Here is a 103220-nt window from a genome sequence, read left to right as displayed (position 1 = left end):
AACTGTAAAAGTCAACTTGACAATGAATGATGTGTTACTTGGATGCTGTTCATAAAAATAAAAAATATATTTGTATTAGCCATTTAGGAATTGCATTGGTAAACTCGAAATTATAATAAATCTATCAGAGTTTTTGTAGTAAATTACTATTTCAGAGAATAAAATTATATAGTGGGTGATTTAATTAGCTTAACTTTTGTACTTTATGCACATGAAGTGACACTGGACAAGAGCAACATCACTCTCAAGAATCTCATGCTGGTTCCAAAACATATGGCCTGTCTGTATTCTGCTTTCTCAGGCCTCTAACACAAAGAAAGACATTTGATTATCTAAATGTAAACATTTTAGATTATACTGCAAACTGAAAACATTTTGATAACTAACCATATGTACATTTATGCAATACTTCATGGTTTCTATATGGTTTAGAATGATAAAGTTGCAGATTATTACTGTCTCATTCACTAAATATTATCCAATGTACTGAATGTTTGAAACACAATGCATGTTCATACACTCCTAAAAACAAATGGTTCATGTCATAAAATAATCAATTTTGATTCCACAAAGTACAATTTAGTCAAAAGTCCCTAAAAAAGCCATTTCGTTTATACATTTTTATTCTAAATATACCCGGGTGATTCTCACGAAAACTTGGTTTTAAAAATGTCATGCATGAAAATGTAAAAATTGCTTAAATTTACTTTTTTCCCACCAGACATTAAAAAAAAACAAAGTCTGGAGTAAATGGGAACATTAATTTAAAAACTTTTACTTATCATTTAACACTTTTTGTAACATAATTTAAAAAATTAGTCCTAAAAAATCTCATTACCGCAACAGTCAGAAAACATCAACACTGACATATTTTCAAAATGACATGACAAACCTGAAAGAACATAATTTGGAGATTCTGCACATGCATTTAAAATCAAAGTATTATGCTTCTATTAATTAAATTAACATTTAATAAGCATCTGTTGCGGTAATGATAATCAAAATGTCGTGTAAGCATTCTGACAAGACAATATTTCAAATTAACTGTAAAAAAATGATCTTACCTGGTAGCCATCTTGAAGTAACTGGTCCATGTGCTTGGTCACTCAAAATCAAACTTTATTAAAATTCTGTATGTGTGCTTAAACTGTTCTCAAAAAGTGTTGCGGAGGATGAGAACATCAGGCATGGACACATCATTTTCCAAATTTTTCTTCATTATTATTATATATGAATATTCAGTAAATATTTTTTCTGTCATCTAAAGTAGTCTAGCAAAACATCAATTTTTTTCTTAATATTTTTGTGTTAATTTGATTAAATTACAACATAATGCATGTTCAAACACAGCCGGACACATTGCGGTAATGAGAATTTCGGCAGAAAATGAGATAAAATTTACAATTATAAATTCTTATGTTGAAATCACACATTGTGCAAGGTAGAACACAGTATTGTGTTAATTCTGATGCTTTTTAATGTTACTATATTACACATTTTAAAGCTAAAATCATTAGTGCCGTGGTGTTTCAATGGTTTCGTGAGAATCACCCACCCACACAGAAAGGTTCTTTAGATGTTAAAGTTTCTTTACCATTCAGCCAGAAATGGAGGCATTGTGAAGCACCTGTATTTTTAACAATTTAGCCATAAGAGGGCACTCATGATCCCCTTGTTTTTTTTTCCAGTACTACAATAGGTCCAACAGAGAACCTTTATCTTAAACTACAGTAATTTTACACTTTAGTTGGCTATGTGCTCTCTGGAAAGTGAAAAGCACTTAATCTGACAATATACGTTTTTAAAATCAGTGTATCATCCATCGACAGAGGAAATGTAAATGCGCTCTACACTCTAAAAACAAACGGTGCTAAATAGCACTAAAAATGGTTCACTTGATCTATATAGTACCTATGTAGAACCATATTGTGCTATATAGAACCATATCTGGTGCTATAGTGGTGCTATATCACCCCCCGATGATTATTCATAGGTGCTTTATAGGTGTTATAGCACTAAAAATGGTTCCCCTATATAATTATGAGCTTTTAGTGCTACACTGTAAAAAATGTCTGTACAAATTACAGTATTAATGGGTATTACTGGCAACTAGCTGCCAGTAACTTACTGTAGATTTTACATTTATGTTATTTACTGGCAACATTTTGTTCAAAGTTAAATGAACATTAAACATTTTTTGACTTTATCTTCTACAGTAAGTTACTGGCAACCAGCTGCAAAATTACAGCAATTTTTTTAGAGTGTATTTAGCACAAAAAAAAAAAAATTTTAGTGTAGAACAGTTTGTCCATTTAGGGCTACTGTAGAAACATGACGGTGACTTCCATTTAGGGGACCAGCGGTGTATAGTGATTAAAAACAGCAATAAAAACAATACAGTTCATTATGTAAGCACTTACACATAGTTATGTATATTATATTGCATTTCTGTAAAGAGATCCTTCTAAAGGTTAAATGAGCTGTTTAACCACAAAATGATCTACTTTGTGACTTGTCATTTCTAAACGGTCTACATCTACCTTTTCTGTGTATAATGCCCAGCTGTTCAGTCCTTGAAGGCTTTGCTATATGTTACTGGAATGTCTCGAGATGATCTCAGCATTCTCCTCCATTTGGCAAGGTCATCAGATCACACAGGCTCTCGTCATTCCCTGGCCTGTGATGTGGCTTAACAAGGATTTGCTGTGGACTGATTCATACTAATGGGGTTAAACCAGAGCAGACCATGATGTACACAGTAAAAAATTAGCTGTGATTATGCAGCTGGTTGCCAGTAACATACTGTAGAAGATAAAGACTTCTTAATGTTTAATGTTCATTTAACTTTGAACAAACTGTTGCCAGTAAATAACATACATTTAAAATCTACAGCAACCAGCTGCCACTAATATTTTCTTTTACAGTGTATGACACATGGCAATGTAAAAATACTGTGGTTTGTGTTATAGTGGTTTGAAGTGGATTAAGCAGTGAGTGGTTCTGCTGAACCTCTCCATACCAATCATACAAACACATAATTAAGAGAATCCTGAGATTAAAACTTGCAAGAGTGCCTTTCTTGACCTTTTCTCTTCAGGCCTGTGTCGCAGTAACCTGATCCTAGGTCAGTGACAGAGCTGCACCAACACAATCCCACTTATTTCATTCAAAAGTACTAACTCCAAATTAAATTAAATTAAGTTTTAAGTCATTTAACTAAGTTCCTTTATGTACAGATAGTTCATACACTGTCAAAAAGTCTGTCACTGGTGCAGTACCCTTTAAAAATATCTTAGTATCGTTTAGGTACAGATGTGCATACATTTGGTACAAATATTTACCTTTAAGGTATGCCTACTAGTATGTACCAAAATGTACCAAATAGGAATGCAAATGTGTAGTTTTTGGACGTCAAAAAAATGCTGTGTTGCTTCAGGGTTGTTACCTAATATTTTTCCCTCTATTATAGCACCATCATCAGGTTTTTTATTAAACATATTACAGTCTCTCCAAACAAAAATGAGCAATTCTAATGGCATGTTCATTAATCAAGACATTTTTACTCACAAAAAGTATCTTGATGTATTAAGACCCAAAGATGGATGAGGCTAAAAGTAATATTTCTCCGCAACTGTCATAAGCAAGTGCTGACACATTACAAAAACTTGCAAAATAATTATAATAACAAAGTCGCTGTTGCTAGAGGACACAGTAACCAAAGCATATCCCAGCTTTAGTCAATTCATCGACTGGACCAGAAAGATGCTCTTAGGTTATTCATTTCAAAGACTCCACTTTTAAAGGGATAGTTACCTAAAAAAAATTCTCTCATTATTTTATTATTTCAATCTCATTATTTGCTCACCCTCATATTTTTGCAAACCTGTATGAATTTCTTTGTTTTGATGAACACGAAGAAAGATATGGAGAGTTTCGTTGCAAAACGAGATAAATCAATTTTTTAACATTTTTCTCAAAACATGTTTATTATTACGTTATCATGTTATTATTTTGTTTTATGGTGCTTCTTAGCTGTATTTATTAAGTTATGAAGGTTTAAATCAAAACAAACCAACTGCAGTTGCATTGAAATTAATTGGAATGCACAACCAAAAAACGAGATTTCTGAACAATTAAAAAAAACGTGGTTATCTCGTTTTGCAACGAAACTCTTCATATTTTGAAGAATGTTTGTTACCAAACCGTTTGTGAGCCCCATTCACTTCCATAGTAAGAAAAAAGAATAAGTAAATGGGGCTCACAAACGGTTACAAACATTTCATTTTTGGGTAAACTGTCCCTTTAAAAAGACACCATGTGAATGTATTGTTTGATTTTCTTACTGCAAAGCCAGTAATCAGTGTTATCATATCTGTTTTATCAAAAAAGTTACATGAAGGTAAAAAAAGTTGTCATTGGGGTGGTACATTTTCAAAAAACTAAAACTTTTGTACCTAAAGGGTACATATTGGTACACGCGTGTACCTTAGAGGTACATACTGGTACCTCAAAAGTACATATCTGTACCTAAATTGTACATATTATGACTTTTTTATAGGTACCGTCCCAGTGACAAAAAGAGTGTATACACTGCTTAACAAATCTCAAAGTTTTTTTGTCTAGGTCAATGTTCTTCTGTCCTTTATTTTCTGCCTTTGGTTAACCTGAGCATATAAGCAGGAAGCAATGCCAGACGGTATGGAGACCGCTCGTACCCCAAGGAGAGTGGAAAAACACACATAATTGTTTTCCCTTAAGGTAACCAATTCCCCAGTCCCAATGACTTGATACGGAAAAGCAGCAATGCTGCATTAGCATTTTTCAGTCCATTACAACGGTCACCAATGGAAAGAACTAATGATTCAAGAAAGGACAAAAAAGTGAAAAATATGAAAAACATTAAGTAGCAATGAGAGGGCTAATAGTTACCAAATTATCACATTTCAAGAGCAGAATAATAAAATATGTTAAATCTGTTAATGTGGAATGCATTTATTACTCATTTTTGTATACTAAGCATGCAAAAAAGGTATCAAGATTCAAGGGACAAATGGGTATTCTCTGTCGCCGTATGGTTTTAGTGTAAAGGAATGTGTGCTTCCCTGGCTATAGCTGAGCTGAACATTAACACTAGGCCCCATGGCAACTCCTGGACATGGCCATAAAAAGTAATAGAAGAAACAGACCTCAACAAGGTAATGTGCCATATCTCATCTCTGACATGAAATAACAAATATGAGGAAAGGTCACGTGAAAAGATCAGATTGTCAGTGTGTGCTGAGTTTTTATTTTAACTGAAAATATCCTTCAGAATAAAAGAAGAAAAATGCAATAACTGAAATGAAAGTATATTAGCATCAGTTATCCATCAGCCAGGGTGCATGGACTTTATGATATGATGATACATGACGTGGCAGACATCTGCCTTATTACGGTCCACTGCAAAATGCAACATCCTGGATCCCTGCTGATTTTATACAAGGAAAGAAAATCAAGATCTGAAAATACCGCCAAGTATGGGTTAGGTGAACTCAAAGATAGTCCTTTTATTTAATAAACTTCAAAAACAAATATTAAAATACTTTAATGCGTGTGCAGTGCGATAGGGGAAAATCCCTTCACAACAAAATACCACACAGCTAATGGACCATTGGCCCAGTCTAGAGGAGATGAGGGGCCATTAACCACCATCACTACTAAATATATGAAAATGCCAAAACTCAAGACTTACTTGCCTGCATGGCCAGGCTTGTCATTTCCATTTTATGACACATTTATGGTAAATCATCTAAAAGACTTTCTGTGCAGCACCATCTGTGCAAACAAATACTTGGTGGTTGACTTCATTAATTTAATTAAGTGTTTCTCAGTGAGACGTACTCTTTACATGAGTATGAGTTTGTCTTGAATGTTAAGCTTGTATTAAAACTAAACAGCTTCCACTGGATACTGATTCCTTTAAATAACATGCATGTGATATTTAAATGTCACCATTTTCAGTAGAAATATCACATTTATGGCATCATAATTTTCTCTAATGTGATCCAACTGTTTCAAAAACTTGACCTCTTTTATTGTGCAGTTAAATGTTTATTGAAAACACACTCTAAATGACTTCACATTTCTGTGAATGCATAGCCATGGAAAGACTTTATGCTTTATAAAGGTATAAAAATGTTATTGTTTTGCTTATGGATTTCAGTTTCATATTTGTGTACCAGCTTATTGGCATAAAAACTTTTTTTTTTATAAAATTTGTGTTTTGAAAGTACTGTAAGCCTGTTTAGAAAGCCTGTACAATGTGTGTCAAGAAAACCGGATAAATGTTTTTTTATTCAACTGGAAATCATGAAGTGGGTGTTGCAGATGTTTTGACAAAAGAGAAGTTTTGACTGAAAAGACTTGCTGTTTCAACCTGTCCATGTGTGCTGAACATATCACTTTATAAAAGAAGTACTACTCTGTTGAGTGACAAGTGAAAGGAAATTTCTCAATTTAAGATGTTATTTTAAAGCACTAAAACTCTTTTAAGCATTGGCAGAAAGGCACAAATTTTGAAAATGCATTAAAGTAAAGACTCCCTTAGGACTTTTAACTTATGCCCATCTGAGTTCGGCTTAGCTGTATTTTCTAGCAAATAATTCACTCTTGGGTAAAAGCAATGTTTTAAAATGGATGTTTTATAAGTTTGCTGGGTCAGTTTGAGGTATAGAAAATTAAATTAGTACACTAAATTAAACAAGACTATAAACAGACACATTATATGTGTGTTTTATGTCTATTTATGTTTGCCTATGCTTTCAAGATAATGCCTAATTTTTACCTCTTATAGCTTATAGGTTCTTCTTACTGTATTGTACAACAAACAGAGAGTAAGATGAAACTTTATGAGACTGTTCTTCTTCAATCCTTTTTGACACCATTGTCTCCATTCCTTCTGTTGCCAAAAAAGTTTTTATATTTTTTACCACTGTATTATTTTGTGAGTATTTAATAATTGAAATAAATTATTAATGCATATTAATGCAATGCTTTTTAACATTGAATTTAACATTTTTACAGTGCACTAAAATAATTCTGCACGTGTAAGTAGCCTACCTAATATTACATTAACAAATAGCAGTTGTTAAATAGCAGACTGTTTTTATTATTAGGCAGCATTATTAAAAAACTGATATGTAAATCATAAACAATGTATATCAAAAATGTTTTTCACGGATCATTAAGTTTATCACGCAATAACAATTATGTCAAGTTTATGGTAGACACAGTCACCTTTATTATCTATAAGAAAAGTGTCATGTTGCCTGACCTCCCAAGCTCCTCCCAAAACAGCACAGGGGTCTGTGAAGTATATAAGCCGGACTCTGTTGCACGCAGCCCGGGTGCAGATTCAAGATGAAGCGCTTAACTCTGATCGCTCTGGCCATCACATTCATCGCGACAGTTTTTGCCGCAAAATCCCCGTATCAAGCGGTTCTTCAGCACAGCAGGATACGAGGAAGATCTCAAGGGTAAGGACCACATTTAGTCATTTTAAAAGTACAATTGTGAGATTGTGTTTTCAGCATGCACTATCATTGAAAAGTTTCTTTTTCTGCAATCATACAAAATGCATAAAGTCCGGTGACATTTAGTCAATGCATGGGACCTTACATACCTACTATTTACATACTCTTATTCGTGTTTGCAGCCCAAATGTTTGTGCCATGCAGAAGGTTCAGGGAACGGACAAGAAGTACTATACCAACTGCAAACAATGGTATCACCGCAAAATCTGCGGCAAACCAACGTAAGTTAGCGCTGATATATTCATATTGAAATCTATCTATCTATCTATCTATCTATCTATCTATCTATCTATCTATCTATCTATCTATCTATCTATCTATCTATCTATCTATCTATCTATCTATCTATCTATCTATCTATCTATCTATCTATCTATCTATCTATCTACCTCAGTCATTTTGTTAATGTGTGAACTGTTTTGAGATAGGCTACTTTGAGATTAAAGGATTGCAATATTTAATTGATCACGATTTGACAACTTTCCAAAAGTATACAGTATAGGACTGCTAATGGTTGTTCATTATTGTCAGGGTGTTTTAAAGAGCAAGAACAGTTGTAAAAAAGATTGTTACACCAGATTTTAGGGGTTTCTCTGGGTCACTGTAGACAGCTTTGGTTAAGTATATCCCAGATAACAACCTACTGGAGTCTGAGGAGGAAATGTGTTGTAAACCCTTAAAACTCTTAATATATAGCTACTCACCAGCTGTGTAGCCTGTAAAGTTACAACTTTACAGAGCTGTATTTAGTTTACACAACTGAGACCCAGAGGTACACATCTGATTATTTGTAAGTAAAATAGATCTTTGCATATCCAGGGGACCAACTTGTTATATTTACTGAAATTATTACAGGAGACGTTTCTAAAATTTCTGTCAGTTGAAATGCAGCACTGTTAAAAGTGAAAGTTGAATTAACTTTTAAAACATATTAACCGGTAACAACTAAAAAATGTAGTTGAAAAAGCTTAAATGTTTTATGTGTTACCACTTGAAAGAATTCTTTAAGTTTTTTACATTAAAATTTTCACTTAAAGTGAGAAAATTTTAGTTTTTTAAGTGTTACCAATTGAAGTATTTTTTAAGTACATCCAGCTTTCACTTTTTACAGTGAGTCTGTATTTGGAAGAACTGGCATCTTAGTTTAAAGGTGCAGTGTGTAAATTTTAGCTGCATCTAGTGGTGATGTTGCGTATTGCAACCAACGGCTCAGTCCACTGCTCACCTCTCGCTTTTGAAACACATAGAGAAGCTACGTTAGCTGCCACCGGACAAACATGGCGTCGTCGGAGACAGCTTAGTAAAAAAAGTTTGTCCGTTGAGGGCTTTTGTAGAACATGGCGGCACAAAATGGCGACTTCCATGTAAGGGGACCCTCTGTGTATGTAGATAAAAACGACTCATTCTAAGGTAGTAAACACATAACGGTTCATTATACACCCCTGATAATATAGTTTTGTATATTATTTTGTATTTCTGTCAAGAGATCCTCCTAAAACATACACACTGCACCTTTAAACTAAAGGCGACATTTCACAAGACTTAAGATGTCAAATAAATCTTCTTCCTCAGAGTACATATGTGAAGTCCTCAAAATACTATAAATTATTTATTATAGCATGTTAAAATTGCCACTTTGTAGGTGTGAGCAAAAATTTGTGTTTTTATCCCTTTCTGACATCACAAGGGGAGCCAAATGACCGTTTTTTTTTCAAATGCTTGCAGGGAATGGTTTACCAAAACAAAGTTACTAGGTTGTTCTTTTTCGCATTTTCTAGGTTGATAGAAGTTGATTATAGGACTTAAACATGGAAAAAGTCAGATGTTCATGATATGTCCCCTTTAACTAAAATGCAGTCAAGTTTTCTTACTGTATCCAACAGTGATATAATGCTTATACAGCTAACAGGGTATTTGAGTTCAACTTGACAGTAGATATAGAAGAATGCTGTGTAGTAATGGCTACCACATGTCTCTTAGTAATTGGTTTCAGTGCTTGTGGGGTTAAATTGCTTAACATCTTGCACAGTGCATTAATGTTGACAAATCTGATTGCCTTTCTGACTGAAAGCGCCAATCCCAAAGCGCCAAAGACCTGGAACTTAATGACAACTTGAATAGAGGCTCTGTTTGACTGACATCTACCTAATTCTCCCGCAGGGGAAAAGGATGTTATTAACACTGAACATTCCATAGAGATATATATTAGAGTTGAGGAGGTACAGCATCTTCAGGGTTCATAGCATGGGAATAAACTGACAAGGACACAATAAATAAATATACAGAGATTTTGTACATCTTTAAGGTTGACATTTTGGCACAAAACATCACAAAATGTGTACACTCTCAGAGAAAATGGTCAAATACAGTTCCAAGCTGCACTGGGGCAGTGCCCCTTTAAAGCGGACATATGAAAATCTTACTTTTTTAATGTTTAAGTGCTATAATTGGGTTCCCTGTGCTTCTATCAGCCTTAAATTTGTGAAAAAGATCAAGCCAGTAACTTAGTTTAGTAAAATATTTCCTGCAAGCCTGTTCAAAATTAGGTCATTGAAATGTGTCTCCCCTTGTGATGTCAGAAGGGGATAATACCACCCCTTAATCTGCACCTAATCTGCATCTAACCACATCCCTGCCATTTAGTGCAGAGATCAGCTCATTTGCTTTTTAAAGGACACACCCAAAAACGGCACACAAGAGCTACAAAGTGGCAATTTTAACATGTTATAATAAATTATCTATTTGGTAGCTAAAACTTCACAAACGTACTCTGGAGACACCAACGATTTATTTTACATCTTAAAAAAGTCTTGTGATATGTCCCCTTTAAAAGGTCCTAAAATGTAGTCTTTAGTATATGTATATATTTGGTACCTTTGAGGTACTAAAATGCACTCTTTGGTACCGGTATGTACGTTGAATCATACAACTGTTTTTGTTTAAACTGTAGCTAGGCTATAGCAATATTAAGAGACGCAGAGAGAAAGAGATAAAGGGGGACATTACATGTATTTTTTTTAACTATAAACATTGGTTGTATAGGTGAAAGGTGGTTGTGATGTTTAATGTTTGGATCTGGATTTTGTAGTTTTTGTTTATGTCAATGTTTGTGTGTAAAGGTAAAGGCATGATAAACAGACAAATTATGAAACAAATTTGTTTAAAAAAGGGATAAAACATCATAAACTGTTCTAGGAATATTTAATGTGCTTAAGTGTGTTGATGTGGTTAGCAAATAATGTTGGATTAGTTTTACATTAGTATTACTACAGTGTACACATTGACTAAACAATATGTTTATAAATTAGCATAAGGATTAAGTTTGTTTTTCATTATTTTTATGATGCAGTCTTTGAATGTGCCAGTGATTTTTAACGTTAAAGTAAACTTTTAAGACAGAGAAGGACTTGTTTTATTAACCTTGCCGTTTTAAACAGTGTTTCTTTCATCGCAATTCTCATGAAAGCAAAGGGGAAGTCAGGGTTGCTATGGGGGCTTGACTGTTTTTAGGAAATGACTAAAATCAGGAGTCTTGTTGAGGATCTGCTATCCCCATACACATACAAATCATTCAGTATTTACCCGAGTTCTGTTCACAAAATGCCTGTGTGATAAAAGGTGAGTCTCACACTTACCCTTAAGCAAACGACAAGGATGGATTCTGAGACTGAAGTTTTCTTTTTGGGGTTTTGAGGTTTGGGGTTTTGGGAGAACAATTGCACTCTTTGTATGGTTGGTTCATAAAGGTCATTGCAGTGAAACAGGATGTTTCCAGGTCACTTGAGGAGAGACCAATAACTTAAACAATTGTGCCTTCAATCTGATTGCCATCTGGTCCCTTTCTTGAGCTAAATATCTTTGATAATATGAATGAATACCATTGGGTAATGCAGATGTTATATTCATCGAGGTATAACTAAATGTTTAAGCTTAATATGATCATATCAATGGAGATAAATGTCTTGATTGTTGAATTTATGTCCAGGTTATAGAACTATTAATTCTGGGAAAATGTTTTAAGGGGATGTTTGATTTCATTTCTGTTTAGGGAACTGAAAACGTAAGATCCAAAATGATGCATCAGCTTGCTATTCATACACTAAAATAGAGTAAAGTTTCAACATAATTTCTCGTATGAAATACTACATTGCCACACCATGTAAAGCTTCAACGTGCCCAATACATAAATGATGCCGCCTGGCTGTTTATTTTGTCATAAATCCATGACTACCATCTTTGTTTATGCTGGCAGAGTACAAACAGGAGTTGAGTTACCATCTGTTTTGATAATCAGTTCAGTCTGCTCTCCAGCTTTGTGTTTTTACAAGTCTAACCCATCTCTGAATGTCAGGATTGTCGTCTTTGTTTAGATGTACCTTCTGGTTTCCTACTCTAGTAAGATGCAAACATTTTGTTGGACATACACATACAGTAAATATCCCCTAAAAAGTAGCAATCCATCTATAAAAGCACATAATATATCCTTAAAGGTTTTTATTTTGAAATGAAATGTACTTTATTTTAAATAATACCAAATCTCTGTCAAATAATGATCACATATTGTAGGAAGAAAAAATCTAAAAAGCAATCAGTCAAAGTTAAAGGTTTAGTGTGTAAATTTTAGCGGCATCTAGTGGTGAGGTTGCAAATTGCAACCAACAGCTCCGTTCACAGCTCACCACTTGCTTTTGAAACGCATAGAGAAGCTACGGTAGCCGACACAGGACAAACGTGTCAACTAAATAAAAAAGTTTGTCCGTTAAGAGCATCTGTAGAAACATGGTGGCACAAAATGGCGACTTCCATGTAATGGGACCCTCGGTGTATGCAGATAAAAATGTCTCATTCTAAGGTAATAAAAACATAACGGTTTATTATGAAAGGTGTTTATACACCCCTGATAATATAGTTTTGAATATTATTTTGCATTTCTGTCAAGAGATCCTTCTAAAAATTACACACTGCACCTTTAAAGGGTTAGTTCACCCAAAATTGAAAATTCTGTCATAATTTTGTATTCTAACAAACCTGTATACATTTCTTTGAACAACAATTAAACACAAAAGAAGATATTTTGAGGAATGTTTGTAACCAAACCATTTTTGAGCCCCATTCACTTGCATAGTATTCTTTTTCCTACTATGGAAATAAATAGGGCTCACGATAGGTTTGGTTACAAACATTCCTGAAAATATCTTAATTCGTGTTCATCAGAACAAAGACATTTCTATCTTTTTCTTATAAAAACAAAGACAGCAACTTTTCCCTGTACCTTTTGTTATAGTGTTAAACTGTATGTGATGAACAATGGTAATGCTTATAAATATGCATATAACTGGATTAGCCTACAATCAGAATATTTTTCTGTAATGCTTATAAATATGCATATAACTGGATTAGCCTATCAGAATATTTTTCTGAAAAGGGAAACATCCGTAGAAAAGCAATCTGTCAATCTCCAGTCTCCCATGTACTGCACCTTTGCTTGGTGATTCCTCGAAATTTCCCGTTGTTTATATTGGCAGCTGTACTGGTCTTCCAACTCCCTCTCTGGAGTTTCCTCTGGGCAATACTGTACCTCTAAATTCTTCTCCTGCCAAAGGAAATTTGATTTTATGACCCTGTAAGAGCAACTCAAGCATAAAGCCGTATTTATTATGGAAGTACCTGGCATGAGATAAATAAAGACGTACAGTAGGGTTGTTATCATTGCTTTGTTTGCTTTATTATCTTAATAGAGAGAAATATAGACCGGATTATCTATAATAAAGCAAAATTAAGCACAAAGTGACTTTTTTGTTCTTTCTTATTTTTGTCTTTTAAAGGGTGGTCAGTTATGAGTGTTGCCCTGGCTATGAGAGAGTTATTGGAGAAAAGGGTTGTCCAGCAGGTAAGAACACTTCATTAACTCTGTTAAAAACAATAAAAGCTCCCAAATTTAATAGTACCCCATTTTTTCACAGCTCTACCTCTGGTGAACATCTATAAAACCTTGGGTGTGGTTGGATCCACTACGACTAAGATGTACTCAGAGAGAGCAAAACTTCAGGAGGAGATTGAAGGGCCCGGCAGCTTTACATTCTTTGCTCCCAGCAACGAGGCTTGGGCTGCACTTCCCGCTGTGAGTTTACTAAGATTAGGAAATGTTTATGAAGACTTATTTATCTCAAGTCACTATTATTATATAGACCATGTACCCTTGCATACTTTCCTTAAGTGTACTGTAAACTATTTTTAAATGTCCTGTAGGAAATTTTGGATGCCTTGGTAAGCAATGTGAACATTGAACTCCTCAACGCTCTTCACTACCACATGGTTAACAAACGGTTGACTTCAGATGATCTAAAGCACGGTGCTGCCTTTCCTTCCATGTACCAAGACTTTGATGTTCATATCCACCACTATTCCAACGGTGTAAGTCAAATATAACCGGCCATCAATTTGCTACTTTTATCAACAAGAAAGAGCTTTGTTTAGAATTCCTTACCGAAAATGTTGTTTAATTTATGTTTGGTTAGTGCTATCGAGCATTGCGTCCTGACTAGTGTTTATTCCAAATGATTTGCAAGTTGTGAAGCGGCGTTTTTTCATTCTTGTATACATGAGCAGTCTGTGTGTTTTGTGGCAGATTGTGACAGTAAACTGTGCGCGGCTGGTGAAGACCGACCAGCATGCCACCAATGGAATTGTGCATGTTGTTGACAGAGTCATCACTGCCATTACAAACAACGTCAACTCTATAATTGACACAGATGACGACCTGGATACTCTAAGGGTAGATTTCTTTTTAACAAGGTGTGGGGATGCTTGTTTGATAGTTATATAACTTCTATGTTCTCATATGATTCAGACTGCAGTTGCTGCAGCTGGTCTCACCAGTTTGTTGGAAAATGAAGGCACCTACACAATCTTTGCTCCGACCAATGAAGCCTTTGAGAAGATTCCTCCAGATACACTGACTAGAATTTTGGGAGACCCCGTTGCTCTTAAAGGTATGTGTATGGATCATGTATTAGTTTTATTAACTTGGGTCGTTTGTGAGCATATGTACCTGAATACAACCCAAATTTGGCAGTCACATGGATCACAGCTCCCCCTAATGTGTGGTTCAGTTTCTTCATTATTAACTTTTGAATTCTGACTTTCATCTTTTGCAATGTTTCTAATGGCATCTTTAGCAATTTTGCAACTGTTTACTATGCCTTGTCCAAAGAAGTGGATTTTTTAAGAAGTGTAATTTTTTTGGCCAAATTTTTTTGCATGCACTTAGAGGGTTTTGCAGTGAAAGACAGTCACATTTGTTAAATACCAATGAAAGTGACATTTGTGAAAATAAAGCATTTCAATTACTTACTAATCACTTTTTTATTGCCATTAAAGTGAAATTACTGAATCTGTAACATTAGAGTCTGATAAAAATGCTTATTTACAAGAAAACATGTCAGACGCACTTAGATGGTTTTGCAGAGAAATACAGTCAAATTTGTTACATACCAATGAAGTGACATTTGTGAAAATAAAGCATTTCAATTACTTACTAATCACTTTTTTATCGCCATTAAAGTGAAATTACTGAACCTAAAACATTAGAGTCTGATAAAAATGCTTATTTACAAGAAAACATATCAGACGCACTTAGAGGGTTTTGCAGTGAAAGACAGTCAAATTTGTTAAATCCCAATGAAAGTGACATATGTAAAATTACTGAACCCAAACATAAGAGTCTGATAAAAAAATGCTTATTTACAAGAAAACATATCAGAATGCACTAAGATGTTTTTTGTAGTGAAAGACAGTCAGATTTCTTAAATCCCAATGAAAGTGACATTTCTGAAAATAGAGTATTTCAAATACTGACTAATAACCTTTTTATTGCGATTAAAGTGAAATTACTGAACCCAAACATAAGAGTCTGATAAAAATGCTTATTTACAAGAAAACATATCAGACGCACTTAGAGTTTTTTGCAGTGAAAGACAGTCAAATTTGTTAAATACCAATGAAAGTGACATTTTTGAAAATAAAGCAATTTTAATTACTGACTAATAACCTTTTTATTGCCATTAAAGTGAAATTACTGAACCTATAACATAAGAGTCTGATAAAAATGCTTATTTACAAGAAAACATGTCAGATGCCTTAGAGGGTTTGTTTTACATATATATATTTGGTCATACTTTTTTGTTCATAATAACACGTCCCATACCTACTTTAGATCTGCTGAATTACCACATCCTGAAAAACCTGCACTGCTCCGAGTCCATCGTGGCCGGTACACCTCTGGAGACCTTGCAGGGCACAGTTCTGGAGGTCGGTTGCAATGGAGAAGGGATGACCCTCAATGGCAAAGCCATCATCACAGAAAAAGATAAACTTGGAACCAATGGAGTCATTCACTACATCAACGAACTCCTTATTCCTGATTCAGGTATGACATTTAAAAAAGACTTCAGCCAAACCAGCCATTGATGTTTAACCAAGTTAATGTCCTGTGCTTTTTTGCTTTCCAGCCAAGACCCTTCTTGAGCTTGCAGAGGGATCAGTTGTTACTACAGCCACAAAGCTTTTGACTGATGCCGGTCTTACCGATCACCTTATTGGCTCTGAGTCTGTGACCCTGTTAGCCCCACTGAACGATGCATTTAAAGGTTCATTCCCTCTGGTTTTTTTTATAAATTTGTGATTGTATTGATATCAGAAATACTTATTTTACCATAACAATATTGTGGGTGTAGGCAAAAGCTTGACAGTGACTCCAGACATGAAGAGACTGCTGAGGAACCACATTCTCAAAAGCAAGTTTTCCTCCAAAGGCCTTTACCATGGACAAGAATTGGAAACTCTTGGTGGATTGAAACTTAGAGTGTTTGTGTACAGAAATGTAAGTTTTGTATTCATTAAACAGATCCAAGCAGTGTTTTCTATATTTATATCATGCAAAACCATATAGCGCAATAAGGGATTCCAGCTTTACTTTTGTCTAATTTTTGCATTATTACATTTTACACTCCTCATTCCATCTAAACAAGAGTAGCAAATTTATTTCTAACCCTGTTTTAGCTGGCGGTGTGGGTGGTATGGTATTCTGAGCTCTCACATTTCTGCTTTGTAATGAAATTCACAGACCACTGGAAACATATCCTTTGGATCACCTTAACTTTTTCCACAGCCTTCTTTATACACCATCAGACTTAAAAAGAACCATGATGATCTGCTTAACCAATAACCAAAACCATTTAACTTGTGTGGACTTTGCAGAACCTGTGCATCGAAAATGCCTGCATTGCCGCCCATGACAAAAATGGCAGATATGCAACTATGTTCATCGTTGATAAGCTTCTGACACCCCCCATGGGAACTGTAATGGACGTCCTGAAGGCAGACAATCGGTTCAGGTGAGAAGCCAATAACCTCAGTCAAATGAAAATCCCTGAGGTTCGTATGACTCTTTAAGCCTATCTTAGAAGAAATGGGAGAGCATCATTTGCAGTGCAAAAACAATAACTCATGTCGATTTTGGAGCTGGAATGACCCATAAAAAGTCCCACCAAAAAGCATGTAATTGTTTTCTCAGACTTATTGAAAGGGAATATGCAGCTGATGTTTTTTTTCACCCACGTTCAAAAACCTCAATGTCACTCTCTCAAGACCTTTCATCGTAATGATCACAATGCATGTTATAACTTGAGGCTAATTGTTCACCAAATATATATAATGGTTTGGGAGGAATTTAAGCTGTCAGTCCGACTGTCCGTTTTTTATAGCCTCGGGATGTACCCCTAATGATGTGCTTTAATGAACTTTTGTCCGTTCAGCACCTTGGTTGGCGCCATTCAGAAAGCAGGTCTGACAGAGCTCCTGAACAAAAAAGGGACCTACACCTTCTTTGCCCCCACCAATGCTGCATTCAGTGCATTACCTCCCGCTGACCTCAACAAACTCATGAGTACGTGCTTTAAACAATCGCTCCTCTATCACCATATGTTAGAAAAGCAGATATTTAGTGCATGACAAGGGACAAACTGGTTGGATTTGTTGTTAAATGTGGATTTTGTACAAAAATGGTCAAAAAGCGTCCCTTAGCTGTCACTGGGGTGGTACCCTTTGTCCTGAAAGAGTTCACAATAGTACCTCAAAGGTACATAGTGATACTTTTAAAGGGTACTGCCTCGGTGACAGCTATTTGGGACAGTTTGATAACAAAGAAATGCTTACAGTATATCTGTTCCTGCAATGTTATGCATACAGTAGGAGATCCTAGAGAGATGGCCAACCTTCTGAAGTACCATATTGGTGATGAGTTCCTGGTCAGTGGCGCTGTGACCTCACACACCAGACTGACGCCCCTTGCAGGAGATAAACTGGAGCTAGGCATGGTCAGAACTCAACCATAACATCAATGTCCTTTATTATCTAGCAAAATATTGTATTTTTGTGTATTTTCTTGTGCTATATTTGTGCTCTTTCCAAAGAAGTTGAATATAAACTTAATATAAGCTCCAACATTTTTCATGACCCCAGTAGGATTAAACCTGATAGAGAATGAATATTTGATATATTTGAATGCCCTTATAGTTCACTTATAATCATTTACTCACCTTCATATTGTATCAAACATATTCACCAGAAATGTGTGATATAGTTAAAGAATCTTGAAATAGATATACTGTAATACAATATTAATAGTGAAAACAGACTATGTTAAAACCATTATAAAAATATGACTCTTTATGACATAGGACATTTTTGGTGATGAAAATTACATATGTCAGAACATTTACGGACAGTGTTGGGAAAAGTTACTTTTAAAAGTAATGCACAATATTAGGTTACTCCCCAAATAAGTAACTAATTGCTTTACTTAGTTACTTTTCATGAAAAGTAATGTTTATGTTACTTTTTAGTTACTTTTGCGTTACTTTTTATTGGCTGAGGCTTGATTTCTTTCCGGCCTTGAAGGTGTTTTATACGACTGAAAAGGTCTGCATTCAGAAATTGCATATTTCATCATAAGAATGTCGAGCTCTGGCCTGCCATCTTAGTTTCTGACTGAATCTGTTCCCACAGAGGCGTGTATGCATAGAGTGCGTAATGTGACTACATTTAGTTTATTTCAGTTAAAAAAAAAGTAATCGAATTAATTAAACTTAAAAGTAACTTGGATTACTTTTTTGAAAAAGTAACTCAAATATTAATGTGTACATTTAAAAAGTAATGCGTTCATTTACTCAATACTTAAAAAAAGAAATATTATTACTTAATGCACATTACTTGTAATGCGCTACCCCCAACACAGTTTTCATTGAACTATTGCTTGTATCTGGTTTCATCTGAAAATGTAAAAATTGTATCCTGATTTTTTTTCACTTTCAGTTTAACTCCACTGTATACGTCAATAGAGTGCCTGTGGTCGAGGGTGATATGATGGCTACCAATGGAGTTGTACATGCTGTTGACGTAATCGTAAAGCCAATGCGTAAGCAATCGATCATTCTTCCAATATTTGTTAATAATAAATGCTTATTTTATAACAGCATGATGTGAAAATCTCTTTTAGCTCCTAAAGTTTTAAGTGACCAGCCAGCCGTGTCTGAGTTCAGACGCGCCTCTGCTGTTAAGGTTAGTAATATCACAGCCTATTTCCCCATGGATAAGCATTTTGCTTGCTTTTTTGTTTTCATTTAGTTCATTTGTTGTTGTTCGAATTGTGTTTGAATTGTCGATTCTGTATAATAAAAGTAAATAAAACATAAATTCTTTCCAATTTCAGACTGGCCCTGTGGTTATGAAAGATGGTAGGCTGTTTTTACTAACTTCAGTTATATATATATATATTTTTTTTTTACATAAATGTAATGCATAAAATGTTTCTGGTATATTATGAATTAATTATTATTAATTAATTTATACATTAGATTATATGACATTTATATTTAATTTACTATTATACTTACCATATGAATGATTTGAGAATCTGTAATAATAGATAATAAATAATATAATATATTATTTATTATCTATTATTATAGATTCTCAAATCATTTTCATTATTTCTTATATTTAATTGTGTTGGACATTTTAAAATATATATTTCTTGATACATTACAGACGATCTCTTCCAGAAGATCCGGAGAAGTAAGAGCATCAGAACAGTGTCTCGTATCCAGTAAATGTACACCTGAGGAAGAAATTTTGAATTTATATCAATCTCCACCACTTTAAGAGGATGCAGATAAAAGTTTTATTTTGCGAAGTGGAGCAATAACTCAAAGACTAAAAAAAACACAGTCATCAATATACAAAATACAGAATGCAGAAGATGGAGAGGATATACGGTTTAGCCTTTTAAAATTTTTAAATGCCAAAGACCCTTGGATGAAGAGCAGTTGTTTTATATCTTTATCACAAATTCATAACAGACGTTTGGTATGTTTAAAATATTCAACTTCAGTTTTAAATTTCATTCTGAATTATTTGGATTCACTTGTTGGTTTAGGTTTTTGTTAACATTTTGTATTTCTTATTGTTTTTCCTGTGTTTGTTTGTTGTATTTGAGCATGTTTGCATGGTTTACGCTGGAAGAAATTCTGTTTGGGCAGATCAAAATGCAAATCAAGTTTGTCTTCCATTCCCGTAATGTAAATCCTGATGATACGTAACTTGTGTGGATTATTTGTTACATTTTGTACTTTACCAAAGATATTTTGTGAGAAACCAAAGATGCTTTTATGCACATTTCATAATAAAATTACCATTTTGTAGCCACACCGTAATGGTTCCCACAGTATCAATTAGTCAATGCCTTTAAATGTGGTTTGCTCTTGTTTTGGTAATATGTACAGTACAAATTTGTCTGTTCACTGAGCTCATAATGTGGTGTGTGTGGCAATTAAAAGTCACAAGGTTAAAATTCAGCTTGTTCCCAATTATTATGCATGACTTCATCATTTCCACACACTTTTTTTTGCTTAAAAAACATTTAGCTACTTCTGCTTTAAGAGCTGGATTTCCCACACAAGACATATCAAGTGCGACACGAAGTACCAAAATGGTTTTAATCCGAGAGCAAACACAAACATCTTAACAATCTTGAAACAAATAAATAGTGAAACAAATGTTGTCCAGGTTGTATAGTTACGTTCACCTTGCATGCTTTTATTCGTGGTTTTTGAAGGATTCGTCACACAACTTGCCCATACTGGCAACTGTGACTAATTTGACTGGCATCTAGGATATGTTCGTGCCCTTGACATTACCAACAACAAATATAAGAAGTGTTTGATGAGCTAATTTTTCCATCCCAAATGCACAATTCTATTAAATGCACTTGGAATTGTTATTTCCTGATGTCCTTAAAACATTTTCCGATTGCCACTCACCAGTTAACAATCACTTGTGCTCGAAAATGGCTTTGATTAATGCTTTGATGATCTCACCTGGAAAATGCTTGTTGTTTAAACTTGCCATTTTGCTTTACTTTAAATGTTATATCACTACAGTTACACAAATAAATCTTTGTTACCCTGGTCACACGGATAGGATGTCTTAAAGCTGAGACGGAGTAGGAAATATACAGTATACTGTATGTGTCCTCTCTAAGCTCCCTTATCCTGAACAGAAAACAGATAACAATTTTCCAAAAGCATTTTGAACCCGGAGCCAAATACAAGCAGGTGCGTCACAGAGGCCAATGAGGTTTAGTGCTGCAGTTATACTGACAGACTGCCAAACAATCTTGAGTTTGTCCAGTGTGTTAGTCTGGATATTACAGCATACATGTTTTAGCAACCAAAGTTCAATGTACTGGAAGATATTGAGGATACCCTACTGCTCTCTGAAACAGTTGCTATATGTTTAACCACATGGATAAAAAGTCATTATAATGAAAGGAATGTCAGGTCAAAAAAAGTATAAGTAAGACCTTTATTATTTATCTCTTATCTGAGTTCTTATTTTATTATTAAAGGGACATTTCATCGCTAGAAACATTAATCTTTATTGAAAGTGGATCATATTTGTAGTCGAAATCTAACATAAATTTAGAATTTTGTGCCTATTTGACCGAAAAAAGACAGAACGTGACTTTAGGGCACATTTGTATAGAAAACTACAACTCCCACAATGCACAGCTTTGCAAGCCACTACCATTAAAGGGGCTGTATGTAGTTTTCAGCTGCCTCTAGCTGTGATGTTTCAGATTGCAACCAATAAGTTTACAAGCGCATGCTCGAACTCATGAGCGACGGACTGAGATGCAACACACCGGAGAAAGCAACACACAACATGCTGGAAACTCAGGTAAATTCCCACTGCAATGTTAAAGGACAAGTTCGGTATTTTACACTTAAAGCCCTGTTTTCAGATTGTTTATGGTGAAATAGAACGGTTTAGACTGAAATTTCGACATATGCGGCTGCCCTGAGAATTTTCGGGTGTTTGTGTTTCACCTCACACCTCTACAATGGATTTAATGGTGCACTGGAACAATCCTTCCTAAAATGCATTAAACTTTCGTTTACAAAGACGTGAAACTCACCGAGTGGTCAGGGGTGTTCACTGATATGCTCACACAAAAATCGCTGCAAAAGATGCTTTCCAACAGGTGTTTTAGCATTCGTTGTTAACTTGTGGACCTATTTTTCCAAACGCCTCACACCCGTACATTCTTCCGTTTAGAGCTTGAATAATAGACACTCCAGCCCAGGTGGTGGCGCTAATCCGCCATTGCAAATTGCAAGAATAGAAACAAAGTTCCCGGCGCGGAGTAATACCGTACCTCACAGCACATCTAATACAAGTCAATGGAGTTGGCAAAAACTACGATAAAACCTTTGGAATGCGTATTTTGCAGCGATTTTTGTGTGAGCATACCAGTGAACACCCCTGACCACTCGGTGAGTTTCACGTCTTTGTAACAAAAGTTTAATGCATTTTAGGAAGGATTGTTCCAGTGCACCATTAAACCCATTGTAAAGGTGGGAGGTGAAACACAAACACCCGAAATTCTCAGGGCAGCCGCATATGTCGAAATTTCAGTCAAAACCGTTCTATTTCATCATAAACAATCTGAAAACAGGGCTTTTAGTGTAAAATACCGAACTTGTCCTTTAAATTGTCTGCATTTAGCCTATGTTATGTGGTGTTACATAGGTAAATTTACGGTAAGATAACGAAAACGGTTAGTGAACTACACTGAACAATTCCAGTATAACAGTAAAGCCCGGTGTACACTGTGCGATTTTAAATAGTTCTTTAGGATTGTTGCTTGACACACTGTGCGATCAATATCGTAGTTAAGTTCATGTCACACTGTATAATCTCAGTTTCCATCAATGTCAGACTGTACGAGTTTAAAGACTTTTAAAAATCGGATGCACGCGGACAAACGCGTCCACAGTTTTACGTCATCGATCGACAACGACTGGGCAAACACACGCTAAAGCGAAGGCTAGCAAACTGACACAACATTTAAAAAACTAAAGCACAAAATCAAAATATATTTTACATGCTTTGTAATAATGTTAGCTTACCTGTCCAATAGGATAAAAGCCAACTCCAGATCTGTTTTTATACCCAAAACAAAGCGGAGGTTTCTCCATAATTCAAATGCCCTGCCGATGTTAATCCGTGTTTTTGTCCGAAGTTGATCCGAATGACGTTTGGCCTTACGAGCTTCAGCAGATAATTTTTTTATTCACAATATGTGGAGTTTGTGTTGAAGTCTGTTGTGCTGGGAGCAGGTCGTTTCAGTCTGTTATCAGACATGTTGCAGTGTCGTTGCTGTTGAGTGCAAAGTCAGTAGACGAGGCAAGAGGCTCAGGAGCGCGAATGCAGGTAACGTCACTGGATTTCGCGCCAAATCCGATCCGGTACTTTCACATAAAAATAATGATATTTTCTTTCAGAGGCAATAGCAAAAAGAGCAAAGTGTATCATTTTAATGTGACATTACAACCCTTCACACACAGGCAATTAAAAAGGGATTAGTTTAAGTAGAAACACTGCGTACAGCTCCTTTACTCGGAACATTGCTCAGCTGTATGCTATTGTGTACATAAATGCCACATTAGTATAACAAAGATAATAGAAACACTCACTGTATAGTCAGACATCCATTTATCACTGCAGGCTTTGGCTGTCGCTTAAGTGTTCTAAAATATGTACGCTGCTGTCCATATACAGTACAAAGCTTGGGTAGTAACAAGCTTCATTCAGTTTCTGATTTATTTTTGAGAGTGCTTGGTCAAACATGTATATTCACCAAGAAGAAAATGCCGCATCCTGCACACAAATGCGTCCACCGCACAATATGTATACGCCACAGATGCGCTGGCTCAGCGCTTGTGCTCGTAAGCCAAAACACATCTGTGAAATAAACATGCCCAAAGTATCTCTTCTTGCCTGGGAACATTCACCAAACAAACGTCCATATCCTGATCTGATTCAGAAATGTTATACAGAAAGCACACAGCGAGAGTACAGCCACTTCTAGTCCGTCCAAGCTCTTGCCAGTCCGGGCTTCTCTATGCAGCAGAGGCCGAGGGTTACGCCGTCTTCCCCGGGCTCCTCTACGCAGCCGAAGCCCAGGCTCCGGCCTACTCCTCGGGCTTCTGTTCCTCTATCTGCCTCAGCTTTTCGCTGTATTGTGGCTCATAAAGGTGCTATGAACAGCAGATTAGAGCATCGCTTGCAAAATCACCCTCTTCCATATCTTAACGATTACCTTCCGCTATTATTGTGACATGAAGTCTGGCTCGCACCACAATGTTGGTTAGCTTAGCTTAGCATAGCATAAAGATGGCAGCTGATCGTTTTTTTCTTCGTCTGTGTTCATATATTTTCGTAAGTCCCACCCACTGATCTGTAATATGTCTGTAGCGTGAGTGGGTCCCACCCATAGCCCCCACCTTGGAAAAATGAGGAATGAGTGTCTGTAGTCTTTCACCCTCGACAAAGATACAGCACTTCCTTCTTACAATGACGCAAATGACGATTTTTACATCATTGAAAGAAGGAAGTGCAACACTGAAATCTGTATTTCTCCCATCTCAGGGGAAACTGAGGGAATGATGCATGACCATTCAAAAACATGACTGGGGTTTTAACGATACAAAGCTTAATGCAAATCGGTGAAGTGTCCCTTTAACCCAGAGAAATGCATTTTTATTTGAAATTTGAACTCTAAATTTGGTGTTGAATTCGTGATTTCTTGCAACAGACAAGTCTGTGCATAATGATTACTTGTACATTTGACTGTCTGTATATTTTATTTTATGGAAAAAAGATCTGTCTGGCTATATTTTGTGTGAAACACCCTTTTACGTAATGTGAAACACATGCACAACCTCATACAATATGGTTTTTCACTCTCTCCTTATCAAAATCCCTTTCCTGCTATTTTATGCAGTTTATTGGAAAGCACTTTTAGCAGACAGCAGACATTTGGAAACCTGAATATTCCTTGGAAATCCACAATGAAGTCTGAGCTTTCATTCGAACATAATTGGAATTTAGGAGAGTCATTTCATGCCAGTCATAAGATTCATATTAAATCTTCATACTGCATGCAGCTGTTCTTATTTAGCCAAAGTGATGAAGCAAATGTTAATTCAAGAAAGATTTACAGTTACAGTGTGTTTTCCTGTTGGTTCAAGAGGGCAGTGATATGAAGAAGAAAAAATTTTACATAATAGGTTCTTTTGTCCTCAGACACACACACACACACACACACACACACACACACACACACACACACACACACACACACACATGTTTTGGGCTCTGGGTGGATGACTTTGACAACATGCATGACCTGCTCTACATATGTTGCCCTCTTATTTGGCCTTTTGCTGTGCGGGCTTGACCCACAATAGCTCCTTTATATCACATGTAGCAGTGAGAACAGATTGTAGAACCAGGTTTCCATTATCCATAAACCTCACAGCTTGTAAAAGGCTGAACCATGTGTGAACAAAATCTATGATGATGGTGAATAACAGGAATAAAAATTAAACTGAGGGATGAATGAAAACATATTGCTGATCAAGAAGAAATAATGGCCTCTGGCTTGTTGGATACTTCAGTCTCCAGAGTGACTGATAAATTTAGTCTAAAGTGAAATGTAAAACATAGGCTATTGCAATTATATATCCATTTGTGATTATTACTGATTTCAGGGACTGTTTTAAAGTTGACATGCTTCTCATAACTCAAACAGGGATGTTTAAAGAGAAAGACTGACCCCTGGTGATTACTTTAAGGATGTGTCCGTACAGTATGTTACATTCAGAGGTGTTTAAAGGAAGTAGAGAACATTTTAATGATGGTGTGAGAGTTGTGATGATAGATAGATAGATAGATAGATAGATAGATAGATAGATAGATAGATAGATAGATAGATAGATAGATAGATAGATAGATTTATACAGCACACTATAATAAACAGTCCTATTCAGATAGGCAAACTAATGAATTTGAATATGACCCCGATAGTGTGCGCAAGAAAGCAAGCAGCGCGTAACCTCCTCTCTATTGGCTGTCTGAATAGTGAAGTTTTAAAAGCCAGACAGAGTGGAGCCAACTGACGTGACGTCACACGACCGTAGTACAGCTTCAAGACGGCCCAGCCGAAACATAGTAACGAGTTGTATCCTTCCGCATACATGGTTTTCATTCATTCTGACAAGGCTGTAAATACCTTGCACAGTTTTTTAGTGTCTGCTTATTCGTTTCTTATCAAATAAATAGCCACAGAGTACAAAATAAACAATAAACAATAAAAAATAATTTATTTGAAGGAAATAGTTTTACCACCTGTACCAGTAGTTCCCTTTTGTATTTAGCTGCACACACTTATTAAAAACTTTGAATTAATTAATAATCTATTTGATTTAATTGTAAAACATGAATTTATCATAACAGTGACAAGAGGTTATAAGTGTATACATCCAATCTGTTTTTCCACTGTGTTTAATATGCTGTAATGGTTATTTTAAAACGTTAGAGTAAAAATGGCAAGACTTCAGTTCAGACACGTATAATAATGCAAAACCAGACGATACATTTATGTCTTCCCACTTGCGTTGACTCACCATCATGTCTAACTCCGGTGTTTCAATGTTATTACATTTAAATTATCTTATAGCCACTTTGGAGGAACCACAATCAAAAAAATGTCAACAAAAACACAATACAATACAATACTATATATTTCATTTATCATCATTCATTTATGTTCTTTGATCTTCCCAAGTGCATTAGTTGATACACTGGAGGTCTATGAAGAAAAGTGGTAGGTTGTCAAACAGGCGGATGAATATGCACTAATGTGCTTCGCCTCCAGTCTGTTTGACGCCAGGACGGGTGAGAGAGAGACAAGGGAAAGAGAGGCAGGAATAAAGGGAAAAAACTCTGCTTCTTGTCGGTGTCTGTAAAACAGAGCAAAGGTCGCGAGACGCTACAACATTTCATTAAAGGTATGCAATCTAATGATACTACATCAGCCGAAAGGCGATTCAACGATCGGTTAACAACTTTATTTCAACAGGGATTGTGTTTTTTCCACAGGGGGGTTGAGAAGTGATTGAAAAAGTTTCCTTGTTGTCTTTTCCCCTTTTTGTGCAAACGAGGCAAGGGGGGATAATCAAAGCATACTTATATTATTAAAAAGAATGTTCGTGTTTATAATAGGTTGTGTAGCTATTTTAGTTGTGGATTGTTTACGTTAAATTGATGATGTACGGAACAGCAACCCCCAAGTTGAAAATCCAAACTGCTAACTCGCTATGTAGCAACTCTGCTAGCAGTATACGTTTAACACAACAGAGTATACGTTTAACACAACTAAAAACTTAACTTTTTAAAGTTACCTAAAAATGATAACGTAAAAATTGTGACCCTTCTCTTTATACAATTTTATCAAAAGTAGCAGATAAATTGTTTAAAGTAGATGTTACGTTTGCTGAACTCAGTCATTTAAAGTTGCGGCTAATTTAGCTTAGCTCCATACCTCTCGTTTATTAAGCCGATTGTTTCGATTTCACACTAACCCGCACACGTTTACCACAAAACGCAAAGAAGATGACTTTAAACACTTTTGTGTTTCAATTGTAATTCGTGTTTAGTTAAAGAAAGTGACCTCGCATTCTTGTGAGGAGAGATGTGCGTGTCGTGGCGGGTCCCACTGGCTGCGTCTCAAAACCGAGTGGGCTGCCCACCTAGACAACATTTTTGGGCATCACAGCCACAAAACCTAATGTGTCTAACTTGGGTAAACAGCTTCTTGGTTTTGTGAAAACAGCAGCTGAATGTGTGCTTTAGGTGACATTCATTTAAACCAATAAATATCACATTCACATCCACGCTTATCTTTTATCTACCACCATCTCCCATCTGGTTGTAAAGTTGACGTTATAACGTCACCTCGATCTCTTTCACCAAACATTTCAGTGTCTGTCAGGCTTTTAATCATTCATCTCCATGCACTGTGTGAAATTGTCATTGTGACTTTCTCAAAGTTGCTGGGCAAGCTGTTTTGCTTGAAACAGTTGCAGATGGTCGTGCTCGAGGAAAAGTTACTGTGAATATGGAAATGTGCTGGAGATGGGATGGTTTGCGTTTCTGTGAGGGTTTATTCAAATTTTGTGTGTGTGCTCTAAAACTGTTTACCTTTTTTCTATTTTGTGAGGTGTTACTAAACAGTTTCTGGCTTTTAAAATGACTTTTTGTGGAGTATAATAATGTCAGACTGTCAATTTTTTGAAGAAAGTGCTCTTGAAAGACATAAGCTTGTTTTTTGACCTTGGCAAAGGGGAGGTTTGGACACTGCCTGCTTGTTATCTGAGATCTGAGTACCTTTAAAGAGCATCCTTATTGTCCTTTAAGCTCTTCATTGCATAATAGAAAGATACAATACTTAGTTTTGCTGCTCATAAAGCATAAATGTTGTCAATACTTTCTATTTAATATTGTTTGTCTGCAGCATTGATCCATAAATCAAAATACAGTGTTCATCCCAACCGAAATCTTACTTTGGTGTCAAATAAGCATACTTTTGTTTAAAATATCAAGCTGGTTTCTTCTTGCCTTTTGATTTGAGTTTCTTCAAGATCATTTTTTTGTTAAGCAAGAAAGGTTTTTATGATGGGTGGGGCGGTGCCGTTTTATATTACGTTAAAAAAGCATAAAAACGCCTTCTGCAACGGTTGTTTGAAATTCTGTTTCGCTTTTGCAATAGCAGAATTTGTTCCCATTGCGAGTCTATGTGTGTATCTGCCAACATATAACATCTGTGACATAGATGTTCATGTAAGCACACACATCTGGTGTCAATCTTGATCTGCGATCTGATCCTGAAAAATATTGATTAAAATGGATATATTATACATTGGAGACTTATAGTTTTGTTTTCTCTGACTTCGTATTAGTATTCAACCCAGTGAGAACAAAAGGATGGTAAGTCATTTACATAAGGAAGAAGGGTTATCCCTATTTGTGTCAGTGATGTAAAGCTCCAGGGATGAAGAGGTTGCATCAAGCAATTACACAGTCCCCATCTGAACCACTGCATCTTTGTCTTAGACATGGGTGTGACGGGTCTCCTCCTTTATTTAAGAAAAGATAAATGGTCATGTTCTGTGAATGTAAGAAATGAAAGAACCTTTTTCCAGATAATGTCTAGACAGTTTGCTTAGCATTTATGAAACAAGTCTCATGAAATCATTTTCCAAACCTAATGAAATTGTGAGACTGTGCTCCTTTCATATGCTTACATCTGCTAGGCTCTGTACTGATTCTGTCACTGAATTGTTTGGTGGCTCTTTTAGCCTGGCTGTTATATGCGTAATTCGATTTTAAAGATGTACATGGTTCAGGAACACTAGAGGCTTTGTGACTGCACAACAGTGCTTTTAATAAATTAATTGATCCGGTAGTGAATAAAAGCGCCTCTTCTTTGGACTGAATCTATATTACTGTCAAAATGTGACTCACAATAATGAATAAGAATTTTTTTTTTTAGATTTAATGCATAGTTTTTCTAAATTACATTGATCTTGAATGTATCACATAATTACAGCATGTAGCGGTGTAGCCTCTTGATGTTATTTTCATCACAGGGTGAAGCACGTTGCCGTGTACGTTTTACAGGCGTATGAGCCTCACGTCAAGTAATTTCTATTTATGAAGAAAAATGGCTTCCAAGCCTTGAAATGAGATTGCTAGGCTCTACATAGAGTAAAAGCTTTAAGTGGGAGGTTTAGAAAAATCAATACGGGTGATGCTTTCTGTGCTTCTCATTTTCCAAATGGAGCAGCGGAGTATGGAGGCAGGATGGAGATAGGGAACAGGGAAGTGTGTGTTTGTATTGAGCTATATTGCTGATCTGAGTCCTGTACTTCCTATTGTTAAAGCCTTGCTATCATCAGTCTCAAAGCAATAAGGGGAGAGTGTGGTTATTACAAGCTGATAGCTTGTTTCTGCTGATAAGCACACATTTTTGTGTGTGTGTGGGCTTTCTGGTTAGGGTTAATCACAGGACTTTATTATTTGAAATATATTTTTACCAGTTACGTTGTTTGTCATTAATTTCACTGGAGCATTTTTAGTGTAATGTCATTTAAAGAAATTTACCAAAATGACATTAAAAGTGATAAATAATTAATAAATGTAAATAACATTAAAGCACTTGCTTACACAGGTTGATGCAATACACAATGTGAAAATAATAAAATATTTAAAAAATATTGCTAAGACTTATGTTAACTTGATGCTAATGTGAGTGGGAGATTTGCATACTTATTTTGTCTGTGCAAAGTTGCATCAAGTGTTGCCAATTATATTTCAGCAATGCAGAGTGCTGTAACCTAGGAAAGGCATTTTCACAAATGGAAAAATGCAAACACAGAAATTTACATATACCAGTGAAAAAACTTAAAGTCCCACTGCAACAATAAACTCTTTAGAGCACACTTAGGGGCGGTTTAAGACTAGTCCTAGACTAAAATTTATTTAATAATAATAATAATAATAAAAAACTTTATTTTTATAAAGCGCCTTTACAAGCAGCTTCTCAAAGCGCTGTACGTTAAATCACACCACAATAAAACATTCAGCAAGTTAAAATGAATAAAAAACAGTAAAAAATAACTATAAAACGATCACAAGATCAGCAATCAAATGCAAGTTTAAAAAGATGTGTCTTAAGAAGGGCTTTAAAGGATCCGAGAGTCTGTGTTTCCCTGAGTTCAAGAGGAAGAGAGTTTCAAAGTGTGGGAGCATACACAGAGAAAGCCCTATCACCCATAGATTTAAGATGTGATTGTGGAACGACTAGCAAATTACACTGTGAGGAGCACAGGCTACGATTTGTAGAATAAGTGGTCAGTAAATCAGATAAGTACCGCGGAGCTAGTCCATGCAGTGCCTTGTATGTTAACATCATGACCTTAAAATCAACACGGTACCTGACTGGAAGCCAGTGCAGAGATTTCAGAACCGGTGTGATATGTTCAAATTTCCTAGTTCCAGTCAAGATCTGGGCAGCAGAATTCTGGACATATTGCAATTTACTAATTGTAGCTAGAAACTCAAGCTAAAACTGCATTGCAATAGTCCAGACGTGAAACCACAAATGAATTAATTAACCTTTCAGCGACCGATATGCTTAACATCGGGGGTATTCTAGCTATATTTCTGAGATGGAAAAAGGACGTCTCCATAGTACTCTGGACAGAAGAATCAAAAGTGAGGATGGTGTCAAAAAATACACCAAGGTTCCTGATTTTACTTTGTCTGTTGATGGCACTGTTTTAGAGTCTCAATGTCAGAGTAGTCGCTTTGCGAATTCGATGCCGAGATTCTATAAGCATAACCTCAGTTTTCCCACCATTCAAGCACAGTTATTATTCATCCATAGTTTAATCTTAGAAATATAGCAAGCAAGGTAAAAAGTAGGGATGCTCTGATCAATGCCGATCTTCACTAATAATACATGGCCGATCACTATTCTGAATCGGAAAGCCGATCTTATTCACAGCTATTTCATGTACTACGGCTTTTGATCAGTAAGTCCTTATTGATCTAAAATCACTGTTAGTTTGAGTCGTTTATAACATGCATTTGAAAAAGCAACACTCGTCAAACATAATTATTAAACATTATTTATTATCATGAAAATACCTGAAAAGGTTTGAAGAACAGCAATATAAATATATCTTTCAGCCATTTCGTGGAGCTGCGTGTAATCACAGCTGCGTGTGTATTGTTCTTCATTTACAGCGCATTATGAGTTTCTGCACGAGAGCGCCCCCTGGCTTTTGGATGTAGCGGCATTTCACCGTAATTCATTGAGAAACATAGCAAGCATTATCAGCCGATCGATCGGAGCATCCCTAGTAAAAAGAATCAATATCTTCTCCAGGTTTAGAATGGATATAAATTTGTTTAAATACAAAGCGATCACAGAAGATGCCCAAATGGATATAAATAAATATTAAAAAGTAAAGGACCCAAAACAGATCCATGAGGGACCCCAGTAAAAACCGGACAAGAAACAGAACTAAAGCCACCCATCGATACAAATAGGGAACGGTCAAACTGAAAACACTTGCATTGACATATCTTCAAATACATCAGTGCACTTTGTTTTGCCTCAAAATGCACACAAGTAATGTTATTAGTAAGGCATGTTTGTTAAAACTAGTTATATTTCCTAATTAAACTAAGGCCTAGTCCTGGCTGGGAAACTCCCCCATTATGTTTTCATGGGAAAATTGATTTACTTTAAGAAAAATTAAAGCTCAATAATTCTGTTTAATTCAATAAGTCTGTGGCCACAATTTCTTCCATTCCAAGTGCGGTACTGTACTTGATTTTAACCAGAGTTATTTTAGTTTTTAGTCTTAATTCATTCTTATTGATAGTTTCAATTACCTTTTATGTTTATAGTTTTTAGTTATGCTAATTTTACGTTTAAAATGTATTAACTTGTAGTTTCTGCAGTTTAATTTCAATTGCATTATGTGTATATGTATGCTCAGATTTCATTGTCATTGCAGCCGCTATCAGCTTTGCAGCAAAGCTCAATTTTGACCGCTTTGTGCAAATACTTGAAATGACACAAGATCTGTGTGATGCTACATTGACCATGATCATGCTTTATAGTGTAAGCAAACAAGCGCATTGGCTTGGATGTTTTTTAAGTCACGTTTAAGTCCTCCTGAAATGTAACAGGCTGTCAAATGTTAATCTTGATCGGGGCTGTCAGTATGAAGTTTTCAGTAACTCATGTTGGACTGACATGCGAAAGGGTGAAGATGTCACTGAAGCCCAAAACACTGCGTCAAAGGTATTTCTGTTTGCGACGGAGAGAACAAAGATGGGCCAAGTTGAGGAGTGATTTAGCTGAAACTGCAACAAAAGTCGCTGTTTATTTACTTGCATTACTGCTGGTATTTTCAAAACATACACAACAAGCTGTTGTTTCGTCAACTTTTGTGGGTTAAACTGACGCAGATGACGACGCAGAAGTACATATAAAAACCAATGCATTTCCTACAGCGTTGCGGCCGTAGGACGTACGCACAACTATAATGAGCTCATTACTGTCATGCGTTGTCTTGCATGTCGTTTTCATTGTAATTATTGTATATCTTAATTAACCTTATTACATAATGGCTCGTTGGAATGCTTGATTCTGATTGGCCAGTCGTGACTTTGCAGGATTGTTATTCTTATTATTAACAACTGATTTAAACTTGTAACACACAGGAACCCGGATGCTGCCAATCTATTTGACGGGTACAGTTTTTTATTATAAATTAATATTAAATTTTTATGTCTTTAATGACATATGACATTTTATTTACAAATGATTCAACCTAATAGCGTGTTTGTGACATTTAAACATCTTTAAATCTTAAACCGAAAATAAACTGGTTTTCCTTGTGGAAGGTCTGCATTCGTAAAAAAACGAGCAAATAAAATATTTTAAATCAATTGTAATGTTCTTTACCTTACTTATAAGGTAAACAACCGTGGAAGGGCCTGTCCGCTTCACGTCGGGCCTTTTTCACACTGTCTGGCTTATTTCTGTGATAACAGCCGGCTGCATACATTATCACTTACGTAGCATTAACAAGACTGTTGCATTTCTGCATTCTTACCATTGTTTTGCATTGCATATAATAGTATTCTAGAACTTAACATTTTGGATTCTGGTTCTGTTGCATATAACTAAATGAAGAAAATTTAGTTTTGTTTTATTTTTATCCAATTTAGTTTTCGTTTAAAAAAAAATTATTTTATTTGTTTGTAGTCCAACTTCGTTTTACTAAATTAAGGAAACTAAAAAGAACATTTTCATTACCGTGCATGACTAGTTTCTTCAACATTAATTCTGTAGAAGTCTTTAAAAATTTTTTTTAATAAAAGTAAATATAAAAAGTGATAAAACTCTCGTACTGAAAAACTAACAAAACTTCATTTAATTTAATTTTTTACTTAATTTTTAATTTTGAGTAATATTTATTTTTAATTAAGACCTGTTTTTAATAGTTCTAGTTTTGGTTACCAAATTTAACCCGGCAACTTTTTTACCTGATAAGGATCACTGTACCCAACCCCGCACACCCCCTCCCTTGCACGTGAGGCTGCATAAACGTCATTGTAACTTTGAAGCATTAAATCTTCAAAATATTAGGTCATGCGGTACATCGTTTGAAAGCTTAGAATCTCAGGATTCTATTAAGCGCACACAAAAAGCATAATATTATTTGTAGCAGTCATAAAACTGTAATCTAGTTGTTAGTTACCTGAACTGGGCGGCCCCGATTTAGGATATTTACTTACCTTCAAAATCTTTCCTTTATCCGCTTTAGTGAAATTTTCCAAAACAAATTGTTCATTAATCCCCAAACGTCCAAGGACATGGAATATCCAAGCCTTTTAATCCAAAACTATTCTTGACATTTCTGACAGGAATACGTCAGTCGCCAGCTAAGCTAACGGCAAGCTTTAGCTAATGGCGCTTTTCCATTGCATAGTACCCCACGGTTTGGTTTGGTTTGGGTCGGGTCAGCTTACTTTTGGGAGCTTTTCCATTGGGTGCAGTACGTAGTACCCGATACTTTTTTCGTACCACATCGGTTGGGGTTCTAAGCGACCCGAGCTGATACCAAACGTGACGCTAAAACACTGTAGATCACTGATTGGTCTGGGAGAATCGTCACGTCATCGCTATAAAAGATTAGCTTTACCTCAATGCTAGCTTGTGCTGTCTCGAGCAAACATGTTGTCATCTGCTCTGCTATAAGTTCCCAAACTCCCATTTAGCGATGAAAAACATCCACAGGTTGAGAATCAGTGAAACCATAACAGTTTTTCCAGACTTGCAGTTTGTGGCGGAACATTTGCGACGAGCACGTCAGCATTATATATGCCTAAATGACGCTACGCGGAGCGCCGTCGGCTGACGCCTCGGGTGTTTGTACAGAAACTGTCTTGTGAGACAGAGGTATAGTGATAAACGCGATGTGCAAACATCTGTTTGTGGTGGTCAATTTTAATTTTGTGGCGGACTGAGAAATAAATACAGGGCTCTAGAGTGCGACCAATTTGGTCGCACATGCGACCTAATTTCTCAATGGTGCGACTTAAAAGAATATCAGGTCGCACTGGTGCGACCAGGAGTTCGAGGGAAAAAGCCATGGTCCAGATCTACGTGTGTGTACGTTTAAAAATGCCTGTGCGCTCCAGTCAGAGAGAGAGAGAGAGAGGTGAGTCCGTCAGATAAACAGAGTGGATGTAGCCGCGGATGATAAGAGAAGAGGAAAAGAACGATTGATAACTTTTTCGTTAAGAATGTTAAGTTATAACCAATGCTCTGACATCAACCTCCCGTCACATCAGGTCCGAACCCGAAGACGGAATTAGGTAATGATGAGCCTCTTACAATCGAGTCAGAGCCAGAGCATAATTCTTTTGAAGAAAATTATTTGAACGTAACCCCGAACAGCAATGTCGCGTGCCGTGCGCCAAATTTATAGAAAAAAGCAAGGAGTCAGGACCGCTGTTTTCTTCATAATCTTACTTCCAAATCTAATCCTATAAACTTTTCGGTGTTTGCTGTATGCAATATGCTATTACCGCCCTGCCAGACTGTCTTAAATAGAGAAATAAGTTAATTCCTTGATTTGCGTTGTTGATTCATTTATAAATAATTCCCCCAAGGGTTTAGTTTATGCGCAAAAAGCATTAAAATGAATAGAACATGATGATTACATCTTTCTTTTGTGAAAAAATATTAAAATAAATAAGCCTACATGAAATGTGTTTAACTTAAATATTAGCAAATTAACAAAACAAATTCAAAAGTAGCCTATAGCCTATATGAGTTTATTTTTTGTGTGACGCGCTCCAAATCCGATGCAGCACAAAAAACTTTTTTATGCAATCTCATCACGCGTTTCATGCCATCGCTGGCGCGGGTTTACGCAGGGCAGCGAGAAAAATACATTAAACTTTAAACATTTAACATTCTACTTGAGTTTTTTTGGACATCCCTTTGGAATCACTGCAATCATATCATCAATGTAAAAGGTATAAATATAAGCGCAGCGCTTATGAGTGTTCAAACACTGCTGACCGCTCAGCTGTCAATCTGCCGACCCCCACAAAGTTTCACATTAAATGTTAATATATTTGTCCAGTCATTGTCCTGTGCTTATTTCTGTCAATGTTCTACATGAAGATCTTTAAAGGTTTCTACTTACTTCACGATTTGCGGTGCGGCCGGTCGCAGTCTTTATGTAAAACGGGCGGGTATGAAATAAATTGATGCTGATGTCGGATAACAGGTCAAGTGTTATTTTAATCGCGCGGATGCGGGTTATCAAACAGGAATGAGCATGACTCGTATAAGGAAAATTATAAAATAGCCTACATGTTTATATTCTGTATTAAACCACCATGGGCGCTAAACTTGCGGTGTTAAAGGGACAGTTCACCCAAAAATGACAATTCTGTCATCATTAACTCTCCTTCATTTTGTTACAAACCTGTATAAATGTCTTTGTTCTGATAAACACGAAGCAAGATATTTTGAGGAATGTTAATAACCAAACCAAGCATGAGCCCCATTCACTTCTAAAAAATACTATGGAAGTGAATGGGGCTCATGAATGGTTTGGTTACAAACATTCCTCAAAATATTTTCATTCATGTTCACCAGAACAAAGACATTTATACAGGTTTGTAACAACATGAGAGTGAGTAAATTACGACAGAATTTTCATTTTTGGGTGAACTATAAATCCGATGCGGTCAAAAATTAGGGTGCACCTAACTTTTGTGCTGGTGCACCTAAGAAAAAATGTTAGGCGCACCAGTGCAACCAGTGCAAAAAGTTAGTCTAGAGCCCTGAAATAACTATGGGAATATACAACGGCGCTCTCACTTGTATGATGTCACAGCAGGAGGCAGTGCAAATATAAAGACACGCCTATAATCCCTCCCACTGCAAAGTGATACTAATGGCAGCTCAATGGAAAAGCTAACCACGCCAAAGTGAGGTGAGCTGGCCCGACCCAGGCTGGACTAGACCGTGGGGTGCTATGCAATGGAAAAGCGCCATAAACAAGCTACGCAATCAGAATTAGGACAGTGGAAACAGCGCGATACAGATAAGTAAATTGTGTGGAAAAATATTGCGCTTTTGTACACGTGAAACATGACACATGTTATATTGCACACTGTAAACACAATCAAAGCTTCAAAAATACAGAAAGAACTGGACCTTTAAACTTGATACGTTTGCAAAGCTAAGTTTGTACTGTTATTGCTCTTTTCCAATGGATAGTATGGCCCGGTTCTGTACCACGAGGACAAGCTAATCTGTCATTTAGCAATGATGCTGGTAGTGACGATTATCTCTGACCAATCAGTAATCTGCAGTGTTATACTTTACGTTTTATTATGAGTATAGCTCGCATGGAACCTCAACCGAGGTGGTACTAAAAAAATATCAGGTACTAGGTAGGTACTGCACCATAGTGTTGGGCGATATGCCCTTTTTTCAGATCGTCCTATCGTCAGCCTGTGAGATCGGCGATACACAATATTATCGGGGGCGTGGCAGTAGTTTACTCTTTTTTTTATTTGTTAATTTTTACTCATTATAACTAGTCACTTGATGGGTGGACAAAAAAAACAAGACCGTAACACCGTCACGACCGTAACCTTCTTAAAACTGATGCCATTAAAGCGAGCGCGTCATTAAAACCCTATCATGATTACTTAATAACTGTAAAAACATGCATCTGCGCACGCACACACACGTGCGCGCACATACAAACAATTCAATGCATTTATTTAGTGCGGTTGCAGAAGACTACACGTGTCAAGCAGTGGTGCCCTCATGAGGTGCCTTTTTAAACGCATCGGTCCAGCGGAACGCCATCATATTTTAAACACAATATTAAACACGAGGGACGTGTTGCTACAACTCATTGAAATGCATATCATAAACAGGATTAATACCTAGTGATCTGACTTCGGACAGAGCGCAGCTCTCTGCACGTACGCGAGAGTGAGAGAGAGGCGCTAATATGCAGCGGGTCATATTTTAAACAAAAAGTAAAGTTTGCATCAGCTCGCATGAAACGCATTAAACTGAACAAATAAGGATTACTACTTTAGTTTATGTTTAGACTGCGGACAGACGCGAGAGCGCGTGCACGTGAGACAGAGAGAAGCGCAGCTGCTCATGACGCGGCACGCTGGATTTAGTGGTAGAAGGAGACCAAGACGCGCGCATTAAGTGCAGGTACGTGCAAGAAGGAATTCTCTCTTTACAAGCTCTCCGCGTAAAGTGAAGCCCACAAACCCTCATGTGAGTAAAAGCATGCATTGTCGGTGTTAATATAAAATTATGATGATAATAATAACAACTATTCGCCAACTATCGTCTTGACTATCGCCATGAAAGCCTGCCATTGGCGATATGTCTGAAGATCGTCGATACACGATACTATCGTCTATCGGCACAACCCTACTGCACAGTGGACACCCCCAATAATTGAGCTGTATTGAAATGTACCCGGCCGTACTATCCAATGGAAAAGCGCTATTAGTTGTGGACAATTACATAACCATTGAAGTGTGTGCTATTAATGCATGTGCTCGTCTGATTGTTCTTGCTTCCGTTGTATATATTGTTCAAGCACTGTTTACACACACGCAAATATAAGGACAGCTGTATTCCATGTGAACTGAGATCTGTGACATGTTTTAAAACTGCACATTTGCTCACCTAGATGAATAAATTCACATTTATAATTACGAATTCAGTATTCTTCTTTATTTAGAGAATAGTACATTTTCAGTGCAAATAGCATTGTGCATGGCCGCAGTGGAAAGTGCTTTGAATAGCAATAATTTTGTCCTGAACTCTGATATTTGGCAGCTGAAGAGGTCAAGGGGAAGGGATGTGGCTACAGGAAGCGCCTCTCAGAGGTCTGATATCCTTTCTGTCCTGGTTACGTACAACATTTTCAACAGCTGTGCTGTGCTCCGCTCATTCTCGCCCTGGGAGCTCCCTGGGTGGGGCAGCAGGGAGGCTGTTGCTTACAGATCCAACACAATAACTCTGTTGTAGTTCACCATAACACATGGCAGATGGGTACATCCTAACAGTTATTTAATCTACAAAACCTCAGATGTGCAAGTGTGTGGGTTTTATGGCTGTGAATGGGAGGTTGCTTTTTTGCACACATCCTTTGAATGAGACAACTGGCGTCTATTATTTTAAGGTCTCTATAATTGTGGTGAAGATAAATGGATGCAGTGGTTTTAATGTTTTGTCGCTCCTTACCAAATTCACAGTGCAATAATTTTACAGAGATTAGAGGCCAATCCTAACCATTGCTGCTACTGTAAAAAGCACAGAAAGATTGTTGGGTAATTTATTGTTGTTTTGTTTTTAATCAAGATTTTAGGTTAAAATATGTATAAATGTACATCGGCTCAACAAATATGTGTACACTGTCCTACACATGGTTTCCCCACCATTTTATGTCCATAATCTCATGTATATCAATTATAGCCTGTAGCCAGCATGATACTATTTGTCTAATGTATGTGTGATGTATTTGGAAGCTCATGTCCTTTTTTGTTTGTTTTTTGTTGCAGGTATTCCTTCACGAAGCCTCACCCTCTGACCACCACCTGTTTTTGGCATGGATTAGCCTTTTAAAATCTAATAACTGTCTTGATAGGTATTTATCGTTCCCAACATCACCTTTCTCCCTAAATTGGCCTTTACACTAAATCTCAGAGAAGTTGTGACCCAGGTCCACCCCCCTCACTTCACTGCAGGCCTTCCTGAGCCCTGAGCACCAGCAGCTGCGTCCTGCCTCAACTTCCTGTCCTTGGTTGTGCAAGGCTAAGCCTGTCCATTCCCCCACACCCAAAACTCACACATAAGCATCTTCCTGGCACACTGCGGGACGACGGCACCTCAGATCCTGTTTCCCGGTGTAGCCCAGCACTATGACCTCCATGTCCAGCCTGTTCTCCTTCACCAGCCCGGCGGTGAAGCGGTTGCTGGGCTGGAAGCAGGGCGATGAGGAGGAAAAATGGGCAGAGAAGGCCGTGGACGCCTTGGTAAAAAAACTGAAGAAAAAGAAAGGTGCCATGGAAGACCTGGAGAAGGCCCTCAGCAGTCCCGGGCAACCCAGCAAATGTGTGACCATCCCCCGCTCGCTGGACGGACGGCTACAGGTGTCCCACAGGAAAGGCCTTCCCCATGTCATCTATTGCCGCGTGTGGCGCTGGCCTGACCTGCAGTCCCATCACGAGCTCAAACCCCTGGAGGTGTGCGAGTATCCGTTTGGGTCCAAGCAGAAAGAAGTGTGCATCAACCCCTATCATTACAAACGTGTTGAAAGTCCAGGTAAGTCCTGACTGATGGGAACAAAATATTTTTACTCCAAGGCTACTCAACTTTTAAAAGCAGGATCTGGATATTATTAATAGAAATGTAATGTTTTTTGTATATTTTATAATTATGCAGCACTGCCTATTTTTCATGAACGCAAGCGTAACATAATAAACAAAAATGTCTGGCGTCAATAGAAAAACATTTATTTCACATTATATTAGAGAATATAAACAGTAATAGATTATAATACTGAATGACCATGGCAATCTTCTCCATGATAAAACATTAATAGCCTCAATAAAGGCTTTTTTAATGAAAAAGAGTGCCATAGTCATCCAGTGTATTGTTGATTTCACGTTTCGCACAAGATGCACTCTGTACTATTGGACATTGTTAATCAGTAATAGATTACAGGGCTCCAGACTAAAATTGGAGAGGGGTGGCACTGCTTCGCACACAGTTGGCACACAGTTCATCTGCATTCTTAATTTTCATTGTATCTGCAATGACTCCAATGAAGTCAGTTTTTCTTTTGGAGTATCTTGAACTTTAACTGAGGTTGGCCACTTACGGTGACGGTATTAAGCTCGATTTACACCCTATGCAATTGAAAGAGGGCATGACTCAATTAGTGTTTTAGCACAGCCATTTTTTGTCCAAAAAATTTGGTGTCTGATCCCAATCGCATTGATGCCTCCCCGATCCTAAATTGGGCGAATCCCATTCTTGATAGTGCGGCCTCCAACATGACAGCTGCTATAGCCAATGAGCACATGCAAGCTTCAACTTGATGTTACATGCTTTTATATCTGAAACAAGACGCCCACAAACATGACATGAAAGAAGAGTATTGAGAAAGAATATCGACTTTTATGCAAGAACTACCACAACATTTGTTTTTCTGAAGTCACTTTGATTTCGCGTTTCTGTGAAATCTTGCGTCACTTTGAAATCATTACTACAGTCATCACATGTGTGGTCTCGCTGTCTGGTCCAGTCTCTCAGGATTATGTTGTTAAAGGCGCTCTAAGCGAAATTCACGTGTTTTAGACCATAAAACATTTTTTGTTACATACAGCAAACATCTCCTCACTATCTGCTTGCTGCCTGTCCGCTGATCAAACTGTGAAAAAAAAGGCGATCTCTGTAGACAGCTCAGGCTCGACAAACAGCAATATCAACATAGTGGCCAAACCTAGCACAACAAAACATAACAAAGTGTTCCAGCCAATAAACGACAAGAAGATTTGGGGGTGGGGGTTGGGCGCGTTCATGAAAGCACGAACGGGAGAGGGAGGGGGAGGCGTTAGCTACGCTCCGTTTGTTTGAAAACAGTTCCAATGACAGCACTGCCAATTATTGCAGAGAAAAGCACAATTGAGTTTTAATTGCAACAAACCACCATCATTGTGATCAGTGTTTGAATTTCATCAGCTCATTTGCATTTTAAAGGACACACCCAAAATGGCACATTTTTGCACACACCTACAAAGTGGCAATTTTAACTTGCTATAATAAATTATTTATATGGTATTTTGAGCTAAAACTTCACATATGTGCTCTGGGGACACCAAAGATTTATTTGACATCTTGAAAAAGTCTTGTGCCATGGCCCCTTTAAAGTAGTAAATGGTCATTGTAGCGTCATTGGACCATAGACGTAGGAACTACTATAGGGTGGTCTTTATATTATTGCAAACTATATAAATTACAATGGTTTAATTGGTATCTTTATTTCAAAGGACCCGACTGACCGAGACCCGAATATCATTAAATATATTTTTGGATGACTTGTAATCGTGGGTGACCGCAGGCACCTGCTCATTTTGGATCAACCCACGCATCACTGTCTCCTATAGATTTAAAATAGTTTAGGATGTTAAAATCATCCAGTGTGTCCTAGGCCTTCCTGAACGACATCTCACTTTAAACAACGTAAGCTGCCTCGCTAGCTCTGCCTGCTGGACCTCATCTGTGTCGAGAGGGCCTGTGCACTGTGTCACATAAAGCTTATGCTTTGCATTATCATTTATTTTGCCTTTAAAGTAGCTCCACACTGTATACAGTGTATGCGTTACTGTTTTGTTATTGTTTTATTTGTAGTGTTGTTATAGTACCCTGACATATACCCTGGCGTATGATTTTAAGTGATTCAATGCTTTTTCCTATATTTACATTTCTAAGATTATAAAATCCATTTCAAGCATTGATTACCGTTTCATTAAATAATTTTCTCCAACAACTTTCAGGTATATGTTTTTCCTAAAACTAAACCAAAGATAAAAACTGTAAATTGACAAGCATGTGAGAATATTTGATGTGCTTTTCTATTCCAGTGTTTTGTTGACTATAGGATCATATATCTATAGCCTCTAGGGGTTTTTTGATCTCTGTAACCTCTGTTACCCTCCGAATGAGATGTGCAATGTATTGAACCTTTCAAGGTCAGATATCGCATGTCACTCAGGAGAGACAACACATTTCTGTCGAAGCTCGAAAACTGATCTGTTTAGCCTTTGCTATTATCGAGGAGCGAGAGACGGCCAATCTGTAAGAGCAACTTTCAAGGACACAAGAATGATGTAAATCAATGTCAGAACGGTCTGTTTAGTTGTTTAAAATATTTTTGTGTTTTCCAGTACTCCCCCCGGTTTTGGTGCCACGACACAGCGAGTTCAACCCTCAACACAGCCTGCTGGTACAGTTTCGCAACCTGAGTCACAATGAGCCTCATATGCCCCTCAACGCCACCTTCCCAGAATCCTTCCAGCAGCACAGCGGAGGGAGCTCCTTCCCCATCTCTCCAAATTCACCCTATCCTCCATCTCCTGCCAGCAGTGGCACCTACCCCAACTCTCCTGCCAGCTCTGGGCCATCCAGTCCCTTTCAGCTCCCAGGTAAATATATCACCAGTCCAGACATTGCCTGTTTAAAGCTAAATGTGACCATGGACCACAAAACCAGTCACAAGGTTCTTTTTTTACATTGAGATTTATACATCATCTGAAAGCTGAATAAATAAGCTTTCCATATGACAATATTTGGCAGAGATACAACTATTTAAACATCTGGAATCTGAGGATTCACAAAATGTTACTAATAAGAAATACTTTTTTATATATGTTTATGGTATAGTATTAATTTACAAAATATCTTAATGAAACATGATTTTATTTTAGGCCTGCAACAACTAATCGATAAAATTGAAACGCGTTTCAATCTGAAATGCCATTTAAAATGTATTTTACTATTTATGTTTGCACTAACTTCTTTAATTTAAGATTTAAAATATTAATATAAAAAGATTATATTAGTAAACCTCTGTAGAAGTGTGTCTTTTAAACTTTTAAAAGTACACTCCTACACGTAAATACCCAAATTTAGTGCTTTATTTAGCTATGATATGTGAAAAATCTAAATGAGTAAATGAAGAGTTTGGTTCCAAAACGCAATAAATCCATTTGGACTTATTCCGGTAAAATCGTGTTTTCTATACCAAGAAAGTGACAAGATGAAAACCACTATTTTCTGTCACAAACTTTCACATAGCATTTTTAGGTTATAATAAAATTAAAAAATACAGATCCATAACTTGATTTTCATTTATTTATAAAAAACGGATTATTTTTTCGACAAAATGCATTAAATCCATACGTTTTTTTTCAAAGTGCTATAAATCTGTTGAATCAATATATAAATGTGCATTCATCTTTGCCATGTTATATTCATTTAGTTGACTAGTGGTATACACTGATTAAAAAAATAAACATTAATGGCATTAACCAAAACACTTACTTTGGCATATTAATAACACTGCCATTGCTGCAGTTATACTTAAGATGTCGTCACTGAACTTTTTTGACAGCGATCAGCTGTAAAATGTTTTAGTCCTGATCGATTTTCGTTGGCTTCGCGTAAAATAATGGAATTTTTTTCATAAGATCGCTTGGGGTCAATGTTAGCATGACAGAAGCTTGATGCTGTCGGGAGAACAAGCAACCGGCATTTTTTCTTCACCTGGGTGCCTCTCGCGTAAATTATTAGATGTTGATGGTTTACGTTTCTTTCCCATCACAGAAAACCACCACAGGTTTAGCAATGCAAACAAAGTATTATTATGTTTTTGTTTTGTTGACCACAAAGTACAAGATGAGAAAAACTAGGATTTTGTGTGTATTCAACGTGCCGCCATTTTTGTTTACAATGCGTGGAATGGTGCGCTGTGATTTGTTGAGCTGATTTATTGCATTCTGCAGAAAAGGAGGAGTGGTGTTTATTGCGTTTTGGAGGAAAAGAGAACAAATATGACAGAATAACACAGTGGAGTGTATTGTATTTTGCGTAAAATTAAGAATTTACTTTTAAATACTGACCTGATACAATACTGATTTTGGTGGTAACTCTTTTTTTTTTTATTGCGTTTATCGCGTTTTGGAACCAAACTCTTCAAATATTTAGGTTTTTATTTGATTAGTCATTTAATAAAAAATCCCAAATTGATTTATGAAAATAATTATTGAAAAATTGTTAGTTGCAGCCCCCTTTTTTAGTTAATATCCTAATGATTTGTGGCACAAACTAAATATATAATTTTGACCCATACAATGTATTTGTTGGCTATTGCTACAAATGTACCCATGCGACTTATAACTGGCACTCGTGGTGCTCTGGTTGCAAGTTTTGAGTGGTTTGTTGCCCCTGCAATGCCTGATGTATTGGTACATTTTGATTTCAGCTGTGCAAAAAACTGAGATATGATGGAGAGTAGCGCAGTGTAGTTTGCTGGCACTAAACAATAGAAATGCCAGCTAAGCAGCGCACTCAAGCCAAATGATTTTACTGCACTGAACGTCCCGCTAGGTTGCCCATCACTTGGCACTGACCCGCAGTCCCCTTTTTCTGTATCTGAGTGAATTGCTGATGTCTGCATCCATAGGCTGTGTGCACTCAGGCAGAAGAAGAGCTAATGTTTTATAATGCCATGGGTTTTTATTCAAAGAGTGATTTATGCTCCTCTATGCGACTTTTGGTTGACTGGAAATTGATCTTTGGTAAAGTTGCATCACGGTGGATATATAATTCTCTTACTGATTATTCATTGACAAATCTACTGGGTTTAAACACCACAAAAATATTACATACAGCTTTTAACAGTAAAAAGGAAATCAAAGAATCATTTCAGTATTGTTTTATGTGCCATTGTAACAGAGAAGCTCAAACTCTGATTCAATGTTGCTGATTTACTCAAGAATGAAAGCAGTATGGAAGCATCCAGATGTTTCCTGTGCTTTTTTGTATTGTGTACTCATGTACTTGTGTTTGGAGTCAGTGGAATACATGGTGATTATGAATAATAAAAGCAAAGGTGCTTCAAACACATGATACATACAAAGTGTGATAAAACCAATATAGTCCTCATCTAATCACAAACATGTTTTCTCTATGAAATAGGTATACTAAAGATAAGTTTACATGAGATTTGAGGATTTGATTTGTGTAATCAGACACTGAAAGGTTTCTATAGGATACTAAGCAGCATCCTATAAAGATTCATCGGATGCTAGGCTCAAGGGAATTGCATTGGAAGCCCATTTGTTTGCAATCAGCCTTCTCCCTTAACCACGTTCCCTCTTTCTATCCCTATGGTGTCTCTTTACCAGCTGATACCCCTCCTCCAGCGTACATGCCTCCAGATGAGCAGATGGGACAGGATGGGTCTCAGTCTATGGAGACTGGCAACAGCAGCAGTATGGTGCCTAGAGGTAGTAAGAAACTTATACTGTCCACTTAAAAGTAGACAATACACGAAGAGCATGCAAAACTTCTATTTCTTTAGTGAGCTTCATTAAACCCTCAGATAACATCACCACCATACAACTAATCTTAACATCCCCTAGGCCCAGTAAATCTGTTTCTTTCTGTTCTTGTCAGTATGTTTTATCTAGCTGATATTGCAGTGTATCTAAACAAGTTGAAACAATAGGTGGCTGTGGCTCAAGGTCTTTTATTTTTATCTTTCAGATGTGCAGCCGGTGGAGTATGCCGAGCCCAGTCACTGGTGCTCTATTGTGTATTATGAGCTAAATAACCGCGTGGGTGAGGCGTACCACGCTTCCTCCACAAGCGTGCTGGTCGACGGCTTCACTGACCCATCCAACAACAAGAATCGTTTCTGTCTGGGCCTGCTTTCGAACGTCAATCGCAACTCCACTATTGAAAACACTCGCCGCCATATTGGCAAAGGTGCGCACACCTGCAAAACAATGTTTTTTACTGTTTTGGAAACCCAGTAGATGTTTTTAAACCTATAAGAAGCTTAGCAAGGGTTTATATATATGGTGATATAAATACAACCTGCATTCTGTTAAAAAGCAAGCTATGTTGTTTTTCCACCTTTATTTAATTTGTGATGATTTATGACTTTTTTTTAAAAAACAACAAAGGTGTAATTATTAAGTTATGTGTGGCAGGATGTGACCCACAATGATACAATTGCTCACCTGCACACCTAAAAAGTGTGTAAATGGCACAGTTTCCGTAATTCATTATAAGTATCTTTATTTGGCTGTACTATGATTCACCCCTTGAATTATATCATAGGAAATTATGACCCTGTGTCAGAAATCCAGGTTCATAATCTTATGAGCATCAAAATGTTTATCTAGCCGATCCCTTGTTCATGCAACAATGTTGTCTGTCTTAGTTTCTCCTTATTTTAATTTTTAATATCTGTTTTTAAGTATATTTACAATACTCCATTTAAACTTTCAGGTGTCCATCTGTATTATGTTGGAGGTGAAGTGTATGCAGAGTGTCTGAGTGACACCAGCATTTTCGTCCAGAGTCGAAACTGCAACTACCACCATGGGTTTCACCCCACAACTGTCTGCAAAATCCCTAGCGGCTGCAGCCTAAAGATCTTCAACAACCAAGAATTTGCTCAGCTGCTCGCTCAGTCGGTTAATCACGGTTTTGAGGCCGTCTACGAGCTTACCAAGATGTGTACCATTCGCATGAGCTTTGTAAAGGTAAGCCTGTGAGGCTTCTATGATGCAGATATTGGGTTTCCCGTAGAAAATGTGTTAGTTAAGGTGGTAGGGTTGGCTGGGGCCGGGGGGCGTGGCAATCAACAGGGCGGGGTGTACGCGTCATGATGAAAATTAAAATATTTTTATTTTGAAAAACTCAAATAGAACTTAATTTTGAAGAAACTAAGACAGAAAATAAACACATACTAGATGATAAATTATCTAACGGGAATAGCTGCGTGATGAAGTGAAACTAAAGGGTTAATAAACACAAACTAAAGCAGCTGTTGTAGAACATCTAGCGAACGATGAAGGTAGCGCAAAAATTGTATTAATTACATTATCTTAAAGGAGTGTAACTACTGTAGCATGTAAATAATGCACATAAATAATGTGAGCAAGAGCGCTCAACAATTATATCGAATCAACAGGCACATGAAACCTAGCTAGCAGGTTGCTCAAACAACAAAATCACCACTTACTTTAAATTTGCAAGAACTATAGACTAATACAATAACAGGCTTAAATAAACCCAAAACATAAGTCCACTTACAGTTCTCACGGACACGTGTTTTATCAACTGGCTATTCTCCAGACGGACCACGTCTTTATCTCATTTCGGCCATGTGGTGCGTGTGCATGCTCGCGGTGTGAAGCGCATCCATGCTATTCTTTGAGATGTTTTATCAACTGGCTAGTTATCCTCCAGACAGTGACAGTCCGGACCACGTCTTTCTCATTTCAGCCGAGTGGCGCGCGTGCCTGCTCACGGTGTGAAGAGCATCCGCGCTATTCTCCGAGATGCACTTGACAGCCTTTTTGCAGTGAATTATTATTATTATTATTATTTTATTTATTTTATTTTTAATGACCTAGTTAAGGCGGTAGGGTTCCCAGCTTAGGCGGCCGCCCGAACTGAAAAGTGCTCCGGGAAACCCTGCAGATATCAGTTCAGGTTGTGAATATTTAATGTTATATTTGCCACATAAATTAACTTCAATGTATTTATTGATTTTTAGGGCTGGGGGGCCGAGTATCACCGACAAGATGTTACAAGCACCCCTTGCTGGATAGAAGTGCATCTACACGGCCCCCTCCAATGGCTGGATAAAGTTCTAACACAAATGGGTTCTCCTCTGAACCCCATCTCTTCTGTCTCGTAATGATGGGCCCCCTCTGGGCTGGGAGGAATTTTTGAGTTTTTTTTTTTTTCTAAATTTTTTTCACTTTTGACAGAAAATGAGGTCTTAGGGGCTGAACTGTGTTTACACTATCTGCAGAAAGGTTACAGATCCTAACGCAGTCAAAAGAGAAGAATGAACTGGGGCTACAAGCACACCTAACAGAGGAAAATTCTAGGCAGTGAGACAAAATGGACTAACTACTGCTTTAGCAATTGCCTTCATTTTATTTCCTTTTTGCATTACAATTGTTTTAAAATGACTGATTTCGCTAACTGTAGGTAATCTAGTAGATGAAATTGACATGCTTTCATGTATCTACTTCACTTTACGCAATTGAAAATGGCAATTTCCTAGTTCTATGAGGATCTCTTTTATTTGCTATGTTGTCTAATCCCAATTATTGGCAAGACATACTTTCCTTTGTACGTTTACTGTTAGACTCCAAGCTCATTACAAATGTTTCCTTTTTATAGCTTCTGATGCCTCAAGGCAAAACACAAAACGTTACTGCTTTTAAATAAAGTTCTTTTATCTGATAACTTCATGGTCATTTAACATGTCTTTCTAGCTTGGCAGCAACATTTCGCAATCTGACAAATAAAAGCTGGTACTATCTTAGAGTACACATCGAGTCATCAGAGTTCAAAACAGTTTAAACACACTCTTGCATGATTCATGTTAGCGTGTTACCGTTGAATTGCACAGCTGTGTTGACTAGTCCTTGTGTGTCCTTGTGCATGTGTGTTCAATTTTTCTGTTATGCAAGCACAGAGATGCATATTGTCTATGATACAGAAAATTAATTTTGTAAGAAGTTGCTACAGATATTATGGGATTGTGCTTTAGCTAGAGGTGAATCAGCTTTGCCTTTTTAAAAAACTAATATTTTACAGTTGAATCTTATTATGTAATCTTTTATTCACCCTTAGGTTGTTTCTGACCTGTTACATTCTGCTGAACACAAAGTAGGATATTCATAATCGAGCAAAAAACAGGAGCACCATTGACTTCTATATTAGGAAGAACAAATACTACAAGCTCAAAAATATCTCACAATATATTCTTTTGTGTTCAGCAGAACAAAAAAGTTTATACAGGTCTGTGACAACTTAAACGATAACAACGTATAACAACTGTAACAACGTAAATGATTTTTGGGTGAACTATCTCTTTAAGACCAATCTAGACCACATTGTCTGTATTCTGGGTCCCCCTACTGGGGATTGATGGCATAATTTCGGTAGTGGTCATTTCAAATTTAGAAAATGCTCAAAATTAAGTTTCTGATATGCACATTTTTTAATAAAACAGTATTTAAGTGTTGCATCATCATTAAACATCTTTTATTATAGAGTTTTATGCAACAAGCAATTGCCAGCATTATGGTGTTGCCTTTAAGACCAAAAGAAAAATAGTGTGATATATGATCATGAGATCATATTTCATACGTGTAAATGTCTCATAAAAACTGCTGGACAACTATTTGTGTTACGAATGACAGTCAACAAGTGTTACATAATTTAACAGGTATTGGATTTACCAGAAGCAGATCCTGTATTCTTTTGCAATTTTATAGTACAGTACCATTTAATTGTATACCGCATATTTTTTATTAGGTAAAGGTTACAAGCCATAATACCGGTAGATTGTTTATCTAAAATTACTACATTTTACTGTCTATTAGTGCTAAATGAATATGTGGTTCCTTAGTCGTTTTGTGCATTTCTTATGAGTGTAAATTTAATACATAGAAGTAACTTTTGGCGGAAACTATGGTTACCATGATAAATGTTGTAAGGGGAATATTTTAAAGGGGACATATCATGAAAATCTGACTTTTCCATGACTTTTAAGTGCTATAATTGGGTCCCCAGTGCTTCTATTAACCTAGAAAATGTGAAAAAGATCAACCCAGTAACTTAGTTTTGGTAAATCATTCTTTGCAAGCATGTGAAAAAGTAGGTTATTGAAATTTGGCTCCCCTTGTGATGTCAAAAGGGGATAATTTTATAATAAAACCGCCTATTAATATGCACTATCCAACGACGGCACTGCTATTTAGTGCAGCGATCAGCTCATTTGCATTTTAAAGGACACACACAAAAACGGCACATTTTTACTCACACATACAAAGTGGCAATTTTAATATGATATAATAAATTATCTATGGCATTTTAAGCTAGAACTTCACATACATACTCTAGGAAACAATTTTTTTTGACATCTTAAAAAAGTCTTGTGAAATGTCCCCTGTAAGATATACTAGCTAAGCCAAATTTTTATTCGTAGTCATATCAATAAACAAATCAATTATCCCCTATCTGACACGTCTTTGAAATACATGCTAACGTCTTATAATGTAAATATGATATAAGGAGCATCAAAGTTTGATTTGAGTCACTAATTTATCTTTAACTTCAATGTTTACATGGCCTTACTTAGTCAATATTAATTTTTTTTTTTTTACTTTATGTAAGGATGATTTTACGTAGAAAACAGTTAATCACAAAAATTACTTTAGCTGGGTTTTCACAAGCAGGGTCACATATCAAAATATGTTATAATAATTTGATTAACCCATATATAAGAAAAAATAATTTCTTATATATTATTTCTAATAATTTGATTTAACCTAATAAATAAGAAATAGGGGAGTATATAAAAGGGTAAATCATACAAATAACTAAATTAATGAGCTTTTATTTTGAAATCTTTAGGCGTAACCATAGCGACCGGGTTCACCAGCTGCTGCGCTGTCTTCACTCTACTGGCAGGAACGAATATTCACCGGAAGTGAGGTGGCCTTACTGAAAGCAAGCGAAAAATAAACACGTATCCCGTCAAGTGGCAACGACTGCAAGAGATTGAGAACACGCAAATTACTTATAGATGGCAAAATAGAAACGGGACACGTTTACTGCAAGTCAAACAAAACTGAGGCCACATCCGTACAGCTAATCTAGCGGATTTTTGCGGCAGTAGGTAAGCAATAATGTAAATAGGAACTGCTTTAACTAATCGACCAATCCCAGCATGATACTTATCAGCATATGGTCGAGTGATTAAAACATGCCTTAGGGTTTATTATGTGTTTTAGATTAACGTTACTTAAAACGTCATAGCGGTGTCCTGCTTAGCCTTCATGTAATGCTAAAGTGCTTAGCTAACGCTTGCTACTATCAAGCTTGCAGAACTTACTTGCAGCCAACACCTTAACAGAAAATATAACGCATATTAAAAGCATAACTAGTCATTTTCGCATTTAGGATAATTTAAAATAGACATTATAAGTTACATAACCGCCCTAAGGATCCTTACCACAGAAAGTACTGCAGTGTACTGTAAATGCCTTTGGCTGGCATTTAAATAACATATTTTACATCATCTTCATGAAGTTAAAATGCTGACAAACTGGTCTGTCAACTGTTTGTTTGGGTAACATAAATAGTCGTTGCTTAACCTTGAGAAAAGTGTTTTTAATCTAACCCTCATTACCTTCTTGAATATTATTATTAATAATTTGTTATTAATTTTATCTTCACAGTACAAGATGGTGCGAGCCGCTCTCGTAACAGCCACCAGTTTGGCTCTGACTGGTGCAGTTATCGCCCATGCCTACTTCCTCAAGCACCAGTTCTACCCTACTGTAGTATACCTCACCAAAAGCAGTCCCAGTATGGCAGTAAGTTAATGGGGACAACAAGTCTTACAATTACAAATGTAAAAGCAACACTTCGTAATTTGATTTGACTCCTATTCTCCGTCAGGTCTTATACATCCAGGCTTTCGTGTTGGTATTCCTATTGGGAAAATTCATGCGGAAGGTCTTTTTTGGCCAATTGAGAGCTGCTGAAATGGAGGTTGGTGTGCCAGGGAAATAATAATTCAAATAATGCGTTTTATTTTTAATTCTCACTGTTATATTCTTCAGCACTTGATCGAGCGCTCCTGGTATGCCGTAACAGAGACCTGTTTAGCCTTCACTGTGTTCAGGGATGATTTTTCTCCTCGATTTGTGGCCCTGTTCACTTTGCTGCTGTTTCTCAAGTGCTTCCACTGGCTGGCTGAAGACAGGGTGGACTATATGAGCAAACATTTAAATGAGACATTTGCATATTTAAAGAAAAGTTCAGTCGAGGATGACGTATTAACTGTGCAATGTTTTCATTTTTATGTTAAAATTCAGATGGAAAGGAGTCCGAATATCTCCTGGGTCTTCCACTTCAGAGTTCTCTGTGAGTAAATCGCTAAATATCAAGTTATGCTGTGCTTGGGTTTCGGTTGATGACACTTTTACTTCCTCTTTTTTTAAAATTAAACTTTATCAAAACTGTTTGTGACATGCAAATATTTTAACTGTTGTCTTGGATGACAAGGTCCTCCATAATATTAGACAACCATATGTGACCCTGCCCGTGAAAACCCAGCTGAAGTCATTTATTGTCATAACACATAATTTAAATAACTTTCTTGCCTTGATATCTTTAATAATGAAAGTTTAAATCAAACTTTGATGCTCCCAATATCATGATTTTATTGAGACTTTAACCTGAATTTCACAGACAGGGTCACATATTTGATGTTTGTTGGGATATTTCATGTGAGCATCCCTGTTACTTTCTTTTTTGGTGCAGCTCTAATGGTGTTGCTGGGAGTGTTAGACTTTCTATTTGTCAATCATGCGTGCCATAGCATTATTACCAGAGGAGCATCCGTCCAGCTAGTGTTTGGATTTGAGGTAATCTTGTTTTTAATAGGCAACTACATTTACAGTATGTCACTCAGAACACTATTGCTAAAATATGCTATGTATGTGTGGTACATGTCTGCTTTTACAGTATGCGATACTGATGACTATGGTTCTCACCACCTTCATCAAATACACCTTGCATACAATCGATCTCCAAAGTGAAAACCCGTGGGACAATAAGGCTGTCTACATGCTGTACACGGAGCTCTTTACAGGTATATCATAGAAAGCCATATTATGATTTGGCGGTGCTTGACACCATGATGCATATTGATGTATCTATTTTTCTAGGTTTCATCAAGGTAATTTTGTATATGGCATTCATGACCATAATGATAAAAGTGCACACCTTTCCTCTGTTTGCCATTCGACCCATGTATCTCGCGATGAGGTGAGTGATCATCTGTTTCAGCACAACAAAACAACACAACTAAAGTTACACGGCATAATTACTCGTGCAAATGTTTGTGCTTTTTATTAGGCAATTCAAGAAGGCTGTAACAGACGCCATCATGTCTCGACGGGCCATCCGTAACATGAATACTCTGTGAGTATTTCCTGGTTTTAAAATCTTATACAAGTTCATTTGATTTATTTAAAGGGGCCATGGCATGAAAATCGGACTTTCCACGTTTAAGTGCTATTATTGGGTCTCCAGTGCTTCTATCAACCTAGAAAATGTGAAAAAGATCAACCCAATGGTTTTGGTAAACCATTCTCTACAAGCATGTGAAAAAATAGGTTGTTGAAATTTGGCTCTCCTTATGATGTCATAAGGAGCTCTTATTATAATAAAACCGCCCCTTAATCTGCACTTTCCAACCACGGCACTGCCATTTAGTGCAGAGAAAAGCACAATTGAGTTTTAATTGCAACAAAACACCATCATTGTGATCAGTGTTTGAATTTCATCAGCTCATTTGCATTTTTTTTGTTAGTAGTATTAGTATTTTTTTAGTCCATGTCAGCCCTTCGACTTTGGGTGCAGTAATATTGACGGAAGTTTGAGCGAGAGGGTTTATAGGAGTGATGATGTTACTGCGCGCCGAGGTCGAAGTGCTGCAAACTAAGTGCTCTTCTGCCATACAATATAGTTCTCATTTTAATCCGCTAAAAATCGCCATGTTTTATCCTTTGCAACCATACTTACTCTTGTAATTACTCATGTAACAGTTTTTCTTTAAATAGGAAAAACATGGAAGTGTTTGGTGGCTTCTAAATTCATCCCTGTTTGGATCCTAAGGAATGAATAGAGCTAGGCTAAATGCTAACATGGTTATAGTTTTAAGCTAAATCCTTAAAAAAATTAAAAGTAACTTGCACAACCCCCATGTCCCTTCCACATTTCCTGTTGCAATTGAAAATATTTAATCTGAATATTTATTAGTAATTTGTTTATTAAAAAATGGCTATTTGCCCTCCCTTCTTACAGCTATCCAGATGCCACCCCTGAGGATTTGCAGGCCACTGACAATGTGTGCATCATCTGCCGTGAAGAGATGGTGACCGGAGCCAAAAAACTTCCTTGCAACCACATCTTTCACTCAAGGTTCATATCCACTGTTGTCACACATTTAGGACATTTCCCAGTTTTGATTGTTGATACTTAAAAGTCCCTTTCGTTGTAGTTGCCTTCGCTCATGGTTCCAGAGACAGCAGACGTGTCCAACCTGTCGTATGGATGTTCTTCGAGCATCCCAGCCAAATCAGACTCCTGCCCCAGCTCCTGCACAAGCCCCTGCCCCTGCTGCCCCAGCTAATGCACCTGTACCTCCACCTGTCAATGGTAAGATTTTGTATACCAGATACTGGTCTGCAATCAGTGAATATTTAGCGACACTGGCTTCTTTAATGAAGTCAGACTCTTATGTTAAATGTGTTTTTTGAAGTCGTACCAGGTCTGATGCCTCAGTTTCCTCCGGGGTTGTTTCCCTTTTGGGGTCCTTTCCCCGGTGCGCCTCCACCTGCTGCCCCAGGTGCTCAAGCAAACGCAGACGCTCCACAGGCTGCTGCAGATGGAGCGCAGACACAAAGAGCAGGTGAGAATCAATTTTTTTTTATTTACTGTACAATTTGACATTTTAATTAAAGTATCTTAATTCTTACCATCTGTTATGTAGAATCAGGAGCCGGCAGTTCTACCCAGCCAACTACAGCAGACAGTGCCCCCGCCTCTCCTGCAGCGATGCCTGGATTCCCATTTTCAATGCCACCACCTTTCCCATCAGCTCCATGGCTGCCGATGCCTCCACCTCCACCCTTTAGTATGTGTATGTTGACCAATATCTGTCTCTAGACTTTAGTAAAGAGCAGAAAAGGGTTTAAGGGAGTGGCCTGACCTTTGCAGCCAATCAGAAACACTTTTTGCTTTGTATGTGTGTTTTTTTTCACATCAGGTACAAAGGCAGTGTAATGTTAATGTAGTTGTCAAATATGGCTTAAATTGGCAAAAGGGTACAAATACAGTAAGCATGGTTACAGTAGACTTGCCATCTGATCAGTCTGTGACTTTATCTCCATGTTTTTCAGTGTCATCCATGCCACCTCCACCATCAACTCTGTCCACCATGTCAGAAGCTGAGCTCAGAGAATTGGAGCAGGAGGGTCGGCGAGGTTTGGAAGCCAGGTTGCAGTGCCTTCACAACATTCATACGTTGCTTGATGCCGCCATGCTCAACATTCACCACTACCTCAGCACAGTGGCTACATTGAGGTATGCAAACATTGTTTATAGTTTGCTAGCAAGTGTCACGTTAATTTTTTTCCCACTGAAATCCCATTTTTGTAATTTTTGTCCAATCTACCATGTAGTCCTCCAAGATCAGACGCCAACACTGGTGAAACGAGTGCGTCAGCCAATGAGGAGTCCTCTCCCTCCACGGGCAACTCGGAAATTCCCAATCAGGAAGATGAGAACCAAAGCAGTAAGAAGCAGAACAATATTGTTGACTAAGCCAGTGGTTCTCAAAATTTTTCGGCGTGCGGCCCCCCTTGTGTACAGTGACTCCCACTTGTGCCCTTCGTGGCCCCCCCAAAGAAAATTTATGACATAAAACATTGTAAAACATAAAATTTGAATGAACCAAAAGTTATTAAAATATACAATTTAGTGCTGTTAGTTACTAGCGTTATTTTTCTGAGGTTTCATTACACAGAATTTATGATAACTTTTATAAAGAAAAGCATTTTATAAAATGTCATAAAACTGGGGCCCCCCTGGCACCATCTCAGGGCCCCCCAGGGGCCCCGGCCCCCAGTTTGAGAACCACTGGACTAAGCTCAAGGTTTCCACGGATCCTTGAAATCCTTTGAATCTGGGGAAAAAATTCAAGGCTCTGGGAAGTTTTTGAAAATATACATACATAGATACAGGTCATTGAAAGTGCTTAAATCTATTTTATGCAAGATGTTTTCTGAAAAAAATCCATATTATTCTCTGTGTAGTGTAGGATAATATCATAAAAATCCTAAACTTTTTAAGCACACGGGCTAAACTGTTCGCTTTAAATGCTTATATCTTCTGTATGCGAATGTTGATTCATACCAAAATGCTTTTGCAATGAAAACGTCTCGGGTTACGTATGTAACTGTTGTTCCCTGTAACGCGGTCTTTGGCAATATTTCAGATAGAGATATACTTCATGCACCCTGTCTTTGTCGTTAAGCCTCACCATTGGTTGAATTTGATATACACATTCAGATGCACTTACCACTGGAGGCGTTCCCAAAGTGTCACCGCAGTGACGCAGCGCAAGTTCCCTCAAAAGGGAGCTGTAACAATGTATCTTAAAAGGTAACACGATGTAACCTTGCTCTCACTTGACATGTGTCCCCACATTTAGTCCTTGAATTTGAGGATATTAGACCTGGAAAGTCCTTGAAAGGTCCTTGAATTTGAAGTTAGCTAAGGTGTGGGAACCCTGTAAGCTACCATTGTATGAAAACAGAAAATCCTTTTGATCTCAGCTTAACAATTTTTATTTTAATTCTACGTACACATTTTTTATCTCATTCGTAGCTGGATCTGTAAATGGAGCTACTGGATTTACTCAACCAGACTCGACCACAGGAGCCAGCAAAGAAAGTAAGGAGGAGGAGGAGGAAGAAGAGTGTGAGGAAGGCGGTGAGCCAAGCGCTGCTGAGTTGAGACGGCGTCGACTCCGCAAGCTAGAGACCACGCAGACCCCTGACCACTGATGACGTGATCCATTAAACCATGCAATTGTGACTGACTTCAGATAGTAGAAATGCTTCTCACTGACTCCCCAAGGCACTTGGCATGCTGAGATGTCAGATTATTTAAGAAAAGTTTATGCGATTTTAAATGTGATTCTGTGACACATCAAGACCCCTACTGCTGTGTGGAGGATTTGTCACGCGAATCAAAGATACCCGGAGGCGTACGGATTGAAAGGCTTGCATAATGAACGTCAATGGTATTTGCATTTGGTCAGACTGACTTCATTACTGAATGTGATTTTTGCTTTCAAGTGGCCAATTTAAAGGATGAGTATTCAGTTGATTTCTCATGTGCCCTTAAAATGTTATCCCCCTTTTTTGTGTATTTTTATTATTTCTAGCTCTTCGTGATTGTTTTTTCACAGATCTAATTTGGTTATGCATAATAGATCACAAACCAAAAGTAAATTAACTTGCTGTACATAATGTATAAAGTGTTTTATTAGGAGGATCTGTACATACTGCAAAATAAACTGTATGAGACTTATTCACGTCCAGTGAGTACAATACATAAAAAAATGAATCTTTATACACTGTTGATGGAAAAGAACTTACTTAGATGAATAATTGCATTTGGCCTAAAATCAATCAAAAATATATAAACATGTAGGAATCATGAACTTCTCATAATGCCAATAAGAATCTATGTGTAGCTTGTAGTTGATAGTAACACCTTATCAATAGTTTAATCTGTATACTTTCTATCTAGAAAATAGTAGTAATGATGAACACCAGCACACCAGGGCTTTTATAACATTTCTATTTTATGTAATTATGAAAACTCTTAATAATGACAGTACATGAAAGCACAATCAATTACAAAATGCAATTATTTAAATTAATTTATTATTAAAATAAATCTTCAATTTCTGCACAAGGTTAATAAAAGTTATTGTTCCCTTTAAACACCATTTGCAATGGAATGTCATTATTCTGAAAAAATACATTTTATAGATAATAAAAAGATAAATGTGGTCACAACTCACCCTTTAGTCCTAACATGTATAGAAACAATTATTAACCGTGTTAATGTTTATGTGATGATCATTCAGTCTATTTGTAACCAGCTTTACAAAGTCAATGTGCAATTTCAGAAGTTTAGATGCTTCCGATACATTTTAGTGCAAGATTTCCCATTGAGCTTGTCAACAGGAAGAGGTAATGCAGAACTATTGCCTGAGAGGATCAGAGTCAGATCTCTGGAGCTTTGCATAGTGGTTAGGCCTGTGGAGTTGAGTACAGAGAGTGATGCTGGCTGCCCTGCTCAGTCCTGTTGAAGAGGAGTGGGGTCGTCTCACTAGACCCAAACCAGCTGTTGGCAGAGAAGTGCATTATACTGTAACTTACTTACTTATTCATTTAGCTGCTGAGTAACTGATTCAAAAGCATTAAATTAGGTTTCAGAGACGTTTTGTTTAGCTAACTACCTGCTATAGGGATTTACGCTGTGACTCCAGGAAGCACCACTATCACCATCCATCCCACGAGGATCATCAAAAAAATATGGCCGTGAACTACGTCTGTTGCCAATAGCTGGGGTGCAGTTCTAAAATAAAAGCAAACCAAATGAGTCAATAGAGTGACATCAACTTATTCCACGCCAGCATTTTTGTGATTTTCACAAAATGCCTTCCAGGAAAATTTTCTTTAAAAAATATATACAAATATATCAAATGAAAGAACAGACCCTCTGCTGTAAACAAACAAACAAACAAAATGAGAAAGACGTTTCATCCTATCTATTTTTTTCCTCTGCTTATAAACTCTTAAAGAGGTGGTTCAATGGTTTTTCATGCATTCTGACTTATTAATAGGGCTGGGTATTGATTCAGATGTTCCAGATTGATTCGATTTCGATTCACAAGCTATCAAAACGATTCGGATCCGATTCTCGACCCGATTTTTAAACTCAATTCTTGATTCAACTCAATGAATATAGATTATATAGAATATTATATTAGAATATATTACAATATAGACTGAATGAATAAATGACAGACTCGCCTTTCGCTCCTTGGTAACATCGCACAAGGCAAAAAAAAGGTGACATCTAGTGGAAAAGACTAGTAATTATATTAACGTTAATCTTACATTCAATGTTTGCAAAAATAAAATGGGAAAAAAATCAATTCGTGGCCTGTGAGAATCGGTTTTGAATCAACCACGGGGGGAAAAAACGATTAAACGAAAAATCGATTTTTTTTTTGCCCAGCCCTACTTATTAACACAGTTATAGAGTTGTTTCCTCATGCTAAAAGTAGGCAAAGTGTCAAAAAGCAAATGTTTTCTCTTAATTGACAAGATAACTCATCAATGGTGGGAAAAAGGGGTAAGTGCTGGACCTATTACAGTGTAAACAGCCCTCTTCTATAAAATTAATTAAAATGACTTTTGATGCGTCAGGGTAAAGTGCATTATTAGAGTTATATTCCCAACCTTTCCAATCTTATATTTGTCTAATTAAAAAAGTTAAACTGTATTTTGTAGTTTCCTTAAAATGATTTTGGGTATCTGACATTGACCAAATTTTTAAAAAATGCTTGAAATTCAGGGTACAGTTTCATAATTTAATAATGAGATTAGGAGCATCACATTTTGATTTTAATCATTGATTTCAATCTTTGCCATGACCTTAATAATATCAAAGTTATATTTTCACAGAATGTTCTTCACATTATATAAATTGATTTTATGTAGAAAACAATAAATCACATAAATTGACTTAGAAATAGAAAGTGGTATACAGTATGTTAATAAACAAAGAAAAACCTTTTCTTGAGAAGGCTGGCGAACTCTGAAGATAATAATGAGCAAGCTGGTAGGTAGCAGCTCCCAGATGAAAAGTACAGCTCCAAATATAATGTAGCCTCTGTCTCCAAGTTCGCTGCGAAGATCAGCCTACAAAAAAACAGCAATAAACGTCACAAACTGTCCAGTGACAGAAACACATTTATTAGCGCTTAATGAAGTATGAATATGGCACACCTGATCCGAGATGTTGTACCAGTCATAATCAAAGGCCTCTATTTTATGATTTTGAGACAAAAACAACACCGCCAGGTTGTAGCAGGCCCTACTGGTGAAAAGCAAGATGACACCGGCCCCAAGCACTGCAGTCCGGCAAATCCCCTACAAGCATATGACGAAAAAAATACTGCAAATCAAATGTTTTCTCGTTTATCATAAACAAGACACTTTAATCAAAAGTGACTTAAAAAGGTACAAATTTGATCAGTATATGCCTGTTGCCCGGGTTTGAACCTATAACCTTTTGCACTGCTAATGCGATGGACTACCACCAAGCTATACAGGAGTAAGGTATGAAGTTTTGTTTGAAGGTATGCATTACCTTACTGCTTAGATAAGGGATAGTCAAGGAGGAAAATCGCATTAACAGGAGCAGAGATATGGCCAAGCAGACAGCTTCCAAAATGAACAGCAGGTCATTCACCAGCACCCGAATCAGCACCAGACTCCATGCTTTGTCACCCGAACCACCGCGCTCTTCAAGACTCGCGCAAACTACATTGACACACAGGAAGATGACACTCATGGCTGTATACACACAGCGAGCCACCCATCTGAAAGTCACACATGGAGTGTCATGTTTAGGGGTTGCTCCCCAAAAACTAAAATTCTGTCATCATTTACTTGCCCTCATGTTGTTGCAAAACTTAAGCACTACTGACTTCCTTACTAGTTTTTTTCCTTCTATGGAAGTCAATGGTGCTTTTGTTTCCTGCCTGATTATTACAAATATCCTCCTTTGTATTCAGCAAAACAAAAAATTTATACAGGTTTGTAACAACATGGCTGGGAGTAAAATGAAGACAGAAGTTACATTTTTGGGTAAACTATCTCTTTAAATATGTTCACATTTATAACCAGCTATGAATTATGAATATAAATGATGGAAATGCACTCACAGTCCTTTATTGGGCTCCACATTGAATACGCGTCTTACTTTGAGCAATTCCTATAAAAACAAATCATGGTTAGGGAGTGGACTGTTTTCTGAACTGAACAAACAAAAAGTGTGGTATTGTCTATGGTACAGTAAACTTACCTGAGTAAAGTAAAGATTAAAGAGACTCAATGTGAAAAACTGCAGGCACACAGGAAAACAATAGAGGAGCCAGTAGGCCGGAGTGGGTAGGTGGTTGGCTGCAAGGGCATCACGAAAATAAAACGAGAAGAGGGTTGTGCGAAGGCCTGACCAGAACAGGCAAAGAAAAAGAAAAACGCTCTGGTAGCTCCAGCGTTTGTGCCGGTACAGTAACAGTAACCAAAGTTGAATGTATACAACTAAAAACAGACACCCATAAAAAAAGGTGTAAAAAATTGTGACACCCAATTCTACTGATGGGGCCACCGCTGGTCTTATGGGGGAAGGTGGAATTGGATCCTGCATTGTGGTTATCAAAAAGACGAATGTTTAAAGGTATTAAACTGCATAATACAATATTTACACTATGCCTTAACTAAAACAAGATGTCAGGATTTGAATCATATTTCTAATAAACAAACCACCTTTAACTTGTAATATTTGCATCTAAAGGTTTAAATTATCATCAGTGTATTACTATATAACTAATATAGGCAAATGTTTTGCTAAACTACAAAATACGTCAGAGAAATTCCCCTTTATCTCTGTGATCTCTGTGGTATGCACCTGCAAAACAAAAATGAAAGCATTCAATTTAAAAGGCAGACCACTAATTGTAACATTTACAGTGAATATTATGTAACACATCTGCTTGCTACTACAATCCAGTAACTAATGAAACGCTTAAACAGAAGTGACAGTTTAACCACTCGTGACGATGACTCACCTAGTTTATCACTTAGTGTAGCCTTTTGATCATCGGTTGAAGTTGAAACAGTTTGCTTTAACTGTTATGCGTTCGACCCTCAAACCACTAACTTACATTAAAAACGATCTAAACTCGTATAAATTGTTTAGCTACGTGCGTTAACGTTAGCTAACGTTGCTAAGTTAAGATTAAAATCGATTTGCTAGTTCGCAAACAACAACAACAATAAACTCCGACAAAAGTTTGAAATAGACGAGATACACACAAAAAAATAGCTTACAAATTCCAAATAATAAGTAATAAACAAAAATCAACAACTCTGATAATACCCGACAACGTCTGTCAAGATGAGTTTTTGTTTTGAACTGAGCGGAGCTATCAACAAAAAAACGAATAGCTGTTGGCGACATCTAGGGTTCATGCTGGTAAGGTCTAAAACTAAGCGCGAATACTAATCGGAAGTGAAAATGCTTATGTCCGGCTATCTACGGCCAAAATCTTGTCGAATGAGGGCTGTTTTCATCCTACCTCGATACCAACAAACCTAACCCTAAACCGGGAGTTAGGTCCTTAGCTGTATCCTATTTAGCCAGAACGGCTGTTTTTCCTTTTAATCCTAACCCCAAACCTAACGCTCAACCCAACATCTCAACATCTCACGAGATTTGACCGTAGCTGTAACCCCTCTAGTTTGAAATACATTTCGGGAAAGAAGTAAAGCAAAGTCACTTTTTCGTTATCTGGGACGAAGCTTTGTGTAGCATCCCCTCCCCAAAAACGCCATTTGAAAATTGGAAAATTAATGTTTATAATTTCATATTAAAAGTCCATTATTTATATATTTATAATTTGACCATGTTTATATATATATATATATATATATATATATATATATATATATATATATATATATATATATATATATATATATATATATATATATATATATATATACATAGCTGCCAACTCTCACGCATTCACCGTGAGACTCACGCAATTGACCCCATTCTCACGCTCTCACGCCACACATCCATTTTCTCACGCAGGCTCGTGCCCACCATTGAGATTCCCACTGAGTTTAATAAAAGACATTAAATAATTGCCTAATATACCTAACTGTAAATACTGTAAAACGCCTATCTCTATCTGGCGTGCCTCAAACAGCATAAAGCGCTCGTCAAATTCAAAATGATGCGAAGGCCAATCAAATCAAAGAAGGTGGAGTTATTGTTTACAGATGCCGAAGCGCCAGCTACAAACCACAGAGAGTGAGTGCGCGGCTGCGCGATGGTGAAAGAGCAAAGCACGATGTAAGTAGCTAAAACAGTGTTCGCAGTACTGACACTTTTATATTTTAGCGTACCTTCACTGTCTTAGGTGCCGTGCCACCACTTCTCATGTTGCTGGTACTTTGCTGCAAAGAGTCAACGAGCATTTCACTTTATGTGGCGCTGCGCAGGAAGTTCGGCAGCGAGGTCATCAGACTACCGCGAGAGCAATGCGAAATGTTACAAAAGGGTCCGCCTTTACCTTTGCTCTCGCGTTACTTTGATGTCATACGCCGATCAGTCAGCTCCGCACCAGTCGAACACACAAAGCGTCAAGGTCTGGATGAAAAGCAGAGAATTGCCCGGATTCCACGCACGCAGATACCCTCAGAAAACAGCAATTTTAATCAACCATCACTCGCGTATGTATGTTTGCAAGCAGTACAAGCCCGCGTGATGTTTGCTGTGACAGGTTTTAATAAAAGAGAAAAAAGTCAATTGATATTTGACATCTATAAACAATAATATATACGAAATATAATTATATGGTCTTGACATACACATTATCTGTTGCTTAAGTTTAATATAAAGTACTCATTTGGTTTATTTGATTGTGACAGTCTCTCTATCACCAATCACCAATCATCACTTTACGCTTCTCTTTCTCAATGGATAAACTGAATCAAAGCTGCTGTTATCTGCAGTTATACGTTTTACAGAGACCAGTAGCCTATTCATTAGATTTTAAGAACTTTTTTGGAAGGAACTTTTATCAGAAGGAAAGCATAATAGAGTTGTATAAAATAATGGTAAAGACTCTAATCTCAGGCATTTAAACTCAGTAAAAGCTTTTATTTCAATTTCATTTCTAAAATATGATTCGATTTGTATTGTGAACCATTTTAACGCAGTCTTTTCCAACTATTTAACACAGAAATAGCTAAAATCCACACTATTATCTATTGGCAAATGGTTAGGACTTATATAAAAAATTACTCCCCCCAAAAAAAAAAAATCTCACTCCAAGCTGAACTCATAAGTTGGCAGCTCTGTATATATATATATATATATATATAAACATGGTCAAATTATATATATATATATATATATATATATATAATTAGCCATATTATTTTTTACAGTCTATGATATTAAAATATTACTTTGAATATAAATTGAACTCGAACTCGCCCTAAGCATAAATCTAAAACTAAAGCCGCCCACTGCATTACCGCGCTTTGCCCGTAGAGGGAGCGCGCATTCAACACAGGAAGGAAACGGCGGTTAGTTCAATTTTAAACATGATTTCAACTGTCGTTTTTAACCGTCATTTTAACACATACCTATATTTAGACGATCTCAGATGGAGTTTAACAACCTAGATGTAAATTACAAAGTCAGGGTTAATTATCTGATCATATAACGCATATACGTCACTGTGAATTTTTAACGTAATATAATAATTTTAGTCTTAAATCGTTTTGATGATGGTTCACAGGAGCGGTCTGTGCGGATTCACAGGCTGTGAGTCAGAGTTGCTATGTAAATGCATGAACTCATATGTCGTGTTGTAGGCGAGGTTTTTCTACCTCACTTTTTTCCCCTCTCTCTTTCTTTCTCTCTCTCTCTCTCTCTCTCTCTCTCACTCCCTCTCTCTCTCTCTCTCACTCACTCACTCTCTGTTTCTCTCCCTCACTCTTTTTTTCCTGCTGTACCGCACTGTAGTTCTGCAGCCACGTCGCAGATACAGCCAGTATCGCTGTTTAAACCCATTTCTCATAGCGCTAGCCACCCAACTGGACCGAAAACACTGATAGCAAGTTAATCTCCTCGTACAGTTGGCAGATATTTAAGGAAATATTTATATCTTTTAACCTGGTTAACTCACGAATAAGTTGTGTGGTTCCTCTCAGCTGTGGTCATGGTGAGTAGCTTTTGTGCTAGCTCAGGCTCCAATATGCTGGTTAAGTGTTTTTAAAAGGTGTAAATTAGCCTTGAATTCATATTTGAAGTACCCTGTTTTTTGGCAAATGTTTGCTCCATTTATCCCTTTGTTACATACGTCTAGTTTAAAGAGCTTGTTAAAAACTGATATATAGTTATGATGTAGTTTTACCAAAATTAGATGGGTGTGTTGATGTTTAATGGGTTTATATTCAATCTGTCATGGACCCTGAAGATGTACATTTTAGATCAGCAGATCATTTGACGGGTGAGGAAGAGAAACAGAAGACGACATCTGAGAGGAAAGAGGATGGAGAGGAATCACGCAAAGCAGGAAGACCACCAATGTCCCGAATTCCTACCTTTCAAAGCTCCTTGCCCCGCAAGCGAGTTCCCGTCCAGAATGCAGAGTCATCACCAAAGACCGATGAATCCAGCCAGCCGGGCCAAAAAGAGAGAGCAGGCTCTATCGAGGCTGGACGAGTGAAAATGTCAGCGTCTGGTGGGAGAGAAACAGCATTGCCCATCCCATCAGCTCGGTTGCAGACAAGCAATGCGGATGCTTTCTCTCAAGGTGATATTTCAGATCACCCCCCCAGTCATTTAGCTTTAAAAAGTGATCAATCCCTTGATCAAACACCTGAGATTACAATGGACTCTGATCAGTTTAAATCACCACTGGTGCGGCCCCCACTCAGGAATGTTCAGGGGAACCTGGTAACCTCTGATGTCGTCACAGATCTTGTTTCTGAATTTGAGACCGCAACTGGAGAGACCCTCATTGAAGATGAACATATGTCATTCATAGATGATATGAGCTCATGCTCCTCTGTTGATGATCAAGACACTTCTGATCAACTTTTGGGAGAGGACTTTGAAAGTGGAAGTGTGAAAGAGACAGTTTACCAATCAGACGGGATAGAAGAAAAGATGAATGATGTGAAACAGCGCTCTGTTCCTGATAAGGTTGATGCATGCATGGTTGGTGCTGAGGATAAACAGGCTAAGATAGAGAAACCGTCTGTTAGTACAAACTCAGAAAAATGCTTGAAAGAAACACCAAAGACAACCAAAGCTGCAGATACTACTCATGCAAAACACAGCAAGACCAAAATGTACACACCCTCAAAGGTAGGGTGTAGTATTTCATTATACCTACGTCAAGTTAATAGGATACTATCAGTGATACTATTGTTCATGCTATTATTAGGGGATTTGAAAGAAAACACATAACTCATCCTGCAATATTTGTGTTACGAACATGAATTATTCCTCAAGTGACCTGCTTATTGAGAGAGGGTGTGGTTTAATTTTTTTTATGTCAGTTTGAACTGTTTTGATGTGTTGCGTATGCGTTGACGAATCTGATGAGCTCAAGTTTAGTTGCTTAGAGATGCATTTGTTTTTCCATCAAACAAATTTCAACAGAAGGGGATGTGTGAAATTCAACAGCCACATTTCAGTCATTTCATAACCATACAAAGTCCAAATATCTCTGGTATGTCTATGGAAGATGATTGTGTAAGAATCAGTAACTCTCTAATCATTCGTTTATATATGGTTTTAGCAGACGAAAGGTGGGGGCTTTGCTGTTTTTTTTCTTCTGCCCTCCATTCTTCTCCTTTTGGGCGGATTCGGGCTGCACATCTGGCATTATGGAATCCCTAAGTCAATGTCACATCTTATGTCACAAATGGAGCTGCACTGGCTGGAGCCTTTTTGGATGCCTCAAGAGACATGCACCTCTGATTGTAGGTGAGAAAACAGTATATGATATTAGCCGAATGCTCTCATGAAATACTTTCTTTTCAAATCTGCATATTCCCGCTGTTCAGAAATATCGGTTTGTTGGCAGAATCCGTTAAATGACAAATGTTAACGACAAAGACAAATGTAAACAACACATTTAAAGGTCCCGTGTGTTTTTGAAGCTTTGATTGTGTTAACAGTGGGCAATATAACATGTTCATGTTTCACGTGTTCATGTTTTCACACAATTGACCTATCTGTATATCGCTGTTTTCACTGTCCTAAAAATGGGCTGATGTCTTCCTTGTTCTATGAAGTCCCTCCTTCAGAAATACGTATCAATTTCTGATTGTGTAGTTTGTTTAGTGTGTTGTAATTCGACAGCAGCTTAGCTTGCCAGTAACTTAGATCAGTGGTTCCCAAACTTTATCAGCGTGCGGCCCCCCTTGTGTACGATGCATTCCTTCGCGGCCCCCCAAAGAAAAATTGGTGACAAAAAACTGTTCTAAAACTCAACATTTTAATAAAAAAACATTCAATTATACAAAAAGTACCTATTTTGGTTAGTAGCCTTATTTTTTTAGGTTTAATTACACAGAATTCATGATAAATTAATGTATATCATAAAATGTCATAAAACTGGGGCCCCCCTGGCACCATTTCGCGGCCCCCAGTTTGAAAACCACTGACTTAGATGGCAACTGATGTATTCCTGTGGGCGGAGGTTAGTCAAAAAACTCTTCTACTGACGTCATTAAAGCAGGAAGTTGAGGGCTGTAGTCCAAACCGGTCGTTCGCTGTAGCATTTGAAAGGCGAATACGGTTAAAGAAAATATATCGCCTGGCAGTAACTTTGAGCTTTATAATTTTACATGTATTATTTATGCTATTATAGAAACATTACACACTAACTAGGGTTTAAAAATGGGATCAAAAAGAACGTGACCTTTAAAGGTGCTCTAAGCGAATTCATGCGTTTTAGACCATAAAACATTTTTTGTTACATACAGCAAACATCTCCTCACTATCTGCTTGCTAACTGACCGCTGATCAAACTGTAAAAAAACGCGATCTCTGTAGACAGCCCAGGCTTCACAAACAGCAATAACAACACAGTGGCCAAACCTAGCACCACGAAACATAACAAAATGTTCCAGCCAATAAACGACAAGAAGGATTTGAGGGTGAGGGTTGGGCGCGTTCATGAAAGCACAGAAGGGAGAGGGAGGGGGAGGAGTTAGCTACGCTCCGTTTGTTTGAAAACAGTTCAAACATCAACAAGTGACGTCGCACAGATTCGCTTAGAGCGCCTTTAAACTTTGGTCCCATGTGAGTATGCGTTGACAAATAAATACAACCCGAATGTGGCAGCCACAGGCATCACAGCACCCTCTATTATGTGGTTCAGTTTCATTTTTTTACCTTTTGAAATCTGGCTTTCATCATTTTATCACAAGTCTTAGTGGCATCTTTAGTGATTTTGCAACTGTTTACTATGTCTTGTCCAAAGAAGTGGATTTTTTAAAGAAATGAAGTGCAATTAGGTCTTTGCAGCGAAACAGTCAAATTTATTAAATACCAATGAATTGACATTTGTAAAAAATAAGGCATTTCAGTAACTGACAAAATTAAAATACTAAACCTAAAAACATAACAGCTTGATTTAAAAAAATGCTTATTTACAATATTAAGGGCATTAGAGGGATTTGCAACTTTTCATATACAGTACTGTGCAAAAGTCATGCCACCATGCTACCATTAGATTTGTTGTTTTTGTTTTGTTTAGTGATCATATACAATTATTTCTCATTCTCTTTATTAGAATACAACCAGAAAATACAGGAAATGTGTATGTAGGATAAAACAGTATAGAAGTAAGCTGAAGTGTCAAGTATTTAGGGTAAACTCTCTTTCCACTTGAGCAATAGCAGGCAGCTGCAGGATCTCTTAAACTTAAATGAAATTAAATCCTAAGTTCTAAATCTAATCGAATGACTTCAGGACTTCAGTCTCCTCAAAAATGCTCAAGATGTATTTCGTGCCAAGAGAGGTCACACTAAATACTGACCGATGCCTGAAGAAGACATTTAGTTCTGAAAATTGTTTTGTTTTTAATTTGGTGTACATATTTCCTGTATTTTCTGTTTGTATCTCATAAAAGAGTGAAACATTAATATGGATGGACATTAAAACTTTGCTAAAACAACAAAGCTGGTGATGGTGGCCTTAGACTTTTGCACAGTACTGTATATATGCTTTTATATAATCACATTTGAATTGCTATTGCAACTTTTAAACTATTGTGTACAGGCTTTCTCTTGTTGAGAGTGTCCCCGAGGGCGTGTCGTTCCCTTCTGAGTCGGCGCACCTGTCAAGCATCTCAGATGCTTGGTCTAACTTACTAAACACTGCAAACAACTCTGTCCACATCGCTGCTTTCTATTTCACCCTCCGAGACTCAGACCTAGGTCTTACAGAGCCTTCATCTGTGCTGGTAAGTTATAGATCATGGGAATTTTACAATGTACCATAAACACACAATAACATAGTCCGCAGGGGTAAGAGCAACATTTGCATTTGCACAATACAACCCTATTTGCATCAGAAAAGAATGTTTTTGTGTTTGTTTTACGCATTTATGATGTGTTCTCTAGATCACTGATTCTCTTTATATGAGAAAGCATTCAAGTTTATTTTTTAATGCAGGGCCAAAAAGTGCTTGACCAACTGAAGCAGCTGGAACCAAAGGGAATAAAGTTGAAGATTGCTGTAAACGCTCCTCAGCCATATATTGCAGACACCGAGGAACTGGCAGCAACAGGTAAAACAAGATGCCGGTTGCGCTTTTGCATGCAGCATTTGAGGAATACCTGAATGGATGGCATGTAGATTTTTTTTCATCTTGTTTGTGATTTGTTTCAGGGGCTGAAGTCAGGGGTGTTGACCTACAGAGTGTCACTGGGGGCATTTTGCACACCAAACTATGGGTTGTGGATAAGAAACACATGTATTTAGGGAGTGCTAACATGGACTGGCGATCCCTTACCCAGGTAAATGTAACACTATCAACATTGTAGATCATGTTACTGCTGGCTGAGAAGTACACACATTAATATATAATGTAAACAAGTAAATGATCCTAGTATACACTGTAGTGAATTTGTGAATATACTAATCTGTAATGAATATTAGGTCAAAGAGGTTGGAGTATCTGTGCAAGACTGTAGCTGTTTGGCTCAAGACGCCTCACGGATATTTGACCTTTACTGGGATGTTGGAGCTCAGAAGAATGAATCTCTACCTCCTTTCTGGCCGGGCCGGTTTTCTGCCCTCTCCAGTTCTAAGTACCCATTAGCTGTTAAATTCAACGGTGTCCCTGCACGTGTTTATTTGTCTGTGAGTTGTGTTACCCTCACATGTTGACTTCATTAACTGTTCACTGTTTATAATAGCTGTTTATTGTTGCATGCCTTGTAATAATTATCCATCCACATTTCCAATCTATACATAATTCCACTGATCCTCTTTGTTCATTCACTGGCCGATTTTCACAAGTTACATGTTAAATGTTTTAGGAATGTTTGATTTTGTTGTCTTGTACTCTTTAATGTATTCAATGCATGTATAGTATGTGAAACATATCATCCTGTTTGTTTCTTTTCTAAATGTGACATGCATTTTAGTGTGTAGAGAAAATGTTCATATATCTTACACAACATTCTTATTCTTTTAGAGTTCCCCTCCTGCTTTATCATCTTATGGGCGTTCTGATGATCTCTCAAGTATCCTGTCGGTAATAGCTGATGCTAAAAAGTTCATCTATGTGTCTGTGATGGATTATCTTCCCCTGTCCCAGTTCACAGAGCCCATTCGGTAATATTTACCAGTAGATATATCAGTAGTGACGTGTAACCATTCTTTTTGAATTTGAATATCAGTTTTTGTGTGGAGCAGATTGCATTTACATAGTGCTTTATAGCTTACCCTAGGGCCTAGGAGGTTTGCTCAGCTGTCAGATATTGCTATAGATCACAGTTTTATTTATAATATATGTTCTGTTGTTTAGGTTTTGGCCTGCCATTGATTCAGCACTTCGTGAGGCTGCTTGTGCTCGAGGTGTTGAAGTAAAGCTGCTGGTCAGTTGTTGGAGTCATTCTCCTGGTGCCATGTTCATCTTCCTCCAGTCTTTATCAGTCCTCAACAAGCCCCCGCTAAGCTGCAACATTTATACCGTATGTTTCTGCATGTTCTTCACCATTTGTAAAGTCGTGTTCACACTTAGTTGGTGCACTTGGTTCTTTTCATTCGGACCAATTTTTTTCCAATGGAAGCCCCACTATTTTAAAGAGCAACTATGGTCCGATTCACGATTTTAAAGTTCCTTTGGTGTGTAGTACATGTTAACGATATCCAAAGGTACAAATCCCAAGGTAAACGATGATGCGAGTTATCGTTTCCAACGTAAATCTCTTTTCTTACAACAAACACACAGATTGTAGGCAACAGTTTACTTCCTGGGCCTGTTGACGTGGACAAGACCGACATTATCATAATTCCTCCCGCTTTGACTCACAGCCTGTAACTTCTGCCAGCATTGCATTGTGAGCGAATCTTTCAAACATGGTAAGGAGCGCCATGTTTTCGGCTGACTTCAGAACTATTAAGGCCAATCACAATGTACAGATTAGCTGGCCAATCAGGGACACAGCGGTTTTCAGATCGATGAGTTTTGTACCAAATCAATGCATTTGAGGAAGGCAGAAAATCTGGAGCTACAAAAATGTCTGGTATGTGGAAATAATAGCCGTTTCTCAATATGCGTTCTTGTGGACTTGTGAAATGTCATCAGTCGCGGCCCAAGTACTGTTCATATTCAAAGTTTGCATCAAGCCCAAGTTCACATAAAATCCCCGGATGTGTTCTTGATCCGCCCATTTTATCGAGGATGCATCAGAGGAGACTTGTGTGGACTTATGACAGCGAAGTTTCCCAGAATGCATTTCGCGCCAGGAGTTCGTTCTTCCGAGTCTGAACTTGCAAGTTCGAACTACGAAGGACACAAGTCAGAGTTTGGCGTACTTGGTATTGAGAAACGGCTAATGTGTTTATTTAACCATAAACCACGCAAACACATTGTATTATACCAAATACTCAAGATAACTTTGTTTTTTAGCATTGAAGCAGATACACTTTAAAAAATGGCAGCAGCTGGCAGGTTTTGTCCGCGCTGTCGCTCTTGCTCAGTGTTGAGCACCCAGAGTTGAAAAATTTTCAACTTGGATGAAACGCTCAGACGTCAACGTCACTTTTCACTTAGCCATCCTATCACAGTGGAGGAGGGGCGGGACAAATACCACAACAACCAACCGTCACATTCTACAACATCTGATAAACAAAACAGAAGCAACCAAAGCGCTTAGCTGAAAAATGCTGGCAAGCACTTCATTTGGCATCCGCCTGGCGTTTCAGTCACAACCTGATTGGTCAGCATTTATGATGTGTATTTTGTGTGGACTTTCTGATGGATCTAAACAAACATTAAACACAACAGTAGGTGGCGGCATGACCTCGTAACACCAGCCTGCAGGTGCAGCTAAACATGCTCAATCTAAGCGTGTGCAATTCAGGAAACGCTTATAATCTGTTTAAAAGAATCAAAACAGCATCAGAAATTATTTCATTATATTTGCAAACAAATTTTTTCCCATGTTAACAAATTTGTGCGGATTTTTGGTGTCACATCTCGTTATCACTTGTTACACATCCACCTTTTGAGCCGTCTCTGTCTGCTTGATTGGTGCGCACCAGGGTTTGGGTAAAGCATTCACACTTAGTCAAATAAACTGAACTGAGTACGATAGTATGTTTTAATCCAACCAAATCTGCCAAGTATGAACACTCTAAATATCTGTTTGGGGTATCAGTGAGCTAATGGTAAAACGTTTTAATTTTACAGAAAGTTTTTGAGGTGCCTTCAACGCGAGAGCAGCAGAGGATTCCATTTGCTCGTGTCAACCACGCCAAATACATGGTGACTGATAGAGTTGTTTACATTGGTATGTTTATTGTACCCCCTCCACAAACAACATTTCACACATGATATATCACATATGTTTTTTTAAAGGACAATACATATTGCTGCCGGGTTTGGCGCCGCATCAAAGAGGCCTGCCAACAGTAACAGGCTCAAATGTTTACATTAACAACTGTAACGCCGTAAATAAAAATTTTAGTGCATGACAGATTTCTAATATTCCTCTGATGATTGAGTGTTATTATGTTGTGTTTTACAGGAACCTCCAACTGGTCCGAGAATTATTTCACCCAGACGGCAGGGGTTGGGCTTGTTGTGAATCAGACAGGCTCTGCAGTAGAGAAGGGCCAACAAACCGTTCAGAACCAATTACAGAATATTTTCCAGAGAGACTGGCATTCACAGTACGCCCAAACCCTCAGCGATGTTCATGCAGATCATTGTAGTGGAATAAAGCTTACATAATACACTTTGCTCTTTATTTATGTTGTGTTGCTAAGCACACTCATTTACATAATATAAACATCAAAAACCACAAACTTATCCAACACAAAAGTCTTCCCTGCGGCATTGCTGCCTACTGATAAATTATTCATTATGTATGTGTTTGCCAAAAATGGATGCTGTGCATTTTAATGTTTGTGCATAAATATTTCTTTTCTTTGACTGTATATTTGCATTGTGTGACATTTGCCAGGATAAGGACAAAGTCCTTGAGCAAGCACTGATCTTTGATGTCGGTTACATGTGCATGTAAATGTTTTAATTTGTTTTTAAAATAAAACTACTTTTCAGTAACTGTTTTTTGTTGGACTACACACACACAAATATTTTATATGATATAGGCCTAAACGTAACTATAATAATTATTTTTCCATTTTTAAGATGATAAACTTTATGATATGCATATATGTAGATCATCATGTGTTAGCTTAATTATGTTTTGGTTGTTTTTACAAACGGTATTTACAAAGTAATAAATACGTAGTATTTACACAAACACTATATGGAAAACTATTTACCTTGGCATAGATAAATAATAAACACGATTGTTTCCTCATTCTTATGTAAACCTCATACATGCAAAAGACCTGGAAAACAGGCCAATCTCAACATAACATTGACTGGCGTTAAGTCAAGATCTATGCCTCCAACATTAAATTACACATTAAATTAAGTACAATGTTGTTACAATGCTAAAAAATAAAGTTGTGACTGCTGAGTTAGCACTATATGCTAGTTAATGCTATATGCTAGCATTTAAGCTGAAGTTCTACTATTGACATTACAGTTACATTTTGCAGGTCCATACTGAAAAAACTAACTTACCACTCAGAAATGTTCATTAACAATCTCCAAACAATTGATTATTTCTATTTGAACAATTGAAAATAATATCATTCTGTGCGCAAATCCTAGGGTTGTAAATGGACATGTAAAAACTTTTTGAATAATTTTTGCACTTAATAAAGCCACATTCTATGTATATATCACAGTACAATTTAACATATTTCAATGCATTCTTTGGCACTTTTAAAAAAATCGAATAATTTACAATAAGTACATCGTCATTGCATACTAATAAACATACTATATTTTACAAGGAAGTGTATGTTGACAAGTGTTTGTGAACCAGTCTGTGGCTATGCCTAAAAACCTAGCAAGCCACCTATTTAGACAATAAATGCTAGGCCTCATACGAGTTTTGGACACTGGAACTATTTATTCCCCACCAATATTTAATTCAAGACCTCGACATAACTCGTCAAAATGCAGCTAATTCAATCCGCGCCTAGCGTGCTTTAAAACAAGCCGTCTACGTAGGCTACTCAGTAGGTTTTAAAACGCAGCCCGTGCCTCTTCGCAGGAAGTGAAGACACAGAGAGGAAGGAAGGCGTCAACGAATCCCACAAGAAAGAAGCCCGTCATCTTTATGGCTTCACTCTCAACCGAGCGTAACTCGTAAAATGCCCGTGTGTCACAGGATACTCTTACTTTTATGCTTACTTAATTTCTCGTCCGTATATTCAGATATAACAGACGGGAATGCGGAGCACTTAAAGCGAGAGCACTCGCTCATTAAACCATATCAGGGTGAGTAAGCTACGTGCTTGTAGTAACATATTGCGGTTTACCACACGTTTAGCCACACGGTCACTCGTGCATTTCAAGTATTCTGTACACTGCCTACAGTAGTATAATGTGAGTTGTGTTATTATGCAGTGGCATTGTTATTTATTTCATGAAAAATGTATAGACGGGATAAAAGTACGCCACTGTCCTGAGACGCAGTAAAGTTACAAGCAGTGAGTCAGTTATAGTCACACAAGTTACTCAATGCAAACAACTATGCAGGAAGCACCTTTATTTAAACAGGTGAGAGCAGTTTATATTTGTGACGTATGCAGGTTGAAAGAAGTGGATGTCAGCTACGTGGAGCCCCCCTTTGTTCACAACAATATTGAAGCCCCCCACTCTCGGTTTCTATCTATTAAAATATTTCAGAGCATATTTGTTATAAAAAGACCAACCGTTAAGAAATATATAGATTTTTTAGTTTTATCTTTATTTTTGTATTATTAAATAAGATGATAATAATTATTATTACATTTTAAGGTCCCCTTGTTTTGTCCTCTGGTGGACTCCGTCCTTCTAGTTGAGATACACTGGTGTAAAGGATTTAAAGGTGCAATGTGTAATTTTTAGATGGATCTCTTGATATAAATGCAAAATAATATACAAAACTATATTATCAGGGGTGCATAAAGACATTTTTATAATGAACCGTTATGTTTTTATTACCTTAGAATGAGATGTTTTTATCTACATACACAGAGGGTCCCCTTACGTGGAAATCGCCATTTTGTGCCGCCATGTTTCTACAGAAGCCCTTAACAGACAAACTTTTTTTACTAAGTTGTTTCCTTCAATTACATGTTTTTTCGGTGGCGGCTACCGTAGCTTCTCTATGCGTTTCAAAAGCGAGGGGTGAGCAGTGGACTGAGCCGTTGGTTGCAATTCACAACCTCACCACTGGATGCCGCTAAAATTTACACACTGCACCTTTAACTAACTGTTATGCAGTTATATCAAATAACATTTGCTTTCGCATAGCTTAGAGAATTTATATGTGATGTTTAGACTCTTAATTTTCTCATTTTATTGTATACTTATTGGTGCATGTGTGTTGTCGTTACATTGTATTTTCAAATCAAAAATGTTTATATTATGTGATGCATACATCTGATTATTAGGTGTTGGAACAAGTCCCTCAAGTCAGTGGGATTTTTGGGGGAGTACATTAGTTACCAGCCAGTATGTGCGGCTGACTCCGGATGAGCGGAGTAAACAAGGATCCATCTGGAATACAGTGGTATGAAAACTAAAAGTGTAAACAACATAATAATGTAACAAAAAAATAAAACATACTGTGCTAAGTGTATTTTCTTCCTGTGCAGCCATGCTATTTAAAGGATTGGGAAATGCATGTGCAATTTAAAATTCATGGATCAGGAAAGAAAAATCTTCATGGGGATGGCTTTGCTATATGGTATACAAAAGAGAGACTACATCCTGGTAAGTTTTCCTGCTTTCATGTAGTGAAGAGGAAATTGATCAGGTGCAGTGACCATTGCCATCATACACTTCACCATAGAAAGGCTCATGCTTGTAAATGTGATTTATAAGTGTTATAAAGCTGTCTAGATGTGCTTGTTTCATCTGTAAGTCTTCTGCATGTTTGTCTTCCCTAGTTGATTGTGTCACGCTTTCATTTAGGGCCAGTCTTTGGAAATCAAGACCATTTTGTAGGCCTGGCTATTTTTGTGGATACCTTCCGTAATGATCTCCAAGGGATGGATGTAAGTGTACCGTTCTCACGTGTCCTTCTTTCTCTGCAGGCCCCGTGTTTGGGAGTAATGCCCATTTCCATGGGTTGGTCATTTTTATAGACACATATCCTAACGATGAAGCACCGGATGTGAGTTGTTAAAGAGATGAAAGTGTTTTTGTTTATGTACCTTCATTTCTTCTTTCTAAGAAAACCAAAGCTATATACAAAGGTTATACAGTATAAACAGTCTAGAAAGCAGTCTGGATCTCTGAGCCTTTAATATGTTTGCTCTGCTCCCGTTCTGTCCAAACTTTTTCTTCATTTTTTTATTGCAACAAATAGATAGTAAGAGCCCTTAGATTAGTAATCTCTCGTGATAACTTTCTTATTATCTTATTATTATAACCAAGTTTTCGTAACTTTTTTTGTTAACTAGACTCAGGTATGTAGTGTCAGGCTTATGAAAACCATCCATAAAGAAAATTTTATCTTTAAAAAAGCAATGCTTTTTTGTTTTGCCTGCATTATTTTATAATTTTTGTCATTTTCATTCTCTTCATTATGTTGCTTTAAATTAAATGAAGCATTTTCATTATTTTCCTAGTCTTCATTATTTAAAAATGTAAAATGCATAATTTTAATGTTTTTATGTGTCCAGCGCTCTTTCCCCTATATTTCTGCAATGGTCAGTAATGGTTCCCTGCCGTATGACCATGGGAGAGATGGACGATCCACTGAATTGGGGGGTTGCTCGGCTGAAGTCAGAAATAAAGACCATGACACCTACCTGGCTATTCGATACTCAAAAGGCAGACTCACGGTAAGGGGCTCAATAAATGTAAATGTAGTGCAAAAGTATTATTTTACACATGTGAGTGCTGGTAGTTTTCTTTTGGGCACTCAAATTTCAGCAGGTGTCATATCTCGTTGTGACCTTTGTGGTCCAATTACACAATTCACAATTAATTAAACAATTTTCTTTATGAACATTGTCACCCTCTGTCTGAGGTTATAAAAGTTTAATTTGCCATATGTGCCTTTTAAAGGTGCCATAGCAGGGCTCCAAGACTGACACCAAATTTGAGAGTGTGCCACTGAATTTTACATCCAGTCGCACATGTGCGACCAGTAAATTTGACCTTTTTTTGTGAGGTGACACTGAATTTAAAACAGCACATTGTACTTCCTGCTTCTATCATCAAAGTATTTATTAGTAATACAGTGTATTACTTAGTAGAAATGTGAATATTTGGTTAGCATGTTGTTGTACGGTATGTACATTTTCTGGTTGCGCCCCTAAAATTTTCAGTTGGGGCCACTGTGCTCCTAGTGAAAAAAGTTAGTCTGGAGCCCTGCATAGAATGTATGCCATAACATAGCCATAGATGAATAATAAGAGTAATGACATACCGTGAGCCTCAAACACGATTGTTTCCTTATGTAAATCTCGTGCATGCAAAAGATTACTGAAAAACCGGCCAATCTCAATGTGACATTACAGTCCTGATGTACGCCCCAAACATTAAATTAAATACAATGTTGTCACAATACTAAAAACAAAGTTGTGACTGCGGTTTAGCACATTTTGCCAGTTAATGCTATATGCTAACGTTTTAGGCCTAAGTTTTACTATTGATGTTACAGTTACGTTTTGCAGGTCCACAATAAAAATTACAAACTTGCCACCGAGAAACGTCCATTTTCAAATTCCCAAACAATTGTTGTTCCTCAAAATCTGTATCTTCATATAAAGGCTGTTTATTTAAATGGATACTCCAGCCAAATATCAAAATTACATCATAATTTTAAGCAATACAAGATAAATATGTCCATCATCTTTCAGACAAACACATTTGGAGTTATTTTAGTAAATGTCTTTGCTCTTCCAAGCTTGATAATTGTAGAAAACGGGGATCAGGGAACAACTTCTGACTTTAAACCCCAAAAAAGTGCATTCATCCTTCATAGAGGTAATCCACATGGCCCCAAGGGGTTACTAAAGGTCTTCTGTGGGTAATCGATGCGATTTTGTAATAAAATATCCATATTTCAAAATGTATAAACTATAATAACTAGCTTCCAGTGACTGCGCCATCTTGGACTCACGGGATTCACAGGAGAGTTGTTGCATAGTGAGTGTTCATTGCCATATGTTTGTTGCGCAGTGACTCTCGTGAATCGTGAGTCCAAGATGCTGTCCTTACCAGAAGCTAGATATTATAGTTTATAAAGTTTAAAAGTTTTTTTTTTTACAAGAATGCATCGATTACCCACAAAAGACCTTTATTAAAGGAATATTCAATTTTCTTAAAAGAAAAATACAGATAATTTACTCACCACCATGTCATCCAAAATGTTGATGTCTTTGTTCAGTCGAGAAGAAATTATGTTTTTTGAGGAAAACATTCCAGGATTTTTCTCATTTTAATGGACTTTAATAGAGCCCAACATTTAATACTTAACTCAACACTTAACAGTTTTTTTCAACGGAGTTTCAAAGGTCTATAAACTATCCCAAACGAGGCATTAGGGTCTTATCTAGCGAAACGATTGTCATTTTTGACAAGAAAAATAAAAAATATGCTCTTTTAAACCACAACTTCTCATCTAGATCCGGTCCAGCGTGACCTAACGTAAATGCGTAGTGACGTAGGGAGGTCACGTGTTACATATATGAAACGCACATTTGCGGACCATTGTAAACAATAAACTTACACAAAGACATTAATTAGTATCAGTTGACATACAACAACGTAGGAACGGTCCTCTTTCTCAACACTTGTAAACACTGGGGCGGAGTTTCGCGTTCGTCCTCTGTGACCTCTTGACGTCATGACGTATAGAGACAGAGCGCAGCGCGTCACAACCTGAAAACCACGCCCACCGGGGGGGAAAGCAATCCAACAGTCTCCATTGACTTTGTATTGCAAAAGGCCGCCTCCTTGTCATTTCTGGCTTATAACAAAAAACTGAATAATGCCTAAAAGCTGCTTTGGGACAATATGTACAGCTAACAAGCCAAAGAACACAGAAATAAGTTTTTATAAGCTGTCGAGCCGTAAAACCCAGTCTTTAAGGAGAATAAAGTGGATCGCCGATTACGTTTCCCCCTATTGGACGCAGTTTTACTATTAGGAGTACTATGAAAAGTTGCCTGTCTCCATTTCCGTGTCCAAACGCTCGCCCTTTGAAGTCGACAGCTTATAAAAAATTATTTATTTATTTTTTTGGCGTGTTAGATGTACACCTAGTCACACAGCAGCTTTTAGGTATTATTTGTTTTTAAGTTTAATCTGTAAATAAGTTTTTATAAGCTGTCGACCCCAAAAAACGAGCGTTTAAAGACACAAAAATGGATACAGGCAACTTTTCATAGTACTTCTATTAGTAGAACTGCGTCCAATAGGGGGAAACGTAGTCGGCGATCCACTTTATTCTCCTTGGGGGCTGGGTTTTGCGGCTCGACAGCTTGTAAAGGCGTATTTCTGGGTTCTTTGGCTTGTTGGCTGTGCATGTTGTCGCACAGCAGCTTTTAGGCATTATTCAGTTTTTTGTTATAAGCCAGAAATGACAAGGAGGCGGCTTCTCGCAGTGCAAAGTCAATGGAGACGGTTGGATTGATTTCCCCCCCGGTGGGCGTGGTTTTCAAATTTGCATAACTGCGCTCTGTCTCTATTGCTTGGGGTCACGCTATCGCATCACGACCGGATTTAGACGAAAAGTTGTGGTTTAAAAGTGGATATTTTTTATTTTTCTTGTCAAAAATGACAATCGTTTCGCTAGATAAGACCCTTATGCCTCGTTTGGGATCGTTTATAGTCCTTTGAAACTCCGTTGAAAAAAATTGTTAAGTGTTGAGTTAAGTATTAATTGTTGGGCTCTATTAAAGTCCATTAAAATGAGAAAAATCCTGCAATGTTTTCCTCAAAAAACATAGTTTCTTCTCGACTGAACAAAGAAAGACATCAACATTTTGGATGACACGGTGGTGAGAAAACCATCTGGACTTTTCTCCCAAGAAAATGGAATATTCCTTTAACCCCTCACATCCGTGTGGATTACTTCTGTTAAGGATTGATGCACTTTTTTTGGGTTTTGGGCAGAAGTTGTTTTCTACCACTTTATTGTTAAGTGCTGTAGAGGTTCCTCATTGAAGTGTTCTGTTTTGACAGATTATGGTAGATGTGGATGACAGGAATGATTGGAAAGAGTGTATTGATATCGGAGGTGTCCGCCTCCCTACAGGCTACTATTTTGGGGCCTCTGCAGCTACAGGAGATCTGTCTGGTAAGCATTACTTTGAAATAATTCTTAAGCCTGGAGTGTGGTTCGTTTTGGCTCATGTACACGCACGGTCGAACACACAGACGTGCAAAGCATAGTTTATTTGACTTGTATGTGTACATAGACGTTCAACGCATATGCATTTCAACAAATTGCAATACCTACATAGGCCTACATACTTCATAAACCTCTACGTGCATGCATGACCTACACGTACAAAGTATGTGTGCCTGTGCTGTTACCAACATCAGGTGGTGTGCGTACAGTGCTCATGTAATATTCCTAATTAGTGTCATGTATGTGTAAACCGCGTAAAAACAAATACTTAAGGCTTGATGCTTATCTTGATTGCACGACTTCACTCCGTTTTTACATTGCAGACAACCATGACATCATCTCTATGAAAATGTACCAGCTGATGGTAGAACATACTCCTGAAGAGGACAACCAGGACTGGACAAAGATTGAACCTAGTGTCAGTCTCCTCAAGTCCCCTAAAGGTAACACAACTGACCTGCACTTGCAGAAAGGATTAAAGTATTGGCAGAATTATAGATATTAGAGCAGTGTTTCCCAACCCTGGTCCTCGGGCACCCCCTCCCAGAAAGTTTTAGATGTCTCCTTATTTAAAACACCTGATTCGACTCATCAGCCTCCTTCTAAAATGGTAAACATGTGTCCCTAACAAGCTGATGAGTTAAATCAGGTGTGTTAAATAAGGAGACATCTAAAACTTTCTGGGAGGGGGTGCCCGAGGACCAGGGTTGGGAAACACTGTATTAGAGCATGTGCGATTTTTGATGAAATTTTTTTTATGTTTTATATTGAACACGTCTTCCTTCCTTGATCTTCTCCTTTTCTCTCTTCTGTGTACCGTCTCACACAAAACAGACAACGTTGATGATCCAACGGGTAATTTCCGAAGCACACCTCTCACTGGCTGGAAGGTCTTCCTACTTCTGTTATGTGCTTTGCTTGGAATTGTGGTTTGTGCAGTTGTGGGTGCAGTGGTCTTTCAGAAACGACAGGAGAGAAACAAGAGGTTCTACTAAACCACCCAAACATGATTTCAAAGAACTTTGGAAATTGTAGGTTGAAACATTAATGTGAATTATTTTTAACAACTGTATAAATGTTTATATTATTAAAGTCCCTGATTGGAGGGAAAGTTCGTTTGGATCTAAAGAGTTGAATAGGTGACATTTTTATCTGTATGGTTTTCGGTTTGGCAAGGCTAAAGCCTGTGTGCTGAAGTAAAGTCAAATAGACATTTTCAAAGCAGTCTTCAATGGTTCTTTTTATTGTTGTGTATTTGTATAAACTTAATTTAGTTCCATTCAGATTTTATTTTGTAGCATTGTTTTAAAAAACGTTACTTGCTTTGCTTTGCCATTCATGTTCTATGGTTTAGTTTTGCTCTGGAGTATTAAGTTGCTGTTATACAATGTGTATGATTTGATTTTTAAGAGGTTTTTAATGGACTGCCAATGAAATCAATTTAAACGTAATGCTGTTTTTGTGAACGACATGGCTCAGTTTCTGCAGTAATGATTTGAGACCTGTTTCCAGTGTTACACATTTATAACTGAACATACCACCAAATCTGATTTGTATTCACTTGTGCAAGGAGATAAATTCACAAAAGGACTGCTGCAAGAGATGCATTTTGAAAATGACTTTTTGCCTTTTGAATGTTCAAGATATAAAGGAAATTGAAAGTCATGCATTTTAGCAAGCTCAATTGGAGATTTTGCCTACATTTTTCTGTGTTCTCTAAATACATTTTGCTAATTTTCTTTGCCCTTTGTAATAAATAATTGCAATAATGCACTGATTAACTTTTTTTGTTCCAATAAGAAATGCATTTTTTTTTGTTAGAGATCAAGCAGGCACTGACTGTAAAATTATGTTGGTTTTGGTGAGAAAATAAAGCAGTTCTACCAGTGGACTGTTTGCACTTTTGTGATTTTAATTTTTTAAACTATCATACTTTATTTATTTATTTCCAATCCAATCTATACATTTTACGAAGGACCAAGCTTTTCTATTTTTATTGTGAGCTGTAGAACATATCTTAGTACTGCCATGATAGTTAATTTAAGTCGTGAAAATAGATGCATAAGCCTCGTCCCTTTTGCATAATTAAGGCACTGTTTCTACTTTTCATTTTTAAAAAAACAACGTTCAAAGAATTATGATTACTTGAATTTACAGCCTAATAAAAAATATTTGAATTAGTACTGTCAGTAAAACGTATAGACAATCCTGTATGCTGTATTGTATGCATATTTTACACACATAAATAAAATTTAAAGTTAAGGACACAAATTCATAATATATACGAATTAAACATAAAAACAATGGCATAACATTCACAATTGATTTGACGTGGTATGATTGGTCGGACCATCTTTTAATCATTTACCTGTTTGGTCCTTATTTATTTTGAAACTGGACTATTTGGACAAATAAACATAGCTCAGGGTCAGTTCACAGAGTAAGAGAATTTAAAGTGCCGAGGTAGTCAGACGACGTGGTGACGTCACGGATATGCTAATAACGTTATAACGTAATGTAGTGACATTTGGCTACTTTTCAAGAAGCTTCTTTCCATTAAAAAAAATTTGGCAACACTGTGACACCGGCAGTGTCAAGATGGTGGCAATCAGGATTCAGTTTTTATTTTATTTGGTGTTGCTATTAAACGTTTACAACAGTTTTGTTTCTGCGTTGTACTTTCATATCGGGGAGACGGAGAAGAAATGTTTAATAGAAGAAATACCGGACGAAACCATGATTATAGGGTAAGAAGTATTTGACAAACAAGTTTGCATTGTACGTCGAAGCTTAGCCCTGTGCTAACGTCAGTTAATGCTGCCCACCACCTGTACTTTATGTTTATTTACATAAACCAATAACTTTATTTACATCTGGCATTCTTGGATAAAGTATATGATTAAAAACTTTTAAATTAGGAAACTACCGAACACAGGTATATGACAAGCAGAAAGATGAGTATTTGCCTGCAACTCGGGGACTGGGGATGTTCGTGGAAGTGAAAGATCCCGATGAGAAGGTCAGTTTAAGGGGTTAATATTGAAAGTCCAGCATGTTTTTATTAAATAATTTCATCATTTCCTTATCTTTCGTGCAATTCAGGTGGTCCTGTCCCGCCAGTATGGATCTGAGGGCAGGTTCACAATCACCTCCCACACACATGGAGAGCATCAAATCTGCTTGCATTCAAATTCCTCCAAATTTGCTCTGTTTGCCGGTGGAATGCTTGTGAGTTGTACAAAGTCTCTTATGTTTGCCTAATCTACAATCATAATAGGTTGTCAGTTTTTTTCCATTGGGGAACCATATTGATTAGATCCTTTTTTTAAATACTTGTCTGTGAATCTTGTGTATTTTTTGTATAGCGTGTTCACCTGGATATCCAAGTTGGTGAGCATACAAACAACTATACAGAAATTGCTGCCAAAGACAAGCTCACGGAGATGCAGCTACGAGTGCGCCAGCTAATGGAGCAGGTGGATCAGATTCGGAAAGAGCAGAACTATAAAAGGGTAAGTGAATGTCCCATAGGGATGAGAGTGGAGAACTGGATACATAATAATGAAGTGTCCTGTAATTCACTTGTCAACTGTCATGTAGTTATACTGGAAATACTAGTTTTTATTGCATGAAATGCTAAACTCTTACACTTAAGTCTATTTTCTGGACCTCGTCTTAATGTTGATTTTTTACTTATAGTATTGTGAGGAACACTTCAGACAGACCAATGAGAGCACCAATCAGAGGATTTTGTGGTGGTCCATTTTCCAGGCACTCATCCTGGTGGCTTTTGGATTTTTGCAAATGAGACATCTCAATGATTGGAAAAAGTGTAATGATATCGGAGATGTCCACCTCCCTACAGAATACTATTTTGGGGCCTCTGCAGCTACAGGAGAACTGCCTGGTAAGCATTACTTTGGAAACATTCTTAAGCCTGGAGTGTGGTTCGTTTCGTCTCGCGTACACGCCCGGTCGAACGCACAGACGTGCAAAGCGTTACGTGTGTACAGACACCTTCAACGAATACGCATTGCAACCTCAAGTCCCCTAAAGATAACACAACTGACCTGAAGGATTAAAGTAATACAAGAATTATAGATATTAGAGCATGTGTGATTTATTTTTTATTTTTTATTGAACACGTCTTTCTTCCTTGGTTTTCTCCTTTTCTCTCTTTTGTGTACCGTCTCACACAAAACAGACAACGCTGATGATCCAACGGGTAATTTCCGAAGCACACCTCTCACTGGCTGGAAGGTCTTCCCAGTGTTCGAATTATGTCAAAGCTTATGGCGGGGTTCCCTAACCAAGCCCCCCCATCATTATAGGGTTGCTGTGATTTCACAAGGTAAGATTTGATCCTGGATCAACAATCATCTGATCCTGGTTTTAATAAAATTAAATAAAAACGAGTTACCCTTAACCCCTCAATTTAGTGTGAAACAGTGGCAAGGCCCAAATTTTTTAACTAAGTGGACCTTGGTAAAATGGGGTGGACCTCAATGCCTACTCTTAAATTATATAATTTTACACTATAGGAGTGGTTAAATGGATTACATTATGTTTTTTGAGTCATGGATTGAATAATTTTTGGCCTGTGAAAATAAAATAAGAACAAATGAAGAAATTGTAAGCTTGTAAAAATAGAAGTAAGATCTAAGAGTAGTATTTACATGTACAGAAATAGAATCAAATGAATAATAACACTGTCTTCTTCATTCTACAAATGAAATATAATTCATCTTTTTAAAACTACAGAAGTGATTTTTCTTTTGTCTACTGTTGTTTAATTAATATAATGACACAAACAAAAGCAGATTTCTTGAGGGCACTAAGGTATAGTCAAATAGACATTTTCAAAGCAGTCTTCAATGGTTCTTTTTTATTGTTATGTATATGTATAAACTTAATTTAGTTCCATTCAGATTTTATTTGTTTTAATTTGTAGCATTGTTTTGAAACTTAAAGGGGACATATTATGAAAATCTGACTTTTTCCATGTTTAAGTGCTATAATTGTGTCCCCAGTGCTTCTATTAACCTAGAAAATGTTAAAAAGATCAACCCAATAACTTAGTTTTGGTAAACCATTTTCTGCAAGCATGTGAAAAAATAGGTCATTGTAATTTGGCCCTTATTGTGATGTCAGAATAAGGTAATACCGCCCCCTTTATCTGCACTATCCAATCACAGCACAACCATTTAGTATGGAGAGAAAGAGAGAGATAAAATATTTGACAGCACAATAGAGTTTCAATTGCAACAAACCACCATCATTGTGATCAGGTTGCACTTCATTCGCTCATTTGCATTTTAAATGACACACCCAAAACGGCACACTTTTGCTCAGACCTATTTTAGACTTAGTTTACATCTTTAAAAAAATCTCATAATATGTCCCCTTTAACCTGCTTTGCTTTGGCATTCATGTTCTATGGTTAAGTTCTGCTCTGGAGTATTAAGTTGCTGATATACAACATGTATGATTTGATTTTTAACAGGGTTTTAATGGACTGCCATTGAAATAAATTAAAAATGTTTAATGTTCAAGATATAAAGGAAATTGAAAGTCATGTATTATACCAAGTTCAATGGGAGATTTTGCCTTAATTTTTTGTGTTCATTAAATACATTTTGCTAAATTTCTTTGCCCTTTGTAATAAATAATTGCAATAATGCAATTAACTTTTTATTCCAATAAGAAATGTATTTTTTGATGAAGCAGGCACTGACTGTAAAATGATGTTTTGGTGAGAAAATATAGCAGTTCTACCCGTGGACTGTTTGCACTTTTGTGATTTTACATTTTTTCAACTATCATAGGATATATTGTATCTATACATTTTACGAAGGACTGAGCTTCTCTATTTTTATTCTGAGCTGTTAAATGCTTTAGTTTTACAACATATATCTTAGTACTGCCATGATAGTTAATTTAAGTCATGAAAATGTAAATAAACAACGTTCAAAGAATTATGATTACTTTAATTTACAGCCTAATAAATTTTTTTTAAATTAAAACGTATAAGACACTTTTTTTCAATCATTAACTTTCGTTGTATGCCGTACTGTATGCATATTTTACACACATAAAACGAATTTAAAGTTACGGACACAAATTCATAATATATAAGAATTAAACATAAACAAACATTTTTCCCTTTTTTTATTGAATATCAACAAGTATAAAACACATTTTGTTCAATGCCACATGAACATGATTATTCACATTTTACCAGAAAAGTAAATAGAAAAATTACAAAAAAATGTGTTTTTTTTTAAATATATGTTTTCAGAGCTTTTTTGTTATTAACTTTTCTCAAAAGGTATTTTGGTATAATTTGAAATCATTTATAAAATGTGAAAGGTTTGGTTTACAACGTGCAATTTTGTTTTGTGTATATGATACCTTCCTAACACAATACTGCCCTACAAAGGCAAAAGGGAGTAACTTCGTTTTTGGTCGAAAATTAGTTATTGATATTTTTGGGACATTCAACACCTCCTATATCATCTGGATAATCTTGAATCAATTTTGTTGTTGTTGTTTTTTTTTTCGAGAAAATAAAAATCAAGAAAATAACTGACAAGTCATTTTTCTCAGTTCTTCACTCTAGCGAGTTAAGGTCTTTTGCCTTTGTAGGGCAGAATAAATAGCTGTATAATATATTGTTTATTACTTTCCAAGCGATCTTTCAAAATAAAAATAAAAACACATCAAACACGTCAATTTCTACCACAAGACCCAATTTTCTACTAATATAATTTTTCAAGTCTTTCCAGAAAAGTCTAATCTAAACAAACATTGGCATAACATTTACTGTTGATTTGACGTGGTAGGTTTGGTTTATCGATAAAACTACAATAACCATGAACAATCTCGTTACTGGTGTAAATCGCCTGTGATTGGCCGTCAGCCGACGATGGATAACGTGGCATTGGTGTTTCTGCGCATGCGCAGTGCACTTCTCATTTCTCACCGGCAGTGTCAAGATGGTGGCTATCAGGATGCAGTTTACACTTTATTTGGTGTTGCTTTTAAACGTTTACAACAGCTTTGTGTCTGCATTGTACTTTCATATCGGCGAGACGGAGAAGAAATGTTTCATAGAAGAAATACCGGACGAAACCATGATTATAGGTAAGCAAGATTTGACAGACAAGTTTGCATGAAGGCTTAGCCCTGTGCTAACTAGCAAGCTTGTCAGGTAAAGTTAATGTTGCCCACCAGCTGGACTTTATTTTTGTTTAAATAAACCACTTTAACCAATAGTAAGTAACTTTATTTACATTTGAATGAACTCTCTGACATTTTTAGATCAAGTACATGATTAAAAACTTTTAATTAAAAACATGTATTATACAGGAAACTACCGTACACAGCTATACGACAAGCAGAAAGATGAGTATTTGCCTGCAACTCAGGGACTGGGGATGTTCGTGGAAGTGAAAGATCCTGATGAGAAGGTCAGTTTGAGGGTTATTAGTGAAAGTCCAGCATGTTTTTATTAAATCATTTCCTCATTTGCTTATCATTCATACACTTCAGGTGATCCTGTCCCGCCAGTATGGATCAGAGGGCAGGTTCACATTCACCTCCCACACACCTGGAGAGCATCAGATCTGCTTGCATTCAAATTCCTCCAAATTTGCTCTGTTTGCCGGTGGAATGCTTGTAAGTTGTACAAAGTCTGCTATGTTTACCTAATCTACAATCATAAATAGGTTGTCAGTGGGGTTTTTTACATTGGAGAAACATATTGATTAGATCCCTTTTTAACTGTTTAGAAGCTTGAAACTAGTCCATGAATCTTGTGTATTTTTTGTATAGCGTGTTCACCTGGATATCCAAGTTGGTGAGCATACAAACAACTATGCAGAAATTGCTGCCAAAGACAAGCTCACGGAGTTGCAGCTACGAGTTCGCCAGCTGATGGAGCAGGTGGATCAGATTCAAAAAGAGCAGAACTATCAAAGGGTAAGTGAGTGTCCCATAGGGATGACAGTGGAGAACTGGATACATAATATTGAAGATTAAGGTCCAAGTGTCCTGTAATTTGCTTATCACCTGTCATGTAGTTATACTGGAAATACTAGTTTTTATGCATGAAATGCTAAACTTTTACACTTAAGTGTATTTTCTGGATCTTGTCTGAATGTTGATTTGTATTGGATCTTGTACTTGTAGTATCGTGAGGAACGCTTCAGACAGACCAGTGAGAGCACCAATCAGAGGGTTCTGTGGTGGTCCATTGTCCAGACACTCATCCTGGTCGCTATTGGATTTTGGCAAATGAGACATCTCAAGAGCTTCTTTGAGGCCAAGAAATTAGTATAGAACTGTGTTTGGGTTTTCGTTTTAATTGATACAGTACAAACTAAATTGAATATTACCTGCTTCGTCTGGGGTCAAGACTGCTGAAAATCCAACATTCTGTCGGTTCAGGTCCCACCTTAAATTCTTCTGTTGAATCCTCCATTGAGATTTTTGTCACACTGTTTGCTTCAGTGCCACACCTTTCCGTAATGTGAATCTAGTTGTTGTTTAGATATACATTACAGTTTGTTCCAGCCTGTTTGACGGAGAAACCACTGAAAGTATTTTACTGGATTCTGTAGTGGTTGCATTTTTTTTTTATTTTATAACCCCTTACTTTGTTACAAAAATATTTGAAGATATGATGAAGATAGCAAATGGATAAAAAGAATAACTGTATCAAGGGCTGTGAGTGTTTTTCTAAATGACTTTGGATTATTTGCTTTAACATTTACAATACAAAAAGTTTATTCTGGTGGCAGGTGTAAATGTCTTCTGTTGTTTTGTTATGCAGTACGGTATTTAAAAAGTTTTTTCAGAATGAATGTTTCTACTTTTTTGGTTTTTCTTTTAAATGTTTTCCTCCATTTTTAAGATCATCTTTGTGATCAACGACACCTAGATCAGATTAGTATTATGCCTTTCGTTTTGATGGCTACAATTTGATGTACTTTAATTAACTGTTTTTAAGTATGTGTATATGCTTGTGAAAAATGCAAAAATCCAAATAAATGGCAAATTGTAGTTATCAAAATGTAAATGGTTGAAATATGCTTAAAAGCAGTGTGAATTTTTTTGTCATCTTAATTCCCCATTTGCTTCTAATTATCATTAAAGATAATCTACAGGATTTTCACATTTCGATTAGTTTTCCGTGAGATAAATCCCATATTGCACAAACTTTCTAAATTTTCCAGATATATCTTTTTCTGTTGTCAAATCCTTAGGTAGAGGTAGAGCTTTTGATGGTTTTCACCCTTAAGTAGTCCGTACTCTTTCATATTTATTTTTCGTTACAAAATTAAAAACAGACTGCCCGCAATACACTGTAAAATGTTTTACAATTATGTGTTTTGTTTGCTTAAATTCTACATGATGTAGTTAAATATTGTGTTTTCTTAGGATTATGTTTTTCAGTGTTTTGTCACTGACTTTCATTGGTCTCACATTTGTATGTTATAAAGGTTTAACAATGTTTTTTGTCATTGTCATTTATATGCAGCCACATGGAAATGGATTTGTCTTTAAGTAGGGACAGAGGAGGGGAAATTTCTGTTAATGAGAAATCTAACCCATACTTGCACTCAGAAATAAAGTTACCCTTCCCACCTCTGTTTTCTTGTAAGAATTTGTAACGGGTATAAAAAGAGACGTTTTAAACATTACAGCAATGAGAATTGTCCTCACAAGAATAGAAACAAAATAAAACTTAACACCTAAAGATCATTTACAGTAAGATGCTTTAATCATTTGTGACTCTGGACCCCAAAACTAGTCATAGGTAGCATGGGTATATTTGTAGCAATAGCCAATTATATGTTATAATACACTGTATGAGTCAAAAAGATTTTTCTTGCAAGCAAAAAAATTAGGATATTAAAGGTGCAGTGTGTAAATTGTAGTGGTGAACAACGGCTCAGTCCACTGCCCACCTCTTGCTTTTGAAACACATAGAGAAGCTACGGTAGCTGCCACCGGACAAACATGTCATTGTCGGAGACAACTTAGTAAACAAGTTTGTCCGTTAAGGGTTTCTGTAGAAACATGGCTGCACAAAATGGTGGCTTTCATATAAGGGGACCCTCGGTGTATGTAGATAAAACCGTCTCATTCTAAGGCAATAAACACATAACGGTTCATTATGAAAGGTCTTTATACACCCCAGATAATTTAGTTTTGTATATTATTTTGCATTTCTACGGAAGCCGAGAGAGGCCATGCACTATTATTATTTTTGCTTGCTTAATTTCTCGTGATCTCGAGATAACAAAAGTTGTTTTCTCGTGATCTTGACATACCAAAAGTTGTATTCTTGAGATGTGATTACAGCTTGCGTGTACTCGATAGAACGTGTTGTTTTATTTGTAAACAGCAAAAGCATATTTTGCTAAATTAGCATGGATGAACAAATTAGATTTTACTTGGATCAGAGATTCGCTCAAGCTGAGATAGATTTGTCAATATTTACAATTTTACAGTGGTGAATTTAGGGACCGTATTTAAGTTACTCAATACACGTTTCTACTTTTAACAGCATTTAAATGGAATGACTGAAAGTCAACAAACAGTCACAAAACCAACGTGTTTATGTGGTTGTCAGCTAATGCACACTTTTTAGATTGTTGATATTTATTTAAATAAACTGTTAAATACTATTGACGATAGAAACGTGTACAGTATTACTTTAGAGATGGTCCCTAAATTCACGAACATGAACGTCCAACTTTATTTATATATTAAGTCTATCTACACATTAGTGTGGTAACGGCGAAGACCCCAACTCATATACATTAGCAGTCCACTTCAAAATAGAATAAATATTATGAACAGGAAATTACATTATGACATTTGGATTATCATGGCAGGATAACGAGATCGTTTTCTCGAGATCATGAAAAAATTAAGTCGTGATCACGAGAAAACAACTTTCGTTATCTCGAGATAACGAGAAATTAAGTCGTGATCGCGAGAAAACAACTTTTGTTATCTCGAGATCACAAGAAAATAAGTCATGATCACGAGAAAACAAGCAAGCAAAAATAATAATAGTGCATGTCCTCTCTCGGCTTCCGTACATTTCTGTCAAGAGATCCTTCTAAAAATTACACACTGCACCTTTAAGTGAAGATATGTTGTAAATTTCTTACTATTAATATATATCAAACCTTTTTTGTGAGTGGATGCAGTGCCAAGGACTTCATTTGGGCAACTTAAGAGGAGATTTTTTTCTTTTTTGCACCCTCAGATTTCTGATTTTTAAATAGTTGTAACTCGGCCAAATGTTGTTCTATTCTACCAAAGAATAGAAGGTCAAGGTCTTGATGTTTCTGGTACAAATATGTATGAAACAAAACAAACATGTATTATAAAATGACGTTTTTAAGCTTGAAACGTATGTTTTAAACTAGATTTGTAAATTCTGCAACATAAATCTGTCATTCCAAGCTAATTTGTAATGTCCAGTGAACATTTTAACCCTCGGAGGTCAAAAGATTCTAGGAACTCAATGTCGTTCGCTGTTTCCAGGGAAACATTTTAAGAACGGACCAGCCAGCGTGTGAATTTTTTCTCCTTTTGTCACAGTTAACAATCAAGTTTGTACCGTAAATGTTAATCAGCATTAATACGGCTTTTAACATAAGCAGAAACTAAGCAGTATGTGTGCGGCTTTTAAAACTCGTGTAAGTAATTCAGAGACTTGAGGGACATGACTGCGAGATCGTGTTGTGCGCTTGTTATCGCACCGTTATGAGTGACGTGTAACTACATTCATTAGACCCTCGCTAACGATATAAAAACAATGAATCGGGCTTAGTCTAAAGATTATTCGTTTAATGTTGAATCGACCGTGTAAGCGATCATTCAACCTAGCAACTGGAAGAATGTCAATTAAAGTTGCAATTCCTTGATGGATAAATGCACAAAGACTATTATAATGCGAAATGATAAAAGCGACATTAACGTGTAGATGACATCATCCAACATAATAAAGCCCGTGTCGTTCGATTACATGTGAAGATATTACGATCGGCATAAAGATGATGTACTCTTCACGCAGAAAACCAGTGCTGTATTTTAAAGATGACAGAAGGTAAGCGTATATTAAATGTATGTACTGTAATTTATGTCTTATTTCAATATAAATTTATTCCAGTCCCTGGTCTGTTGTAATAATTTAAAATGATAAACTGTGGGTTTGTAAATGCCCATGTTTGCATAAAGAGGAAGGTGATCTTAGTTTACTGGCAGATGTTTAATTTGTTTCATAATTTCAAGAAGTGAAAGTCCAAGGGTGCATCATCATGGAGATGTTCAGTGAGTATGACGCATAAAGTCTTATTTAGGGGTGTGTTGACTTTAAAATGGACAATGCTTGCTTGTTAGTTGCTAACTGAAAGTTTAACATACACAGCTAGTTTCAGGTTTATCATATGCACATCAGAGATGGTTTGCATTGCTTGAAAAACTACTTGAAGTGCAATGAATGTGCCTGTAACTGCATCCGAAATTGCAAATCCAAGTTGTTTTTCATACATTCGAATAAAGCTTGACAAATACCATATCCGTCTATCTCAATGATGAGTTTCACACATGCATTTGTGTTTTCAGTTTTCTATCGAGGAAATGCACCGTCTGGAGGCTCTTCGGGCTCTGCATGGTGTTTGTTTTAGGGTCTCTTCTATGGGTGCAGTTGACTTGTTCAGGAGACATGAGTCAAACTGCTGGGTACAGCCATCTCCCTCACCAGCCCTGTCCTGTAGAGAGACAAGCCTCCTCTGTTGATGACCCCTCCTGGGGCCCTCACAAAATGGCCCTCATCATTCCATTTAGAGAACGCTTTGAAGAGCTGCTGATATTTGTGCCATACATGCATGCTTTTCTCAATAAAAAGAAAATAAGGCACAGAATATTTATTATAAACCAAGTGGATCACTTCCGGTGAGTCTCTTGTTTTTATTTTTAATGAGATCAGATTTGTGTTAATATTAGTGCAATTATTTTTAAAGAGATCAGATTACTTTGTACTTTACTAAATTAGCTTTACAGAAAGTATAATTTTGGAGTGATATGATAGGGTTTTTATTCAAATTCATATTTATTTCAGATTTAATCGAGCTTCACTTATCAACGTTGGCTACATGGAGAGTGGCAATGACACAGACTACATTGCAATGCATGATGTGGACTTATTGCCTCAAAATGAGGATCTAGATTATGGTTTTCCAGAGGAAGGACCTTTTCATGTGGCCTCCCCAGAGCTTCATCCTTTATATCATTACAAGACTTACGTGGGTGGGATCCTGTTGCTCACCAAGAGACATTATCAGATGGTGAGATGCTAGATTTTTGTGTGTGTGTGTCAAATGACTTGAGAAATTGTCTGCAATTTGTTGTTCTTTTAATTTTTGTCCTAAGTGCAATGGAATGTCAAATCGCTTCTGGGGATGGGGAAGAGAAGATGATGAATTCTTCAGAAGACTAAAAACGGCTGAACTTCAGGTACAACAGAACTGAAAGATGCACAGATTTGCCTCAAAGAAAGAACATTTGAGTTTTCTTTTTGTTAGCATTATTTTAAAGAAATAGTTTGAATCACTCCAGCTTTTTAGGCCAAAGGGAATAACTACAGGAACTAAAACATTCAAACACATCCATGATCCGGGCTGGAGGAAGAGAGATCAGAAGAGAATTGCTGCACAAAAACAGGTAGAAACAATAATAAATCTACACAAGCTACTTGTTTTGGCTGTACCTAATTTTTATATCCGTTGACTTTGTGATCCCGTGTCATTTACTCTTTCAATGACCTCTACTTTTAAAATGAGATTTTGTTATTGTGACTCATTTAACTCTGTGGCTAATATTACAAACTTGGCTTTAGAAATCAATACAGTGTTTAACAATGATCCCATGTGCTTTGTCAGGAACAGTTCAAGATCGACCCAGAGGGTGGCCTAACTAACCTCCACTACAAGGTGGAGTCCAGACAGGAATTGACCATCAGTGGAGCTCCATGTACTGTCATCAGCACCTCACTCCAGTGTGATCTTAATGAGACTCCATGGTGCCAGTTCAGCTAATGCGCTTTAGCAGGATCTGGAAATCCCAAATGGTACCAACTGTTTTTCAATGGTGGCACTAAAGCATCCACCGCTTATTAGTGCCAGTCACACTTGACGAATCCTCTAACCAAAAGGACTTGAATTGTTGACTCTGTTAGGAGTAAACGACGTCGATTTTTCAGCTTTTATTATATAGGACAGTGTTATTTAATTCATCCACGATGAAGCGCTGACCGTTTTGCTGCCTCAACATGGAGTTGTCAGGTTCTGCACTGAGTTTGCATCTGGAACATTGCAAATATGGGCATCCAAATACCAGATTTTCAATGGTTTGGTTTTTAATATTTTATTTGTTATGGGTGGCCTGCTTTGGACTGTTTTTCATAGTGCAATTGTGAGTATTTGCTCAGCCTTGTCTTTAACAGAAATCCATATTTTATCTTAGCTTGAATTTAGGATCTACAGCATTGTTCCTTGAATATGTGTCTTATATGGACGATGGGTTTAAGGGTACTTTGTATTTGCACATTATTCAGTATTTATATAAAATGGAATTAGTTGTTTTTACATTTGTTCATAATTCAGAATGCATGGAATCTTGTTACACCTTACAGTCACAGGTTTATGTAAGGACCCTTTTAACTGGAAGCATGAAGCTACATCCAAAACACGAAAGTCTTTAAGTGCAACGTTAATGAAATTCTGACCCCACAAACATTTTGTTTTTATTGGCAATGCTTGAATGCACGCTGTGAATTGGTACCCTGTCTTAAGATATGGTAATATATTACAACTGTTTACGATGCCTGTGGCAACAAACTTCTTGACAAAAAAAAAATAATGCTTCACCAATGCAACAATTACACTCACTCACTTTTTAAATACAGGGTACTTTACAGTCACAAACAGAGCAATGCCAATAATAAAAGTGTGTGGAAAGAGAACATTGTTTTGCCTAGAATCTAATTATTGGGATGTTCTGTTTATTAAAATGAAAAGTTGATGGTAGTTGTGTTTTTGGTTTTATTTTCTACAAGGGTTTTCTGAGAGTGGCCTTGGATCAGAGAAAGATTTGAGCAAATCATGGCAATCTGATCGGGCTTTTAGAATAATTATGTGAATTTTACTGACAACTATCTGTTATCTATATGTTATCTATCAATAAGAACTATATATATTGAATACATAAAAGACTGAACTTGCAGATTCCCTCAGAAAGAAAACCACCTTTACATTTTGTGAAGGTAAAATGAGTAAATCAATCGCACGAGCACTGATAATTCAGAATAGACATGTGAAATTGTCAATGTATTTACGTTTGCGAATCAGGTTCGGTTGTTTTTCTTTTTAAATTAGCCTACTGTTGACCCATTTGGTTGAGGGGCTTTATAAATATGTAGCTTTACAAGGCTACAATTCTGCTACAGTCAATTTTGTCAGTGTATCAAAAATTGGTATTTAATATTTTTGAAAAGCTTTATTGTTTCAATTTTTTTAAATATAGTAGGTCTGTAGGCTACTGGGTTTTACCAGGTAGTTAACCTGGTTAAGTTACAGAACTGATTGTTGGCGGAAATTATGGTTTCCATGGTTTAATGAGCCACATGGCGATTTGACCTCAGATGAAATGAATAAATGTGCACAATAAATATACACTGTAAACAATTTCTGTAGAAATTACAGTATTACTGGCAGCTGGTTGCCAGTAACTTACTGTAGATTTTACATTTGTTATTTACTGGCAACAGTTTGTTTAAAGTTAAATGAACATGAAACATTTTCAGTCTTTATCTTCTACAGTAAGTTACTGGTAACCAGCTGCAAAATTACAGCTAATTTTTTTACAGTGTATGGAACAGGTTCTGCGAATTTTAAAATAGTTACAATTTTAAATTAAACTTTAAAATTAAGGCTATAATTTCATAATTCAAACGTCGTGAAAATTAAGTCACTGGGCGCAAGGGGGCGGTTTTCCGGACAGTGAGTAGACTAGTCTGAGACTAAAATAAATGTAACTGTCCAAACTAACAACAACTTGCACTAACATGTCTTAAAATACATCAGGGCTCTTTGTTTTGCATTAAAATGCACACAAGTAATGTTTTTAGTAAGGCATGTTTGTTAAAAAGAGTTATATTTCTTAATTAAACTAGGCCTAGTCCTGCATAATCCCTGACTGTAAAGTGTTAGTGAAACACGATGTGCTTATTTGATCAGTTGATACACTAGATGGCGTTGTTCGTAAAGGATAAAGCTGAGTCTACAACAAACGTGCACTATAAACTATATCAAATAAATAATAAAAATCTTTGCCCAGTCACTGTACGTATGACAAAAACTTTTGTTGAATCTTTATGTAATCCATGAATAATCCCCCAGCACTGTTTGTAATCATTGTATACATTTGTGAAGCAAAATATAAAAAAATTTGTGAAGCAATACCTGTTTTTTTAGGAATGGCCCTTGAGCAATTTTATTCTGTCTGGCACGTGCAATATAATAGTTTTACTTTAATAAACATCATAACACAAACAAACTTAAATCATATTTACCTTTTTATCTATTTAAATTAAATTAATTTTTCCATAAATATATAGCGTAACAATGGGTTATTGCACTACATTTATTATTATTATTATTATTATTCACCTTACACTGAAAAAAATGATTCATTGAATTTAATAAATTGATTGCAACCACTTACCTTAAAAAATTGATTAAATTCAATGAATAATTTTTTGAGTATTCTTAATTGAAGGTATTCATGAACATGTTATTTTTTCGTCATGTTCCTCAAGTCTTTCGACATTGGTCATCCATTTCATTTCCCCTCTCTGAGTCAACTAATGACTAGTAAAATAACATATCTTGGCCTCTCCGTGTTCAAAGAGGGTTTAACACCAGTTAGTTCCAGGCAGGGGAACAATAACCACATTTTAACTCGTCTTCACACCCAGAGTGCTTACAAAAACTCCAACTGTTATAGCCTTTCAGCTGTTCACAATCCGCAATCAATTGCCAGAGGCAAAATTAATAGATGTTAATGGCCATTTGTATTTGAGGCAAAGGGGACAAAATTGGCCAGAGAAAGCTATTAATTATATGCAGAGGGACTGAGAAGGCAGGCACAAGAGGGCTGGAGACGGGCTGCTTTGGGGCTCAAAGGGGTCTGTGCCCTGCGTGGTTCACATGGGTTTCCGCTGTGTGGATTGTGAAAGGCTTGAGCAGGGGGCTTTTGTGTGGTTCCTGAGCCACGATTGTTCCTCCTGAAAAGAGTGACATCTGTCCGGGGTTTCCGAGACTCTGATCCACCCCATTAGCCTCCATCCTCTCTCAACAACTTATTACGTTTGTAACTGACAAATGAGACAAGGAGAGGCACTCGAGACATGTCAAGCCCAGAGATCAATGCTTCGTTCCCTTGATCTGTGCCTACTTCATTAAGACACCTTCATAAACTCTTTAACTGAGCGCAAATTCCTTACATCTCTTGACGTGATGACGACGTTCCGATTAAAAATAAACATTTTGCATGTGTTAACTGTAGTCAGATTTTTTGCACAAGTAAAAGTGTTTTTCTCATTTTTGTTTGACTTGAACAAATCTGTATTTAAAAATGTTTCCTGTTTTCTTTGTTGTTATCTTTATTAGAAGAACCCTAACTCTAATGAGATCATTACATCCCTTGATTAAACAATTATTATTATTATTATTATTATTGTATTATAATTATTGTTATTGCTATTTATCACAGTTATTATTTTTTTATTAATTTTACAATTATTTTTACTACTACTGTTACCAATAAAATTATTAATGTGTTGGTGACATTGATTTTTACTAAACTGAAATTTTCCTCTATATTAATTTATATTAGCATATCTAGCCTATATTAATTTGTGTTGTTTACTTATTTGTTTGCTTTAATTTTCGCGCTGACGTATGAATGTTATGGACCTTCAATAAATGTGAAAATGTTATTAAAGTATTTTATCATTCACCTTGCTAATTCTTAATAAGTTGAAAGTATTCATGAACATGTCTTTCGACATTGATGGTCATCCATTTCATTTCCCCTCTCTGTATATATATATTTGTATTTTTTACCAAAGCACTCTCACAACATTTTTCCATTGCAGAGTCAAAATGTTCACGTTGTTGCGTCAAAGATAAATTAAAGCAAACAAACAGACAAACGCAATATAGTTGTATGTTGTTAGTTATCTTTTGGCCTTTTATAAACATGAAACTTCAAAAGATGATTCATAGATTATATTTCAGATAAAACGAAATAAAGTAGCTAATAATATTTACATTTATAGACATCAAATTACGGATAAGGGATGAAAGAAAAAAAGTGTTTTACAAAACCAAAATGTATGGATCTCTTTAAAATGAACGTATTCCTGTTTTATACAGTTCAAAACAGACACAAAATATAAGATATACTAACTTTAATTTCAACTAAAGTGTACTTTATAGGACCTTAGATTTAGTTCACCTGTTGTATCTGTCCTCGTTCTACTTGACCAACTTTTTAAATCTTTTATTTACAAACTCGAGTTTATCTTTGATTTCTGACATGTCCAAAATGACTCATTTGTTGTTAAACACTTGCTATTCAAATACCGAATTACTTTGCACAGCACAAAATGGCTGTAATTTACTGTTTAGCGCTTGTGCGTCTGCGCATGCGCACCACACCTCTCTCGCGGAGATCTCCGAGCAGGTATTGAAGTTGGCTCATGACAAGCCCTGTCGCAAAAGCTGACGGATCATCGATCATAAGAGCTCGCCGCGATCTGCTCCGAAGCTGATGCCTGCTTTATACGAAACGAACCACGAAGACAGAACTGACGATTGGTTAGGTTTATTCTGACATCCATGAGCTGAGATCTGAGTAAATCTGATCATAACTGATATCACTCAAGCTTGTCCTGGAAACTGACATAATCACAACTCGACTCTGTTTTCATCTACTGGAGTTATATCGCAAGCCACGAGACTCACAGAGCAAAGGAACCTTATGAAGTTATGGATTGTGGAGGGACTATGACAATGTAAGAATTACTTTTTGGGATTTTTTCCACTTCATCATCGGCTTCAGGGTGATTTCCCAGGTCATCCAAGCCACACGTGTACGCATCTTTATTTTTTTATCGAACTGAGTATTTTTATAGCTGATCATAATGTTTCAGCATAATAAGAAGTGTTTCACCATTGAATCTCTCGTGGGCAAAGACTCCAATTCCTCAAGTGCAGCCGCGGATGAGCCCATCAGACCCACGGCTCTGAGATTTTCTGAATCCATCCATCCATCTCCATTTGGGAGCTGCTTCCAGAACTCAGGCAGAACATTGTACAGCAGCAGCCCAGAGATGATGTTCACAGATCCGACCTCTCATACAGCAAACTCAGGCCTGTCCCTGCGACATCTTCAGATGCCCACACAGCCCTTCTTCAGTCCTCATCAGAGAGACACCTTGAACTTCTACCCATGGGTACTGCGGAACAGATATCTCGGACACCGATTCCAGGGTAAGCGCACTACGATAATATTGTAAACATAGGCCTGGAAAGTTCACTTAATGCGTATTAACACTTTGAATATATAGAAGATGCGATATATTTTGGATATGGGGTATTTTAATTGTCAATGTTCGTTTAAATATAGACACAACACTATTATTAAAGTGTAAAGATGCGCACGGGACGTTGTCAGATTTGTTTCTCAACTGAATTATATTCCCTCTTTTTCGATTAAACATTTTAAAGCTGCTGTAAACCACAGGAAATTGTAAAGTAATTAAGGGTAAAATAAATGAATGTGTAACTTTTGTTAATGTATAACTAAATTACCTAAATCAAATAATTGTGTTGTCAATAAATCAGTTAGGAAACAATGCTAATTTATCTTCATTGCTATAGCCTATATATTTATAAATATATATAATAAACATTCGGCCAAATTTAAATTGCGTTCTTGTTTGCTTGATACAGTTCTTAATTTTCTGGTTAATTTACGTGATTTATTATTTAAACATTATCAATGTGTTTACGTATAAACTGATAATTGAGATAAATTTACCCACGTTTTACTTAAATTGTGGTTAAATTTAGCTGAACTAAACCTGCAGCATTGACACATTTTAAAACATACTAAAGTTAACTTTTAAATAAAAAATGATAGCAATTTTACTGTTCATATTTTATTATGAGGATGCCTTTTAAATTATATTCTTATTTAATATTAAATTAATACATAATGTGGATGGGATAAAATTAACCACGATTTCTGATATGCTACTGGCAACCTATTGCATATTTTTGTTTGTGAGTTTTTCATTTGCATCCATTATTAGCCTACATTGTTGCTAAAGTGTTAAAGAATTTCAAATTACAACAATAAAAAGGCAAACATTTGTAAGACTGTATTAACGACGTAATGTACGAAAACACACATTTCTTTAAGCTTTAAGCATTTCCTGAACTTTAAGTTGTAATAATAAAAACAAATCCAGCCTTGACATATCTTGAAGCTGTTTGATTCTTTGCAAGTTATAATTTAAAACTGGTAATTTTTTAAATATCAATTTATCACCACTATGCAATCTTAACAATGTCTCTGAAAGATTTTAATAATCATAATAATAATAATAATAATAATAATAATACAGTCCGTAATAATAATAATAATAATAATAATAATAATAATTATTATTATTATATATATTAATAAATAATTATATATAATATTTTAAATCAATTTTTATGAGTCCTCTGAAAACATGTAATTGATATTGGTTGGCCCTATTTACCAGGCAATTTGTTAAAGCATGTATCAGTAACTGGCTGGTCTTATTAACTCATTGGAGGGCTGTGATGGAAAGCCCTGCCACATTAGGTGTCCATTTAGGGTGCTGAGCTATACCACAGTCCTTGGGGGCATTACACAGGTAATTGGTGGAAGTCAGAGGTTGTTGTCACTATTACTCAGATCCGGGGTTCAGATAGTGCCTCTTTGTTTACACTCAGAATAGATCCACTCACTGATGGTGTCCAATAACCTAGAAAACTACTGTTTGGACAAGACTAAATACAGCAGAGGGGATTGGGTGGGAAAGTATTCCCCTGTCTTGTCAGCGCTAATGTGTGCATGGGTTTAACTCTAGCACTTCCTGAATGGGAAAAGAGATGCATCCATGTCCTCGAATCCGTCATGCGGGACAAGGTAAACAGGATCCCAGAGCGCCCTGCTGTTGTACATGAGCTGAGTTTGGTGTTATGGGTGCGTTTAACAGATTATGGTGCCGGTAACAACAGGAGAGAGGTCAGACAGTGTTCTCCAAAGCAGATGGACTGAGCCTTATCATTGTGCTAATGCATTTTTATCTCAGGTGACTCTCTGCAAGGTTCCAGGTGTCATCGC

The 103220-nt window shown here is 36.8% G+C and overlaps 10 protein-coding genes across 15 annotated transcripts in view; 9 read left to right on the top strand and 1 right to left on the bottom strand.

Annotated features, from left to right (window-relative positions):
• The first annotated feature begins 7356 nt into the window (after positions 1–7356).
• Positions 7357–20344, top strand: tgfbi (transforming growth factor, beta-induced). 2 transcript variants are annotated; one of them, XM_055178636.2, is made up of 17 exons: positions 7357–7514; positions 7694–7792; positions 13397–13461; positions 13535–13692; positions 13821–13985; positions 14200–14346; positions 14422–14563; positions 15787–15999; positions 16082–16219; positions 16307–16452; positions 16830–16966; positions 17387–17517; positions 17823–17947; positions 18945–19047; positions 19129–19190; positions 19342–19366; positions 19680–20344. In XM_055178636.2, exons 1-17 carry the CDS (start codon positions 7399–7401, stop codon positions 19739–19741), a joined length of 2034 nt encoding a protein of 677 aa, XP_055034611.2. In that variant the 5' UTR covers positions 7357–7398; the 3' UTR covers positions 19742–20344. The 2 variants fall into 2 exon arrangements, with proteins under 2 accessions (XP_055034611.2, XP_055034610.2); XM_055178635.2 differs by having other exon boundaries at positions 17820–17947.
• Positions 20345–26890: 6546 nt separating this feature from the next.
• Positions 26891–49257, top strand: smad5 (SMAD family member 5). Its single transcript, XM_055178323.2, has 7 exons — positions 26891–27046; positions 39756–40518; positions 43146–43403; positions 46167–46268; positions 46528–46749; positions 47278–47534; positions 48554–49257. The coding sequence occupies exons 2-7, from the start codon at positions 40116–40118 to the stop codon at positions 48695–48697; spliced, it is 1386 nt and encodes a 461-aa protein (XP_055034298.1). The 5' UTR covers positions 26891–27046; positions 39756–40115; the 3' UTR covers positions 48698–49257.
• Positions 49258–51473: 2216 nt separating this feature from the next.
• syvn1 (synovial apoptosis inhibitor 1, synoviolin) lies at positions 51474–58194 on the top strand. 2 transcript variants are annotated; one of them, XM_073854154.1, is made up of 16 exons: positions 51474–51700; positions 52263–52400; positions 52486–52578; positions 52650–52805; positions 52908–52953; positions 53353–53456; positions 53557–53683; positions 53760–53859; positions 53950–54015; positions 54901–55017; positions 55097–55254; positions 55358–55507; positions 55589–55732; positions 55998–56181; positions 56280–56392; positions 57487–58194. In XM_073854154.1, exons 2-16 carry the CDS (start codon positions 52269–52271, stop codon positions 57663–57665), a joined length of 1869 nt encoding a protein of 622 aa, XP_073710255.1. In that variant the 5' UTR covers positions 51474–51700; positions 52263–52268; the 3' UTR covers positions 57666–58194. The 2 variants fall into 2 exon arrangements, with proteins under 2 accessions (XP_073710255.1, XP_073710254.1); XM_073854153.1 differs by having other exon boundaries at positions 51475–51700; positions 55589–55738.
• A 259-nt stretch (positions 58195–58453) lies between these two features.
• On the bottom strand, positions 58454–63188 carry gpr137 (G protein-coupled receptor 137). Its single transcript, XM_055177825.2, has 8 exons — positions 62540–63188; positions 61774–62379; positions 61634–61683; positions 61057–61288; positions 60693–60836; positions 60477–60605; positions 59135–59253; positions 58454–59019 (listed from the first exon to the last, which is right to left on the bottom strand). The coding sequence occupies exons 2-8, from the start codon at positions 62116–62118 to the stop codon at positions 58926–58928; spliced, it is 1113 nt and encodes a 370-aa protein (XP_055033800.2). The 5' UTR covers positions 62119–62379; positions 62540–63188; the 3' UTR covers positions 58454–58925.
• A 2730-nt stretch (positions 63189–65918) lies between these two features.
• pld7 (phospholipase D family, member 7) lies at positions 65919–73985 on the top strand. 2 transcript variants are annotated; one of them, XM_073854151.1, is made up of 10 exons: positions 65919–66864; positions 67304–67488; positions 69793–69976; positions 70189–70303; positions 70405–70532; positions 70675–70878; positions 71216–71355; positions 71549–71714; positions 73439–73538; positions 73776–73985. In XM_073854151.1, the coding sequence occupies exons 1-10, from the start codon at positions 65956–65958 to the stop codon at positions 73979–73981; spliced, it is 2337 nt and encodes a 778-aa protein (XP_073710252.1). In that variant the 5' UTR covers positions 65919–65955; the 3' UTR covers positions 73982–73985. The 2 variants fall into 2 exon arrangements, with proteins under 2 accessions (XP_073710252.1, XP_073710251.1); XM_073854150.1 differs by having other exon boundaries at positions 67301–67488.
• A 1395-nt stretch (positions 73986–75380) lies between these two features.
• Positions 75381–83580, top strand: lman2 (lectin, mannose-binding 2). Of its 2 annotated transcripts, none has more exons than XM_055177835.2 (8): positions 75381–75610; positions 76771–76889; positions 76975–77092; positions 77416–77495; positions 78007–78168; positions 81521–81635; positions 82013–82132; positions 82524–83580. In XM_055177835.2, the coding sequence occupies exons 1-8, from the start codon at positions 75484–75486 to the stop codon at positions 82682–82684; spliced, it is 1002 nt and encodes a 333-aa protein (XP_055033810.1). In that variant the 5' UTR covers positions 75381–75483; the 3' UTR covers positions 82685–83580. The 2 variants fall into 2 exon arrangements, with proteins under 2 accessions (XP_055033810.1, XP_055033809.1); XM_055177834.2 differs by lacking the exon at positions 77416–77495 and adding an exon at positions 77294–77376 and having other exon boundaries at positions 75382–75610.
• Positions 83581–84220: 640 nt separating this feature from the next.
• On the top strand, positions 84221–87476 carry LOC129422120 (transmembrane emp24 domain-containing protein 9). Its single transcript, XM_073854152.1, has 6 exons — positions 84221–84436; positions 84609–84708; positions 84792–84917; positions 85055–85201; positions 85389–85596; positions 85894–87476. The coding sequence occupies exons 1-6, from the start codon at positions 84288–84290 to the stop codon at positions 86049–86051; spliced, it is 888 nt and encodes a 295-aa protein (XP_073710253.1). The 5' UTR covers positions 84221–84287; the 3' UTR covers positions 86052–87476.
• A 1127-nt stretch (positions 87477–88603) lies between these two features.
• On the top strand, positions 88604–91203 carry LOC129422121 (transmembrane emp24 domain-containing protein 9). The gene is made up of 5 exons (XM_055177837.2): positions 88604–88832; positions 89058–89158; positions 89241–89366; positions 89523–89669; positions 89880–91203. Exons 1-5 carry the CDS (start codon positions 88685–88687, stop codon positions 90027–90029), a joined length of 672 nt encoding a protein of 223 aa, XP_055033812.1. The 5' UTR covers positions 88604–88684; the 3' UTR covers positions 90030–91203.
• A 2020-nt stretch (positions 91204–93223) lies between these two features.
• Positions 93224–96799, top strand: b4galt7 (xylosylprotein beta 1,4-galactosyltransferase, polypeptide 7 (galactosyltransferase I)). Of its 2 annotated transcripts, XM_055178553.2 has the most exons (7): positions 93224–93819; positions 94005–94043; positions 94338–94667; positions 94834–95059; positions 95145–95228; positions 95331–95435; positions 95654–96799. In XM_055178553.2, exons 1-7 carry the CDS (start codon positions 93767–93769, stop codon positions 95807–95809), a joined length of 993 nt encoding a protein of 330 aa, XP_055034528.1. In that variant the 5' UTR covers positions 93224–93766; the 3' UTR covers positions 95810–96799. The 2 variants fall into 2 exon arrangements, with proteins under 2 accessions (XP_055034528.1, XP_055034529.1); XM_055178554.2 differs by lacking the exon at positions 94005–94043 and having other exon boundaries at positions 93225–93819.
• Positions 96800–100494: 3695 nt separating this feature from the next.
• The window catches only part of emx3 (empty spiracles homeobox 3), a 7796-nt gene continuing 5070 nt past the window's right edge, over positions 100495–103220 (top strand). The window contains exon 1 of the mRNA XM_055178953.2: positions 100495–101329. Within this exon, the coding sequence (XP_055034928.1) occupies positions 100981–101329 (349 nt within the window). The 5' untranslated portion in view covers positions 100495–100980. The remainder of the gene's footprint in view (positions 101330–103220) is intronic.

The sequence above is a fragment of the Misgurnus anguillicaudatus genome, chromosome 16, assembly GCF_027580225.2.
Source record: "Misgurnus anguillicaudatus chromosome 16, ASM2758022v2, whole genome shotgun sequence".
NCBI lineage: Eukaryota > Metazoa > Chordata > Actinopteri > Cypriniformes > Cobitidae > Misgurnus > Misgurnus anguillicaudatus.
This window is presented reverse-complemented; position numbering and strand designations above follow the sequence as displayed.

What these genes read in the sequence shown, in the direction of transcription:
- tgfbi (XM_055178635.2), top strand. Translation starts at nt 7,399, where the DNA reads ATGAAGCGCTTAACTCTGATCGCTCTGGCCATCACATTCATCGCGACA. An exon ending in TCCACCACTATTCCAACGGT is followed by an intron (nt 13,986 to 14,199) that starts GTAAGTCAAATA and finishes GTTTTGTGGCAG; the next exon opens with ATTGTGACAGTAAACTGTGC. An exon ending in GACGCGCCTCTGCTGTTAAG is followed by an intron (nt 19,191 to 19,341) that starts GTTAGTAATATC and finishes TTCCAATTTCAG; the next exon opens with ACTGGCCCTGTGGTTATGAA.
- smad5 (XM_055178323.2), top strand. Translation starts at nt 40,116, where the DNA reads ATGACCTCCATGTCCAGCCTGTTCTCCTTCACCAGCCCGGCGGTGAAG. An exon ending in CAAACGTGTTGAAAGTCCAG is followed by an intron (nt 40,519 to 43,145) that starts GTAAGTCCTGAC and finishes TGTGTTTTCCAG; the next exon opens with TACTCCCCCCGGTTTTGGTG. An exon ending in CAGTCCCTTTCAGCTCCCAG is followed by an intron (nt 43,404 to 46,166) that starts GTAAATATATCA and finishes TCTCTTTACCAG; the next exon opens with CTGATACCCCTCCTCCAGCG.
- syvn1 (XM_073854153.1), top strand. Translation starts at nt 52,269, where the DNA reads ATGGTGCGAGCCGCTCTCGTAACAGCCACCAGTTTGGCTCTGACTGGT. An exon ending in AAAGCAGTCCCAGTATGGCA is followed by an intron (nt 52,401 to 52,485) that starts GTAAGTTAATGG and finishes ATTCTCCGTCAG; the next exon opens with GTCTTATACATCCAGGCTTT. An exon ending in AGCACAGTGGCTACATTGAG is followed by an intron (nt 56,182 to 56,279) that starts GTATGCAAACAT and finishes TCTACCATGTAG; the next exon opens with TCCTCCAAGATCAGACGCCA.
- gpr137 (XM_055177825.2), bottom strand. Translation starts at nt 62,118, where the DNA reads ATGCAGGATCCAATTCCACCTTCCCCCATAAGACCAGCGGTGGCCCCA. An exon ending in GTGGAGCCCAATAAAGGACT is followed by an intron (nt 61,289 to 61,633) that starts GTGAGTGCATTT and finishes TGTGACTTTCAG; the next exon opens with ATGGGTGGCTCGCTGTGTGT. An exon ending in GGTACAACATCTCGGATCAG is followed by an intron (nt 60,606 to 60,692) that starts GTGTGCCATATT and finishes GTTTTTTTGTAG; the next exon opens with GCTGATCTTCGCAGCGAACT.
- pld7 (XM_073854150.1), top strand. Translation starts at nt 65,956, where the DNA reads ATGGACCCTGAAGATGTACATTTTAGATCAGCAGATCATTTGACGGGT. An exon ending in ACATGCACCTCTGATTGTAG is followed by an intron (nt 67,489 to 69,792) that starts GTGAGAAAACAG and finishes TATTGTGTACAG; the next exon opens with GCTTTCTCTTGTTGAGAGTG. An exon ending in CTGCACGTGTTTATTTGTCT is followed by an intron (nt 70,879 to 71,215) that starts GTGAGTTGTGTT and finishes TTATTCTTTTAG; the next exon opens with AGTTCCCCTCCTGCTTTATC.
- lman2 (XM_055177834.2), top strand. Translation starts at nt 75,484, where the DNA reads ATGCCCGTGTGTCACAGGATACTCTTACTTTTATGCTTACTTAATTTC. An exon ending in GATCCATCTGGAATACAGTG is followed by an intron (nt 76,890 to 76,974) that starts GTATGAAAACTA and finishes CTTCCTGTGCAG; the next exon opens with CCATGCTATTTAAAGGATTG. An exon ending in AAAAGAGAGACTACATCCTG is followed by an intron (nt 77,093 to 77,293) that starts GTAAGTTTTCCT and finishes GCTTTCATTTAG; the next exon opens with GGCCAGTCTTTGGAAATCAA.
- LOC129422120 (XM_073854152.1), top strand. Translation starts at nt 84,288, where the DNA reads ATGGTGGCAATCAGGATTCAGTTTTTATTTTATTTGGTGTTGCTATTA. An exon ending in GACGAAACCATGATTATAGG is followed by an intron (nt 84,437 to 84,608) that starts GTAAGAAGTATT and finishes TTTTAAATTAGG; the next exon opens with AAACTACCGAACACAGGTAT. An exon ending in TGTTTGCCGGTGGAATGCTT is followed by an intron (nt 84,918 to 85,054) that starts GTGAGTTGTACA and finishes TTTTTTGTATAG; the next exon opens with CGTGTTCACCTGGATATCCA.
- LOC129422121 (XM_055177837.2), top strand. Translation starts at nt 88,685, where the DNA reads ATGGTGGCTATCAGGATGCAGTTTACACTTTATTTGGTGTTGCTTTTA. An exon ending in TGAAAGATCCTGATGAGAAG is followed by an intron (nt 89,159 to 89,240) that starts GTCAGTTTGAGG and finishes CATACACTTCAG; the next exon opens with GTGATCCTGTCCCGCCAGTA. An exon ending in TGTTTGCCGGTGGAATGCTT is followed by an intron (nt 89,367 to 89,522) that starts GTAAGTTGTACA and finishes TTTTTTGTATAG; the next exon opens with CGTGTTCACCTGGATATCCA.
- b4galt7 (XM_055178553.2), top strand. Translation starts at nt 93,767, where the DNA reads ATGATGTACTCTTCACGCAGAAAACCAGTGCTGTATTTTAAAGATGAC. An exon ending in TATTTTAAAGATGACAGAAG is followed by an intron (nt 93,820 to 94,004) that starts GTAAGCGTATAT and finishes CATAATTTCAAG; the next exon opens with AAGTGAAAGTCCAAGGGTGC. An exon ending in CATCATCATGGAGATGTTCA is followed by an intron (nt 94,044 to 94,337) that starts GTGAGTATGACG and finishes TTGTGTTTTCAG; the next exon opens with TTTTCTATCGAGGAAATGCA.